The sequence below is a fragment of the Oncorhynchus masou genome, chromosome 15 (genome assembly GCF_036934945.1).
Source record: "Oncorhynchus masou masou isolate Uvic2021 chromosome 15, UVic_Omas_1.1, whole genome shotgun sequence".
Lineage (NCBI taxonomy): Eukaryota > Metazoa > Chordata > Actinopteri > Salmoniformes > Salmonidae > Oncorhynchus > Oncorhynchus masou.
The window spans coordinates 51,365,804-51,490,331 of NC_088226.1; the positions used below are offsets into that span (position 1 = coordinate 51,365,804).

General features: G+C 43.1%; 1 protein-coding gene across 5 annotated transcripts; it reads right to left on the reverse strand.

Moving 5' to 3' along the window:
* Positions 1–28,886: 28,886 nt before the first annotated feature.
* Positions 28,887–120,574, reverse strand: LOC135556417 (ELAV-like protein 4). 5 transcript variants are annotated; one of them, XM_064989612.1, is made up of 9 exons: positions 120,020–120,574; positions 119,322–119,453; positions 88,235–88,321; positions 84,953–85,193; positions 70,543–70,646; positions 66,574–66,727; positions 47,545–47,770; positions 44,145–44,183; positions 28,887–32,886 (listed from the first exon to the last, which is right to left on the reverse strand). In XM_064989612.1, the coding sequence occupies exons 1-9, from the start codon at positions 120,065–120,067 to the stop codon at positions 32,559–32,561; spliced, it is 1,359 nt and encodes a 452-aa protein (XP_064845684.1). In that variant the 5' UTR covers positions 120,068–120,574; the 3' UTR covers positions 28,887–32,558. The 5 variants fall into 5 exon arrangements, with proteins under 5 accessions (XP_064845684.1, XP_064845686.1, XP_064845685.1 ...); XM_064989614.1 differs by lacking the exon at positions 119,322–119,453; XM_064989613.1 differs by lacking the exon at positions 44,145–44,183.
* Between the last annotated feature and the right edge of the window lie 3,954 nt (positions 120,575–124,528).

Consider the following 124,528-nt stretch of genomic DNA (forward strand, 5'->3'; position numbering starts at 1 on the left):
TGTGAAACAACATGAATTGTGTTAATGGTATGGTCCACCTCAGACGGATGTTGTGCTAACTGTGTTTAGAGTTTTGAAAATGTGACTGCAGATTGGACAAAAGGATTTTAGCGATTTAAAAAACTGTAATGTAAAAATATTTTGTTATGCCATGTATAGTTGAAATCAGGTTTACATGAACTTAAGTTGGAGTCATTAAAACTCATTTTTCAATCACTCCACAAATTTCTTGTTAACAAACTATAGTTTTGGTAAGTCAGTTAGGACATCTACTTTGTGCATGACACAAGTCATTTTTCCAACAATTGTTTACAGACAGATTATTTCACTTATCTGTATCACAATTCCAGTGGGTCAGAAATGTACATGCACTAAGTTGACTGTGCCTTTAAACAGCTTGGAGAATTCCAGAAAATTATGTCATGGCTTTAGAAGCTTCTGATAGGCTAATTGACATAATTTGAGTCAATTGGAGGTGTACCTGTGGATGTATTTCAAGGCCTACCTTTAAACTCAGTGCCTCTTTGCTTGACATCATGGGGAAATCAAAAGAAATCAGCCAAGACTTCAGAAAAAAATGTAGATCTCCACAAGTCTGGTTCATCCTTGGGAGCAATTTCCAAATGCCTGAAGGTACCATGTTCATCTGTACAAACAATAGCATGCAAGTATAAACACCATGGGACCACGCAGCCGTCATACTGCTCAGGAAGGAGACGTGTTCTGTCTCCTAGAGATGAACATACTTTGGTGCAAAAAGTGCAGATCAATCCCAAAACAACAGGAAATGACCTTGTGAAGATGCTGGAGGAAACATGTACAAAAGTATCTATATCCACAGTAAAATGAGTCCTATATCGACATAACCTGAAAGGACGCTCAGCAAGAAAGAAACCACTGCTCCAAAGCCGCCATAAAAAAGCCAGACTACGGTTTGCAACTGCACATGGGGACAAAGATTGTACTTTTTGGAGAAATGTCCTCTGGTCTGATGAAACAACAATAGAACTGTTTGGCCATAATGACCATCCTTATGTTTGGAGGAAAAAGGGGGAGGCTTGCAAATCCAAAGAACACCATCACAACCGTTAAGCATGGGGGTGGCAGTATCATGTTGTGGGGGTACTTTGCTGCAGGAGAGACTGGTGCACTTCACAAAATAGATGGCATCATGAGGATGGAAAATGATGTGGATGGAAAATGATTGGATATATTGAAGCAACATCTCAAGACATCAGTCAGGAAGTTAAATCTTGGTCACAAATTGGTCTTCCAAATGGACAATGACCCCAAGCATACTTCCAAAGTTGTGACAAAATGGCTTAAAGACAACAAAGTCAAGGTATTGGAGTGGCCATCAAAAAACCCTGACCTCAATCCTATAGAACATTTGTGGGCAGAACTGAAAAAGCTTTTGAGAGCAAGGAGGCCTACAAACCTGACTCAGTTACACCAGTTCTGTCAGGAGGAATGGGACAAAATTCACCCAACTTATTGTGAGATGCTGGTGGAAGGCTACCTGAAACGTTTCACCCAAGTTAAACAATTTGAAAGCAATGCTACCAACTACTACTTGAGTGTATGTAAACTTCTGACCCACTGGGAATGTGATGTAAGAAATAAAAGCTGAAATAAATCATTCTCTCTACTATTATTCTGACATTTCACATTCTTAAAATAAAGTGGTGATCCTAACTGACATAAAACAGGGAATTTGTACTGGCATTAAATGTCAGGAATTGTAAAAAGCTGAGTTTAAATGTATTTGGTCAAGGTGTATGTAAACATCCGACTTCAACTGTATAAGGTTAGTTCACCCTTGTATTCGAACTTCTTCCAATTACCGTGGAAGATGCCGTACATGGTCTGCTGCTCGGAAGAATAATGTGAATGGGTTTATCTCGTTGATGTTTGAGCAATCATTTTCAGAACTCTGAGAGACGACTACATCAAAGCTGAACCTTGGTGACTCCACCTCCAAATCAAATCTGATTTTATTTGTCACATGCTATGTAAACAACAGGTGCAGCCTAACAGTGAATTGCTTACATACGGGACCTTTTCCAACAATGCAGAGTTAAAGATACAGCATTTTGAATAAAAAATGGAAATAGTGATATGAGGAATAAATACACAGTGAATAATGAATAAAAATAATGACAAAACATAACAGGGCTATATACTGGGAGTACCAGGTCTGAGTCAATGTGCAGGGGTATGAGGTAATTGAGGTAGACACACTACATGGCCAAAAGTTTGTGGACATCTGCTTGTCAAATATCTTATTCCAAAATCATGAGCATTAATATAGAGTTGGTCCCCCCTTTGCTGCTATAACAGCCTCCACTCTTCTGGGAAGGCTTCCCACCAGATGCTGGAATTTCCATTCAGCCACAAGAGCATTAGTGAGGTCGGGCACTGATGTTGGCTGATTAGTCCTGGCTCGCAGTCTGTGTTCCAATTCATTTCAATGCTATTCGATAGGGTTGATGTCAGGGCTCTGTGCAGGCCAGTCAAGTTCTTCCACATTCATCTCGACAAACAATTTCTATATGGACCTCGTTTGTGCACGAGGGCATCTTCATGCTGAAACAGGAAAGGGCCTTACCCAAACTGCTGCCACAAAGTTGGAAGCACAGAATCGTCAAGAATGTCATTGTATGCTGTAGCGTTACAGGAACTAACAGACATAGCCCAAACCATGAAAAACAGCCTCAGACCATTATTCCTCCTCCACCAAACTTTAAAGTTTGCACTGTGCATTGGGACAGGTAGCGTTTTCCTGGCAACCGCCAAACCCAGATTTGTCCGTCGGACTGCCAGATGGTGAAGTGTGAGTCATCACTCCAGAGAACGCGTTTCCACTGCTCCAGAGTCCAATGGCGGCGAGCTTTACACCACTCCAGCCGATGCTTGGCATTGCGCATGGGGATCTTAGGCTTGTGTGCGGCTGCTCAGCCATGGAAACCCATTTCAACTAACAGTTCTTGTGCTGATGTTGCTTCCAGAAGCAGTTTGGAACTCGGTAGGGAATGTTGCAACGAAGTACAGGCAATTTTTAAGCGTTACGCTTCAGCACTCGGCGGTCCTGTTCTGTGAGCTTGTGAGGCCTACCACTTCACGGCTGAGCCGTCGGTACTCCTAGATGTTTCCACGTCACAATAACAGCACGTATAGTTGACCAGGGCAGCTCTAGCAGGGCAGAAATCTGACAAACTGACTTGTTGGAAAGGTGGCATCATATGACGGTGCCACGTTGAAAGTCACTGAGATCTTCAGTAAGGCCATTGTACTGCCAATGCTTGTCTATGGAGCTTGCATGGCTGTTTGCTCGATTTTATACACCTATCAGCAACTTGGTGTGGCTGAAATAGCCAAATCCACTAATTTCAAGGAGGGTCCACACACTTTTGTATATTAAATGTAAATGTAAATGTAAATGTACACATAGTAGGGGTAAAGTGACTAGGCAACAGCATAGATAATAGATAGTAGCAGCAGCACATGTGGTGATTGTGTGAGTGTGTGTGGCATCAGTATGCATGTGTGCGTGATTTGTGTGTGTGGGCGTATGTTGTGTGTGTGTGCGTGTGTGTGTGTGCATGTGTGTGTGTGTGTGTGTTTGTGTGTGTGTGTGTGTGTAAGTATGTGTAAGTGTGTGGGTGGTAGAGTCCAGTGTTTTACTACTTTTTTACTACTTTACTACTTTATCAAATATCATCACAGTGGAGAGTTAGGGATGAAGCCACCCTGTTTTAAAGGTTTGTTTCCTGGTTGAAGAGACATCCATTTGACTTTCCATAACCAAGTAATTTCTCTGCAGTTGGTGTTAAGTTAATAAGGAAGGCCTGCAATTATCAAGGGAGAAAATTCCTGGGCTGCTGGCTACATGGAGCGAATGGGAGGTTGATGAGGGCGGTTTGTTGGCCCATTGTCTCCTAGTGGAGTTGCTCTATGATTAGTCAGACAGTGTTCTGACTGGAGGGAGACCCCCTGCCTGCAGGCGCTAACTCAGGGATGCCCACCACATCATTACACTCAGTTGTTGTGTCACTGAGGTAGACTCACCCTTTCATTACAGCCCTGCATTCTTCACACCCATACAACACACTTCAGGAGACCCTGTCCGTCTGTCTGTCTGTGTCTGTCTGACTGTCTACCGGTCTGGAGGTAAAACAATTCAGTCTCCACACTTCCAGACATATAATACATTTTGATGTCCCCTTTACTTATTATAGTTGCAGGCTTTCTGATCTTATGAGCTTTCATGCTTTTGTGCATTTACAGTTGAAGTCGGAAGTTTACATACACTTAGGTTGAAGTCATTAAACTCGTTTTTTCAACCACTCCACAAATTTCTTGTGAAGTGGAAGTTGTCACGCCCTGGCCATAAAACTGTGCGCTTTTGTTTTTTTCACTTTGTTACTATGTTCAAGTATTTTTTTGGTAAATAAATAATCATGAACACTTTGGTCCACTCCTTCCGACGACAGGCGTGGCAAAACTATAGTTTTGGCAAGTCGGTTAGGACATCTACTGTATGCATGACACAAGTATTTATTTTTTTTCTTCTAGAGATGAACCAACTTGCAAATCAATTTCAGAACAACAGGAAAGGACCTTGTGAAGATTCTGGAGAAAACAGGTACAAAAGTATCTATATCCACAGTAAAATGAGTCCTATATTGACATAACCTGAAAGGCCGCTCAGCAAGGAAGAAGCCACTGCTCCAAAACCGCCATAACAAAGCCAGACTACGGTTTGCAACTGCACATGGGGACAAAGATTGTACTTTTTGGAGAAATGTCCTCTGGTCTGAGGAAACAAAAAATAGAACTGTTTGGCCATAATGACCATCTTTATGTTTGGAGGAAAAAGGAGGAGGCTTGCAGGCCAAAGAACACCATCACAACCGTGAAGCACGGGGGTGGCAGTATCATGTTGTGGGGGTGCTTTGCCACAGGGGGGACTGGTGCACTTCACAAAATAGATGGCATCATGAAGATGGAAAATGATGTGGATATATTGAAGCAACATCTCAAGACATCAGTCAGGAAGTTAAATCTTGGTTGCAAATGAGTCTTCCAAATGTACAATGACCCCAAGCATACTTCCAAAGTTGTGGCAAAATGGCTTAAGGACAACAAAGTCAAGGTATTTGAGTGGCCATCACAAAGCCCTGTCCTCAATCCTATACAAAGTTTGTGGGCAGAATTGAAAAAGTGTATGCGAGCAAACCCAACTCAATTACACCAGCTCTGTCAGGAGGAATGGGCCGAAATTCACCAAACGTATTGTGGGAAGCTTGTGGAAGGCTCCTTGAAACGTTTTACCCAAGTTAAACAATTTAAAGGCAATTCTACCAAATACTAATTGAGTGAACTTCTGACCCACTGGGAATGTGAATAAAGAAATAAAAGCTGAATTAAATCATTTTCTGTCTACTATTGTTCCGACATTTCACATTCTAAAATAAAGTGGTGATCCTAACTGAACTAAGACAGGGAATTTTTACTTGGATTAAATTGAGAAAAACTGAGTTTAAATGTATTTGGTCAAGGTGTATGTAAACTTCCGACTTCAACTGTACTTAAGAACTAATTCCAATGTTATAGTCTAAAAGCATTTGGAGTGCACATAATTCCCTGAAAGTTTTATATTGGTGGTTGTCAGTTTGTATCCTATGTCATTGTTTTCATTCCCTATCATTTCTGCTTCAATTATCTCAGCACTCTGGCTGTCTTCTCCAGCGCATGCTGCACTTGAGTTACTTCGCTGAGGATGTATGCCCTTGAATAAACATTACACTGACGGGCTGATATTCATGAGCTGCCACTCCTCAGCCCTCTGTATCTCCACACTCTGTCCCACGGAGCAGCGTCTAGACACCAGACACACCAGACACCTAACATCATCACAGATGCCTGCCTCAGACATCATTACGCATCCACCACTGTCAACTCTGAGCTCTACAGCCATATAAGCCCAGAGCTTGTTTGTGCTCCAACATGGATCACATAGCAAGGCCCCTTCTGCCTGCTGCAGCCTGTGGGGGCCCTGGCACGCTGGGTACACTGACCCATGGGGAGGCCTGTCTCTGGGCCCTGACAGTGGCTGCTGCCGCCTGGCCCTGCTGATGGAGTATGCCTGGCCAGCTGCTGTTTCACGCCAGATTAGCCCTCCTGTGGTCAATTTGCTTTTCCTAATGTCAGGTCCCCTCTGCTGCTGGATCGCCTGTCGCCTAGCAACGCTGGCTGCAGCCAAGAAGCTCAGCCATGCATGTGAAATTCCACCTGCACGGTAGAGGACGGGAGGGCCTGTGTGAACTGCTTCCAAATGTTGTGTGGTGTGCACGCTTTCTACTGCAGGAACACAGGGGTGGCCAAGAAATCACTGGAAACCAGTGATCTCTCTCTCTAAAGCTCATTTCCACTAGACCCACTGGTCCCCCCTCCAGACTAGCAGAGTTGATTTAGTGGGTGAATGGCTGGTGGTGTTTCCCTCTAGCTGGTGCAGCAGCACTGTCTGTATCTCTCCTACAGTCTTTGGGCTCTGAGCTGTAGGCTCTGATCCAGTCTATCTTATAAAGTGTACTGCTGGATAGGTTTGAGGCGCTGGTGGGTTATATATCTTCCCTGGATGTACAGTACATGCAAGAGAAGTTTTGCCGGGGAATAGCTGCGATAGCTGCATTTGATTACATTTGCAAGGCATGAGCTCACAGAAGGTCAGGTAATCAGATACCAGTTCAATACTACACACTTTAATGCAGGGCCTGTGGTAGTTGTCTGGGCCGAATGCAGAGGATCCCTTTTATTTATTTTTATTTTTTGCAGTATTTACTTACCCCTTTTTCTCCCCAATTTCATAGTATCCAATTGGTAGTTACAGTCTTGTCTCATCACTGCAACTCCCATACGGACTCGGGAGAGGCGAAGGTTGAGAGCCGTGCATCCCCCGAAACACATCCCAACCAAGCCGCACTGCTTCTTGACACAATGCCCACTTAACCCGGATGCCAGCTGTACCAATGTGTCGGAGGAAACACCGTACACCTGGCGACCGTGTCAGCGTTCTCATTGCACAGCCCGCAACAGGAGTCGCTAGTGCGCAATGGGAGAAGGATATTGGGGTGTCAGGGTAGCCTAGTGGTTAGAGCGTTGGACTAGTAACCGAAAGGTTGCAAGTTCAAATCCCTAAGCTGACAAGGTACAAATCTGTTGTTCTGCCCCTGAACAGGCAGTTAACCCACTGTTCCTAGGCCATCATTGAAAATAAGAATTTGTTCTTAACTGACTTGCCTAGTAAAATAAAGATTAAAAAAAATATCCCTGCTAGCCAAACTCTCACCCTAACCAGGGCGACGCTGGGACAATTGTGCGCCACCCCATGGGTCTCCCGGTTGCAGCCAGCTGTGACAGAGCCTGGACTTGAACCCAAGAGGGAACCTATTTTTTGTGTGAATGTGTTTAAGAATGGGACCACGCTAATGCTTAAGAGCTGACTTTGAGAACTGGCAACCGTCCTACTCGTTTCCTAAAGAGGAAACATTGTTGCTGAGCAGATTTCAAAGCAGGGTGGTACCATAACAAATATTCTGTCACCATTATGTGGCTGCACCAGCAGATCTCTTACTCTGCTAAGTGAATTACATTTAGTAGACTTAAATCAAATAGACTGTATAGGTTATCTCTAACTTGTACTCAAGCAGTGAGTAACTCCATCAGGAGTTTCTTCTCCCTGTTTTCTATTTATTAAACCATTGGTGGACAGTGTGATCAAGAGGGTCAAGGTTTTAGTGTACTCCAGCGCTGTGGATTCAATTGGATTATAATTGACCCACTGCCTGTGAGTGAAACCCTCTGTAAACGGTACTAGCGTCTAATTGTGAATAATCCACCAGGAGACCAGGTCATATCCATGAGCACTTCCCCTAGTCTTGGCCAGAAGAGGACTAAAAGCACTGGTGGTCTGACAGCTCTCTGCTCTGCCTAGTGGAGTGGGCTGTTGATTCTGGTGACCAGTGCCATTGCACTCACTCTGCTTTTATTAACCATGAGTGTCCAATTCAGACTTTTTCCTACTGGCAGATTATGTAAAAACCCTGTATTTCAATGTTTTCCCACAAATGTCATTAAAATCACTGCATTTCAGTTTCACTATGTTTGTAGCAGGGAAAATATGAGGGAATTGTAATGTCCACCATATTAATAAACACCAAACAAAGCAATACCAAAAGCTTCAGTCCAAAATCAGTGTAAATGTAAATTGCAATCTAAATTCCTGTAGAGTAGTGATGTGGCCAGGCCAGAACATGACAGAGGGGGCCTACAGATAGTACTGTGGTTAATTATACCTGGAGGCGAAGATGAGGTGAAATGATGTTGAGTCTGTTGACCTAGAAGGGAAGTGAAGCATTCAGGCAGACAGTGGTGACAGCGGGAAGGAAGTGGGTGCCCACCAGGTGAAATACTACTTCTCTGACCACAGCTGTGTGTGTAGTGACTGCGTGAGTGTGAGTGTATGAGTGTGTGTGCTCCCTGTGTTTTTGCGATACTCACAACCTCCTCTTCCAAGGACCAAGGGCCAAATTAAATCCACCCTGTGTCTGACCTGCTGATTTCAAATTATAAGCACAGTGCTGATGATAGGTTCACCTCAGGCCTGAGATAGGAGCCGTTATAATTCAAGAGCCAGTACCTGCCAGGCAACTGGGTATGTGCAGGAGGGTCAGTGTTTATATCTAATCATAGCCTATGGCTGGTGCTTGGATGTTTTTATGCCTCTAGCAGCTTTAGACAGCGAGCGGCATGTTTGGTCATCCCAAACACGCTGCCCATTTCTAGAGCTGTTTTCAGTGTGGAGGTGCTGAGCTGTACCGGTGATGTCAGGTGCAGTGGCTGATTAAGGGATTTGAAGGCCCCAGGCAGAGGTCAGTCTGAGCCCCCCCACCCTTCTATATAAATATATATATAAAATAGTACTACACTTACTACAAAGTAAGTTACATTCATGTTAATAATGTTCATGTTAATAAAAAAAATTCTGCATTCAAACAGTGCGCTGTGCACCTGACAACTTTCCTTCAATTCGCAAGTGGCTGAAAATACTGGATCTCACCGGAAAAAGCATGTGAGCAAATAAAACAGCACACCTCTGTCTTACTATATGTAGCCCATGTATCTGATGCTGTCTTGCCAAAAAGTGTATGACATGCCATACTCCTTTTGGCCAGATAGCATCAAATGCATTGGCTACACATACATGTCCTCTGTCTCTGCCTCGACGACAAAGGTAGTATTATCAGCAGCACTATCAGCAGCACCTATCTTTTTACTAAAGAATTGTGTTAACTTAAGCAAATTATGTTAAAATGATATCATCTAACTTTATTTATATTTTCTCTGCCCAGCTCTGAAAGCTCCTCATTGCTGCAGCTTAATTTCAATGAAAGTCATATTTGCAATCATATCGAGTGAAAACAATGCATGGGAACTCTGTCAGGGTGTTCATTGTTATGAGTCAGTCCATGGGTGAGTAATGACACTTGCTTCTCCTATTATGAGAAAAACGTTGAGTATATTAATATTGATACGAAATATATGTATATGTATGGAAATCAATTATACATCTTTACTAATTATAATTAGGCTGTATGGATTAATTCACTTTTTTTTTTAGGAATTTGTTATCAACAAATTATTTATTTACTTTACTTATTTCTTCATACCTTCTGACCTAAAAAGAATATGCTGCTTAAGAGATTCCAAGTGTAAGGCTGCCATTCTGTAATGACAGTACAGGGCGGGGGAACCGGGGAGGGGGGCATAGGGAAGGAGGGGTTGGGAATGGGAGGGGGGAATGTTTTACAGAGGGGTTTGTAGGTTGGGAACAACCAATGGGTGGGTTTCCCTGTGGGTGCTGCTTTTTGTTTCACATCCATGGGTTTATCAACACTAAAGATAACAATTACATCATTAATAATACAGTACCAGTCAAAAGTTTGGACACACCTACTCATTTAAGGGTTTTTCTTTATTTTTACTATTTTCTACATTTTTTGAATAATAGTGAAGACATCAAAACTATGAAATAACACACATTGAATGATGTGGTAACCTAAAAAGTGTTAAACAAATCAAAATTTATTTTAGATTTTAGATTCTTCAAAGTAGTTACTCTTTGCCAGTGGAGGCTGGTGGGAGGAGCTATAGGAGGACAGGCTCATTGAAATGGAATAAATGGAACAGTATTTATTTATTTATTGTCTTTATTAATGTGTTCTCTCCAAGTTCATATTTTTTTACCTTTATTAAACTAGGCAAGTCAGTTAAGAACAAATTCTTATTTACAATGACTGCCTCGGAACAGTGAGTTAATTGGCTTGTTCAGGAGCAGTACTACAGATTTCTACCTTGTACGCTCAGGGATTTGTCACGTTCTGACCTTTATTTCCTTTGTTTTGTCATTATTTAGTATGGTCAGGGCGTGAGTTGGGGTGGGCAGTCTATGTTTTTTTTTCTATGATTTGGGTATTTCTATGTTTCGGCCTAGTATGGTTCTCAATCAGAGGCAGGTATCATTAGTTGTGTCTGATTGAGAATCATACTTAGGTAGCCTGGGTTTCACTGTATGTTTGTGGGTGATTGTTCCTGTCTCTGTGTTTGCACCAGATAGGGCTGTTTTTTATCTTCACATTTCTTGTTTTGTTAGTTTATTCATGTATAGTGTCTTTATAAATTAAACATGAATAACCACCACGCTGCGTTTTGGTCCGCCTCTCCTTCAAGTAAAGAAACCCGTTACAGGATTAGATCTAGCAAACTTTCAGTTAGTGGCCCAATGCTCAAACCACGAGGCTACCTGCCACCCCATATGAACCTATGTTTTTTAATTCTCTGAACAACATATTGTTAGAATTAACTGAATTCCATCTGGTTATTGGGACAGACATTAATGTAATTTTGGACATGTGAGACAACTCTAATAAGACTGTCATGATGTTGGCCTGGGGGGTAGGTTTTTGACAGTCATAAAGTCTGACAGTCTTTCCCCCTTTTTCCTCTCTCTACCCTACTGAGGTTACATTTGCAAAACCCTTGGTTAACATAGAGATTCTGGGAACATCAGAAGGTGGGGGAAATTAACTATATTCTGGTAATCCGACCAATGGAACATATGCGGTGGTACTTAATGAATATGATGTCAGTTCGGTTGTCATCTGAGACATTCTCATCAATGATAAGATATAAACTCTACAGTGGAAAGTCTACACATCAGAATTATCGGATTCACATGGAATTGTTGTTCAATTTAAATATTTGAATATGAAATTATTCGTGATGGGATGAAATGTGATTTTAGCTTCTAAAATGTGAGATTTGGGTTTTTATAAGATAGGGCTCTGCTTAATCAGTGGCCAGCCCCTGTGAAGGTACATGGGCTATAAAACCTTTCAAACATGCCCTCCTCTCCCTTCCTATATAAGCCGTTGATGACAATATAACCTCCTGTCCCGAGGACGTGAGGACGACGGTCCTATGTCAGAATGGTTCAGATAATAACTACAGAACGAAGCCAACATCAGCGTGAGCTTTGGTTGCGAATGGTATGAACTCTTATTCACTACAGAAGTGATACCTCCTAGCCGTTGAGTTAGCAACAGCAGATGCAAACGAGGGTTAGGAAGGAACCAAATACTTATTTTCCACCATAATTTGCAAATAAATTCATGAAAAATCCTACAATGTGATTTTCTGGATTTTTTTTCTCATTTTGTCTGTCATAGTTGAAGTGTACCTATGATGAAAATTACAAGCCTTTCTCATCTTTTTAAGTGGGAGAACTTGCACAATTGGTGGCTGACTAAATACTTTTTTTGCACCACTGTATGTGTCCATTACAATCTATACAAGAATCGGAATGCATGATTTATCACTAGTACTTGAAAACATGTGAATTAAACAGTAAATACATTATGATCCATACATACATATGGTGTGCTACAGCAGAAATAACAACACGATATACAGAAAATAAGCCACTTACTTTGATAGGAGTGTCCAAAGTCCAATTTGTAAGGAAAACAACCACAAAGGCAATGCGGGCGCCAGCCAGAAAATATGCTGGGGAAAAATGTTTGTTGAAGGCCTGTTCTGACTAGAGATGTGCAATGTCTTTACACTTGATCTGGGGATCACTAGGGAAGTGCTTGGGCTCTTGTTGAAGAGAGACGTTTGTCCGGCTCAGCAAAGCCTCAAACATAAATTGTCCTCAACAGTGAAAAGGGCTACTTCTTATGTGAATTATAGAGGAGGCGGAACACACCTAAATTCAAACGGTTGTTAGAAAATAAAACTTGTTAGAAAATAATTTTAAATTGACAAGTTGAAATAGAAAATTAGCAGGCTGCGTGTCTTGGTTTGAGGGCAGCGCGGGTAACTGTCCTGTTGCATAACAATCACATTTTGGAACAGTGAGAGCATTCTGACAACACGCACATGAAAAAACTCACGCAGGGGCGACGGCTAGAGATATTTGGAACTCACACGTGAAAAGGTTAAAGAAGATATCAGAATTGGAAATGCTTTTAACTGTGTTCTCAACAGTAGCGTGCCGTGGTTCTGGGGCCTGGGCCTTCAGTGAAGTCCTACACAGTCTCACCCAAATTAATCCACCTCTTATTACCATCATTATGATGCCATGGCTCTAGACACTATACATTTAGACAGAAACGCAGTATAACCAGGCGTTGCGTCACCTTGAAATTGACATTTTTATTCAGAGAATTGCAGGGGAAGAGTACAATACCTTTTCATTGTGCAGCTTCGTTGCCCTGCGTGCTTGTTCGTTGAGCTGTAGATCCACTCGGGTGTCCCCAAAAGTTTTCAAAAGCACCATTGCTTGTAAGTGCCCAGCCGTATTTTGGTGTCTCGTTGCTGCCTTGGTTAGACAACTCAGGTTTGCAAAGCCAGTGTGGCTCCAAACACCAAATCGATCACTTGCAAATAATAGGCATTTCCAGCAGTACAGTTTGCAGTGCTTCTCCGAGCCTGTGAGTCATTGATAGCGCCCATAGTTGAAAGTGGCGAACGAACCCCTTTCCCGCCTGTGACAGGCTTTGTAGCGTCGGCGTCTACCTCTCCTGACAATGTCTAACTTTTCTTGAAAAGTTTGTCTTGAGAATGGCGTTATAATTATATCCTCGACCAAATCAATATATTCTCCTTCCGCCACTGTGGGTTGAAAAAACAGCTTAGTAGTACGCAAATTAATTCGTTGATCAATTTCAGTTTCCTAGTTCTGAGACCTGCCCATATAGGACCTGCCTCTCAATATTGGTAATCCAATCAAAGGACGTGCACACACTACGCCTGCTAGCTGGCTCCTGTGTAACACTGGAGCCAGCCAGCAGGCGTACAATAGCCAACTCTAAAGCTGATTGGTTGACACTAAATTTTAATTTCCATTCACTTTAAGCTACAAGCGCCCGCACTGTTGATTCTGAAGGCCTGGCAGATTTTAGACACCTGGCAACACATGATGGCTGAATATGATTGGATAAAAGATCAGCCCTCCAAATCTCAACCTGGGGCTGGAAGCAGTGCAACCAAGAGGAATGCTATGAAATGAAGAGTGTAACTCTTACTCTGGGGAATAATTTAATACATATTTGTGGGAAAATATATTTAAAAAAATATTATATTCTGATGATGTTTAGGCCAGCAGAGAAGGCCTTGCTGGCCCTGACGGCCCACCACTGGTTCTCAGCAAACACTCTTTTCAGACCAGGTAGCTATTACTCTTTCAAAAGTCAAGGCAGAACTTAATTTATTGATAAGACAGAGAGCAGAATTTGCCATCTATCGAGTTAGCCTCAACCATTACTTCCATGGTAATCATCCGAGTTGTTTACTGGCCAACAAGCTATGCAGTAATGATCAATTAGCTAATATAGCAACTATCGAATCTAAAATAGGGAATTACTATCAGAACCCAAATGAATCAGTCAACGATTCTCCCGCTTCTATAAAGAATTGTAAAAGGTTGTCGACGTGTCACGTTCTGACCTTAGTTCCTTTGTTTTTGTCTTTGTTTTAGTATGGTCAGGGCGTGAGTTGGGGTGGGCAGTCTATGTTTGTTTTTCTATGTTGTGTTTTGAGTTCGGCCTAGTATGGTTCTCAATCAGAGGCAGCTGTCAATTGTTGTCCCTGATTGAGAATCATACTTAGGTAGCCTGGGTTTCACTTTTGGATTGTGGGTGTTTGTTTCCGTGTGAGTGTTTGGGCCACACAGTACTGTTTCGGTTTTGTAAATTCACGTCATCGTTTATTGTTTTGATTCAGTGTTCAGTGCTTTCTTTAATTAAAATCATCATGAACACTTACCACGCTGCGCTTTGGTCCTCCTCTCTATCTCCAGATGACATCTGTTACAGAAACACCCACCACCAAAGGACCAAGCAGCATGGTAACGAGCAGCAGCAGGAAAGGCAGTGATATTTGGAGAACTGGACTTGGGAGGAGATTCTGGACGGCAAAGGATCCTGGGCACAGCCAGGGGAATATCGCCGTAGAGCTGGAGGCAGCGAAAGCAGAGAGGCGCCGGTATGAGGCAGCATGGCAGCGTGGCTGGAAGAACGAGAGGCAGCCCCAAAAATGTATTGGGGGGGCACACGGGGAGTGTGGCGAAGTCAGGTAGGAGACCTGCGCCAACTCCCCGTGCTTATCTTGGAGAGAGAGGGCGTCGTACTGGTTAGGCACCGTGTTATGCGGTGGAGCGCATGCTTTCCTCAGTATGCGTGCTTAGCCCGGTGCGCTACATCCCAGCTCCTCGTATCGGCCGGGCTAGAGTGGGCATCGAGCCAGGTGCCATGAAGCCGGCTCTGTGCATCTGGTCTCCAGTGCGTCTTCTCGGGCTGTTTCGGTTTTGGGTACTGTTTCTGTTTTGTAAATTCACGTCATCGTTTATTGTTTTGATTCAGTGTTCAGTGCTTTCTTTAATTCAAATCATCATGAACATTTACCACGCTGCGCTTTGGTCCTCCTCTCTATCTCCAGATGACATCCGTTACACGACGTTGCTCCAAAAGACACATTTCAAAGTATTTTTGTTGCTTCCGTTGCTCTGTATGTTCAATTTCTCCCAAAGTCAGATTTTGAAAATAAGAGTTAAGTTTAGGCACTCAGCATTCGAATGCTTAAGGTAAGGGTTAAAGTAACAGTCTCCATGACTGGGGGAGGGGGGGGGGGTATTTAGTCAGCCACCAATTGTGCAAGTTCTCCCACTTAAAAAGATGAGAGAGGCCTGTAATTTTCAGCATAGGTCCACTTCAACTGTGACAGACAAAATGAAAAGAAATCCGGAAAATCCCATTGTAGGATTTTTACATTTTGGCCCATTCCGCCCATTCCTCCATCAGTAGATCAAGAGGAAGGGCAATTTGTGACTTGTTTTGCTATCAGTGGCTATATTGGAGGGGGAGTGGTTTTACCTCTCCTGGGCAATCAGCAATTACTACAGGGAGGTGTGATCTCCACCTATGCCAGGCAATTAGCAATTCGTGTTTGTTCTTCAGTTTCCCCTGGTTCCTCAGTGGCATCTGTAAGTGGCGGTCATGTCAGTAGTGGTTTTGTAGAAAAACTAAGACCGTTGTTCTGCAGAGTTGTTCAAAGAAGGAAAGAGAGGAAGGCTCCACACCCCTCTCTCACTTTAGTATCTTACCTAGTTATTTACAGATGATCTAAATTTACTCTTTTGTTGCTATGTCAACTATGTGTGTGTGTTTCTATACCTGTTCGCACTTCTCCCTGTAGGCTTTACAGACACTCTCCTATCTCTTCCAAAAGTATCTTAAATAACCCCCCCTTCTAGCTCCAACTTTACTGATAGCTATGTTACTGAGGAAACGTGTGCTTTCTATGCCTATGATACGTAGTTGTCCCACCTAACTATCTTAAGACGAATGCACTAACTGTAAGTCGCTCTGGATAAGAGTATCTGCTAAATGATTAAAATGTCAAATCTATATTCACCACCATCAGTCGTTGCACACCAAGCTATCGTTACTGGTGCAAACTTGTGGGCCGACAAACTCCAAACACCTATTCGGGATACTATGGTCCTTCGGCAGGGCATGCAAACCATAGAATGTTGGTTGTGGAGGCATGGTCAATCCGGCTTTTCAGGGCTTTTCAGTCCTTTGAACATGTTGGGGCCGATGAAACAACGGAGCCCCATTCAATGAAGGGAAGCGAAGTGGGCAGAGGGGTGATTTGCACGTGAAGCTTGGCAAAAGGGGGCATGATTTGTTGACATAACTTTAATCCGAACCCAACCTTAATTTACTCGCTGTGACGCACTGAGGTTCCAAACTCTGTTTTAGACGAGACTGACTTTATTACCAACATTTCCTATTTACACTTTGTTGTGAATTTTGACACTAGAGAAAAATGTTTCTTACTCATATCGATGCCACATAAGCAGTTTTTAAAGGGATTGGTTGCTTTTTAGGGCCAGTCGCTCTTTAAGTACTTTATCAGAAACAACAGCTCATTGGGCTGTATTATCTCTCAATGCAAAAAAAGCTTTTGATAGACTAGAATGGTCGTATCTATTGTCTGTCTTGAAACATATGGGAATAGGCTTCAATTTCATTAACATAATAACACATTATATATGCCAATCCCTCAGGCATAGTTATAACAGCGATATCTGTTTTGTTCAGAATCACTAGAAACAGCAGACAAGGGGATCCACTTTCTCCTTTACCATTTTTTATTTATCCATGGAACCCCTGGCCCAGGCAATTCGTCAATCGAAGGAAATAACACCAATTTCTCTCAAATCTACTGACTACTTAATCTCATTATGCACAGATTATATTTTACTACAGCTAGACAATGTATCTGAATTGCTCCCAAACTCATTGAAGATCATATATATGCTCAGCTTAATCGCAACCAAATCAGCCTCACTGCACCGAAGACCCCAATGGAGGACTCCAGCTCTGCTTATCTCTGCTTATCTCTGCTTCTGCAATTGTTTTCCATTTTAAATATTTGGTATTAGATATATTTCCTTCCTTGGATAAAACCATTGCCAGAAACTGTAACAGAACTCTCAAATCACTTAAATCCGACCTCAGAAGATGGAATAACATCCCAGTTTCTTTAACTGGCAGAATATTTATTGTCAAAATGAATATATTGCCACAGCTTAATTTCTGTAGGTCAATGCCTCCCATGGCTCCCCCTTCTGATTATTGGGATAAAATTCATAGAGCAGTTTAAAAATGAATATAGCAAGTTAAGCGACACCGGATAAAATTAATAAACTTACAAAGAGGGAAAGATGTAGGAAGACTATCCATAACAAACTTTAAATTGTATTTCCAGGCACTAGCATTTTGCCCTATCCTAAATTAATTTAGACATGATTCTTCTGCCCCCTGGCTGAGTATAGAGAGAAATGTTGGCCGGGTGGGGTTGGGGGAATGGGATGGGAGGTTGGGGCTGGAGCACACTTCTTTTTTGTTTTCAATTCCTGTATATATTGAATTATTATTACTTAAGCTTAAAAATATGATAAAAATTCTAAATACTTTGTGGTTATGTACCTTTTAGTAATGATTTTTTCTTCTTCCTCTGATTGGCAGCCCACAGGTACAATGTGTGAAATAATGAATTAAAAATATGTTTTTTTATTTTATTTCACCTTTATTTAACCAGGTAGACCAGTTGAGAACAAGTTCTCATTTGCAACTGCGACCTGGCCAAGATAAAGCAAAGCAGTGCGACACAAACAACAACACAGAGTTACACATGGAATAAACAAACATACAGTCAATAACACAATAGAAAAGGTTTATATACAGTGTGTGCAAATGAGGTAAGATAAGGAAGGTAAGGAAATAAATAGGCCATAGTGGCGAAATAATTACAATTGAGCAATTTAACACTGGAGTGATAGATGTGCAAAAGATGAATGTGCAAGAAGAGATACTGGGGTGCAAAGGAGCAAAAATAAAACAAATAAATATGGGGAGTATGGGGATGAGGTAGTTGGATGGGCTATTTACAGATGGGCTATGTACAGGTGCAGTGATCTGTGAGGTGCTCTGACAGCTGGTGCTTAAAGTTAGTGAGGGAGATATGAGTCTCCAGCTTCAGTGATTTTTTGCAGTTCGTTCCAGTCATTGGCAGCAGAGACCCGGAAGGAAAGGCGGCCGAAGGAGGAATTGGCTTTGGGAGTGACCAGTGAAATATACCTGCTGGAGCGTGTGCTACGGGTGGGTGCTGCTATGGTGACCAGTGAGCTGAGATAAAGCGAGACTTTACCTAGCAAAGACATATAGATGACCTGGAACCAGTGGTTTTGGCAACAAATATGAAGCGAGGGCCAGCCAACGAGAGCATACAGGTTGCAGTGGTGGGTAGTATATGGGGCTTTGTTGACTAAACAGATATGCACTGTGATAGACTGCATCCAATTTGCTGAGTAGAGTGTTGGAGGCTATTTTGTAAATTACATCGCCGAAGTCAAGGATCGGAAGGATAGTCAGATTTACGAAGGTATGTTTGGTAGCAAGAGTGAAGGATGCTTTGTTGCGAAATAGGAAGCCAATTCTAGATTTAATTTTGGATTGGAGATGCTTAATGTGAGTCTAGAAGGAGAGTTTACAGTCTAACTAAACACCTAGGTATTTGTAGTTGTCCACATATTCTAAGTCAGAACCATCCAGAGTAATGATGCTGGACAGGTGGGCAGGTGCAGGCAGCGATCGGTTGAAGAACATGCATTTTGTTTTACTTGCATTTAAGAGCAGTTGGAAGCCACTGAAGGAGAGTTGTATGGCATTGAAGCTTGTTTGGAGGTTAGTTAAAAACTTCTTATGGCTGCAATCCCATTAACGGGATCATTTTAATCAACCACTGAATTGCATAGCGCCACATTCAAATAATATTACTAAAAATATTTATATTCATGAAATCACGAGTGCAATATAGCAAAACACAGCTTAGCCTTTTGTTAATCTGTCGCGTCAGATTGAAATGATGCTTTACAGCGAAAGCAATCCAAGCGTTTGTGTAAGTTTATCGATCGCTCGACAAAACATTATGAACACCTAGCATCAAGTAGCTTGGTCACAAAAATCAGAAAAGCAATCAAATTAATCGTTTACCTTTGATGATCGTCAGATGTTTTCACTCACAAGACTCCCAGTTACACAATAAATGTGACAACGCAGACAAATTCCAAATAGTATCCGTAATGTCCACAGAAACATGTCAAACGTTTTTTATAATCATTCCTCAGGTTGTTTTTAAAATATATAATCGATAATATATCAACCACAACTGTCTTTTTCAGTAGGAGAGGGAAAGGCAATGGCTACCCAAACTCTGTTGCGCTTACAAAACGCTGCTGGCACCCAGCCATACAATGACGCGATGTTATCTTTCTCACTCATTTTTCAAAATAAAACTATGTCTAAAGACTGTTGACATCTTGAGGAAGCGAAAAGGAATCTGGTTGATATCCCTTTAAATGGAGCAAAGGCAGGCTATGGAACATGAAGTTTTCAAAATAGAAGCCACTTCCTGGTTTGATTTTCCTCAGGGTTTCGCCTGCAATATCAGTTCTGTTATACTCACAGACAATATTTTGACAGTTTTTGGAAACTTTAGAGTGTTTTCTATCCAATACTAATAATAATATGCATATATTAGCAACTGAGACTGAGGAGCAGGCCGTTTACTTTGGGCAACTTATTCATCCAAGCAACTCAATACTGCACCCCAGCCATAAGAAGTTAACACGGTGTCAAAAGAAGGGCCAGAAGTGTACAGAACGGTGTCGTCTGCATGGAGGTGGATCAGAGAATCACCAGCAGCAAGAGCGACATCATTGATGTACACATAGAAAAGAGTTGGCCAGAGATTTAAACCCTGTGGCACCTCCATAGAGACAACAGGACAACAGGCCTTCCGATTTGACACACTGAACTCTGTCTGAGAAGTATGAAGGAATATTAATTGAAATATTGTACGTCTAACCACCCACCCCAAAAGAAAAAATGACAGAAAAAACAAACATGTGTGTCACAAAAAAAACTATTTGGCCTCATTAACCTGGGCACAGTGGCCATGCAAAGCCCTCCTCCCTCCCCATTTCCTGTTCAACTTTGAAGTTGATGCAAAGCCCTCCTCCCTCCCCATTTCCTTTTCAACTTTGAAGCAACCTGCATATTTTGCTGCTGAACCAACCTATAGACGCGAGGCAGAATGAAAGCGATGAGCTGAAGAGGGGGGGGGTACGGCAAAGCCTATTCCCCCTACATACAAAATTCTCGCTCAGTAGTTTATTTAAAAATTACTAGAACTCTATTTTTTTTGTTGCTTTCGAGGTCCCTTGATGAAGTGAGGCCTGAGGCAATTGTCTGTTCTACGCCACTGGTCAGGTGTTAAAACACAGTGAACAGGAGGGGTGAAACCTCTGACAGGAAGGCCTGTGTACTGTGTGCTACATCAGACTGTAGCTAGTCACAGATCACTAAATCCTGTCAACTTCCACTAGAACTTGCTGTCCATTCCCCTGTTGAACTCTCTATTTTAATCATTTGAAATACAGCATGAAGTCAGTGGATCACGGTTTCAAGGGTTCATTATCACTGATATTCTCCTCAGCATTTGAGGAGAGTGCAGGATTATGGCATACATATTTCAAGGCTTGTTAAATCCTCTTTTCATGACCACCACTTTAAATGAGTCTGTTCTGAAACCTAATTGGCCTCAGGGATTTAGAACCAAGGCAAGCACATATTTGACTCTAACCTGTCTCAACCCTGGTCAAAAGTTCAGTGTGCACATGTATGGTTCAGATATCCAATGAGACATACCACACTGACTATACCATATTGTTGAAAAATGATCCGCATGGTTATATCCATCATGTCATGAAAGTCAGGAATTAATATGTCTTTACTGGCTGTACAATAATTCCATAATATCCTCTGAATTGGTCACCTTCCAGCTGGTCAGGAGTGTATGTTCAGCAGGGTTGCCATTTGGTTGCTCTCTTTGAGCTTGTGGTATTGTAAAGCAAATATTTGTTGTGGGAACCAAAGAGAGACAAGTCATGTTTTGAAAGCAGTGTATGTGTATGTGAAAGATATGGCTTGTGTGTATGCCGACAGACGTATGTGGCATAGTTTGTCATTGTCTGACTATAAATGCGAGCCTGGCATTGGGCTGTGTCCCAGTCTGTTGTTGGAATGTGTAGCAAGGATTCTAGGGACATTGGAATTAGATGATTGGCTTTGGAACATGTGTGACAGATGGTTGGAAGCTGTGGTTGCTGAGTTGAAATACTCACAGATCTACGGACAGTTTCTGTCCACAGCCACAGCTTTGGGAATGGATAGATTAAATTGATGATGGATCTACTGGTAGATGATGAGCTATATTTTTCAGAATATCTGACTTTATTTTTTTAGAAAATTGTAAATGTTTTATCTGACTATGTATTCTATATAACGTGGAGCATCTCAGGATCTTAGATGTACCTACATGCCCAATTCGGATGTCTGTTCCACTAATTGGTCTTTTGACCAATCAGATCAGCTCTGAAAAAGCACTGATGTGAAAATCGAATCAAATATTATTTGTCACATTCACATGGTTAGCAGATGTTAATGCGAGTGTAGCGAAATGCGTGTGCTTCTAGTTCCGACCATGCAGTAATATCTAACAAGTAATCTAACCTAACAATTTCACAACAACTACCTTATACACACAAGTGTAAAGGAATGAATAAGAATATGTACATAAAAATATATGAATGAGTGATGGCTGAACGGCATAGGCAAGATGCAGTAGATGCTATAGAGTACAGTATATACATATGAGATTATTAATGTAGGGCATGTAAACATTATATAAAGTGGCATTGTTTAAGTGGCTAGTGATACATTTATTACATACATTTTTTCTTTATTAAAGTGGCTAGAGATGAGTCAGTGTGTTGACAGCAGCCACTCAATGTTAGTGATGACTGTTTAACAGTCTGATGGCCTTGAGATAGAAGCTGTTTTTCAGTCTCTCGGTCCCCGCTTTGATGCACCTGTACTGACCTCGCCTTCTGGATGATAGCGGGGTGAACAGGCAGTGGCTCGGGTGGTTGTTGTCTTTGATGATCTTTTTGGCCTTCCTGTGACATCGGGTGGTGTAGGTGTCCTGGAGGGCAGGTAGTTTGCCCCCGGAGATGCGTTGTGCATCTGATGTGATTGGTCAAAAGACAAATTAGGGGAAAAAATAACAAAATTGGGCTGCATGTCTAAATGCAGCCATAATGTTTCATGTTACTGTAGGAAGGAATAATAGCCAAATAACAAAAAAAGAGAAAGAATCCAGCATGTGCGCTGCCTGGTGCCAGTGTCAGTGTGAGGGGCTTTAGCAGAGGCCTGAAGCTGAGAACAAAACACAGTGGAGTCCTGCCGTCTGTCTCTAAACAAACAGGCAGTATTAGGCACCCAGTGCTCCTGCCAGCTCCCTCCACCATACCGCCACACAGCCCGAAGACGTCTGCTGCCTGGGGAGGTGACAGAGGGGCAAGGAGAGGGGTGCAGCCACACTGCCATATGGATTTAGATTTGGGGGAGAAAAAACTAATGCCAAAACGTGTCTCCTACTGAGGCAGCTTCATGCTTTCCTTTAGTAGCTTTGCTCTCTATCACACCAGAGTAGGATGCTGACATTCTCACGACGTAACAAATGTGAAAATGGCGTGTGAAAATGTTGCCGGAAGAAATGGCAGCAGTTTCACAGGCTCCCAACCAATTGTGCTGTTATGTGGGTTTTTTTCGCGTTATTCGTAACTTACGTTGTACATAATGTTTCTGCAGCCGTATCTTACGGCAAAAAATACTCTCACTCATATCACTCACTCATTTGGAAGAGACGCAGGTACAGATGACACAGCGAGGTACCTCGTAAGGATCTGCAGAAGGCTAGTGGGAAAGCTGGCGTTACCGTCAATATTACTCGCCAACGTACAATCATTGGACAATAAATTAGACGAGGTACGATCACGAATATACTACCGACGGGACATCAAACACTGTAAAATCTTATGTTTCACGGAATAGGGGCTGAATGATGACATGGATATTCAGCTTCCGGGATATACACTGATTTGGCAAGATAGAACAGCACACTCCGGTAAGACGAGGGGGGGGGCGGTCTATGTATATTTGTAAACAACAGCTGGTGCACAAAATCTAAGGAAGTCTCTAGATTTTGCTCGCCTGAAGTATCTTGTGATAAAATACAGACCACACTATTTGCCTAGAGAGTTTTCAGCTATACTTTTCGTGGCTGTTCATTTACCACCACAGACAGATACTGCAACTAAGACCGCACTCAGTCAGCTGTATAAGGAAATAAGCAAACAGGAAACTGCTCACCCAGAGGCGGCGCTCCTAGTGGCCGGAGACTTTAATGCAGGGAAACATATATCAGTTCTACCTAATTTCTATGAACATGTTAAATGTGCAACCAGAGGGAATTTAAAAAAAATATTTCACTAGGCAAGTCAGTTAAGAACAAATTCTTATGATGGCCTAGGAACAGTGGGTTAACTGCCTTGTTCAGGGGCAGAATGACATATTTTTACCTTGTCAGCTCTGGGATTCAATCTTGTAACCTTCTGGTTACTAGTCCAACACACTGGTTAATAGTCCACACACACACCTCTAGGCTACCTGCCACCCCTGTACTCCACACCGGTACTTCATTCGCCCTTCATTTGGTAAATCCGACCACAATTCTATCCTCCTGATTCCTGCTGACAAGCAAAAATTAAAGCAGGAAGCACCAGTGACTCGTTCTATAAAAAAGTGGTCAGATGAAGCAGATGCTAAACTACAGGACTGTTTTGCTACCACAGACTGGAACATGTTCCGGGATTCTTCCGATGGCATTGAGGAGTACACCACATCAGCCACGGGCTTTATCAATAAGTGCATCGAGGACGTTGTCCCCACATTGACTGTACGTACATACCCAAACGAGAAGCCATGGATTACAGGCAACATTCACACTGAGCTAAAGGGTAGAGCTGATGCTTTCAAGGTGCGGGACTCTGACCCGGGAAGCTTATAAGAAATCCTGCTATGCCCTCCGACGAACCATCAAACAGGCAAAGCATCAATACAGGGCTAAGATTGAATCATACTACACCGGCTCCGACGCTCGTCTTATGTGGCAGGGCTTGCAAACTATTACAGACTACAAAGGGAAGCACAGTCGCAAGCTGCCCAGTGACACGAGCCAACCAGACGAGCTAAATCACTTCTATGCTCGCTTCGAAGCAAGCGACACTGAGGCATGCGTGAGAGCATCAGCTGTTCCAGGTGACTGTGTGATCACGCTCTCCATAGCCGACGTGAGTAAGACCTTAAAACAGGTCAACATTCACAAGGCTGTGGCGCCAGACGGATTACCAGGACGTGTGCTCTGGGCATGTGCTGACCAAATGGCAGGTGTCTTCACTGACATGTTTAACATGTCCCTGATTGAGTCTGTAATACCAACATGTTTCAAGCAGACCACCATAGTCCCTGTGCCCAAGAACACGAAGGCTCACGTCCGTAGCCATGAAGTGCTTTGAAAGGCTGGTAATGGCTCACATCAACACCATTATCCCAGAAACCCTAGACCCACTCCAATTTGCATACTGCCCAAACAGATCCACAGATGATGCAATCTCTATTACACTCCACACTGCCCTTTCCCACCTGGACAAAGGAACACCTATGTGAGAATGCTATTCATTGACTACAGCTCAGCATTCAACACCATAGTACCTTCAAAGCTCATCACTAAGCTTAGGATTCTGGGACTAAAAACCTCCCTCTGCAACTGGATTCTGGACATCCTGACGGGCTGCCCCCAGGTGGTGAGGGTAGGTAGCAACACATCTGCCACGCTGATCCTCAACACTGGAGCCCCTCTGGGGTGTGTGCTCAGTCCCCTCCTGTACTCCTTTTTCACCCACGACTGCATGGCCAGGCACGACTCAAACGCCATCATTAAGTTTGCTGACAACACAACAGTGGTAGGCCTGATCACCGACAACGACGAGACAGCCTATAGGGAGGAGGTCAGAGACCTGGCCGGGTGGTGCCAGAATAACAACCTATCTCTCAATGTAACCAAGACTAAGGAGATGATTGTGGACAGGAAAAGAAGGAGCAAGCACGCCCCCTTTCTCATCGACGGGGCTGTAGTGTTGCAGATTGGGAGCTTCAAGTTCCTTGGTGTCCACATAACCAACAACCTAGAGAGGGCACGGAAAAGCCAATTCCCCCTCAGGAAACTAAAAAGATTTGGCATGGGTCCTCAAAAGGTTCTACAGCTACAACATCAAGAGCATCCTGACTGGTTGCATCACTTTTATTTAACCAGGCAAGTCAGTTAAGAACAAATTCTTATTTTCAATGATGGCCAGTGGGTTAACTGCCTGTTCAGGGGCAGAATGACAGATTTGTACCTTGTCAGCTCAGGGGTTTGAACATGCAACCTTCCGGTTACTAGTCCTACGCTCTAACCACTAGGCTACCCTGCCACCCCTGGTATGGCAATTGCTCGGCCTCCGACCACAAGGCACTACAGAGGATAGTGCGTACGGCCCTGTACATCACTGGGGCGAAACTGCCTGCCATCCAGGACCTCTACACCAGGCGGTGTCAGAAGAAGAAATTGTCAAAGACCCCAGCCACCCTAGTCAAAGACTGTTCTCTCTACTACTGCATGGCAAGCGGTACTGGAGTTCCAAGTCTAGGACAAAAAGGCTTCTCAACAGTTACCCCCAAGCCATAAGACTCCTGAACAGGAAATCAAATGGCTACCTGGACTATTTGCATTGTGTGCCCCTCTTTTACGCTACTGCTACTCTCTGTTTATCATATATGCATAGTTACTTTAACCATATCTACATGTACATACTACCTCAATCAGCACGACTAACTTTATTTCCTTACTTACAATAGGTATATTGTCCACCTCATACCTTTTTTGCACTGTTGGTTAGAGCCTGTAAGTAAGCATTCCACTGTAAGGTCTACACCTGTTGAATTCGGCGCATGTGACAAATAAACTTTGATTTGATTTGATGTGCTCAGAGGTTTATAAAAATGGAGAATCATGATTATATGACACCACCACCTATCAGAAGAGAAGCCTAAGGGGATGAGGGATATCCAGGGAACATACAGTATCACCACAATGCCTTTGTTCTCATTACAACTTAGAACTAGTTTGTTCGAGAAACTGTGTAGTGCTGTATGTAAACGTAAAGGCCATGTTGCAAGTCAAATTTGCCAATATTAGTAGAATATACACCCCTTGTTGGAGGAAATATATATTTTTATTTTTTATTCACCGGGCTGATAAAGAAAGAAATGTGTGAAGCGCGTACGCTAGTAAGCAATGCCCCCTCAAGTGCATGAGATTTTGCCTGTGATGTTCGTTCAGGTGAAGACTCTGGAGCTGACTGGGACGACATCTGTGAAGACACCGGCTACAAAAAAGTTGCTTTTTCTCCTTGGCCTGAAGTCCTAGAATAAAACTAAAAGGATCTGCTTGAAGGCTATCATCTCTTGTATATGTGTACATTATTTTTGTTAGTAAAAGGCATGAACTTGTGAGCTGGTTTTCTAACTTATTCATCCTACTTTACTAGCAACTGGCAAGCTGTATCAGATGTGAAGGGTAAAACATATATTTGCTAAGATATCCATCTAATTGTTGATTAAAAAATATCATTATCTATCTAGCTGGGTAGATTTAAACTGCTGAGGGAAATTTAGCTAACGTTACCTAACCCCTACCATCAGTCTGAATTCACCACCTTAGCTAGCTAAGTGGACTGTAGCTAGGTTTCTAGAAAATAACAACTATACATTTGCTAGCTACGGTATAATACTGACTATTGTGAACACTTTTAATCAAACTACTTCGTTCCCCTGCTCGTTTATTGTTGCACTGGTGAGTGAAAAAATGGCAAGAAAAATGCCCCTCTAGATTTCACTGCAAGTAGGCTAATGTTGGTATAATATGGTTGAATAGGCTTGTTCAAATTTACATTAGTGTTTCATTAGTTAACTAAGTTACTGACTAACTAGACTAATTCTTATTCATGTTTTTGGTGTTGTTGCATTTCCAATGAAGAGAGTTAGATCACTAGAAAGTAGCATGCACTCAGACCAGAGCCCGTATTCACATAGCATCTCAGAGTCAAAGTACTGATTTTAAGATCAGATTGGCCTTTTATATCACAATGAAGGATTACATTGACAAGGGGGAGCTGGTCCTAGATCACTATTCCTACCCGGAAGACGCTTTGTGAATACGGGCGGTGGAGAAAGCTGTTGCTCAAAAAATCATAAGCTCTGTGTATTTGTCTGTTTAAATTGAAGTTATCACAGAAGTTAGTCCAAATTTGAAAACCAACATGACAAACATGATACGAAAAAGTTATTGTTTTGGAATCTTACAAAAAAGGAACCTTTGGTGTTATAGAGCAGCCAAAGTGCATCGTTAGACATTTTGTTTGCCCTTCCTCTAACTAAACAATAGAATCAGCATTTTTAGGCAAAGGTTTTTAAGAGCCACGTTACTAACGAAGACACTTGGAAACACATCGGCCACTAAATGTACATAGTAAGAAGGTTCTAACAATGATCTTAACAGTGTAAAGGCTCTGGGAAACGAGGCCCAGATGATTCCATCAGTAGGCTAAAGGCAGAGACTGAGGGCAGCTTTTAAGGGGACTCTAGAGCAGTGGACCAGAGTGACTCATGTTTTCAGAACCCGGCCTTGATGGGATTCCTGCCTCATTAAACCACTAACAACTGGAAAACACAAGGCTGACTGGACAGCGCTGCTTACATCCATAATCTCCTCAGCAGCCATAATGGCCTTTGTTTTTATTTAAAAGATTATTGTTGCTGGAAAGTGTATTACATGAAAGGACACGATTGGCATGGCCAGACTATCGCATTTAGGGCCCCGGGGCACACATTTTGCCATTGTGCAGAGAAAAAACTACTGTTTATTAGCGCATCTCGTGCTTTTTTTCCACATTTTGCCATCAGGCAGAGAGAAAATGTGCAGTTTAAAACATAATTTCCTGCTATTCTATTTTTTCCCACATGAGACTAAGAGAACATTTAGCAGTTTTGAAGCGAATTCCCTGCAATTCTAAACATTTAACTATCATATGCTATCTGGGAGCCCGATCAGTTATCCAGCCCTGAAGGTTGAGCTATATTTCTGCAGTTTGTACATCAGTGTCAACAATGTGAGCTGTGATTTTTTTATTTTTTTTATTTCACCTTTATTTAACCAGGTAGGCAAGTTGAGAACAAGTACTCATTTACAATTGTGATTATCTCTGATGTTAAAATACTTTAGCAGGTATGCAGGGGGCACTATTATCTCACAAGTGCACTTCTCCATGTGCAACCTGACTGGGTATTATATAACTGTCTCAGACATTGAATTAATCCATTTATTTTATTACTATATCAATATACTGTATTTCATGGTATTCAAAATGCCAGGGTTTCGAGTGTTTGAGAAAGAGACGAAGCAGTCATGAATTATGATAGTGACATTTTATATTGAGCCGTGAATAATTCTCTATGAAATCTATATTGAAATAGATATTTTGTATAACCAAGGCAGGAGTTATGTGAAGCTTTACTGATACATCACTCTGGATCTGCAGGATCTAGCTTCTAATCGTACATTATTCTGCTTCTAAAAGGTGAGTGTGCAATTGATAATGTAATAACGGCATTTACGAGAAGAAACAACAAAGCTCTTCAACACCTCATTTTATTGTCCCAACATTCAAAAGTACAAATAATTCAAACACAACAGTTTTATGAGAAAAAAAAAACATTTACAGCAAGATTTTTATTTTGTTTCCAGTTTCAGAAATTACCTAAACTAGCAAGGATAACATGAAGTCATTCATCGCAGTAATTGGATTAAGAATACTAAGAATAACAGCAATAATAATAATAATAACAATAATCAATAATCGAAGTGATAGCATAAGTAAGAGGGACCAGTAAGGCCCTGTGAACTTTTTTCTTATTTTTTTGTCTTTAAAGATAGTTAATAGATTTTCAGATAGTAAACAAACACATTTTAGGAGAAAATAAAAAATGACAAGAGCCTTGTTCCTCTCTTTACCTTCCCTCCTACACTACTGGCTGTTGATTTCCTATTGGCAGGCTGCCACTATAAGGCGCTACAGGGGATGGTGTGAGCCATAGGGGTTGGACATAGACCGAGGTGACACAGCCCCATGTTTCAAACACCCTTACAAACACACACACACACACACACACACACACACACACACACACACACACACACACACACACACACACACACACACACACACACACACACACACACACACACACACTCATACGCATGAACACACAGACGCACAAGAGGGTCTAGACAGAACACAGGCACACATCATAAGAGTTTAAAAGACATAGGAAATATGTTCACACATCAGAACGACATTCTACTGGGGTTGTTGCATAATTCAAGCTCCCAACAGCTCTGGAGCATGAAAAGGGGTCCGTTGGTGTTCTGAGGTCAGAACCGTATAGTGGTTGGATGATGTCAGATGGGCTGCCTAAGACGTGGTAATGAGAGAGCATGTATATGCATGTCAAAGTGTTTATAATGTCCCTACACCTCATGTTTTCTGGTTCAACAAAATCCAATTCAGTACTTCTGGAACCATTCCCGACCTTTACCTTTCAAAATATATATAATATTATAGTATATAAAATATAGAATGGGTACAATCCATGAAATACCTTCAGTCTTTTTAAATTGCAACAACTGCCATAAGTACAGTTAGTGTGCAATTTTCAAGATCTCTTTAAAGAGATGTTCTTATGTAACTTTCAAACATGATGATTCTCTAAAAATAAGTTTGACTCTTAGGTGAATTGACTGATTACTCAAGTGCAATGAATGACCCTCAAATACAATGGACATTTATTTGCTCATCAAATTCATGTGCCCGAGTTTCCAAAATTGGATGTTATAAAATGTTTGAAAACTGAAAACTATGCTTCAGACCCACATTTTTGCATAAAGTTTCATCACAAAGCGGTAGTGTGGAGGGAGGGTGCGGAGTGGCTTTAAAACGACACAAACTGATCACAGGTTATATTGAACCAGAACAACTGTTATAACATTCTATTAAGACTAAACTGTATTGAAAAAGATTTAAAGATTTTGTTTAACAAGACAAGAAAAAAGCAATAGCAAATTTAACTATCAACTAGGTTATGCATAGCGAGTAACTGTTTCTAGTAATAAGGGAAGAGCGTCACCAACCCTCTTTACATTTTTTTTTTAGTTTTCAACTTTTGGATTTTTTATATTGTAATTTTGATATATCGGTACAAAGCACAAACGTACTAAAAGTTCTCAGTGCAGTGGACTAACGGAAGAGCCTGTCCCCTAGTCGCTTGGTTCCCTTTTGCTCAGAAACGTCCTCCCTCCCTGTACCAGAATCACGTAAATACACAGACCGAACAAATAAATACCAAAATAAATAAATCATTAATAGAAATAAATAAATAGTTGAAGCAATGAAACAATCAATAAATAATGAATAAATACGTTATTTTATAAGCTTTGTTAAATTTCTTTTGCCGCGGTAGTTAACAAAAATGTAATCCAAAACGTTTTTTTCCCACAAGCGACATGACAACATATTAAACAGGATTCCTCACGAGTTTTCTAAATAACTGAACCATCACTTCATAAAGTTGTCATATGAAAAAGACAAGCTAAAACAAAAAACAGTGACAACTCATATAGATATAGATATTGTAAAACAAATGTAGACTATATATTATCTATTTGTACACAACAAATAAAGACACCGTTGTAATAGATCCTTTGAGGAAACAAATATCTAGACTAACATAACTAGCTAATTATTATAGAATTTTGACAATGCTTCACACTCAGCAAGTAACCTAAAAGTCAGCAAGCCAAAGAAAACTGTTTTAAGTGATTCTTACATGGCCCAAAGTCCGTCATCTGGTTTTTCAGCAAGGAATAATCTAACCAGATGGGGGCCAACAATAAAAATAAAAAAGAACAGCAGCTCAATTCAATGTCAGCATCAAAGTATTTTTTTCCTCTAAACAACACATAGAACAACAAACTTGGATATTTAAGATACGTGAATCATGTAATATAGCACCTACTGTTGATCGCTAAAGGACGTTCTTTTCAAATTCCAAAAAATGATAGCAAAGAAATCAATAGATAATGTAGGTTTTCTAAATGGATAGATGTGTATATAGTCATTACTGATATCCCATAGACTGACAAAAAGAAAACAAGTGGACAATGCTTCTTGCTTTGGGCTCCGGACTGTGAGGATGGTTAGGCCTTGAAAGACCTCTTTCCCTTCCCTTTTGGGTATCGCTGTTGAATAATTACGCACTATGAAAAATTACGAAGATCACCTGCCTCAATTTGCATCCCTTGACAAAACCTTCCATCTACAAAATCATCGCCAATCAATTTCTCCTAAAAACAAACAACCTTTGATCCTAAAAAGTACCACTGCAGAACGAACAAGACAAGGTGGCGCACATCCCTCCCCCCACCCTCTAATTAGCCAGTCAAAATATTTTTCTATTTTTTCAAATCCAGATTCTTGTAAAAATTCTTCAATAATTCTTATTTTAATTATCACATTATAAAAATAGATTTTCTTCTCTTTATTTTTTATTTTTCTAAATGCATTTTCAAGCAAAGAGATTTTCTCTTTGGCAATTGTGTTTTTAAATCACTTAATGTGTCACCAGGAAAGCTAACCCATCCCCTCCCTCTCCCGATCTCCCAAACCCCAGTGAGGAAAGACATGTTTTGTTTGCAATACAAAACATTTTTTTTTAAATAATCTTTTTCTGCATCAGAGAAAACAGGATTGTGTAATCCCTTAGAATTTATAGGGGTTTTTAATATACACAAAAAAAAATGAATGAATGGTCACCAATTTAAAAAAGAGCCCCCTCCCTTCTTCTGTCAGGGAGGCATAATTCTAACGACAGTGGATCCGGATTTAAAAAAGAAAGAAATCCTGAATCAAGAACAAGAAAGTTCAATCTAAAAAGGATATTCTCTTCTTTGAAATAAGGGGACTGGTTTTGCTACTGTTTACATAGAAGAGAAAATAATTTACAATCACAAGAACAGAAAGGATATACAACAGGAATCCTGTATTATCACAGGGATTCCCAAATCATGGATATTTTTATCTTTCATTTTGTAATACTTAGGCAACATTGGCTTATAGGTCCAAAGCTATATTATAAGCCGTTTCTAGTTCTTTTTTGTTTGTTTGTTTGCTGTGTTCCTGTTGGAGAGTTGCTGTGTTGGGCGACTATAAGGGTGATGGTGGTGACAGGGGATTTGGAGTGAGGAGAGGTTCAGGATTTGTGGGTCTTGTTGGTCTTGAATGAGACTTGCAAGACGCGGTCTCCCAACCGGTACCCATTGAGACTGGCGATGGCCATAGCAGCCTCGTCGTAGTTCGTCATGGTGACGAAGCCGAAGCCCTTGCACTTGTTGGTGTTGAAGTCGCGGATGACCTTGACGTTGTTGACTGCTCCGAAGGGCCCGAACAGCTGCCACAGGACGCTCTCGTCAGAGTCTGGAGACAGGTTGTAGACAAAGATGCACCAGCCAGTTCCTGTGTGGCCAGGGATGTTCATGCCCACCAGGCTAGTCATGCTGTCAATGGTGATAGGAGAAAACCTGCACGACAAGATAGACAGGGAGAGAGATAGGTAGGGAGATAAAGAGCACAATGTTAAGTGAAACAAATGTCAAATTGAGAGAAATAGGAAACCCACTGCATGTGCATGGACTTGCAAGCTCTGAGCTTGTAGGACAAGCCATTTCCCTATACACTCAAGTTCCCCTCCAAGTGTCCAAAGTGAAACCAAACTCTGCAATCCCAAGCATCTACTGTATTGGCTTTAAGTCTTTATAACTACCTCCAACCAGCCCTCAGTACATACAGTGCCAACCAACAGCTCTAGCCTTCCTATCCATCCAACATGTATTATTACCAGTGTTACCCAGTGCACAATGCACTGTGGGTATGTCTGTCTGTGTACAGTATCCTCCTGCTAGACTATCTCCCCTCTATCGCTCCTCGCTATTGACTGAGCGGCTTCTTCTCAAGGCTGACTGCTCTGCGGGGGCCTGCTGGGAAATGTCTCCAGCAACAGCATACGAGGGAGAGAGGCACAAGGGAAGCTTTTCTCCTTCTGTCTCCCTGAGTGCCTCTATTGGGAACTAAATTGCAGGAACTTGCTGAATTAAAACATTTTTAAATTCATCAGATATTGAGTATGCAACCAAGTAAATCTGCTCTTATTCGCCCTGTAATCTTCTCCCTTTTTGCAATACAGAGTTTTGAATGCTCAGTTGACTTCACTTACTGCCTTTCTGCTTAAAGGAAATTGCCACTTTAAATAAAAGTTAAATTGTATAAAAGATTCATTTCTTACGCCACCTCTGTAGGAATGACTATAAGCATTATTGGGTATGCTTTAATTGAGATTTCCGCTTTACTGCAGCTGTCTCAGAGAAGCCTCCTCCTTATTCAGGAAGGAGAAAACCAAATGGAAAATGGAAGCCCTTTACAGCCCAGTACAAGTAGCAATACGAACAAAGTGCATTCCATCCACCAACACTGCAGTCATATGTTTTGGGGTGGATGAGGATGACAGTGATCATAGTCTTGTATCGGCAAGAATAAGTACGACATGAGCTTTAACATCTTTGCCATCACAATATTCAGTTTGGTATTGTTTGTGTCTCATTACAGTCACTCTATCTACTGGCTCCTGAGTGGTGCAGCGGTCTAAGGCACTGCATCTCAGTGCTTGAGGTGTCACTACAGACACCCTAGTTCAATTCCAGGCTGTATCACAACTGGCTGTGATTGGGTGTCCCATAGGGAGGTGCACAATTGGCCCAGTGTTGTCTTGGCTTGGCAGGTCATTATCTTGTAAATAAGAATTTGATCTTAACTGCCAAGTTAAATAAACATAAAATAATATATATATTTTTAAAATCCATCACCCTGTGTCAAATAAATATTTTTAACAGCAAGTCTTCCCTTCACTAGAGGTCTTAAAACATACAGTTATGAATATAACCACTGTTCCCTGAAGGAGGAAACGGGGTATAACATACCTATGGGCAGTCAACAACAAATCATACTCACCTGAAAACTGAAATCATGCCCAACTGGCCAATGGATGCCAAGCCCGCCCTCAGAAACCCCGCCTTCCTGGCTATAATATAGGGTCCCGCATTAATTTCCTCAATTCAGTAATGCTCTTTAGTGATCCCAAACCCCATGACGGCGTGATGCCAAAATACAGTAGCAGTCAAAAGTTTGGACACAACTACTCATTCCAGGGGTTTTCTTTATTTTGACTATTTTCTACATTGTAGAATAATAGTGAAGAGTCAATGATGCTTTACCCTGGTCTCCTAAAATGTATTTTGGCTCACATGTCATACTACAGGGTATAGAGACAAAAACCGTACCTGTACCATTACACTGGGTCCACTTGGTGTCAGACTTGGTATCAGGACGTTTTCATGTTGGTGTAGAGTCTACACTGCCAGTAAAAGGAGTCACATTACTACTAGGGAACTATATTGCTGGTGGTAATGTCACTCTTGTGTTATAAGTAGTAGACAACCCAGAAATCAAAACTGCAGATGATAAATTGGTTCAAGCATTTCCACTGCTTGTGTGTTAACGAGGGTACAATCTCGCAAGCTGGGAGATGTGGTGGATTTGTCTAGTTCCATTTTTGAGAATGTTGAGGTAGAAGACAATGCACCGAGTATTCCTTCTGCAAGGCCAACAGTTTTTACCCCCGTAAAAACTAAGGCAAAGGAAAGCGAAATCGTGCCCCAATTACATGTTATTCTTTTGTCTGTCACCCCCGAGAAGGTGATTGAATGTCAAAAAGGAGATACCAGTCTTCGCAAGTGTTTTGCATGGATATTTGGGGATCACGAAGGACTTATAACCGAGTACTTCAACATTTTTTCTGGCCAGGTTTGAAGTCTGACTTGGTCCAATTTTGTAAAACATGTCATATATGTCAACTCACTGGGAAAGCGATTCAAACAGTTCCTCGTGCGCCGCTCTGACCGATTCCTGTGGTGGGGGAACCATTTGAATGAGTGATAATCGATTGTGTAGGCCCGTTGCCGAAAACCAGGTCAGTTAATCAGTTCTTACTAACAATAATGTGCAGTGCTACTCGATACCCAGAGGCTATCCCTCTCAGTACTATAATGGCTAAGACTGTGGTGAAGGCACAAGTGAAGTTCTTCTCTATGTTTGGACTCCCTAAAGTAATCCAAACTGATCAGGGAACCAACTTTATGTCATAACTGTTCTCAAATGTGTTAAAGACACTGTGTATTTCCCATCAGTATCATCCGAAGAGTCAAGGGGCCCACGAACGCTGGCATCAGATGCTAAAGGCGATGCTATGCAAGTATTGCATGGATACCAGTACCAATTGGCATGAGGGCGTGCCCTTTGTCCTATTTGCTATCAGGGAAACAATACAAGAGTCCTTAGGGTTCAGCCCTGCGGACCTTGTGTTTGGACACACCCCACAGAGTCCGCAAAATTTTTTTAAGGAACATATACTATCTCCTACACCCTGTAGCGTCGCTAAAAATGTGTTGGATTATGTCAGTAAGATGTGGGAGAGGCTGCACGCCGCATGTGCGTTAGCCCAAAAGTCTCTCTCCTCGTCTCAAAAGCGCATGAAATGACATTATGACAAAGAGGCTGTTGGCCGTTCTTTTGAACCAGGGGATCAAGACTTGCCAATCCCTGGCTCATCTCTGTCGGCACGTTTTTCTGGGCCATATCTTATGGAAAATAAACTCAGTGACACCAATTATGTGATAAAGACCGTAGGCATTCTTCCCGTGTGTGTCATGTTAACAGAACAGGATAAGGAGGACGGGTTGGAGTTACGCCATACGTTACAGCAGTGTGAACTCTTATGTAATTCAGGGATGCTGAAAAAGTTACCCTCTCAAATGGAACATTTGGATAACGATCAAACTAATGATGTTATCCTATTGATAAATAGTTTTCTCAATGTGTTTCATGAAGTTCCAAGTCGCACGTCTATCTTGGAACATGACATGGATGTGGGGAGCGCTGCTCCTATACGTCAGCATCCGTACCGGGATAATGTGAAGAAAAGGGAAGTAATGAAAAGTGAGGTAGCTTATTTATTACAGAATGACATGACAAAACCCAGTAACTGAAGTTCCTGAAGTTCCCCATGTATTCTTGTTCATAAGCCTGATGGCACATTCTGTTTATGTATGGACTATCATCGCGTAAATGCAGTTACAAAGACGGATTATTTTCCATTACCTCACTTAGATGACTGCATTGATAGAATTGGTTCTGCTGCTTACGTTAGTAAGTCAGATTTGCTAAAAGGTTATTGGCAGGTGCCTCTGACCTCTCGAGCTTCTGACATATCGCCTTTCGTTACGCCTGATAACTTCGTACAATACACTGTGATGCCCTTTGGAATGTGTAATGCACCTGCTACTTTTCAACTCCTAGTTAACATTGTGTTCGCGGATGTGCCAAATTCTACTGCTTACCTTGACGATGTTGTGATTCATTCGTCTACTTGGTCTGATCATCTCGCCACCTTGAAAAGTGTGTTTCAGCGGTTGAAGAATGCTTATTTAACCCTTAATTTGGCCAAGTGTGAGTTTGGGAAGGCTACTGTGACTTACTTAGGGAAGCAGGTGGGATGAGGTAAAGTGCGCCCAGTAACTGACAAACTGGAAGCAATTGTTACTTTTCCTACACCCACGACTCGCCGCCAGTTGAGCAGATTCCTGGGGATGGTAGGGTACTATTGTACATTTTGTAAGAATTTTTCAGCGGTAGTAGCTCCCGTTACATCTCTGCTTGGTCCCAAAGTACCATATAAGTGGTCCCAGGACTGTAACTATGCTTTTGAGTCTGAGAAAGCGCTACTTTGTAGTGCCCAAGTGCTTGCTGACTCCTTAATAAACCTTAATAAATTGGACGTAGATGCTAGTATAGTGGGGGTGGGTGTGGTTCTCTTGCAGGAAGATGAAGAGGGAATGGATTGGCCCGTCAGTTTCTTCTCCCGTAAGTTCAACTCGTGTCCGTCAAAGTACTCCACTATTGAACAAGAGACGCTGGCCTTATTGCTAGCCTTACAGTTCTTTGAGGTATATGTGGGCTCCAGTGCCTTGCCTGTACTGGTCTTCACAGACTATAATCCTTTGGTGTTTTTGAAGCAAATGTACAATCAGAACCGCCGACTTATGCAGTGGGCTCTGATTGTACAAGGATACAATGTAAAGATTCATTATGTGAACGGTTCGACGAATGTGGTTGCTGACGCTCTATCACGGGTTTAGTAACCGGGGATGCGTGTTGGGTTTGCAAACTTACAGTTTGCAGGTTTTGGGGTGGGCGTGTTACGTTCCCCAGTTTCTGTGTTGTTGTGGGTTTGTATGTATGTGTATGTATTTCAGGAAATGGCTTCCTGGATTCCCCCAAGCAGCCCATTGCAGATTGGAGCTGACCCCGCACTCTCGTCAGGGGACCCCGCCCTCTGACCACGCCCTCTCGTACAGCTGTCTGCAATTATGACTCCTTCTCCAGCTGTATAAAAGCCTGTGTTTTTGCTCAGAGAGAGCTTCTTGGTATGTCCTGTGTTGGTTGTTGCTCAGATAGAGCTTCTTGGATATCCTGTGTTGGTTGTTGCTCAGAGACAGGTTTTGTTAAGCATTTTGTAGCCGCTACTTCTGAGGTATGTGGGTGTCAATAGAATGCAGTGTTTTTGATTATTGAAATTGTTTTGTATTATTCTTCCATTTGTTGCCGGGGGGGAAGGGGAAGGAACGTTGGGAGTGCTTAGGCAAGAGGCCTGCGGGCATACATATACACGTAGTATATACTATGTCTATGCACACTAGGTAAGACCTGGGCAGACCATCCCCTGTATTTTGGTTAGTGCGCCAGGTGGTGCTAGTTAGGTAAGTTGTGGATAGGTAGGAGATCGGTCTCTTTAACTTTCTCTGCTTTGGTTCCATTCAGCCCCCTTTCCCTAAAATTACTGTGTGAAGGAATAAATTCCCTGTTAACGGTAAAATTCTCTGTTTCAGTTTACCCACACCTACAGTCACAGATAACGGCCAAAGAGAGAGACCATGTTCCCACTTTCTGCTGATGTACGCCAGCGCCATCCTGATGTCCAACCTTACCAACACATGTTGTCCCTCCAACATCGGAAGGAAATGCCTCAGCAATAGCAAAACAGTCAGTAGGTCTTGGTAATTGATATGTAGCGCCCTTTGCGCTGTTAACCAAATACCGCTTTCCAAGTAGCCCACACACAGCCCTCCCCATCCCAGTAAGGATGCGTCTGTCATGTTCACCCTGCGGGACACTACCCAGCCCATGAGAACCCGCTGCAAACAGTAGTCACTGGTGACAGTAGTCACAATGTCCTTAGGCACGACGGGAATACCTTGAGAAACCGATGTGGCGAGATGTGTCCAGACGCGTAGCAATCACCCAGTTCTGAAAGAGACACATAAACAGAAGTCCCAGAGGCACCAAAGCTATCACAGAGGCCATCAGACCCAATAACCACAGGCACAAGCGAAAAGGCACAGAGTGCACCAGCTGAAACTGTGCCAGACAGAGCCGGAATGCGATCCTCTTCTGTTGGGACAAAAACTTTTCTTGTTATCCACTATGAACCCCAGAGACTGAATATGGGAAACCAGTGTGGCAGTGTGGAGCTCCACATATTCCCTCGACTCCACTACGATCAGCCAATCGTCCAGATAGGCCAATACTCTGATCCCCTGGCACCATAAGGGCTCAGAGTATTGGTGCGGGGTGAGCACAAAAGGCAGGACCAGAAACTCTTAGACTACACCCTTGAAATTAAACATCAGAAACGTTCTGTGGAGAGGATGTATAGCCACATGAAAATATGCATCCTTCAGATTAGAGGTTGACCGATTAATCGGAATGGCCGATTAATTAGGGCCGATTTCAAGTTTTCATAACAATCGGAAATCGGTATTTTTGGACAACGATTTGGCCAATTTTTTATTAAAAAATGCTTTAAAAACACCTTTATTTAATCTTCATTTAACTAGGCAAGTCAGTTAAGAACACATTCTTATTTTCAATGATGGCCTAGGAACGGTGGGTTAACTACCTTGTTCACGGGCAGAACGACATATTTTTACCTTGTCAGCTCGGGGATTCAATCTTGCCTGCCACCTGCCTCTCATTGCACTCCACGAGGAGCCTGCCTGTTACGCGAATGCAGTAAGCCAGGGTAAGTTACTAGCTAGCATTAAACTTATCTTATAAAAAACAATCAATCAATCATAATCACTAGTTAACTACACAGGGTTGATGATATTACTAGTTTATCTAGCGTGTGCATATAATCGATGCGGTGCGTATTCGCGAAAAAGGACTGTCCTTGCTCGAATGTGTACCTAACCATAAACATCAATACCTTTCTTAAAATCAATACACAGAAGTATATATTTTTAAACCTGCATATTTAGCTAAAAGAAATCCAGGTTAGCAGGCAATATTAACCAGGTGAAATTGTGTCACTTCTCTTGCGTTTATTGCACACAGTCAGGGTATTTGCAACAGTTTGGGCCGCCTAATTTGCCAGAATTTTACGTAATTATGACAAAACATTGAAGGTTGTGCAATGTAACAGGAATATTTAGACTTATGGATGCCACCCGTTAGATGAAATACGGAACGGTTCCGTATTTCACTGAAAGAATAAACATCTTGTTTTCGAGATGATAGTTTCCGGATTCGACCATGTTAATGACATAAGGCTCGTATTTCCGTGTGTTATTATGTTATAATTAATTCTATGATTTGATAGAGCAGTCCGACTGAGCGATGGTAGGCACCAGCAGGCTAGTAAGCATTCATTCAAACAGCACTTTTGTGCGTTTTGCCAGCAGCTCTTCGTTGTGCTTCAAGCCCATCAACTCCCGAGATTAGGCTGGTGTAACCCATGGCTGGATAGTTAGCGGGGTGCGCACTAATAGCGTTTCAAACGTCACTCGCTCTGAGACTTGGAGTAGTTATTCCCCTTGCTCTGCATGGGTAACGCTGCTTCGAGGGTGGCTGTTGTCGATGTGTTCCTGGTTCGAGCCCAGGTAGGGGCGAGGAGAGGGACGGAAGCTATACTGTTACACTGGCAATACTAAAGTGCCTATAAGAACATCCAATAATCAAAGGTATATGATATACAAATGCTATAGAGAGAAATTGTCATATAATTCCTATAATAACTACAACCTAAAACTTCTTACCTGGGAATATTGAAAACTCATGTTAAAAGGAACCACTAGCTTTCATATGTTCTCATGTTCTGAGCAAGGAACTTAGACGTTAGCTTTCTTACATGGCACATATTGCACTTTTACTTTCTTCTCGAACACTTTGTTTTTGCATTATTTAAACCAAATTGAACATGTTTCATTATTTATTTGAGGCTAAATTGATTTTATTGATGTATTATATTAAGTTAAAATAAGTGTTCATTCAGTATTGTTGTAATTGTCATTATTACAAATACATTTTTTAAAATCGTCCAATTAATCGGTATCGGCTTTTTTGGTCCTCCAATAATCGGTATCTGCGTTGAAAAATCATAATCGGTCGACCTCTACTTCAGATCTATGGACGTGAACCAATCGCAGGGACGCGCCGACTACGAAGTGTGAGCATGAAACCTTGTCCAGGATGGGACGCCATGTTCCATGGCTCTTGGGAACTAAAAAGCACCGGCTGTACCAACCACTCTGTACTTCTGACACAGGGACCAGCCGAAAAGCCTGCTTTGAACAAGGTACTAGCGCCTCAAGACAGGCGCTAGAACTTTGGGGACGAAAAGGAGGAGGATGCAAAGCCTTGTGACCACATTCAAAGACCGGGCTTCTACACCCTCAGCCTGGGACATTTTGTTAATTCGGAAGCACCTGCTAGGATTTTCCCCCTTGTTAGCCTCTGGAGCTAAGTAACTCGCCAGCTTTCAATCCATTGGAGGTGTTCAAATGAGACCCGCCTCCTCCATACCCTCTACATTTCTTAACTCACAATAACTTGGTAGCACCAGTCTGGCTGAATGAGGGGAATCCCAGGTCGCCTTTAAATCATCAGCAAAATCTTTAAACAGGGGTAAGCAACACTTCACCGCTGCAGGGACAGGAAGTAAATACCTCCCCCCAAACCTGGAGGAACTCTGGTGCGGGGGAGAAGATGGCAAATCCATCCCCAGGTGATTTGCCGCTCTACGACACATCTACATCAATGGTGCATTATCCACCAATGGTTCACTCTCCCCGCCGAGTCCAACGCCTTTAGGCTGCCCCGGACTGATATCATCCGATTTGCACTCTGAAAACCCTCCAGAGACAACCAGGGATAGTATATCATCCCCGGAATCTGGACTCTGACCACTGCCAGAGAAGCCGGAATGAGCCTAACTCTGCTTAAATGTCACCCCAGTAAAACTCAGACCACCGCTGCTACTCTCTCCTGACCTCAGACAACCACATTCCAGAGATCTCTTCACCAGCAGACCCTTCACCAGCAGACCCTTCGCCAGCAGCCCCAATTTTTCTCACAAAGTCAGCTCGACGGCCAATGGAAGTTGAACCCAGCCGGAGACAATAGTCACATGAACTGATCCGAGCCAAAGCCTCCTGAGCGTGTTTTCACCCCAGGCAAACAGGACAGCACTCGTGAGTATCTTTCATTTTCATTGTGAAACCACATGCCCTACGGAATGATCAGAGGTCCAAATATCGGATGGTTAGCCTTTTTGAACGTACTCTTACCAACGGCCATCTTACTCAAGCAAGGAAGCACTGGGTTCACAAGCAGAGCAGAAAGTAGCCCGCTGTTAGCAAACAGAAAAACCAAGACTCAAGACTTGCAACATCTATTGGGACGAGTACTCTCTCCCCACTAACAGACACCTAAGTCAGAGCCGAATCTCGTAGTCTTCATGTGCTTGAAAAGTTTGTAAATTGCGTGACACGTTCTTCTTTCAAGTGAGCTGAAGAGGAAAGAATTGAGGAAATGAATGCGAGCCCTGGTATTATAGCCAGGAAGGTGGGGTTTCCATGGGTGGTCTCAACATCCATTGGCCCGTTGGGTGTAATTTCTGTTTTCTTCAGGTGAATTTGATTGATCGTTGATTCGACATAGTATGTTATATCGAGTGACAGACTGAAAGGGTACTTCTAGTCACTTCAAGTCCTTTTTTAACACATTCTATTCTGATTTCTTTGTCTGGGAGAAATAACACCTTCATGGTCATTTGGATGTTAATGCAGGCGTGTGTGAGGGTGAGAGACAAGCAGGCTGGCTAACAGAGCCACAGAGGAGGCTACAGTAGTGTCTACCAGGGCAAATACAAACACACTGTGTTGATCTCCTATAGAGGAGTTGCATAGCAACAAGGAGGCTGACCTGCAGTGATCCCACCCTCCCCTAGCTCCCACCTCCACCTTGTACTGTTCACTTCTAAAATACACTGACTACTACTACTACTACTACACTTGCCTTTGTTCATTAATCACCAAACCATGTGCTTAGCAGGCAAGAGGCTATTCTCAAGGCATGGCTTGTTGGATTTCTGTATTCCAAACACTACTGCTTTGACAGATTGTACATATTCAATAGTTTTTGCCTTGGTGCTGTGTTGTTGAACCAGCAGGCACTGCAGCATATTAGTAAATATCATAAATGTTTTCTCTTATTTTTGTGGTAATTTTCTTGGTCAGATAATTTGCACCCCCCTTCAACTGAATTCATTGTTTCCTGCCCCCGTACAAATAGTGCTGCGTCGCCCAAGGAATGCTAGACAGATGAGTTGCTGCCTGGGACATTGACGGAGAGCTAGGTGTTAAAGATGATTTCTCATGCATCATTCTGTCACTGTGTTATAGTTGAGCCTTCGTTCCCTGATTCTGCCGAGCAGAAATGAATGCTTATCACTATTATAGAAACCGAGGAATTCAGGGGATTGGCCCTCATCACAGAACAAGCCTTTTAATCATTCCATTTAAAAATGGAAAAAAGAAAATGCTGCTTTTTTTCATGCTACATCTGGGATCACAGCCTTTTCAAAGGAACTCACTGATTACTGTAACATGCAACAAAATGTCATCAGCTGATATCATGTCTCAGAGCCGCTTCACTTTATGTAACATCAACAGTAGCAAAAGCAAACGATATGAGCAAAAGGAGGTGATCAGAAGTCGAACTGGCTTCAGTGAAACAGCGTTTCCTGCAGGGATCCAGGTGTCTCTAGCCTTGCCCCCTACTGACCCCTGAACCCTTAACCCCAACACCCATCACTACTTGTGCCTGATTTTATAACCTATTGTAATACTAATACAAGTATTATTACAAAAATGGTGGCAAAATCCTATTGAATTGGTTGGTTTGATACTGTGAATCTGATTCACAGCTTTAAAATTAGGTGATTCTAAACTGAGCTTGATCCCAATGTAACATATAGATCTGGACAGAGGTTAGGCTAGAGTACCTGAATCCAGTAGAAAACAACACCTGAAAACAAGAGCTACACACAAGAGAACAGAAATATATACATAAACTATCCAAAGCATCGAAACGTAAAAGTCAGCAATCATCATACAAAGCAAATTGAACATTAGAAAACAAAATACCATTGTTTTCCTTTTGGACTAGTGGTTGGTGGATTAAAATTAAACAAGGCTAAAGAAAACCAAAAAAATCAACGCAGAATAACCTTGAACTGAATCGAATGCAAGTGACTTCCAAAAATGAAGAAAACAAGAGATAAATAATTTTGTCAACATGGACATCTGGCATTCAGTGAAGTTTTAATTACCTCTTTACGCCATAGGCCATATTAAGCAAATTGTCCAGCCTGTAAAGAGAAGGAGGGTTCTGGGGTTAATGCCAGGCAGATGGTCGACTCACTCAATGGAACTAATGCTACATCCCTGCCTCAATCAAAGAAGAAAGCCATCCAGAGATGGGCCATTACACTGAGGAGCCACACCAGTCAGGGTTGGTGTCATTCACACAGTAACTAAGTAGCAGGCTCGCTAGCAATAGTACTGTACAGCGCTATCACAAGAGGTCACTCTGACGCCCAATCAGCCAGCACAATGAGACCCATTTTCACACTCCACACATTCTTATGCTGCGTGTGGATTTCAGAGTGGTTCCACTGTACATCTCTGCTGTTGTGTTGAGGTCAAATAATTGATAAGTGATTTATAATTGTGGGTTAAGCCATAGTACTTACGTCAAAGAAAATTTAGAAATCTTGTCTTTCTCATTCAATTCAATGTCGATCCTGAGTCTAGACAGCATAATGAAAGAATGATTCTTTTCATTATTATTCCATTTGGCCTTAAGGTACTTTGCCATTATGTTTGTAATTTTCAAGAAGGGTGTGAGACAAATTGAACATATATTATAGTACTAAATAGAAGCCTACAATAATAATTCAAAAATCAAGACATGCCCCCTTCTCCAGAGTTCTGTCAGTGTAATGGTCATTTTGTGAGAGATAGTAAAGGTTTTAAGACAAGAAGATGACAGGAATAAAGTTGCATAGTAAAACAATAACTGACCAAAAGTAACAGTAACTGACCAAAACATTTGGTTTCTTGTTGACGCCTTTCCATGTGGAAAGGGTATAACGTTTTATATGGGATGGTGTGTGTTACATTTACATTTAAGTCATTTAGCAGACGCTCTTATCCAGAGCGACTTACAAATTGGGTTAAGCCCAAATCAAACTAAACGTTTATTGTTTTTATGCACGTGAACATGCCGGAATTAGAATGCACGGTAGTGAAGGATAGAAAACAGGAGGTCCGCGTGTGAGCGTCAATAGCATCATAGAGCGTCAAATTAGAAAGCAGGTCAATTTTTCTCGTGTCAACGCAGCTACGCAAAGCAATGCTGGTAAAATGATCGGATAAATTGCCAGAAAGTAGGCATTGTTACGTCTGGAATTGTGACATGTATAGATAAAACGTGTCTTTTTATTGTTGATAATAATACTGCCAGTGCCAATAATACATATTTGAAAACAATAATGTTATGCCTAGATGTGTTGATTTCGATCACAGGCATATAGACTAGGCAGGCTACAGCTAGGAAACTCCAGGAACTCCGATTTCAAGAGAGAATACAGTTAGTAGAAAGAACGAGACTAGCTAAATTCTTTATAAACTGCTCAGGTTTATTCTCTACAACTGTCCTCATAAACATTTGTGAGCTAACATAACAATTGTTTAGAGCAGGCAGGTACAGTGGCTCCCGTAGGACATATAAGGTGAGTCAAAGGAACACAACAATAATTCACTAGGGCTACATAGCGAACTTAATAAATAAACTGTTTATTATGGATTCTTATGACAATTAAGTTGGCATACGCTCGGCACTGAATGTGAATTGACACTCTTCACTCTTTAAAAAAATCTATATTTTACCCCCTTTTCTTCCCAATTTCGTGATATCCAATTGGTAGTTAGTCTTGTCCCATCGCTGCAACTCCCGTACGGACTCAGGAGAGGCGATGGCCGCACCAATGTGTCGGAATGCGCCCGGCTCGCCACAGGAGTTGCTAGAGCGTGATAAACAAGGACATCCCAGCCGGGCCCTCCCCTAACCCGGACGACGCTGGGCCAATTGTCCGAACCAGGATCTGTAGTGACACAGCTTGCACTGCGATGCAGTGCCCTAGACCGCCACTCGGGAGGCCCGACGCGCTCTACTCTTGTGTGAAAATTTGGACGCCGTTGACGGCATCTCTCCGTGTGATTTGGGTTTTAGTCATTGCTGCTAGCTGGCTGGGAGGAACAATCAGGCTGGTCATGCAGACGGATAGACACTGTGCTCAGTGGGCCAAGGATGGAAGCCCCTCAGCCACATAAATCAGAGGCTTTTTGGATGCGGCCTACTTGGCCACTCAATGACCTTCATGTGTCACATGGGTCTGCACTGTCTCATGTCTTATTAAGCCCTTCAGCCTAATGGAAGGGTTGGGAACTTGGGGCCATTCTAAAGTACTTCTCCCCTTCAAAACACACAGTCTGTCTGTGCTACAGGTCATCAGTGGGCAGAGATGCCGTCTGTGAACCTGACAAAAAAATCTAAACAAAGCACAAAAATATGTTGACTCATTAAGGCAGCAATTAGGCCATTATGTGGGCTGGGACTGAGCAATCTGCTTTGTGGGTAAATGAGTCAATTGGACTGGAAGCTCTAAGGAGGCGCTTCAGGACGCTGTGCTGGAGACATCTGCTGGGCTGCTGCTGCAAAAACCAACCTGCCTTGGATGCCAGCTTTTCACACTGCCTCTCCAAGCCCTCAGCACACAATAGGGCCTTTGTGCTGCCTCTCAATGCATGTAAATGAGAAAGGTCCATTTAAAAAATCTGTTCAGTTAAAACCTGCTCATACCTTAGCTATAATAAGCATAATTTACTTATTACTGTAATTATTAATGTGGAGAATCAGTAATAACTGAAACCTACTGTTTTTCTTTTCTTTTGTTTGCTTCTTAGAGGAGGACCAGAAAAACAGGCCTTACATTTAATGGTGGAAAATGGCCGACTTTGACAGGATAGGTGATGCACTTTCTGAGGTTGTGGGTTAGGTTACGTCCTGTGGCTTTTGGTTGTAATAGTGAGGTCTTTGTGTATTACAGGCAGCTAGCTAGCTCTTGATCGCCTAAGAGTGCTCAGACCGAGGAATCTGCAGAACCAAACAATTTATTTATTCCTAACTTTTCTGTAATCTGGGCCAAAATCTGAAATACATTTTTCGTTCAGGTCATAATTTTAATTTTCTCAATGTGATTATCATGAGTATCATGGGGTATATTTTATTTGGGAATGAACCGTGGATGGTAAGAGATAACCGTTTGTTTCATTATGGAATAAGGAGAGTGATCTGATGAGATGATGTGATGGAGACATTGTGAACGACAGAACCCCACTGTCTCTTGTGAACAGTTCTACTCTGATATGTGTGGAGCTTTAGGAAACCCACTCTTTTGGAACAGAAATGCATTCTTGTTTGAATGCACCAAGAATCAGAGATCACATTGGTGATTGATGACTCAAAAGGTTGTTGATCGTTGCAATTAGACATAAAAATCCCATACTCAACTTTACAGTACATATTATATTCTCTCTGAACCAATAACCCAATGGCTGAACCTGACCATGACCTCCCGACCCTTGTTGTGAGCCCCAGGTGTTTACCTGAACCTCTGGGCCTGGTGGTGGAGGGGGCCTGGGTACCGGCGGTTGGGTGACTGGTACAGCTGGGACAGAAGGGCTTGGCTGGTCTTCTGGCTGGGGTTGTTGGCGAACTTGACGGTGATGGGCTCGGCAGCTCCAGAGGGTTTCTGTCCATTCAGCCCCTTGATGGCCTCCTCAGCCTCTATCCTCTTATCAAAGCGAATGAATCCCACACCCCGCGAACCACCTGTGGGGCCAACACATCACAAACAGGAGGGGCGTCCTTTTACTTCACGTGGTTCTGGTTAGATCACACACATCTACACATACATACTGTACATCTCACAGCCCATGTTCTCTGTTTCATACATGGTACAGAGAGGATATCTGTCTCTTTAGTCATGTATAAAGCAATGTTTTGTAAAGGGGATACAATGAGTTGGAAATTATTTGTTTTCCATTCTGGGAGGGATTGCTTTATGGGTTACTTAAAGAACACAGAATAGAGAAGAGGGAAAAGCGAAGGCACAGCCATGATTTCCTGTGCTGTCAAAGAGACAGTTAATTTGTATTCCTCTCTCACAAAGAGCATGAGAGCTGATGCCCGCTGATGCAGAAATGCTGTTATGTTGTTTGGGTGCTAGCTGCTGTAGTGCTGTGTCTCCTCAGCTCGTTGAGGCGACTGCGTGAGGCACTTTGGACTCAGCACACACTGCAGCTCTCCTCCTAGCTGAAGGCCACACACTCAGGCCTCCACGTCATGTTGTCGGTGACATTTGAGTTGTTTCCAAGGCAATGTATTTTGACCGCCACCTGAAAGTAACATTGAGAGACGCACTGCCTGGAAGGTCTTTTGTTGGGCTCCATAAATGTGTGCTTCTCATTTTTAATGAGGCTCGCTGACTGGCCCTGGGGATGCTCGCTCAGTGACAGCACGCTGCCAGGTCTATTTGCATAATACTGTGTGTGTACAGACTGGCATCTCTACACCACACACAGAAACACTTTTTATTGGCATTTCGCTCTCTGCTCTCAAAACGCTGCTTGCGCTTATTGAGGTTTTTCTGTTCCGCTGTCTCATTGTCTTCTTGAATCGGACTCCTTTGACATGTGCAGCCCTGAACAAATATTTACACACAATCTCTCCAATGCCAAATGCTTTCATTCACTCTAATGCTGTATTATTTTCACTGAGGGTTGCTGCCGTTCTTGACAATCTCTCCAAATCCCTTCCCTGCCTTCCCTGTATCTGTAATTTATAATTAGGTTGTCACAGCTAGAAAATAATGAACACATAGCCTGTTATTCCAAAGGGGTTTGAATTGTTGGCATACAGCACTGGCTCCGGTGTGAAACTAGGGTCAATGCTGCTTCGGGAGAAAATACTGTCATACCGGTATTCCTAGGTGGTAACTAGTGCATACTGTTTTTGTATATTCTGTTGATTTGTTTGTCACTTTACACCGAGTGTACAAAACATGAGGAACACCTGCTCTTTCTATGACATAGGCTGACCAGGTGAATCCAGGTCAAAGCTATGACCCCCCACTTCAAATTAGTGTACAGTGCATTTGGAAAGTATTCAGACCCCTTGACTTTTCCCCCATTTTGTTATATTACTGCCTTATTCCAAAATTGATTAAATCACCCCCCCCCCCCAATCAATCCACACACAATACCCAGTAATGACAAAGCAAAAACATGGTTTTAGACTTGTTGCACTTTTTTTTTTTTAAAGAAGAAAGAAATATCACGTAAGTGTTCAGACCCTTTACTCAGTACTTTGTTGAAGCACCTTTGGCAGCAATTACAGCCTCGAGTCTTCTTGAGTATGAGGCTACAAGCTTGGCACACCTGTATTTGGGGTGTTTCTCCCATACTTCTCTGCAGATCCTCTCAAGCTTTCGGTTTAGATGGGGAGTGTCGCAGCACAGCTATTTTCAGGTCTCTCCAGAGATGTTCGATCAGGTTCAAGTCCCGGCTCTGGCTGGGCCACTCAAGTATGTTCAGAGATTTGTCCCGAAGCCACTCCTGCACTGTCTTGGCTGTGTGCTTAGGGTTGTTGTCCTGTTGAAAGGTGAACCTTCACCCCAGTCTGAGGTCCTGAGCACTCTGGAGCAGGTTTTCATCAAGGATCTCTCTGTACTTTGCGCCATCTTTCCCTCGATCCTGACCAGTTTCTCAGTCCCTGCCGCTGAAAAACATCCCCACAGAATGATGCTGCTACCACCATGCTTCACCGTAGGGATGGTGCCAGGTTTCCTCCAGATGTGATGCTTGACATTCAGGTCAAATAGTTAAGTCTTGGTTTCATCAGACCAGAGATGACCAGACCATTGTTTCTCATGGTCAGAGTCCTTTAGGTGACCTTTGCAAACTCCAAGCGGGTTGTCATGTGCCTTTTACTGTGGAGTGGCTTCCGTCTGACCAATCGACCATAAAGGCCTGATTGGTGGAGGGCTGCTGAGATGGTTGTCCTTCTGGAAGGCTCTCCCATCTCCGAAGAGGAACTCGGAAGGTTTGTCAGTGTGACCATTGGGTTCTTAGTTACCTCCCTGACCAAGGCCCGTCTCCCCCAATTGCTCAGTTTGGCCGGGCAGACAGCTCTAAGAAGAGTCTTGGAGGTTCCAAACTTCTTCCATTTAAGAATGGCCTCTGTGTTTTCTGGGACCTTCAATGCTGCAGAAATGTTTTGGTATCCTTCCCCAGATCTGTGCCTTGACACAAACCTGTTTCGGAGCTCTACAGACAATTCCTTCGATCTCATTGCTTGGTTTCTGCTCTGACATGCACTGTCAACTGTTGGACCTTATATAGACAGGTGTGTGCCTTTCCAAATAATGTCCAATCAGTTGAATTTACCGCAGGAGGGCTCCAATCAAGTTTTAGAAACATCTCAAGGATGATCAATGGAAACAGGATGCACCTCAGCTCAATTTCGAGTCTCATAGCAGATGGTAATACATTTACAAAAATGTCTAAAAAACAGTTTTCACTTTGTCATTGTGGTGTATTGTGTGTAGATTGATATGGGAAAAAATGTATTTAATCAATTTTAGAATAAGGCTGTAAAATGTAGAAAATGTCAAGGGGTCTGAATACTTTTTGAATGCACTATAGGTGAAGAGGAGGAGATAGGTTAAGGAATGATTTCTAAGCCTTGAGACAATTGAGCCATGGATTGTGTATGTGTGCCATTCACAGAGTGAACGGGGTATGGTAGTAGGTGCCAGATGCACCGGTTTGAGTGTGTCAAGAACTGCAAAGCTGCGGGGTTTTTCACACTCAACAGTTTCCGTGTGTATCAAGAATGGTCTACCACCCAAATGACATCTAGCCAACTTAACACAACTGTGGGAAGCATTGGAGTCAACATGGGCCAGCATCCCTGTGGAATGCTTTCAACACCTTGTAGAGTCCATGCCCCAATGAATTGAGGCTGTTCTGAGGGCAAAAGGGATGAGGTGCAACTTAATATTAGGAAGGTGCTCCTAATGTTTAGTACACTTAGTGTGTAAAATCATAGTTGGGCTTTGTTTTGCTGACTTCACTTTATGCATACCAACTGTGCAAAAACTGGTCGAATCAATATTGTTTTCACATCAATTCAACCCCAAAAATCTCTGAGACGACTTTGAATCAACGTGGAAAACAGATTGAATTTGCAAAAACTCATAACATAACTACGTAGTTAAATAAAGGTTAAAATATTATATTTCTTTTTAAATATGGGCTTTTTTTTTGTTTACCAAACTTTTAACCTAAATCCAATGACATGGTTAATTTTTTGGGTTGGTTTCATGTTGAATTCACATTAGCTGACAACCCAACCAAATGTAAATCAAGACTTGACGCTGAACTGACGTCTGTGCCCAGTGGGTAGCTTTGTTTGTTCACCTTTTTCTACATAAACCCAATAGCTACTACTGTCAAGATAGGAGGGGTTTTATTACAAGACTACATTATTTTGAGATGCAATGTGCTTATTTCACTGTTTCAGAGCTGTGAAATACATGTTAACACCCTATGGACTCTTCTCCTTTGGGGATATGATCACACCTCATTAGAAGAGAGAAGACAGGCACCAGTCCTCTAAGACCCGTGGCCTTGAACTGCACCAGGATGCAGATGCTTGAAGAGGTCTACACACCAGTATTGCTTGGCATAGAGATGAAGGCTGAAAACACATTCAGCGTGGGATCTGAGGAAAACACCCCAGCCACTTGAATGAAGTGGTGAACCGAAGAGGTGTCTTTAAGAAAGGGGTGTGAAGAGTGGAGGGCTACTGCATTGGTATCTGGGACGAGCTCTGTCCTTGTGTATGTGGAGAGGTAGAAGGGTATTGTGCCTGAACACTAATGCTGTGGAGAGAGGTGAGAGGGTATTGTGCCTATACAGCAGTGCTGTGGAGAGAGGTGAGAGGGTATTGTGCCTGTACACTAGTGCTGTGGAGAGAGGTGAGAGGGTATTGTGCCTATACAGCAGTGCTGTGGAGAGAGGGGAGAGGGTATTGTGCCTGTACACTAGTGCTGTGGAGAGAGGTGAGAGGGTATTGTGTCCGTACACTAGTACTGTGGAGAGAGGTGAGAGGGTATTGTGTCCGTACACTAGTGCTGTGGAGAGAGGTGAGAGGGTATTGTGCCTATACAGCAGTGCTGTGGAGAGAGGTGAGAGGGTATTGTGCCTGTACACTAGTGCTGTGGAGAGAGGTGAGATGGTATTGTGCCCGTACACTAGTGCTGTGGAGAGAGGTGAGAGGGTATTGTGCCTGTACACTCGTGCTGTGGAGAGAGGTGAGAGGGTATTGTGCCTGTACACTAGTGCTGTGGAGAGAGGTGAGAGGATATTGTGCCTGTACACTAGTGCTGTGGAGAGAGGTGAGAGAGACTTTGACCCCACTAAAAGTAACACCTCTCATTTCTCCTTTCACTGCCCTATAGACATTCTGGGCATGAAGAGAAACACTGCTACTGCACTGCAAGGTCGGCTGGCCTAATGCAATTACACCACAGCAGGTTAGGTGACCATGACCTTTGACCCTGTGACTGTGATAGTGGCAGAGAGACTTCATACAAGCAGTTCTGTGTGTCAAACTGCTGACAGCTGGTGCTTCGGAAGACAATCTAATGTAGGGTATCATTTGGATTCCATCTGGGGTTCCTCAAGCAAGGCAGAAACTGAACAAAACGATCCCAGAAGTAATTTCCCTAATAGTTTAAAAAAATAATGAAATGACTGTCTTAGTGTTGAGAAAATAAAATGTCACTAGCTTTTTCAGCATTAACATAATGAGCTTCCAGCTGTTTTTTGTGGTTGTTTTTTTGTTTTTACAGCATACCGAAACAAAGCAAACATGCAGGCTGAGGGAGTCTGGGAAGCAGCCTTTACCATCAGCCAGTTCCAGCACTTATCACAGACCATACAGCATTAGGCCACAAATGCACAACGGTCTACAGGCACTTTCCTCCTCAGAAATCAGCTGGGTTTATGTAACTCTCTACCTGTGCTTATCTATTCCCAGCACACATGAACACGGAGAATGGCTGGTTTATTAATAACCCTAACTAGAACAAGGGAAGACAGTGGCAAGGAGCTGCTGGTGCCCTGACAAAGAATTCTGCATGCCCCCTGCACTTGGGCGCTACCAGGGCGCTCCCCAACACTACGTTTTCACCCTGGGGACAATAAGACAAACATTCCTCTGGGAAATCTGGAGATCTGATAATCTGGCCAGGTGGCTGACGAAAGCCTTTGCTCTGCTCTCCAAACTTGAGCATTTTGCTGCCGTTTCTCATTCCACTCTTTTAAGTGGCTATGCCAACTGTATGGAATGTTTATTAAACAGTCACATTAAATACATTAGAGAAAGAAAAAAAAACATCTTATCACCTTATCATCTTATCGAGAGAAAAAAAAGTCCTTGTTTTAAGTAACTCAGTTTGTGGGGATAGATACATATGGACTTTGAAAAGGCATTGGGATAGAAACCTTTGAAGAGCTTAGGTGCTCTCTGCTCCGCTCAGTAAAAGCAGAGTTAAAGCCATCTGTCTGCTTCTATGTGTGATCACAGGCCAACGTAACCATGTAATACACTCCATGTTATGGAGTCTGGTGGGTTATAGACACCAGGACAGAGAAGAATTGTACAGTCTTATTTTCCCTGTATATAAATCAGGTTTGCACCTACGTGGTCTTGATGTTTAACCAAACATGATGGGGATTCTATGCGAGCCAGAACGTACTACACCATATTTTATCAACCTCCACTGTAAGAGTGTAGATGTGCATATGGAGAGGAAGTCACATACTGTGTCACACCCTGACCATAGTGTTGTATGTGTATGTTTCTATGTTTTGGTTGGTCAGGGTGTGATCTGAGTTGGCATTCTATGTTGGATGTCTTGTTTGTCTATTTCTATGTCTGGCCTGATATGGTTCTCAATCAGAGGCAGGTGTTAGTCATTGTCTCTGATTGGGAACCATATTTAGGTAGCCTGGGTTTCACTGTGTGTTTGTGGGTGATTGTTCCTGTCTCTGTGTTTGTTGCACCAGATAGGCTCAGTCACTTTCGTTTTTCTTTTTTTCCTTGTTTTGGAAGAGAAGAGAACGAGCGCCATTCTCCTTGCGGAGATGGTGCAAAATACATCAACACGGCCGGTCCCTGGGATTGGGCTGGCAAACACGATTCGGTTTGCTTGGAAGGAAAAGGAGTTGGAGCCTTTAGGACGGGAAACTTTTGGAAGGATAATATTGATGGGGATTCTAAAGCTGACGGTGAAGGATGTGTTTTGTTTCCAAGGCAACTCGTTGGAGAGAGCATACGACGTGGCACTATATACAGAGGAGAAACACAATGATATCCTGAGAAGGGCAAGAGCAGTGGGAGGTGAGAGGCTGATGAGCCACTATGAAATAACAAGCCTGGCGAAGAACAACTTTAGGGTTGTAACTGTCAACATTTACAACCCCTCCGTTAAGGACAAAGAGGTGAGGGCCTTTCTGGGGAGATACATGGATAACGTCTCCTCAGCAAGGCACCTCAAAGACTCCCTTGGGTTTTGGAATGGGAGGAGAGGCTTCCAGGCACTCCTCAGGGAGGACCCAAAGGGACATGGTGGCTACCTCCATCCTCCTGCTATGTTCTCCATAGGGGCTGACAGGGGGACGTTGTTTTATGCACGCCAGCCCCCATTTTGCAGGCGCTGTATGGCCTACGGCCACATATTCGCTTCGTGCAGCACAAGAAAATACAGATTTTGTGGATCTGAGAAACACGAGGTGAGGGATTGTGACAAGCCTAAGGCGTGCCACGGGTGTGGCTTGTCAGCACACCTGTGGCGGGGGTGCCCGGCTCATCAGAGCTCATATGCGTCTGCGGCTGGGGAGCAGGAGCGGGGGATGGGGGAAGAAGAGGAGGGAAAGGAAGCACGCCTCATGACCAGAGTACAGGTCCAGAGGGGAAGGCCGCAAGGAAGGAGGAGGAGCAAGAAGCGGCGGATGGAAGAGAGAAGGAAACGGAAGGCACGGGAGTAGGAGAAACAGGAAAAGTGGCTGAAGAAGGCAACCGAGTGGAGGAGCATGAGAGAGAAGAAAGCGAGGGAGGAGTGTTGGAGAAGGAGACGGTGGAAGAGCAAGTGGACTGGGGGGAAAGTGCCCTGGTGGAAGAGATGAGGGGTATGGTGGAGGAGCTGGCGGGGGGGGGGGTGGTATCTCTCCACTGCCGCCATCACCAAAGAAGAGAATGAAGAGGAGGGTGCGATTGGCCGACAGTGAGAGGGAGGGGATGGCCAAGAGGGTGATGGGGGTGGGAGAAACCTCTGGGTTGCTGTTGGTTTCCCCAGGCCCTCAACTTCTGTTGGGTGGGGACACACCTAACAAGACTCAGGACTGGGTACAGGAGGAGGTGGGGAGTTTTTTGTTTGGGGACTCAGCCTCCCGATTTTTTTCCAATCCAGCTGCAGTACTGGGGAGGGGGAGGATTGTGGGGGTAGACCCAGGGTGCAGGGCACCCCGGAGCCAAACACTATTCCTGCATCCTGGGTTGGTGAGATGGAGGAAGAGGGGGGGATGTCGGGAGGACGGATGGTGTTCTCACTGGTAGATATGGAGCAGGGGAGCATCAGGTGAGTCTCCTGTTTTTTTTTTCTGTCTGGGTTTAGAATTTGAGTGTATTACATGTTTTTATTTTATTCTTTCATGGGGTCTAATTTTACTTTTGTTAGTTTAAATGTAAGGGGTTTAAGGGGTTTTGTTAAGAGGAGGGCGGTTTTTAGTTATTTGGAGGGTGTGGGGTTTGATGTTTGTTTTTTACAGGAGGTTCACCTGAGGGATGGAGGGGATGTTAGTAGGTTTAAGAGGGAGTGGGACAAGGGGGAGTCGGTTTGGGGTATTGGAGGGGGTGCACTCATCGGGGGTAGGGATTTTGTGTGGGCACAGGGAGGTAAAAGTGGAGGATTCTTTTGTGGTAATGCAGGGGAGGGTTATAGGGGTGGATGTCACGATAAGGAATTGTAAATTTAGATTAGTGGTGGTGTATGGGCCACAGGTGGTGGCAGACAGGAGGGAGATGGTGGACTGTCTGACGCCCCTGTGTGTCACAAATAGGAAATTAGTGATAGGGGGGGATTTTAATACAGATTTAGGAATAGGGGGGGATAGCAGTGCAGGCACCATTGCCGGGCTAATGGCTTGCCATGGTCTGGTAGATGGTGGTCTGCACACTACTCCGAAAATGGCCGGTCCTACATGGCGCAACTCCAGGGGGGTTGAGCGGAGGCTCAACTATATTTTTGTACCCAGGTCTTTGGGTAAGTTGTCTGGGCGGCTGTTGCCTGTTTTCTTTTCGGATCACGACAGGGTGCTCCTGCAGGTGGGGTCGCCAGCCTGCCTCTTTGGTAGGGGGTACTGGAAGTTAGATCGGGATGTGCTGGAGGAGCAGGCTTTTGTTGACGGGTTTTATGGTTTCTTTTGGAGGCTTGAAGGCCTCCGGTCCATGTGCGAGGGGGTGTTAGAGTGGTGGGAATTAGTTAAGGTGAGGATTAGGGCTTTTATAATAGGGTATAATAGGGCAAGAGGAAAAAAAGGGAGGAGAGGAGGGAGGTGGATCGTATCCAAAGGTTAATTGAACTCGAATACGAGGCAGGCAACCTCGGCGGGCCGTTTGACTGGGAGAGATCCGCAACCCTAAAGGCGCAGCTCAGGGAGTTGCAGGAGCGGAAGGCTCGAGCTTTCCTGGAGCGTGCGCATAGTGGCTTTCTAGAACATAATGAGACTTGTTCTGCTATGTTCTTTAAGTCGGTTAGGGCCAGACAGAGTAGGAAGGTAATGCATGGCGTTAGGGAAGAAAATGGTAGTATAGTTAGAGAACCAGAGGATATGGTCAGGGTGACAACTGATCATTTCCAAGGTTTATTTAAGGAAAGGGAAATAGATGTAGAGCAGGGAAATGTGTTTTCAGAACACTTGTCCAGGCGGTTGCCGGAGGACATTAGAGAAGTGATGGAGGCCCAGATTTCACTAGAAGAGGTTGAGAGCGCGCTTAGGAGGATGGGAAAAGGGAAGGTGCCTGGGATGGATGGGCTGCCGGCTGAGTTTTATCTCAAGTTTTGGGGTATACTTGGACCAGTGGTCCTCGAAGTCTTGAAGGCCATCCTTGAGACGGGGGCCCCTGGGGATCAATGGCTGTTGGTGTGCTGTCACTTTTATATAAGAAAGGGGAAGTAACAGACCTTGGCAACTGGCGGCCGTTGACCATGCTGTGTGTAGATTACAAGCTACTTGCAAAGGTTTTAGCAGACCGGTTGCGCACAGCCTTTCCCTACGTCGTCCATGAGGATCAGACGTGCGGGGTAGAGGGCCGCCCTATTAGTTGGAACCTACAGTTAATCAGGGACTCCATCGCTTGGGTTGAAGATAGAGGACTGCCTTTAATGGTAGCAGCGCTAGATCAGGCTAAAGTTTTTGATCGCGTGAATAGATCCTTTTTATTCAGAGTGTTAGGTCGATTAGGAATTGGGGAGAAGTTCATAGGATGGATTCGTACATTATATGTCAGAGGGGGTGCCGAGTTAGTGTAAATAGTCACTTGGGTGACGTTTTTGACCTCTCGTCTGGGGTCAGGCAGGGGTGCCCACTCTCGGCTCTCCTCTTCGTTCTGTACATGGAGCCTCTGGGGCTGCCATTAGGGCAGACACAGGGGTGGAAGGCTTGTTGATCCCTGGAAGTGGTGGGCTGCGTGTTAAGATGATGCAGTACGCCGACGACACTTCCTTGGTGCTGTGTAAGGACTCGTGCCTGACAAGGTCCCTTGCCATCTTTGGGGATTTCACCCGAGCGTCGGGAGCAGTTCTGAACCATGCAAAGTCTTCCGTCAAGTTTTTCGGAAGATGGCGCGGTAGAACGGATGTGCCTGGGGGGTTATCTCTCTGTGAGGGGGCCCTGAGGATTCTCGGGGTCCATTTTGAGACCTCCGGCTCAGCGACGCTAAACTGGAACATGCGTATCACAGTGGTACAGAGGAAGCTAGCAATGTGGAAGGCTAGGTATTTGTCTTTTATGGGCAGAGTCCTGGTCCTAAAGGTGGATGTGTTGCCGTCTCTTTTGTATTTGGCGTACATCTACCCATTGCCGGCTTGTCTGAGGAGGCCTCTAGTGAGGCTTGTGTTTCAGTTCATGTGGAGTGGCAGGTGCGAGTGGGTCGCCAGGGCACGCATGCTCTGTCCCATCGGGGAGGTAGGGGGTACCACATTTCCCCCTCAAGCTGGACGCAATTTTTGTTTCTTTCTTGTTAACAGAGATTGCTCATCCAGTGATACACCCGTCCGGTTACCTCCTGCGGGTGTTCTTCTCGTATCAGGCGAGAAGCGTAATGGTGTGGTCTAACACGGGTCCTCGGGCGGAACAGCTGCCGTGGCACTTTGGTCATGCGGCCAAGTGGCTGCGTGCGCACCCTGAGGTAGAAGTTGCCCAAGTAGGTTAAGATCACAGGCACCTGTACGAGGAGGTCAGAAAGGCAGGGAGTCCGGCGCCTGTAGTGGGCATCTCGGAAGTGGTCTGGGAGGGAGTGCAGGCGCGGGGTCTGGACAACAGGCTCAAGGACCTGAATTGGTTGAGCCTCCATAAGTGCTTGTCGGTACGTTCCATCATGTACCGGTATAGTTTGGTGCAGTCCCCCACCTGTCCAAGATCCTCTTGTGGCAGGGAGGAGACTGTGCGCCATGTCTTTTGGGACTGTGCCTTTGCCGGAGTAGTATGGGCTAGGGTACGGGTGTTGTTAGGTTTGGTAAGGGGGGATTTTGTATTGACGTGGGCCAGGTTAGAGAGAGGTGTAGGGAGAGCGAGAGGGACGGATAGGGACAGGTTTCTGCTCTGGCTTCTCATGAGTCTCTTTAAACGGGGGCTGTGGGAAGCCAGGCAGAACATGGTGAAGACAGGGAGAGATTGGGGGCTGGAAGGGATAGTGAGGAGGGTGGAAGGAGATTTGAGGGGCAGGATGAAGAGGGAGGAGAGGAAGTGGGGGCAGCATGCTGCTCGGGAGAGGTGGAAGGGGGGTTTAGGGCTGGGTGTCATTTAGATTTGTAAGGGGATAGATTAGGGATGGGGAGATAGGGAAAGGTAGTTTGTAGGGTGACGCGGAGGGAAGATGCTCCCCTGAGGTTTTGTTTGGGGTTTTTGTTTTGTTAAAATTAAAATACCATTATTGGAGTATGTATGAAAATTATGAGTTGTAAAGAATGAATGGTATTGAAGGTAATAAATTATTTTTTATTAAAAAAAAAATAGGGCTGTTTCGGTTTTCCACGTTTGTTGTTTTGTATTGTTCGTGTTTCATCTTCATTAAAGATGTATCTAACTAACCACGCTGCATTTTGGTCCGATCCTTGTTCCACCTCTTCGTCAGAGGAGGAGTTAGAAGAAACCTGTTACAGAATCACCCACCACAACAGGACCAAGCGGCGTGGTGACAAGCAGCGGCAGCAGGAGCAGCGATCACAGGACTTCTGGACTTGGGAGGAGATATTGGACGGAAAAGGACCCTGGGCACAGCCTGGAGAATATCGCCGTCCCAAGGAAGAACTGGAGGGGAAGAAAGCGGAGAGGCGCTGGTTTGAAGAGGCAGCACGGCGACGCGGTTGGAAGCCCGTGAGTCAACCCTTAAAAATTTATTTTGGGGGGGGTTCACAGGGAGTATGGCTACGCCAGGTAGGAGACCTGCGCAAACTTCCTGTGCTTACCGGGGGGCTAGAGAGACCGGGAAGGCACCGTGTTATGCTGTGGTGCGCACGGTGTCTCCAGTGCGGGTGCATAGCCCGGTGCGTTCTATTCCAGCTCCGCGTATCGGCCGGTGTCCCGGTTTGCCTGCATAGCACAGTGCGGGCTATTCCACCTTGCCGCACTGGCAGAGCGACCGGGAGTATTCAACCAGGTTAGGTTGGGCAGGCTCGGTGCTCAAGAGCTCCAGTGCGCCTGCACGGTCCGGTCTACCCAGTACCACCTCCACACCCCAGCCCTCCGGTGGCAGCTCCCCGCACCAGGCTTCCTGTGCGTGTCCTCGGCCCAGTACCACCAGTGCCAGCACCGCGCATCAGGCCTACAGTGCGCCTCGCCTCTCCAGCGCTGCCGGAGCCTTCCTCCTCTCCTGAGCTGATGGGAGTCTCCCGCCTGTTTAGCGCAGCTCGAGCCTTCCTCCTCTCCTGCACTGCCGGAGCCTCCCACCTGTTCAGCGCTGCCGGAGCCTTTCTCCTCTCCTGCGCTGCTGGAGTCTCCCGCCTGTTTAGCACAGCCCGAGCTGTCAGTCTGCATGAAACAGCCGGAGCTGTCAGTCTGCAAGGAGCTGCCAGTCTGCAAGGCGCTGCCAGTCTGCAAGGCGCTGCCAGAGCTGCTAGTCTGCAAGAAGCCGCCAGAGCTGCCAATCTGCATGGAGCAGCCAGAGCCACCAGTCAGCATGGTGCAGCCAGAGCCGCCATTCAGCATGGTGCAGCCAGAGCCGCCAGTCAGCGTGGAGCAGCCAGAGCTGTCAGTCTGCCAGGATCCGCCAGTCAGCCAGACTCTTCCAGATCTGCCAGTCAGCCAGACTCTTCCAGATCTGCCGGTCAACCAGACTCTTCCAGATCTGCCAGTCAGCCAGACTCTTCCAGATCTGCCGGTCAACCAGACTCTTCCAGATCTGCCAGTCAGCTCAGATCTGCCAGTCAGCCAGACACTTCCAGATCTGCCAGTCAACCAGACTCTTCCAGATCTGCCAGACAACCAGACTCTTCCAGATCTGCCATACAACCAGACTCTTCCAGATCTGCCAGACAACCAGACTCTTCCAGATCTGCTAGTCAACCAGACTCCTCCAGATCTGCTAGTCAACCAGACTCTTCCAGATCTGCTAGTCAACCAGACTCTTCCAGATCAGCGAGTCAACCAGACTCTTCCAGATCTGCCAGTCAACCAGACTCTTCCAGATCTGCCAGTCAGCCAGACTCTTCCAGATCTGCCAGTCAGTCAGACTCTTCCAGATCTGCCAGTCAACCAGATTCTTCCATATCTGCTAGTCAACCAGACTCTTCCAGATCCGCCAGTCCACCAGACTCTTCCAGATCCGCCAGTCCACCAGACTCTTCCAGATCCGTCAGTCCACCAGACTCTTCCAGATCCGCCAGTCCACCAGACTCTTCCAGATCCGCCAGTCCACCAGACTCTTCCAGATCCGTCAGTCAGCCAGGATCTGCCAGAACAGCCAGGATCTGCTGGATTCAACTACCTGGCTGAGCTTCCTCTCAGTACTGGGCTTCCTCGCAGTGCTGGGCTTCCTCTCAGCCCCGAGCTTCCCCTCAGTGCTGACCTGTCCCTCTGTCCCGAGCTGCCCCTCTGTCCCGAGCTGCCCCTCTGTCCAGTGTTATTTAGTAGGGTTGCCGTGGCTAGGAGGTCATGGAAGCGGACAAGGTGGGGGAGGACTACGGTGAAGTGGGGGCCACGTCCAGCACCGGAGCCGCCACCGCGGACAGATGCCCACCCAGACCCTCCCCGATAGGTTCAGGTTTTGCGGCCGGAGTCCGCACCTTGGGGGGGGGTACTGTCACACCCTGACCATAGTTTATTTGTATGTTTCTATGTTTTGGTTGGACAGGGTGTGATCTGAGTGGGCATTCTATGTTGGATGTCTTGTTTGTCTATTTCTATGTCTGGCCTGATATGGTTCTCAATCAGAGGCAGGTGTTAGTCATTGTCTCTGATTGGGAACCATATTTAGGTAGCCTGGGTTTCACTGTGTGTTTGTGGGTGATGTGTTTGTGTGGTCTCTGTGTTTGTTGCACCAGATAGGGCTGTTTCGGTTTTCCACGTTTGTTGTTTTGTATTGTTCGTGTTTCATCTTCATTAAAGATGTATCTAACTAACCACGCTGCATTTTGGTCCGATCCTTGTTCCACCTCTTCGTCAGAGGAGGAGTTAGAAGAAACCTGTTACATGCTGATTGATAAAGTAGGGGTTGTATGTACAGCACCAGTCAAACATTTGGACACACCGACTCAATCCAGAGGTTTTCTTTATTTTTACTATTTTCTACATTGCAGAATAATTGTGAAGACATCAAAACTATGAAATAACACACATGGAATAATGTAGTAACCACAAAAGTGCTAAACAAATCAAAATATATTTTATATTTGAGATTCTTTAAAGCAGCCACCCGTTGCCTTGATGACAGCTTTGCACACTCTTGGCATTCGCTCAACCAGCTTCATGAGGTAGTCACCTGGAATCCATTTCAATTAACAGGTGTGCCTTGTTAAAAATTAATTTGTGGAATTTATTTCCTTCTTAATGCATTTGAGACAATCAGTTGTGTTGTGACAAGGTATGGGGTGGTAAACAGAAGACAGCCCTATTCGGTAAAACACCAAGTCCATATTATGGCAAGAACAGCTCAAATAAGCAAAGAGAAACGACAGTCCATTACTTTAAGACATGAAGACATCAAGAACTTTGAAAGTTTCTTCAAGTGCAGTCGTAAAAACCATCAAGCACTATGACAAAACTGACTCTCAAGAGGACCAATCACCACCTTCCGGAGACACCTGAAACCCCACCTCTTCAAGGAATACCTAGGATAGGATAAGTAATCCTTCTCACCCCCCCCCCCCCTTAAATGATTTAGATGCACTATTGTAAAGTGGCTGTTCCACTGGATGTCAGAAGGTGAATTCACCAATTTGTAAGTCGCTCTGGATAAGAGCGTCTGCTAAATGACTTAAATGTAAATGTAATGTTAAATGACCAACACAGGAAAGGAAGACCCAGAGTTACGGAGGATAAGTTCATTAGAGTTACCAGCCTCAGAAATTGCAGCCCAAATAAACGCTTCACAGAATCCAAGTAACAGACACACCCCAACATCAACTATTCAGGGGACACTGCGTGAAATCAGGCCTTCATGGCCAAATTGCTGTAAAGAAACCACTACTAAAGGACACCAATAAGAAGAAGAGACTTGCTTGGGCCAAGAAACACAAGCAATGGACTTTAGACCGTTGGAAATCTGTCCTTTGGTCTGATGAGTCCAAATTTGAGATTTTTGGTTCCAACCACTGTGTCTTTGTAAGGATGGAGGAGGAGATGTGATGGTGTGGGATTGCTTTGCTGGTGACTTTGTCAGTGATTTATTTTGAATTGAAGGCACACTTAACCAGCATGGCTACCACAGCATTCTGCAGCAATACGACATCCCATCTGGTTTGCGCTTAGTGGGACTGTCATTTGATTTTCAACAGGACAATGACCCAACACACCTCCAGGCTGAGTAAGGGCTATTTGACCAAGGAGAGTGATGGAGTGCTGCATCAGATGATCTGGCCTCCGCAATCCCCTGACCTCAACCCAATTGAAATGGTTTGGGATGAGTTGGACCTCAGAGTGAAGGAAAAGCAGCCAACAAGTGCTCAGCATGTGGGAACTCCTTCAAGACCTTTTGGAAAAGCATTCCAGGTGAAGCTGGTTGAGAGAATGCCAAGAGTGTGCAAGGCAAAGGGTGGCTACTTTGAAGAATCTAAAATCTAAAATATATTTGGATGTGTTTAACACTTGTTTGGTAACTACATGATTCCATATGTGTTATTTCATAGTTTGATGTTTTCACTATCATTCTACAATATAGAAAATAGTACAAATAAAGAAAAACCCTTGAATGAGTAGGTGTGTCCAAACTTTTGACTGGTACTGTATGTGTGTAGTGCATATGAATGTTCTGCATGCTTATTATTGTAATATATAATAATAATATATGAGCAATAGTAAATAGTCTGTGTGACGAGGGGTAGACAACAACCCACTGTAATATAAGAGAAACAGGCATTTTTTCACTTAAGGGTTTAACTGGTAAAAGCAAGCTCTCCGGATCAATTGTATTTGCTCTCATTGATGAGACGTGTATTGACTGACTGCTGTGCGCCTGGGCCCTGCAGAGATGTTCAGAATATTTAACTATTGATCAATGTCTCTCCATATTATATTTCCTTCACATTGATGTTAGCTTAAACCAGCTGTTCGTATTGAACATCATGATCTGACAACATTCCCAAAGGTCAGTGAGAGTGATGCGGTAGAAAAATGCTGCTCCGCAATAGTTCTTCCAATATAGAGAAGAAATATATATCCATTCTGCAGGGATCAATAGAAAGAGAGGGAGAGAAGAGAAAGATACTAATATTGACAAAACACTTTGGTTACATGATTGATGTGTTACGCAATGACTGCCAGGCCTGCATCAGAGAGGTTTAGCTAAAGGCTCGTGTGTGATGTTCTGTTTGTGTTGGAGAGAAGAATCTTCATGATCAGGACATTGCCACTCATGTGCGCTAAGGCTCTGTAATAACAGAACTCCCCATTCCTGACTTATTGTCAAGTCAATGTGAGTTCAGTCAGAAATACTTGGACTATTTGTAACAGAACATTGTCTTCTCTATGAAACTGTGGCTCAACAGTTATTTCTGGACGATACTGAGCAGGAGACTGACTGCAATTTGCATCAGGTTGATTAAGGTCTGTGAAAATGAAGTAAATATCCCCTTCAGTGAGTTTAAGCACATTTGTTTATCCCAAACTGATTTGTAGATTGGGCTTTGGAGCTTGTGGCTCACTCTGAACCACAGTCATGTGGGCTTGGCATCTACTGTCAGAACAGACATGTCTGAAACTGAACATATGGAGTGAAATTCTGACTTGGAAAAACTACAATTTGTTGATAATATTTTACATTTGTGTGTGTAATGATGTAGAAATCACATGATTAACTGTCCTATACTGTACATGTTAATGGTTAACCACTAAAAAGTCAAGCACAAAGGCAAAGCTTTTAAACTTTCTCTTTCTATCTTCCCCTCTGTCTCTCTCACCCAGTTACACTTGTGCGAGTAGCAGGAGAGTTTTAATTTGCGGTCCATTCCTCTTTATGGCGGTACTTGTGAACTGGGAAGATGTGCCAGCGCTGAGCTCTCGGGGTCCTCTAAAATCCTCCTTGTTTCTTAATCACCAGCAACTAAAATGTAATTAGTCATTAAAATTCTTCCAGCGGATCCCCCTGCCTCAGGGGAGACATTTCTGGGCTGGGCCTGCATGTGCTGCTGGGTCAGACACTGTGTGTGTGAGAGAGGGAGAGAGAAAGAGAGAGGAGAGGAGAATAGAGTAAAGGAGTGTTAGAGAGAGTGCATGTGTGCACATCTGAGGAGGCAGAAGCTTTGCCTGTCTCTCTGTGGAGTGGTTCTGGCACTGTGAGACATGTAAGGTTATGATCCTGCCTACTGTTCCCTTCAACAGTGTGGTTGGGAAACAATGGAGAAGCAGAAGAGACTATTGGCAGATCAGCAGGATGAGCACTGTGCTTGTGAAGAACCTGCTTGGGAAACTGTTCTGCTTCGTAAGACTGAAACTGTGCGCAGGCATGGTAATAGCATGAATTATTGAGGCCCAGAATGTGTCAGACATTCTATTCCATGGCAATTTAGGCTATGCTAGTTTGATTTATTTATGATGGTGGTTTTTGACTAGACAAAAAAAACTGGAGTCTAATTAGCATTATAATTATATCACTTTTATTAATCAAAATCACTTGAGTTTAAGCTAGAGACTTCTGGTTTTTGCATGGGCTGCGTCTCAATCAACCGCATCCACCGGTGTCGGCCATTATGCGCTGAGGTGGAAGGCACCTGAACTACAACAGTGTTTATGAGACCAGGAGACATCCCGGAAACGGTTTGAGCTAGAAACAAGTTCTGAAAGCTGAGATTCCCCCGAACATGAGAGTGTCATCCGTTTTGCTCTACGTAGGCTAACTGCATTAAGGCCAATGTTCCATCAAATATTTTCTTTACATATATATATATATTTTTAGACCTACAGGGGTCCTAAAATTCCCTAATCAAATAGCTAAATAGTCCATCTTAAGACAATCTTATTAAAATAATTCCATATGTTAGCTTAGTCCATATATCACCATCTAGAAGCTTAGACTCTAGGGGGTTTAGGAGAATATCAAACTGGTTAGCTAGTACTGTTGTTTTATGAACAGCAGTGTTTTTCACGGCCTTGACTTTGCGTGTTGTTGTTTGTGATCCCAGAGGGCTGCGTGGAACAGGTCTTGTGGAAGCGTACAGTAGTTGTAAATAAAACGGCATGCTCTCAACTTGATCCGGCTCTGCTATGCTTTGCCCCAGTACCAGGTCTGATTTATTCTGCTTAGGCAAATGAGTGTGGCTTACAATGTGCTGCACTCATTCTGCTTCATCAGTACACATTACACATAACACTGGAGCCTGCCGCAGGCAGACAAAACCTCGGAAATGGATCTAAGAGCTGTGCAATGGAAGTCATGCTGCATGATTCTGCATCATGACAATGGTTTAATCTAGTTGTGTGCCTGCGCTCGGGTTGTGAGTTGAGTGTATTAACTCAGATGAACATACATTTGTGTTTTTATGTATGTGTGTGCGCGCATTTGGTTTCTGTGGGTGTGTGCGTGCGTGCGTATGTGCATGTGCGTATATAAATGAAAAGGCGACCCATGGATACCTGTGACCTGGTCCACCAGGATGCGGGAGGTGATGATGCGTCCATACTGGGAGAAGAGCTGCTCCAGATCCTTCTGTGTCATGGTCTTGGGCAGACCACTCACATACAGGTTAGCGTCTCGGATGGAGGCTGAGCTGGGTCGTGCATATGACACCTGAGGAGAAAGGTGGAATGGGGTAGAGATGGGTATTAGATATAAGAGATGATGGACATGAGTGTAGCATAGCTTTAGTCTTACTTCTATGAGAACTTTTGAGCCTACAGCATTGGATTGTACTTTGTCCATGGCATTGGCAGAGATGTCTGTGTAACTTGTTTTTAATGACTTGAATCATAGGGCTTCACCTGACTGAGCTTGTTTGAATTAGCACATTAGTTTTCATCTAAAATCCATTTACACATTAGCCTTGCAGACCCCACGCAGAAGAGGTGTGAGGAAAGGTAGGTGCCAATTTATCTTCTGTTTCATTTGTCGTTTTACATTTTATTTGTGTACTGTAGCGAAAGGCTCACACATGAACCCTCACCCCCATCAACCCTCCTCCCTATCATTAATATGGAAGTATTGGACAATACATCTTGCTAATGCTGACATAAAAACAAATGCACTCACGCATACATTAGGTGTGTGTGTGCGTGTGTGAGAGAGAGAGGAGAATGGGAGAGAAAGTGTGTTTACAGCCTATGCATGAGGTTGTGAGAGAGAGCGTGATGAGAGTGAGAGCGCGCGAGAGAGGGAGAGAAAGAGGGCAAGAGACAAAAAGAGGTGGTTTGGCAATCCTAGTTTGGTAAGGGGGGGTTGAATGGGGATGGCTTGTGCTGACTCTAACTGTGCGAGCTGAGCGAGGTGGGTGCCTTCTCTCACAGATCCCTCCACAGCTTTGCAACACCCTCTCTTCAGTGTGCCACACTTACCAGCACCTTGGACAGCGCCTCTCTCTCTCACAGTCACACAGTCCGTCACACTCCTGCTCTCACACAGATGTCGAAGCTTGTCTGTCATCTCTCCTGATAGCCTGGGTCACAGCACGCACTAACCTACCTGTCTCATTCAGAAGCTATAATTTTGTTAACTTTTATTTTCAAAGGCAATATAAGCTGTATAAATACACTACAATGGAAGCTAGTATTTTAAGGAGTTATGCAAGACCTTGATGTTTTAACTTCTGCCATCTTAGCTCTCTCCTGAAAAAGTCCCTGTGCTTTGTCGAAATGCTGTTCTAATTTCTCGATTACGATCTGGTTTTACTCTTTCAAAATGTTAATCCGATTATCATTGCTGACAGGGGGAGCTTTTCTATCCAGGGTTTTCATTAGGTTTGACATTTAGAGGCATTAGCCATCAAACACTGTTAAAATAGGATGGATATGCAAAATATCTCGGCATAATCACAGGATATCCAGTTTAACTGTGAAGGCAAAATCATCGGATCACAGCAGTTCGCTTCCCCTTTGCCCGTCTTTCCTTTCAAACGGTCTTTCCTTCCATTTTTTCCTTCTTTCCCTTTTGCTTCTAATCTATCCCTTTATTTCCTTCGCTCCCTGTCAGTCAGCCCCAGATCCATCAACACCTTCACTAGCTGTAAGAAGTACTTGTGTGTGTGTGAGAGTGAAGTGTGTGTTGGAGTTTGACGAGCGTGTTTGTGTGTGTGTTCTTTCCCAGTGTGCAGCCCTGCTCTTCTCACCTCCAGCGGGCTCCTTCCTCTCACACCTCCACAGGGTAGCAGCACCAGAGATGTGCTGAGAAACTCTGAGGTGTCATGGAGGAGGAAACCACATGTTTTAAAAGACAGAAAAAGACTGCAGAAAGACACCACCCGAGTGTGTGAAACTCTGGGGCGAACTGAGCTTCTCCTCTTTGTCTTCACCCTCGGCAGTAGTGTGAGGAAGTGTTATGAGGGTACCAGAAGGGAGAAGTGTGTCTGTGAATATTATGTCCGCCCACAAATGGCTTACTGTACACTACCACGAGAGCCTACATATTAACTACAGTATTATACTACATCAATAACACGTTTCATCAGTTGAAGCCTTGTGTGAAACCGGAAAGTCATATCAAAGACACTGAGCTCTTTAAGTGTCTTGTTAAAGAGGGCTCAAAAGGTTTCCTCTGCACATCGGCGTATCAACTGTAGTTCAGTGACACCACAAGCAGCTCTCTTTTCTCTCCCACCAGAGAGCCTCACACTGGGCTGCAAGACAGAGCTGTCTGCTGCTATTAGGGAGTCTGTCTTCATTTTCATGGCAGCTTAAGATAACCTCTGGTGCAAAAAAGAAAGGCCCGTAGCACTGAATGGATATTTCAAGAAGATAATGACCTTGAACACACTTACTAGAAGTTGTAAAATTGGCCTTTTTCTTCATTGCTACTCAGAAAAGGCTTATTGATATAGGTAGCACAGTCAAAATAATGGGTTATGCAGTGGCAAGAATAAAAAGGGCTGTCCTTACTCTCTCATGCAGAAAGGTACTCTGCTGCTATAACTGAGAGCCAGGGTGAAGTCTAGATGCTGCTCCGTCTGACTGGATAAGATGGACAGAGACAGACCGAGGGAGCTGTACGATGTGAAACGCTGTGTGTGTGAGAGAAAGAGAGCAAGAGGGGAAGAACGCTGTGTGTGTGGGGGAAGCGGACGTCACTTACTGGTGTGCTTGCTCTTTGGACTGTGTCTGCTCCAGGATGATAGACACGGAAGATTGCTCCTGCTTTATTACACAAGCTGTGGGAGGAAAGAGGCTGTGCTAGGGCTGGAGGTGGGATGAAAGCGTGAGGGTGCGTGTGCATATGTTTAGCTCTGAATATGTTATGGTTTTTGACAGCGTCATCAAGAAACAGGCAGAAGGCTCTTCTCTCTAGCCCAAGGGGACTGGCCATGGCATGCTTGTGATTCCTAAGTTAGCTGGCTTCCTAAAAACATATCTGGTGCAAGGGGACTGGGGAGGACCGAGGAGCGTCACTGGTACAGTAGCGTGGATTGGGAGCCTGGGTGCTAGCTTGGCCCTCTGGGGCCCCATCTGAGCAGAGTACATTAGCGAGCGAGAGTGGCAGAGGGACGATACACACACAGACCCTGTGACTCATCCTAACTCCTGTCAGCTACGCTCAGTGGGTGAGACCTGCGCAGGAATAACTGTGGGTCATGCTGACTGCATCACACTGACACGCACACGGATGTGCGCAGGCACACACACAGCTCTGGTTGGCTGTCTCCCCATGACCTTGCCTTTCAAAGCACTGTGCTGGATTGAAAACAGGCCGAGCTGTGTTGATCTGGTGTGGCTGCTTCCCTTCACAATGTTGACCTATCATGTTCAAGGCTGTCGAGGGATTGGGGATTCTGTATGGGCTTTTCCCATTCAGCTCGGCAGGGTAATCCGATCTGATTAGATTTAGAAATATGTTACTGAGAGAGTTTGGATTATGGTAGCAGACAGATTATAGTATGGCTTAAAGCGAACAGCATAACAGAGCTATAAGAGAGAATATAGTTTTTCTGCTCAACAAGTAGAGATAAAGTATGCCTACTATATAAAATGGATGTTGAGTACACTAATACAACCATACTACTAATTAAATTATACTCTCTCCATTTCCCCTTCATCTTTATTAGACGTCCCAACCAATGTAATATAAATTGGAGTCCTCTATTTAACTTTGGGCAGCATTTAATAAATGTGTTTTCCTTACTCTGTCTGAAAATCTTTCTAATTTCACCTTCACATTTTGACGTTTATAAATTAATTAGCATATCAGTTATACCTCACGGCTTTTAATGCTTCTGACTCTTTGATTCAGTCACTCTTTCATTTAAATTCTCTCTGCATGTATGCAAATTAGTCTGAATCGCCTCAGTCACTACCCAGAATTCCTACAATCTACATGGAAACTGAAGCAGTGCAATCCTTATCACATGAACGCTGGGTGAATTGATATTCAGTGTACAGAAGGTGTTTTCCAATCAGACTTACCTTAATAGTTTTGGTTTGAAGTCTGAGTCCGTTTAATGTGTTGATGGCTTTCTCTGCATCCTTTGGGTCGATGTAGTTGACAAACCCATAGCCTAGACTCTGCCCTGTAAAACAAGAAAGAAGAGCATTTTTACAATACAGAATTCTACCCAGTATGTATTAAAATGGTACAGATACAATAGTGTCATTAATATCATATTTTCTTTGACTCAATATTTTCCTGACATCTCTAGATATTTCTTTCAGGCATTGCTTGCTTTCATGAGCTAGTTGACTTTCAACAGACGCCCAGAGCCGTTGTGGCTGTGTGATAGTTACAAAAAAATTGCCACACAAGTGTCTGGCAAGTCCAAGTGGAACACCGCACTTATAGCCATTAAAAGAAACAGACAACAGTAAGTCCACAGTGGATAGACAAAGTGAATCACAAATGTAGAACAGCGCTGCCCTAGCACCAAATAAATAGGCAGGCAGGCTGCAGCTTAGGGACAAAATGGAGCTGTACTCCTCACATGAAACACGATGCTTCTCTCTCACTTTCAGTGGATTACCCAGGATTATCATTTCCCCATTGTTTATTAAAAACCTTGTGTCCTGGAGAGAATTTCATTGGTTCACAGCAATTTTTACCGCTCATCTCGCTGACACTGATCTGACAGCACCCTTCGGAAAGTTAGGACACTAAAATAGAACTACGCCGTTAACGCCAATACATCCGCGGGCCTGTGGATATGTGTTCAATATCAAAGTGCCTTTTGCAAAGACTTCTCTTCTCATACTCCTCAATGTGGGTTGACAATAATTAGCCAACACAGCCAACTGCTGAGCAGCTCCCCACTCCTTGTCACCTTCCTCCTCCCCCTTCCGCTGCTTCACAAGGAGAATTTAAGGCTCGACAAGCGTAGCTTACAAAGTGTTAGCAGAAATGAAGTGTGCTTCCGAAGCGCACTCATACAGATCTGCCTGGATGTGCTGGGTTGTGGATAATGATACAGTTCCACAGTACTCATACAGATCTGCCTGGATGTGCTGGGTTGTGGATAATGATACAGTCCCACAGTACTCATACAGATCTGCCTGGATGTGCTGGGTTGTGGATAATGATACAGTTCCACAGTACTCATACAGATCTGCCTGGATGTGCTGGGTTGTGGATAATGATACAGTTCCACAGTACTCATACAGATCTGCCTGGATGTGCTGGGTTGTGGATAATGATACAGTTATACAGTACTCATACAGATCTGCCTGGATGTGCTGGGTTGTGGATAATGATACAGTCCCACAGTACTCATACAGATCTGCCTGGATGTGCTGGGTTGTGGATAATGATACAGTCCCACAGTACTCATACAGATCTGCCTGGATGTGCTGGGTTGTGGATAATGATACAGTCCCACAGTACTCATACAGATCTGCCTGGATGTGCTGGGTTGTGGATAATGATACAGTCCCACAGTACTCATACAGATCTGCCTGGATGTGCTGGGTTGTGGATAATGATACAGTTCCACAGTACTCATACAGATCTGCCTGGATGTGCTGGGTTGTGGATAATGATACAGTACCACAGTACTCATACAGAGCTGCCTGGATGTGCTGGGTTGTGGATAATGATACAGTCCCACAGTACTCATACAGATCTGTCTGGATGTGCTGGGTTGTGGATAATGATACAGTCCCACAGTACTCATACAGATCTGTCTGGATGTGCTGGGTTGTGGATAATGATACAGTCCCACAGTACTCATACAGATCTGCCTGGATGTGCTGGGTTGTGGATAATGATACAGTCCACAGTACTCATACAGATCTGCCTGGATGTGCTGGGTTGTGGATAATGATACAGTTATACAGTACTCATACAGATCTGCCTGGATGTGCTGGGTTGTGGTTAATGATACAGTCCCACAGTACTCATACAGATCTGCCTGGATGTGCTGGGTTGTGGATAATGATACAGTCCCACAGTACTCATACAGATCTGCCTGGATGTGCTGGGTTGTGGATAATGATACAGTCCCACAGTACTCATACAGATCTGTCTGGATGTGCTGGGTTGTGGATAATGATACAGTCCCACAGTACTCATACAGATCTGTCTGGATGTGCTGGGTTGTGGATAATGATACAGTCCCACAGTACTCATACAGAGCTGCCTGGATGTGCTGGGTTGTGGATAATGATACAGTCCCACAGTACTCATACAGATCTGTCTGGATGTGCTGGGTTGTGGTTAATGATACAGTACCACAGTGTGTGTGTGTGTGCATATTTTGTGTGTACACATGCACTGTGTGTACTGTATGTACTGTTTGTACACTTTCCCTCCGTTTCTGGTGGTGTCCACAGTTCAGTGTGTCTTTGGGAGTTTGCACCAATCACTGTGCCTAATCCCTCCTTGGCAAGGCTGAAGGGGAGATTGGGATGTGTCCACACCCCCAACTGCCTGGCACCACTCCCCAGGTGAGTGGAGACATGGGGCGAGGCAGCTGCTTTCAGCACGAGGCAGCTCCAAGAGGGGATTCCACCCACCAGTAAGAGAGCAGCCCACAGCAGGCGGCCATGGGATGGCTGCCTTCCGGAGACAACGCCAACGCACAGACAAACACACTCATACTGTATCTATACTGTACATGCAAGTTAAGAAAATTTTTAAATTATCGGAGCAAACTATGAGCTGCGGGAAGAGAATACAGTGCTCAAAGTTATGCAATGAAGAGAATGTACACACACGCCTCACACACACACACCCTGACAAGGTCAGAAAGCGGTGGTGCACTGACTGTGGGCCAACATATGCAGGCAAACTCATCTAGGCCTGTTACAACAACGGCTCGCTCTGCACGCACGCAGCCCAGCAGATTCAACCCAGCATGCTGCCTGCCTGAAATAAACACGCAGGTCTAGCACAGCACAGCACGGTACAGAACAGATCATCCAAGCACGGCGCAGCATAGCATACAGCATGCCTTAACACAGTTCTACACAACACAGCAAAGCTACTACTGTAAGATCACTAAATAGCAGTACACAATAAGATAGCACAGGTATCTTAGCACAAGCCTTAAATGTTTTATATCTTTATACAAAGGAGTATTTTCTGGTTGTTTACTGTGTGAGATATATAAGGAATCTAGATCAATGTATTACTAGAAAGGCTGAGTGCCATAAAGGATTGTACAAACACCATTAAGGATATTATAGACAAACAGCTGAAAAAAATGCATCTCAGGAAGCTGAAAGAACCCATTAAGATAATAAATACCCTTTAATGGAGGAGCAAACTGAACATGATCCCTATGCCGTTTAATTAGTCTAATGGACACATTAATGTATATATATTTTAACTGTCAATTAAATCTGCAAACTGAAATGATGCATTGCTGTTATAATGAGTTTTTAATGATGAAAGATCTTCATTTTGCTTGACTTTCTGTTCCTAACCACAGCATTTCCATCCATCTTCAAATCTGGAGGCGTTTGAACAACATGTACAAAGACAATGCTTAACATCCATTAAAGGGATATTTTTCATAAATAAACAGCTTAGTAATGTCAGTGGTGGGACCGTGCCCAGCTCCTTCATTAGGATGAGTCGAGCTGAAAGCACAGGGCTAGTAGTTGTGTGTGACATAGTGGATCCCCCCCCCCCCCACCCTCTTCGTGATCCAGAGTGGTGCGTTGATTCGTAGCGGGCGAACATGGGGATAATTGAGCTCATTAGTTGTGACATTACCACAGTAGTGCCATAATGCTTCATAACAGCTGTCCCATTATAGCTCAAATCACTACTAACGAGAGAGAGGGCCGGGGTAATTGAGACCACCTCACCAGGTCTTCACCGCTCCATGTACAGTCAAAAATAAATAGAAGAGGGAAATAGGTACAAGTGTACCAAATGTTTTTCCTTGGCAAATCACTGCTATTTCCAGTGAGTGGCTCCTCTCGGTGGTGCTACAGTATGACTAAGCCATTATTTGTTTCATGAAGAGCAGCAGGCTCCCGAATGTGTGAGATGAGAAAATGGGTGTGTTTCCAGCAGGTGTCCTGACTCTCCCCACGTGGTGACTTATAGTGCCCTCCCTCCCTCCCTCCCTCCCTCCACACACACACACACACACACACACACACACACACACACACACACACACACACACACACACACACACACACACACACACACACACACACACACACACACACACACACACACACACACACACACACACACACACACACACACACACACACACACACACACACACACACACACACACACACACACACACACACACACAGACCTGCCTGCTGGGGCCTCCTCTGTCACTGCTTTCATGCACTTATGGTCTTCTTTTGTTTTGTATGTTCTTACCCCCTAGATTTGAACAGTGCCTTCCATTCCATTTATTGACATGCATGACTGTCCACAATGTAGGATCCAACCTAGCAGCAAACAATATCCTTCTGTGATTGTGCCCTTAATAAAAATAACATGAATTTCCTTAATATTTCACAATGGTTAAGACAACATTGTGATGTTCTGTATTAATATGACAGACATTATTATATCCTAACCTGACCTCTTCTTTCTAAGTCCCCATGGTCTGTCACTGAGTTCCCACTCCCTCCCTGTCAGTAAACATGGCTTCAGTCTGTCATATAAGATGCCAAGGGATGAGAGGGGAAAAGTGCACCGTGCACAGGATGACAGTGCTATGAACAGCTGACGATAACATACCTTGATAGCACCAGGTTCCTAAGGTAGAAACAGGCAAATTGGTTTGGTCAGTCTTAAATTTGGCCACATTTAAGATATGGAGGAACAAAGAACCTTTCTGTTTGTCAAAACAGATGTGTATCATTGTGTTGGTTCCTTAACAATTTGCCCTTGCTGCAATAGCAACTTGGGATGGTGCTATTTTTGACGGACCAGCACCCTTCAAAATATTTGTGGGAGAATTCACCAACTAAAATGCAGATGATAAAATATACACTTTTACAAACTTATAGAAGTTCCCAGTTCAGTATTATGTTTTTAGATGGGAGGAGAGAGTACAACAACGTTCGTTTGCTAATCTCCTAAGTTAAACTACCTAATGTGCAGAATTATGATATGATTGAATATACATTCACAATTCATACTTTGAATCTACATAAACCACTTACTGGTTGCCGCGGTAAGTGCTTTTAATAAGAAAAGCTGACAGAGGCTCAGTTCATTCTGACTGGCCGTAAATAGCGAAAGTAATTTAATTATAGCAAACGTGTACTCAGGGCTATTAAGCACATTTTGTATGCCACTATTTACCATTGCCTTTTTGGATATGTTTTACTGTTTTTCTCTATTAGCTTATAGAAACAGTACAACACTGTACAATTGACAAATATTAGGTCAAACCTTTGACTATATTGGTCAAACCTTTGACTATATTAGGTCAAACCTTTGACTATAATGGCATTCAAATGCTAATACAGCCTTACTGTTGCTTTATGTGCTTACATAAGTATGACTAAAATGCTGACCAAATAAACAGTAGCACACATACACTGGCTCCGCTCAGATGTCTGTTCTCTGGGGTTGGCAAGGTAGCAGCAACTGTAATATGTAGGAGTCTCCCACCCACCCCGTGTCCCTCCTCCCCATCGGTGGCTGATGCCTGAGGTGAGTTGGATGGAAGCCTGAAATGTGTGGGATGTCTGGGAAGATAGCAGCGTAGCAGGAGAGAATCTGGGACACCCCAGCTCCGTGACGTCAGGCCTGGATATGACAACAGTGACAGCAGCAGCCAGAGCCGGGGGAGTCCTGCAGAGAGGGAGGGGACCAGTGATGAGCCAGCCCGGCCCTCAGGCCCTCCAGATCTGAGGCCCACAGGGGACTGGCCCATTCTCTTTCCCAGGTACAGGCCACTCAAACAGCACAGAGAGTGGGGGGAGAACGGAGGAGAGAGCAAGGGTGTTTTTAGGCCTGGAACGCTAAAACTCCCTGCTGGCGTCTGCACTTATGGGCCTGTCTAGTCTGCAATACCTGGCTTTAGGGAAGATGTCAGATGATAATATTATAGTAATAATAAATAACAATAATAATAATTTTACCAGCACATGCACTTCACACCCAACCCCCTCCCCCAGCTCTGACTCTACTGATAGCTAAGTTATTGAGGGAAAATGTACTTTCTATGCCTGTGATATGTGGTTGTCCAACCTAGCTATCTTAAGATGAATGCACTAACTATAAGTCGCTCTGGATGAGAGTGTCTGCTAAATTACTAAAATGTTAAATGTAAAGCGCCTTTCACAAAACCCAAGGACAGTGTACAGCAAAGAGTAAAAACAAAAACAAGAATAAGACAATCAAATAATAAAAAGCTACTTAGCTTAGCTGGTTGAGGGGAAAGCCAGACTGAACAGGTGGGAATTGAGATTGTTTTTGAATGTGCAATAGAGTCAGAGTTGCAGGATGCTGGGACGCTAGGGGAGAGAGTTACAGAATTTGTGCAATGCTTAGGGGGAGAGAGTTACAGAATTTGTGGGATGCTTAGGGGGAGAGAGTTACAGAATTTGTGGGATGCTTAGGGGGAAAGAGTTACAGAATTTGTAGGATGCTTAGGGGGAGAGAGTTACAGAATTTGTGGGATGCTTAGGGGGAGAGAGTTACAGAATTTGTGGGATGCTTAGGGGGAGAGAGTTACAGAATTTGTGGGATGCTTAGGGAGAGAGAGTTACAGAATTTGTGAGATGTTTAGGTGGAGAGAGTTCCAGAGTTTGTGGGATGCTTAGGGAGAGAGAGTTACAGAATTTGTGGGATCCTAGGGGGAGATGGTTTCAGAGTTTGGGGGATGCTAGGGGGAGAGAGTTTCAGAGTTTTGGGGATGCTAGGGGGAGAGAGTTTCAGAGTTTGGGGGATGCTAGGGGGAGAGTTTCTGAGTTTGAATGATGCTAGGGGGAGAAAGTTTCAGAGTTTGGATGATGCTAGGGGGAGAGAGTTTCAAAGTTTGTGGGATGCTAGGGGAAGATAGTTTCAGAGTTTGTGGGATGCTAGGGGGAGATAGTTTCAGAGTTTGGGGGATGCTAGGGGGAGATAGTTTCAGAGTTTGGAGGATGCTAGGGGGAGAGAGTTTCAGAGTTTGGGGTCAGCACTGCTGAATGCCCGGTCCCCCATGGTGCACAGTTTTGTTTTGGGGATGGTGAGTAGTCCAGAGCCAGAGGAATGGAGACAGTGGGAGGGGGTGTATATGGAGGAGGTCAGAAATGTATGAGGGGGTGAGGCCTTGGAGGGCCTTGTAAGTGAGCAGTAGGATCTTGTAGGTGATGCGGAATTTGACAGGAAGCCAGTGAAGGTGATGTGTTCTCAGGGTTTGCTGCGTGTGAGAAGCCTTGCAACGGAGGTCTGTAATATCTTATGTTTCACCGAGTCGTGGCTGAACGACGACATGAATAACATACTGCTGGCGGGCTTAAATTGTTTTTTCGCAGGATAGAACAGCCGCATCTGGTAAGACAAGGCGTGGTAGTCTATGTATATTTGTAAACAACAGTTGTTGCACGAAATCTAAGGAAGTCTCGTGTATCTCATGATAAGCTGTAGACCACACTATTTTCCAAGAGAGTTTTCATCTATATTCTTCATTGCTGTCTATTTACCACCACAAACCGATGCTGGCACTAAGTCCGCACTCAATGAGCTGTATACGACCATAAGAAAACAGGAAGACGATCATCCAGAGGCGGCGGTTCTAGTGAACAGGGACATTAATGCAGTGAAACTTAAATCCGTTTTACCTCATTTCTACCAGCATGTTAAATGTGCAACCAAAGGGAAAAAAACTCTAGACCACCTTTACTACACACACAGAGACGCATACAAAGCTCTCCCTCGCCCTCCATTTTGCAAATCTGACCATAATTAAATCCTCCTGATTCCTGCTTACAAGCAAAAACTAAAGCAGGAAGCACCAGTGACTCGGTTAATAAAAAAGTGGTCAGAAGAAGCAGATGCTAAGCTACAGGACTGTTTGGCTAGCACAAACTGGAATATGTTCCGTACACCACCTCAGTCACTGGCTTCATCAATATGTGCATCGATGACGTCGTCCCCACAGGCAAAGCATCAATACAGGACTAAGATTGAATCATACTACACCGTCTCGGACGGACTAAATTAAATAGCAACAATAAATTGCAGGAAATTCCAAGAGACACACTGCTTTCTGTCATTCAGGTAGGCCCGGAACCAGCTGAGTGGATATTGATCCAGATAAGTGTTAATTTCGTCAAATGCCAGCTATATTCACGCTTTCTTTTACCATCTATAGAGCTCTGATGGTCATGGAATTTTGGATGACGATAATTGGCCAGCCAATTGACCGCGGTCTCCATAATAACCATTTGAATAGCAACAATAAAATAAAATAAATCACATTCTCTACTTTTCTCCACCCCTGACTGCATGTGCTGCTATAGAAATATAATTAATAATGTAGGCGTCCCTATTCAAGTCAATGATGGCATATGTGGAAGTGTACCCATTACAGCAATGTTAAAAGTAAGGAGCAGGAAGTAAAAGCAGGAAGTGTACCTAGGGCTGTTATGTTGACTGTATTACCATACTGGCGGTTACAAGTCATAAAGGCAGTCAAATTCCACATTTCGTCACGGTAATTAGGCTTCTCCAAGCTCTGATGCTGCTGATGGTCATTAGTAACCTACCAAACTTGCTAACTGCCTGGTACTCAGCACTCTATTGTCCCTCTAATCACTCTGACCTCAACGCAAATGTAATCTAAAATCTAATCAAACACTTCATGAGAGCCCATTAGCTCACGATGCGCGACATTTCTATAGGCTATGCAATTGTGTGAGAAAACAGAGTGATGGCCTCTATTCAAAAGAGGAGGATCCCATCAGCTTTCTATAAGCTAGACCTACTATATTTATTTCTCAACTTTCCTAATATTAAGCACAATGCTTATCTTTACAACAGGAGTATAGCCTACCTGGCTGGCATGAAAATGAACCACATGAAAAGCATCCTCCATTCGCACATTTCTTTTTTTCCAGGCGCCCATTTAAGTGCATAGATGACATGTATTTTTTCCCACTGCCCCTATTTCGAAACAGGTGCATGATAATGGTCCATTCTAAATCAAAACAAATTTCACACATATATTATTTAGTATATGTTATGTCAAGATTAAATCAAGAATAGTCTGATGGGTGACAATATTGGTCTATCACTTGTAAATTATATATTATCACTTGTGAATGCTGCCCAGCGTAAGGCAAGAAACAATGCATACCCTTTTTTGGTGACTTTTTCAAATCATAGTCGCACACCTCATCTAGCCTAGCCCATACATGTAGGCCTTTATGTTGTTATAAGTTTTGTATCACAACTAGAGCGGCCAAATAACTTCTTAAAATTAAGCACATTAATCCGCTTTATAACGGGCGTAGAGCCTAACTGGCAAACATATGCAGCGCATGAGTTTGAAGTTTGGGGAAGATAATTCTAACCATAAAAACTCACCTTTATATTGAAAGCATTACATGCATAATCACATTTGCGGTCACTTTTGATAATGGTGTTTTACCGCTAATGGGTTTTCCCGCATTTGTGCTTATAGCCTACTGCCGTGTGACCATTGCTGTGCTTTTAATGTGAAGAAATAGCCTGAGAGTTGAGCAACATTTTAAATGAAACGTTCTGATCTGTTTTTTGATGTTAGCGGTTGTATTAATTTGGGATCTATCGCATCCCACAACTGTCCCAGACTATATTTGGAATAGTTATTTCTCGCACATAATAGAATAGGTCAACTTTGTACTATGGGGATAGTATATTGACACAGGCTAGTGCTTTTGCTGTTCATTAGGCCTACTCATCTTGCTGATGAAATATCTTCAATATGCACCGCGGAATTGGATAAGGACGTGCAGTTGCGTCCTCGACGTGTCTGTTTTCACCTGTAGCTTGTGAGAAAGACCCTGATCACGTGACCTAGAGCCATGTGAGTGAGAGGTGCTTCGGCGCAAGCAGCACGAAGGGAGAAGGGAATTATAATTATTATATTCAGCCCAAGAGCACAATGGCCACTGGCCGCAAAAGGTATGTTTTTTTCAGAGGGCATTTACAGCCACACAGCGGGGATGCCGCTGGAAAGTTTGAGGGATTATCAAGTGCTTGTCAAATTGTGACTGATGAAGTGTTGACTGAGACTGATGAAGTGTTGACTGAGACTGATGAAGTGTTGACTGAGACTGATGAAGTGTTGACTGAGACTGATGAAGTGTTGACTGAGACTGATGAAGTGTTGACTGAGACTGATGAAGTGTTGACTGAGACTGATGAAGTGTGTACAGCCTGTGCAAGAAACAAAGCCGAGCTCGTGCCTTTCATGCCACTTTTTTCAAATCATCATTAGAGTTGCATCATGCAGCCTTAGAATGTATACATTTTTTTAACATATAGCCGACATTTGAATCACAACTAAAGTTACATTAATAACTCTTAATGAAGCATATAGGAGGACCAGTTTCTTTGTTCAACACCGCTCAACACAGAATAAAATAAATAATGGATTTATTGTGAAGGTGTAGGCTGTATTACATTAAGTTATTAGACTTTTTCAAATGTAGGTGCTCCAAAGGTCTGCATCAGTGGCTTGTAGGCTGTGTGGGGAAGCCAGGAGATGCTAAATGTGTTGATGTTAATTACAGTCAATTACCGTGAGACTGGCAGTTATTTGCTCGACAATCAGCGGCTGACAAAATTTGGTGACTGCCACAGCCGGACACAAAATGTACCCATCAATATGTGCTGTGATTTTTTGATTCAACTCAACTGACATGAAAAAAAAACACATTCCATTGCATTTGCCACATCAGTTAACATAATTTGAATGAACATTATACATTACCATGGAAATGATTAGTATCACAGTACCAGGTACCATTGCGAGTGTACCCATGAGCTTACCAGTCAAATTGCCAGGTTTAGAGGTTCCAAGACCATTCTATTCATCGTTTGCTACAACACATTGCTTACATCACGTTGTTAAGAGTCCATTTTATCGCAGAAATGGACTCAACCGCTCTTCAATCCCCCCATCCAATTTTTAAAAAACGGTTGTTATATTTTCATGACTGTCTTCATCATTACCATCGGTTACACGGTTATACGGTAGTGGTGTCCGCCCTAACCTTCTATGATTTCTGTCTTACAGTATATTCATGTATTCTGGATTCAACAAACGGAAGCTGATTTGAAAATAAGTCGATGATGGAGTTTGCTAGTATGTCTAAAGTGGCGCAGAGTTTCTGTTTTCTATCTTTCACTTTGGTCCAATGTAAGAGCTACCAGCCTCATTGTCATACTAGCGAAGTTGTTTATATCACACAGTTTTTCTCATCAGTGTTCTACGGAGGAAGCTATTTTATGCATGCTTGCATCATATTAATTGTTATATGAACCAGTAAGATTCATGTGAACTGGAGGACAAAATAAACACTGTGTTCCTCTCTGTGATACGCAGCCATTAATTCCTGATGCTCATCACTATGGAAGGTTTGATTGTGCCAGAGCTTTGGTAAACAAACAGTTCCAGCAACAAACCAACAATTCAAACCTTGTATTGCCTGTAAATAAAACAGCATTGGTTTTGACTGTGAACTCAATCTGAATATATATTTTAGTATCAACAAAGAGATGAGGGTAAACTGAGTGAAACAGTGCATTTTTTATTTCCTCCCTGTCAGACCAATAAGTTAGCTGTGTGTCACACAGAGGATTGGAGAGATTCCACACATGCCTGTCTCAAACACAAGTTTCACACACTCTCTGCTCTCAGATGCACAGCGATGTGTTTCAGGGCCTACTATGCCGTAGCAGACATCAAGTAGGATGAATATTTCATACACTACATTTGCTTTTTGTTTTGTTGCATTGTCAGAATCATTTGCATCAGTTGACCTATAGTGGTAAAACTAAGGGAAGGTGACTGCATTGATTTGTACAGGGATCATTGTTGTCCTTGGTCAATCCTTACATAATGGTGATATACGCTGTATCTTAACATAGTGTGCCATGACACAGCCAGACTCAAAATGGCACCACCCAAAAGAGTGGGGAAAACACAAAGGCCAGTGTTATCACCATAGAACCAAATGGAAAACCACAACGTGAAGAAAATCTTTGAAGAAGATGGGTCTTGTATTACAGTGCAGTAAGCATTTACTGTCTGGAGAATATGAACAGATGATTGTCTCAGTATGTAAAAAGTTTCTCTTCTTATCAGGAACCAAATCACAAGCACATTCAATTCCTGTTCCTGCATGAAAGCCATTTATTTTCTGCCATTATGAATACAAATGCATTCATTTTCCTAAAGAAATGCAGCCAGCGCAGAAAATTATCCAGTAAAATGGGCAACTGACGAGGAACCTATTTCTGCCTTGGCGGCGCCTGATCAGTCATTTAGGCCAGTGAGAGCTTCCTGTTAATCAGTCCCTCTCTGTGTGCTGATGGCCAGAATCACTAACACGTTCCTAATGTATTCCATTAAAAGTTGTCATTCAATGTGCTCCCAGGTCCACAAGAAAATGACCAGCTCTCTCCAAGGGTGTATGTTTATTTATTTTATTACAGGCAGATGCATGCATTTTGACTGAGGACTTTCATCTTAATAGCGGTCGTTAAAAATATACACAAGAATCTGTTGGAGAATCCTCTGTCAACTCCTCAAACATACCCTGTCCTTCACTTTAATAATTACCTACAGCTTCTCCCTTCCCAGAGAAAGATGGAACCTACGACCACTCAATAAAACTCACTTTATGTCTCTCTCTAGCTTGGTCGTTAGCCTGAGAGAAAGTTGAGGGGGTAATGTGCCAGTGAGGGCATGTTTGGGCTCCAGCGATGTGCATGTAGGTTTGCCTTCAATAAAAGATTAACCTGCAGGTCCCTGGTGTATTACATGCACAGCAGGAATGCGTAGGGAGCAGGGTAAACAATCTGAGGTGGCACTTCACTGAGCTGAAGTCAGCGGGCCTGACAGAAGAGCGCAGAGTGGCTGGGCTGGCTGGTACCTCATGCCGCTCTTGCTTCATCAAAGCTGACAGCACCCGGTCCGGAGAAAGGAGAAGCCTGTCTCTTACAACGCTGAGGCTTAGGAAGCTCACCTCACCTTGTCCACAAAGACATCCTCTTTCCTTTTGAACTACCGTGTAAAGGAATTTCACATTCTGTACTTGAAAAACTGACAGTAAACTGAAAGGGCAGGAGGGTGAGGTCTAGAAGCATTATTGTCCTGTATGTGGTGCTTGAGAATGTAGTGTTTTAATGGTGTTCTGGTCAAATGTCAGAATGGGGATGTTGGGAAATGGACAAGAGAGGGCTCATGGCCCGTATCCAAAGTGTTGATCAGCGCTCCTACTCGGAGACTCTTTGTGGATAGGGGCCCTGGGGCTTCAGAAACAGTCCTCCCTGAAACCGAGGGAGGACTGTTTCTGAAGTCAGTTAATGATGCAAACTAGTTTGCATGCAGCCTCCTGGCATTCCCTCTACTGAGAGGGAGAAGCGCTTTGTTAGTCTAAAAGTTTGAACGTTAAAATTGCACCCATGGGAGCACAACACAGACATGCACCGCAGGAGGGGAATATTTATAACATATTTTGTTTTTCTAAGTCATACGAGACCTTGTACGGTAGAAAATAACTTTCAACGTTAACAGAAATGGCCTCACTTTCCCATTTAGGCCAGTGAGAGCCTCCTGTTAATCATGTCTCCTTTTACTCTCTCCAATATAAACTATTAGGTCTCCCTGTCTACTGTGAATCACACATATGGGAAAAATAGATGAAAAACGAGTGGAGTGTGGTTTCCAGGTGCTATTCTTGTATATACTACATATTACTTTCCTGCCAGTTCAGACCCATTATTGTAAAAGATGGCCCTGTACTTCCACCAGCCTGAGCCGCAGTCTAGCCTGGCTGCATCTCATTGTCAAGAGCGGATGTTGCTCTTCAACACTGGCCCTTTTTAATGAGATTATCAAGGAAGTAGTGTCACTAAGTAGGATCTAAAATGAAAGCCATTATCTGACATTATCTAAGAGCAGCCTCCCCCATTCCATCTGCTATGCCACCCACACAGCCACTGGTCTGGGATTAGAGGCATAACTAGCTGGAAAACACCTCTGTGCCACGTGGAGCTGGGCTTTGCCGCTCACCAGCCAGCTCCAGCCCCAGCCTCCTGCTCTGTGGTAACCAGCTGGTGTCCTGTCCAGGATCATAGGACTCCGGCACCATGCCATCCCACCCTGCACCACATCCCACCCAGCAGGCCCTTCTTTACACTTGCCTCTGGGTGTCATTCCCCCAATCTTCCTATGGCCTGTGTGTGTCATCATACCTGTGATCTTGTCACGAACCAGCTTGCAGGACTCGATCTCTCCAATGCTGCCGAACAGGCTGCGGAATTCCTCCTGGGTCATGTTCTGGGGCAGGTAGTTGACGATGAGGTTGGTCTTGCTGTCGTCGGTGGGGCCACCAGTCTGCATGGGTGAAGGGCAGCTGCGGCTGTTGCAGGACGGCCCGTTGGCCGTGGTGCCGTTGGGGCCGTTCGTCACCTGAGGCTCCATGTTGCTGATTATCTGAGAAAGGGAAGGGTCAGGGAAGAAGAAGACTCAAAGAGGAGGTAGGAGATAGGGCTTCTCAATCTGAGACCCAGAATTCATTATTGTACTTCGCATTTAATCTACATTCCAGGCCATCAAAACTCAAAGACAAAAGAAAGACAATGTTTGACTCAGTATGAGACCATAAAATAAACACAATACAGTATGCATGCAACTTAAACAGCTAAATATTCATGCAGACATGACTGTTAGAGACATATGAGTGATCTTTTTTTAGTTCCTTTCTGTGCTTTGATTTCTGGTGCAGTTAGAGAGGGGTAACAATTTGAGCCCTTCAGCAGGGCACTGCTGTCTGTCACATGGAACAATAGTCTTTGCGGATGGTTTTGCAGTGCGCTTTAAGAGCAGGTATTTGAAGTAGAGCTTGCTGGCCCCTGAGGGAGGAGGCAGTGAAAAGAAGGCAGTCTGCTGTGCTAATCTACCGACAAACACTTACTTCCATATCCCTAGACTGCCACCAAATGTATTCCGCCATTAGCATTAAATGTGTGTGTTTATTTAATTATTTGATTCTCAGTTACAGTCAGTTGATTTCCATCATCCACTTACAAAGAAAAGCTGAGCCTAAGAGGTTTATGGAAGGTGTGTGTCTGTGTGTGTGTGTGTGTGTGTGTCTGTGGCGTGTTTGGAGATGTGGGGTGACAGGATAGGGACTTCAGGGTGCCTGCTATTAAAAGCATCATCCCCACATAGGGGTGAAAACACCCCAAACAAGGTCTTCTGGTGTGTACATCAGACTTTTCCGTGTTTTACTGAAAGTCTGTACCAGACAGAGGCACTGGGGGGTGGCTGTGTAGCCTATGAGTTATATATGTCAATGTCTGACTTGATACAAAATCATTAACAAAGATCTTGGGAAAAACAGGTCAACACTTCCAGAGGAAAACCCAATTAACTACCGGAATTATAAAGCTCACTTCTGAAATGACTGACTGTGGTTAATTTGGTATCATTTAAATAAAGATCTAAAATATGAAGAAAATAGGTTACATGTTCCTACTGATTCAATCAAAAGTGCAAAATCATAGAGCAGGAGAAAAGGAAACATCTCAGCAGAGGTTTGGGCATATTTATTTATAACTATTCAAAAATACATTCAGTCTACACTTCAAAGTTTGGCCCTCTCTATTTAAAACCAGCACATTTAGCAAGGTTAGCAAAAATGTAACACATCATAAACCTCTTTATTTCCCATCTGACTTACTGTTAATGTTTGGATAGCAATGAAGTTGCTGAAAACTAAAAACTAAAATAGACAATATTTTATCACAATATTCAGAACAATCATTATCAGTCACGTAGACCGGAACTCTGTAGTTTTCTCCATTGGTTTTCTAAAACTGTCCTCAGACCTGAGACATATCTACAGTGGAGGATGGTATATCATAAATGTCAGACTTGAATGTGAATTGTCTCAGCAGCTTCTTATTCCACACACACAGTCTTCTCTACAGTGGAACAACACACAAGACAATGCCTGGAGCCGACAGCAGAATACAAACAGAAAACTGCCTGTTTAAAAGCTCTCAATATCTATTTTGCATGCAAATTGTGCTTTTGACAGTATCCTCACCACTCCAACAAAGAGGGAGCATGGTGACAGCGAGGAAGGAGGAATAAAGTACCAAGCAGTAACAAAGTTGATTGGGGGGCCTTATTAAATCTGTTGACACGTCCTGCTGAGCTCTATTCTGTCAAAAATACTTTCAACTCCATGGGACGTGTTCTTTGAGTTTTCACCAGAAGAATCAACAAAATGGCTACCTTTAATCACCCAAGACCTGCCGATTCAGATTGACCAATTATAATTTCTACCCCCTGCCACCGGCACTACCCCTGCTCAGCTGTCCATTGTGCCTCATTGGCTAGGTATCTATGCTCTCCCACAGAGTAGCCCAGTGCTGAGGAAGGCAGTATCTCTTTGAGTTCCTTCCTGGCTGAGGCACTACAGCACACAGGCAAAGCCTTCAGAGCAGCTCTAGTGTCAGCCTGAGGACGGGGCCAACTGATTCAACAGAACAATATCTAGCTATCTAACACTAGCTTCAGATTACAGCATGTTTCCCCTGACCGGGCGGAAATGCTGGATTTACAGCCTCCATTAATGCAGCTGGGCATGGTGTGTGGGAGGGACCTGCTTCTTCTGGACTTAAATGGAGGCCTTAATGGGTTCCGAGTGGAGGAAATAAATATGGGTTCACAAATCTAATGTGTGTGAGTCATGCAAGGAGTGAGTAAGGCAGTGTCTCTGGAGGCTGTGTGTCTGTGGGGAGGAGGACAGGGGAGATAGAGGTCCATTAGAAGAGGTTTTAAAGTTCACCCCCTGGATGAATGAGATGACAAATAAACAACGATTACTTTAATTAAATGTAATTGGTTTGATGTGTTTTTTAAAAATATTTTATTTATATTTGACATAAGATTGTATTAACGTGGCTATGAAACAGTAGCTCACATTGGGAGCAAGGTAAGAAGTGATTTGTAAGGCCAGAATATTTTCCTCATACCAGATATCACAGCTTGACAAAATGCATAATTTCTTCCAATACCTATACTGTCTTCATTATTCAATAAATAACACAACAGATACAAGAATAACATTAAGGGGAAATATAACCTACTACATAAAACATTTGGATGCATATTTTAGAGCATTTATATTGAACAGATAAAACATGTAAATGGTAAAAAATGTAAATGTTAAGGTTGATGAAAAATTAAAGTATAACTTTTTTGTAAACATCAAAAAGTAAACATGAAGCTACATTTACTCTGTCTTTTTTTCCCATTCAGAGTAAATGAATCAGCATCCTCACACCACACAGTACATTAGGTTGGCAGAAAAAGTAGCTGGCATAGAGTGCCTTCCCTCTCAGCTGTCCGGCATCAGGGCCCCTCCCCTCTGGCCCAGCAGACTGACAGCCCTGCTCCTTCAGCAGCACTGTCATCACCATTGGTAATGTTGGGTAAAAGGCAATTTGTGGCGGTCTCCTTACCATCTTTGGCTGTGTCAGCAATCCCTTCTCTGCCCAGCCCTGTAGCTGTGGGAGTTCTGCCTGACGCCACTGTGTCTCTGTCGATCCCTAGGAGGTGTCAGGGTCAAGATTTAACATGCTTGTTTTTCTACAGAGGCCTTACGGTCACCAGCCACACTAAAACACACAGGTGGCTTGGCTTTCCTTCTAGGTAGGGGTTGATTATTCTAGAGGAATACTGCTTATTGAGACTGTTTGGAAACAGGCATAATTCAGATAGGTAACAATTACTGTAATGTTGGTGTTGAGTATGAAGTGGTTGACTTAGGGAGAGGAGGGTGGAGCTGACGTGGGAACTATGGTGCCCTCTGTAGTGGTAATGATGTGGGTATCCCTCTCACTCCTGGGGAGTAAAAAAGGCCCTTGACAAAGACAGCTCCTCAAATGAACCACAGGCTGCAGGCAGCAGCAGGCAACAGCTGAGGATGTAACGCCGGTATTTAAAACAGCCCATTTAGGAGGAGAGGAGAGGACTTTGAGGCTGACCTCTGGCTTCATTTACTATCTCAGAAAGTGGGATGAGAAGGTAGAGGAATGCAACAGGAGGTATCCAGTCAGGCTAGGGTGGTGGAGGAGACACTTCATCCTCTAGGAGGAGGAGGGAGGGTATGTTACTGTTGCCCATACATTTTAACAACCTTAATAAGGATATATAATTGGGTTCTAAATGGACTGTCAGCTGGAGAGGGGAATGGAGAGAGGGGAATGGAGAGAGGGGAAATGGGGAGAGGAGAATGGGGAGAGGGGAATGGAGAGAGGGGAATGGGGAGAGGGGAATGGAGAGAGTGGAATGGGGAGAGGGGAATGGAGAGAGGGGAAATGGGGAGAGGGGAATGGGGAGAGGGGAAATGGGGAGATGGGAATGGAGAGGGGAAATGGGGAGAGGGGAATGGGGAGAGGGGAAATGGGGAGAGGGGAATGGAGAGAGGGGAAATGGGGAGAGGGGAATGGAGAGAGGGGAAATGGGGAGAGGGGAATGGGGTGAGGGGAATGGAGAGAGGGGAAATGGAGAGAGGGGAATGGAGAGAGGGGAAATGGGGAGAGGGGAATGGGGAGAGGGGAAATGGGGAGAGGGGAATGGAGAGAGGGGAAATGGGGAGAGGGGAATGGGGAGAGGGGAAATGGGGAGAGGGGAATGGAGAGAGGGGAAATGGGGAGAGGGGAATGGAGAGAGGGGAAATGGGGAGAGGGGAATGGGGAATGGGGTGAGGGGTGAGGGGAATGGAGAGAGGGGAAATGGAGAGAGGGGAATGGAGAGAGGGGAAATGGGGAGAGGGGAATGGGGAGAGGGGAAATGGGGAGAGGGGAATGGAGAGAGGGAAATGGGGAGAGGGGAATGGAGAGGGGGAAATGGGGAGAGGGGAATGGAGAGAGGGGAAATGGGGAGATGGAATGGAGAGAGGGGAAATGGGGAGAGGGGAATGGGGAATGCGGTAAGGGGAATGGAGAGAGGGGAAATGGGGAGAGGGAAATGGGGAGAGGGGAATGGAGAGAGGGGAATGGGGAGAGGGGAATGGGGAGAGGGAATGGAAAGAGGGGAATAAGGATAGGGGAATGGAGAGAGGAGAATGGGCAGATGGAATGGAGAGAGGGAAATGGGGAGAAGGAAATGGGGAGACGGGAATGGAGAGGGAAATGGAGAGGGGGGAATGGGGAGAGGGGAATGGAGAGAGGGGAAAGGAGAGAGGGAAATGGGGAATGGAGAGAGAGGAATGAGGAGAGGGAAATGGAGAGAGGGCAGCTTGTGTCTGCTGACAGGTTGGTGTGTGTTTGGATGTTTGAGTTGATAATTTGAGGAATATAAATTGAGCCAATTCATTATGGGTACCTTTCCTTTACCAGACGCCACCTCAGTTTTAGTTTAGGTGAAGACCGAAGGTTATAACAACAACGTCTTACAGCTTTAGAATATAAAGAAAACACACTGTATTACACATTATTAATCTATTGGGGGATTAATACTTATGTTAATATGCATTTTCGAATAATTTTTCAATTTACAGTGATTCATAGGGAACAACAATCTGCCTGGGTCAACCAAAACCACCATACCACCATATGCACAGGCTTTGTCATAGAGAATACAGGTATATAACACAGACAACTATTGTATCCAATAGAACCAGCAAGGCTGGACAGAGCATCAGACAGATGCCTCCAAGGCTTGGTTACCCAGTGACAATGAGAGGTCCCCCAATATGGTGGACCAACGTCCATTTTAAAGGACGTTTTTTTATAAATATCATTTAAACATTTGAAAGCTAACCTGGAAAAAGAGATGTTAGACAGAGGTGAAACATCAAAAGCATTTTTCACCCCATCTGTTATGGTTAGCTTTACATATGCTAGTCTGAAAAGGAATGGTTTGCCGAAGCAAGCATAATATGCAGCATGTTCAAATGAGGTACCAAAATGTGGTGAAAAGCAGCAAGCAGGTGTAGGACTAAACATTAGCTATGGTTAAGGTGACATTTCAGCAACCAATGTACTACCCACTGTACTGTGGGGTTGTGGGTAGTATTGCAGCAAAAGGGTAGTTTGTGTTCCTTTGTATTTGCATACTGCAGCTTCAATATTACTAACTCTACGCAAACAAAGATATCAATTCTATATCCAATTTCCGAGCAAGTATAAACTTATCGAAATATTGAAATATTTTAGAGGAGATGAGATAAACTGGTATGGTAGCTAGAATCTACATACTTTTGTTTTATAACCAGTACCTTAACAGATGTGCAGCCAAGTGTATCAGTACCAGCCTTTAATAACGATTCTCTCCCTCTTTCTAAGTCTGTCTGCTTCTCTCCAGTATGAACACACACACACACACACACACACACACACACACACACACACACACACACACACACACACACACACACACACACACACACACACACACACACACACACACACACACACACACACACACACACACACACACACACACTTCCTGATAACATCTCAAATAATATTTGAATAAAGGGACAGTGCAATTACGTTTAAAAAAACCCATAGAGATGAGAAAATCGCTCATGGGTACAATTTCAATTATTCAGAGAATACATTTTGGTTGTGCGCAGCAGTCATTAGACAGACTTATTGTATAATCAATATTCTCTGTAGTGTGCCATAAATATTTGACACCCTGTAAGCGTTCCCTCCCTCCTTGAACTCCTGAGGTTAGCGGTGTGTGTCTGGTATGGCAGTCATGTAGGACATGCCATAACTGCCTGCAGAGAGGACATTATCTCCCTCCGCAGCCTGCATCCTCTAGCAAATCTCACATGACCAGACGCCTCTCCTATGCCACGGTGACACCGTAAAAACTGCCGCTTTGCTGCCAGCCAGAACTCCCTGCCCAAACGAGCTTAGACAATCAATTTCCCGTGGCTTTGCTGGGATGGATGCAGAGACGAGACACTGCAGTTTATCACAATGCGGCAGTAGTATCATTTAACTGATAGCGCCTGACACAAAATGGAGGTCAGATGGATGGTTGTTTGTGATTTCAATGTCTCGCCACATCCCAGCCTTCTGCGCTCTGCCGGTACAGAGGATGATCTGATGACCTCAACAGGATATTATACACTGAATCCTCAGACTATCGGTAAAATGATCCTTTCAGATTTCCTGTTTACTGGGAAATATTCAATCGTGAAACATGGAATGAAATCCAATCTGTCAGCTAAATGTTTTAAATAAATGGGTTGTTCATAGTACAGTATTCTGTAAACCTGTCCTCTAACAAGCACATTCTAATACAGTGGACAGACATAGAGTGTCCTCCGTCCATTGAAATGGTAATTCCATGGCTCCAATGAGAGGGTAGGTCACAAACCCAACCCTGTAAACCACAGCATGTCCCAACTCACTCAAAGTGTTTCAGAGTAAGAGGGTACTTGAGTTATCAAACCCATTCAGACAAAGGGATTTATACGATTGTTGTATATTAACTCCTGGTCAGTGAAGTTCCCTCCATGCTATCGATACGTTATTTTTCCATTGTCTCTCCACCTCCATCAGACACATCTTGACTTCACCACATCCTGCAGGTCAGACGGAAGCTAGGCTGGATCAATCAGGAAAGTAATCTGGGACACCTCGCCCGCCTGCCTCCACCAACATCGATCCGCATCTACTTTGCCAAATAGATTTTTTTCTCCTCTTCTCTGTGTGACTCAGAATAATACATGTTTAGGTGCTGTATGCACGGAATTTTTCATTTAACTTTGCTTGACTTTTTCCCTTTGTGACGTCCACTGTTTCATAGGATCGATGGAACCTTCCCAGAACCCCCAGCATGCTTCAACCCCCTCAAAGTGTACTCCACGCTTCCAAGGGTCAAAGGTCAGGAGATGAGAAGGCAGCCCGTCACTTTTAATTGCAGATGTGGAGGTGAGCCTCACAATCCAGCTCTTTAAATATCTACTCTTATCTCAGACTACTTTGGAGACATCAGTCCTACATTTGGATGAATTCCCTATTTTATTGTCCAACTGTAGATTCTTATATAAATCCCAGAATATATCCTCAAAACAAACGTAAACTATTCACTGGTTATACAATAAATATGTTGTGAGTGTATCCAAGGTCTGCTTTCTTGAAGGTCATAGCCTGACATTCTTTAACCGTGGGCTAAATCTCAGATAGACAGCTATCCTCGTCTCTGTCTGTGCAACTCCACTTCTTCTGGAAGCACCATGTGCATCAAATGGACTTCTCACGCTAACTCACTGGCTGATGAAGCTTTCTGCTAGCACCTTAAATCACCCTCTCCTTCTCCCAACTCTGATGATAACGGAAAATACAATGCATCTTTTTTTTTTAAATATATATATTTTTTTTAAAGCCAATACTAAAGCAGAAGTAAATGTCAGCCAGACTATGTTCAGGAAACGTACAATTTTAAACAAAATACCACTTAATAACCACTAGAAGGGAAAAGTTGGGAGAGCCTGAAACTTTTTCTTACACAACTGAATTGTAATTAGGCCTGAATTCGATCAAAATGTAATCTAGCTTCTCTGTAGTGCACTTTTTTCTTGATTGTTTTCATGGTATTGGAGTAGTAAACTGTCTTAGTCAAGAAAATGAGCAGCCCGTGAATAGTGACCGTCGGGACCTACAGACTGCAGTCCCCTGCCACAGCCAAACCCAGGGTGGACTAAAGCCATGTGTACATTGGCTAAATCCCAACTCTGCACCAATGTATGGAAGCAGGAAATTGGTGAGTATCTTGATTCTGAGATGACACTTCAATTTATGTGGCTTCACTGACCTGTGCTATCCTTCCCCTCCCCTGCAGTAGTGTGAGAATTCCTGGCCATCTGCCTGGCAGCTTGGCCATACCCTGTACCTAAAACTGGGCCTGCATGTTTGGCCCCAGCCCTGGGACCAGGGGACTTTGGAGGTCCTGTCCATGAGCCAGCAAGGGGACAGACGATGTGATCTCTGCAGGATGCCAAAGGCCTGCTGGAACTGAACACAGTGGTCCACTCAGAGGGCCTCACAGCCTCATCACTGACTAAACATCAATACTACATGCAGCGGACTAATTATACTGCTCATATGAATGATCCCTTAATAGGTTATTAAGTCTTCACAACAGATTATGTTATTTCATTTCAAATAGTTTAACTGAAGCAGATAGTAACTCGGAACCCATATTCTAGAGAGAGAGAGAAAATGAGAGATTCTGTCAGTCTGTATCACCCCATGTCATCTTACCCCAGTCCTAAGGCTGATTCCCAATGGCAGGGCCAATACACTGTCACCCCTCACAGCACACACGCACGGCACTCTATCACTCCTATATCCGTGATTGGACCCTCATCTACACGAGTGGGATACTTCTGAATTAAGGTGACATTGCCTTTGGAGGACAAGGAAAGCTACCTTTGACTACAGTACAATGCAACCTTGGTTTGTATTAGTTTGCATTTCAAGCGAAACCCCATTTTATTCTTGAGGTTGTTTTTAGCCAGTGTAGAAGCCATGCACGGTTCCACTGCATCAGCACCAGGTGTCGTGAGGACGTAGCTGGCAGGCAGCCATGTTCCTGATCAAGCATCCTCTCATTTCCTTGCTAACTAAGTAAGGTCTAAAATAGAAATAATATGTAAAACCCCCAGCCTAGTCGTAATTAAATATTTAAATGTTTTAGTTCAAATTAGAATAAACTAATGTACTTGGGACTCTAGTTCGTCAAACCTTTGAGCATGCCTAAAGACCTTTCCTTGATTGTACTTTTAATTAATGCTGATTTGAAGCTAAGATGAGTCATATTTGCTCAGATAAAACAGGTATTTAAAGATGTACAAATAGCCTGTAGGTAAAAGACCAGAAAAGAAGCTGCAGCAGGGCCTGGTCACACACACACACACACACACACACACACACACACACACACACACACACACACACACACACACACACACACACACACACACACACACACACACACACACACACACACACACACACACACACACACACACACACACACACAGGCCCAGCTTGAGCAGAGCAAGACTCCTCCTAATCTAATCTAATCACTGCCTCTGATCTCTTTATAACCTTTATTTAACTAGGCAAGTCCAATTTGTAAGTCGCTCTGGATAAGAGCGTCTGCTAAATGACTTAAATGTAAATGTAAATGTAAGTCAGTTAAGAACAAATTCTTATTTTACAATGACAGCCTACACCAGCCAAACCTTCCCCTAACGCAGACGACACTGTGCCAATTGTGTGCCGCCCTGTGGAACTCCGAACCACGGCCAGTTGTAATACAGCCCAGGATCAAATCAGGGTCTGTAGTGACACCTCTAGCACTGAGATTCAGTGCCTTGGACCGCTGCGCCACTCTGCTTTCCCATCCGCTGCTTCTCAGGCTGCCTGCCTGTGTGTGTCTCCAATGACCAGAATGTGAGACATTTAGAGACCGTTGAGACAGTTAATACATACTTTTTTTTGAAGAGCAGGAGAGACATCGGATTCATTAGAATATCCTTGTATGATAGTATAATGTACATTTCTGTATTAGTATCCATTATTTTATGGATCTATCTATGTGCAATACATTTCATCGTACTGGTACCTATCATAATGCAAGCTCTATTATGCATCTAAACAGTAGTATTCCACTAAAACTGGTGTATCTGTGAAACTAACCCTCTAATTATTAGTAATACTAACTTGGAGCATATTAGGTCATTAGAAAATTGGAAACAGATTGACATATTTTAGGTCCAATAAAAATCGACTCTGTGTAGATTGAAAAAGGGTTTGATCATAAATTAGCTTCTGCTGCAGCAAGAAGACAAAAAGCCTAAATGTATACTCACAGCTACAAGATTACCCCTCCTGCATATCAACTAAACCATAAAATGTGGCATGCATTCAAAATAGAAGATTAATCTCCTTCTGCCGTGGTACAGTGTAATTGAAAATGCCCACAGGAGACTATCTATGTTAATATAGTATGTGCAATGGAAAATTCTGAAACAGAGTTTTTTTTCTCAATAGCATGCCGGGGAGACATGTATTTGGAAGATAGTAGATCACATCTATCTCTCCGGATCTCAACTTGCCGGTTCTATTTATTGCTTCCAATGTTTATCTGTCTTTATAGATATCTGCAGTACAATTCCTATTTCCATCTAGTTTGAGGAGAACATGTTACAGTTGATATGAAGGGAATAGGCATATACAGGATGAATCCCTTTCCTAAATGTCTGCTCTACTGGCGGTGATCAAATCTCATGGCCCTCATGCTTGCCTCAGCTGTTGACGGAGATAGTAACATTAAGGTATGAGCCATATTCCTATTCATTCTTGAATACCTTTAGGTAGTAAAGCTCTCCACATGTCCTTAATAGGGAGTTAAGGAAGCTACTGGCAGTTCCACAGTCATGACCCCTTGTCAGTGGGTGCTCTGTCCTCTACTGGTCTGTTGAAAGGATGACCTTGAAACATCCTTTAACATCACAGTACGAGGCCACTTTACTTGGCAATGTTGAACAATGAGACAGAGCAACTGCTAGAGACACCAAGCCTGCTGCTGCTTCTATCTTTTCTCCTTTTCCTGGGATGCAAAATGTAGATCAGAGGAGTGTGCAGTTTGTGCACAGTCTCAGGAGGAACTGCCACTCAAACCCAAATGTCTGTATGAATACCAAAACACACGGAATACAGAGGAGGATGAAGAAAGAGAACCGTAGAAATAAGGAAGTCGGGGTTCTACTTCCATCTTTGAATGAACCGAGATGTAGATAGGATATATGAATATATATTCCCTGATTTTCCTTTAGAATATTTACTCAGAAAAGCAGGAGCAAAAAAAGAAGAACATGACCCCGTGTTTGCTACCGGGTTGTGTGCGCTAAGAATTTGCAGCTGATTATTGTCTGTCTGTGGCAATTTGAATTTCCGCCAAAGGAATTAGGCTTGTATTATTAAAGCATTTCCCCTCACAGCTGAATTCCTTCGCCTCTGTGGAAGCCTATTACATTTTTTAAGAAACCGTTTTCTTGATATTCATGTATGTTTAGTCTTCAAACAAAAGGCATTTTTAAGAACGAAGCCGTATAATTGAGACAATGGTTCAGAGCGGCTTATTCAAATAGGCATTAGCTCATTACTTCTGGCTGTTTTGGGTATAGGCTAAGGTATGTTGAAAAGGAGTAAATACATTCACTAGAAAAATGTTTGCGTGTTCTTTGCTTTTACATTAGTATTATTAATAACGCCAAAACATTTATAGGGACACACTTTATTTTAAAAAAATCTTTATTTAACTAGGCAAGTCAGTTAAGAACAAATTCTTATTTTCAATGACAGCCTGGGAACAGTGGGTTAACTGCCTGTTCAGGGGCAGAATGACAACCAGCTCGGAGATTTGAACTTGCAACCTTCCGGTTATTAGCCCAACGTCCTAACCACTAGGCTATACACAAGCCACATTTATGGCATAAGTTGGAAGTAGAAATGCAAATCTACTTTACAAAGCTAATGTTCTACTTGCAAACATATATATGTGACTTATGTGCTTTAAATCTCACTCCAACTGACTTATTATAGATCCCCTTCAGGGCGTAAATCATCTAAACATGCAATTATCCAACAACCGTCACTTTGATTCAGATACTCCCATGTTAGTGACTACGCCTGACCAGAAGCAGGCAGGCAGCAGATAGATAGCATGAGACGATTGAGTGGACACAAACATGAGCGTGTCATTTCAGCAGGGAGTTGCATGTGAATGTCCATCTACAGCTGTGACTAATTACCCACGCTGCTCAGGGACTGGAGACTCAGTCCAAGTCCTCTCCCAGAGGCACCTCAGCATGTCAACAGCAACAACACCATACCATCTCACACAAAACATTGGAGAGCTGCAGGGCGTTTATGGGTGATTTGTCCACATCTGGCTATTCAACGGTTCTACGGTATGATTCAGTTGCTATGTAAGGGCGAGGCATGGGGTCAGTTATATTACTGTAATTAATGGTTAGATGCTTCTATGATAGGCATGGTACTGAACATTGATATCGTTTATTGACTACAGATGGGTAGAAATAAACTGCCCTGTGGAGTAACGGAGAAGTATCCCACTGTCCGTTTCAGTCAGCCTCACTCCTCTCTTAATTTGACAAATAGTAACCTTTTACTGCTGTGGGCTAAATCATGGTCACATAGAGTGTTTATTGGTAGTCTTAAACAGCCCACTTTGAAACAAAAGTATCCACCTCACACACAGTTATGGTCTTAAAAAAGAAGACACCTGTACCATGTCGGATATAGAGTTGAAATGTATTCCATTTGGAGTTTGCATCCAAATATTACACTTAATATACATCACAGAAGACTGAAACATAACAAAAACCGTTTGACATAGAAACACCGGCAATTCGGCTGTTGTTTTAAAATTATGTTGATTAACTATGATATTATGAAAAATATGAATAACATACCACCCATGAGGCCACTAGAGGGCGATTTGGTCCTTTGACTGCAGAAAAGGGGTCTGGCTCTAATTTGCAATGTCCATCTACATCTGTACACTTGTCAATTTTACTGGATCTTAGCTCTATGAACAACTGCATCAGCAAAGCATAGGAGAAAAGAAATACATTAACTAACAGACAGCCATGACAACACAGATATTTGAAATGGTTTAGCAGTTTGTTATTTACTGTTTATCATGTAACTATCATGTAATCCTTTCAAATATTTGTTTTGCACATGTAACAATGGTAACCATTATATTTAATACCTGATTGTTTAGATGGAAACAGCACTCAGCGAGTTGAACTTTGCCTGTTCATGTTTAATTGTCGTACAGTATTCTCAAGAGCACAGATTCTAAGGCGGAGCAAGAGAAGCTAATTTAATCACCACAAATCATCTTCACTGTTGTTCGGCTGACCCTCTACAAGCTTTAATACTCTTCTAACACCCACACGTATATCTCCTTCAACCATGACTTGATGAAGGTATAAATCATTATTTCTTCCAGGTGGACCTTGCCTCGCCTAGATCCTATCTTTGACTGAACTTGAGGCAATACAGGTCAGTTTTATAATGACTTATCTTCACAACAATGGACACCTAACCAAAGAGAACACAACCTGATTTTATAAAATATTCTTTACCCTCTCTCTCACTCAGAATCTGATAGCCCTGTTGACACGCCACTGTGTGCGTTAGCACCGTACAGTCAAGCGCAAACTCTCCCACCTTCAGGATCACACTCCCCACAGCTCTTTTCTCACCTCTCTACCCCAGTTCTCCCAATCGGAGGTCAGCAAAGTTAACAAGGGGTATGCTATGTATGGGGGGGCTTCGGCAAAAGCAAGCCTAAGAGCAGGGTGGAATTAAGATCAAATTAAATCACAGATCACAACATTTAAAACTTGACGACTTGGTTTGAAGCACTAAAAGTACAAAACCAGATACTTAATGCATTTCAACAGTATTTTCTCGTTTTTGTGACTTACAACACTGTTCAAGACATAAAACAAGCAGTTGCACTGGTAAAACGGAAGAAATTGAATAATAGAAGACATACAGAGAATAACATTAGTGTTCTTGCTGACAAAAGCACACTAATTATTACCCTGTATTTTTGCCAATTGTAAGGAATGAGAATTGTTCTACTGACTTATATTAGCTATTGTGAAAGACAAAATAAGTTCAACAGATATGTGGAAAATGTGAGTTGGTCAAGGTTGGAGGCCTATTTGTTTTTATTATTGTTCATTGAGATATGTTAAATATACTACCAAAAGTGGGTTTTGTTTAATTCAGGGCCCTAGAGATTGTTTGTTGTTTTGAAGCTAATTTCCTGCAATTCTACATAGTGTAACATGACTCATGACATCTTTTGCGTAGGCTATTTAATTATAATTACATATTATATTTAATATAATATGAATAGGGAAAATAAAGCTTAGACTATTTTCACAAATGTTATTTCACTAACAAATGTGTCAAATATGTCATTTAATCATGTTAGTTACACATATTTTCAATTGATAGCAACAGAGTCAGTCACACATTAGATAACTTCTGTAGGAATGAGAATTGGATGTTCATGAATGTGTCTATAAATTCCTGTTTGGCACGTGAACTAATTGAGATGGTTGCCTAACTCAGAATAAAGTCCTGTTGAGCTTCGTATGCTGTCTCATTTCCAAGTCGTATCTTTCATATAGCTGATGTTCCACTCCCCGAACCCTCCAAATGGCGCGTACCACTTCCAAAGTATCATTTTTCTTTTCTTTAGAAGGTCGTAACTCAGCCTCATAATGCCATGGAGACAAATAAAAAATGTGCATCGGAGTCGCGTCTTTCTCGTGGAACGTACAGCCTGTTTCTATCCTAACGCGCCGTTATATATCGCTTTTTAAACTTTTTTCTCCCTAACAAGGCATACCCCCTCAATTTGAGCACTGCCTATACCCGTCTGTGCCATGCCACCCACCTGCTCACAAAACCCTACTTCATATTAATCTGATCAACTCGACTTATTAGCATTGATATATAAGCTTGGTGCTGAACAGTGCTGCACCGTGGGTGTTGTAGCTCTGCTGGAGGACAGTAGTAGTCTAGCTCTGACTGTGGTGACACTGCCCAGGGCTTGAGCCCCAGTGACAGACAGTGGGGTGCTGCTCAACGAGGAGCATGCTCAGTTCCACACCATAAACACTGGATATCTCCCCTGTCTCTCTCTATCCTTCCTTCTCTCCCTCTCAACGCCTCCGCCTCCTTTAGCACTGAGTTACTGGCATGTCCCTCCATCAATACGCTACAGCGAACAGTTAGGGAGACAGGATGCTATCACTGTCACCATGGTTGGGAATTGTGTTCTTTTCAATTAGCATTTTGATTGCACGGGAATGCATAGCCCACACACAAACAATCAAATATTCACTTCCAAAAATGAATAATGCTTCCCACATTCAAGATGCTAATACAGAAGCTGGCAAATTCCCTTTATGATAGGGACAACAATTTAAAGTCAGTATAATACCATTTTAACATTTTATGAAACTTATTATTAACAGCATACAATAAGAGAACGTTTGATATGGATACGGGAATTTAGAGATCAGGGAAGACAGCCTCTTTGTGTATGCAGAAAGATAGGTTTAAAAAGGTTAGTCAGCCCTGCCATGTTGTTTTGGATGGATGGGAATTAAACTGAGTCCCTGGCAGGCACTGCCTTCAACCAGTTGAGGAACAGCCTGGGGGGGCAGTCACTCTGAGCCTTTTGTCAACAATGGACACACAAACAAACACATCCACCATGCAGCACAGACAAGCGCTACCAGAAGCATCAAAGGCAGAAGCAGAGGAGACACAGGCGAAAACCTGTCCAAGTGAAGGGAAATGTACACCAGTGCAGGCATGCGCATTACAGAGCCACTCACACACACACACACACACACACACACACACACACACACACACACACACACACACACACACACACACACACACACACACACACACACACACACACACACACACACACACACACACACACACACACTCTATTTCTCTGATACACTACAAATTCACAAATGCAAGCTCACGACTGTAGTCCTACATCACATACACTGTCAAACATTACAAAGATAAAACCAAACAAAATGTGCACTATAATGCTTTGTATAGATACATAAATATACCAAGTATGATCTACTATTTACAATGCACAACATGATAAAGAGATTTAATGCAAGCAAAATATCATACTTAAAACCACACAATGTACTGTACATTTGCTGTGTGCAGGTAACATGAACAGTTATCTAAGACTTGTGCAAACCGATACCCTTCGCCTTTTCCCAAAACTGGATGAACAACACCCCATTAACTGTTAGGGAAGGAAGGCACACTGAGTGAGGCATGGTGCTACTGCTACTGCTGCAGGCTGTCGGATGGATGCAAGGGCACAATGAGCGGCTGGCAGGCTGCAGCCTCCTTACCATTTTAAACCCATTCCACTCCATTTGTGAGCCGGCAGACGTTTTCTCTCCCCAGCGCCTGAGCAAATTTCCCCCTGACTTGGAGCTCTCTTTTTCTTTCTTTCTCTCTTAGTGGTGGTCAGACAGTAGGCGGCTTGTGAAAGCAGACATTCCCTTCTTCCAGAGACGCTGGGTGAGAATGCAAAAGGCTTCAGCATGAGCTTTGGGCTGCAGTCCCCTCCCCTGTCTCCTCCTCATCTATGAGGTCAGAGCTCCCCTCTCTCTGGAAGGGTGTGCTGCAGCTTTCTCACTGGCTCCTGTGTCTGTCTGTCCAGCACTCTCCTCCACAAAGTTAACATCTTCACTCTGGCAACCTCGTCGATTCAAGGAGCGCTTGGCAATGAAAAGCTTTTTGGTACAAAGAAAAGCTTTTTGATACCAGCAAAGCAATCACTGCTAAGATGCTAACCACAAAGCAATCAATCACTGCTAAGATCTTTGCTTGATTGAGTGCAAAGAGTGACTGTGCCAGTGGCGCAAGCAGGATTCCGTTGAAGGCAGGACCAGAAAAAATTTAGGCGAGACAAAATTTGGGCACTCAAATCATCATTAGATGATCAAAAAAGCATACCCTTACCCTATACCCTACTGTAATTGACTCCACAAAACAAACCATCTAACATGTGATTTCGCATTATTGATCAAATAGTCGTGTAGGCCTACGTAAATCCACAACTCGTGTATTTAACATGAAACTCACATAGACCTACACAAAATAAACCATTTTTGTATTTTATTTTATTAATAGAATATAAGACTAGAACATAATGCCCTAATATAACAGTAATGATCACAATAGGCATCCACAGCCTATATAGACAAGAACATTGGTCACCAACCTGTCTTAGTCGAGATCACTTTATGAGTCCAAATGCAAGCCGAGTGCAATCCTCTGCTGGGTGGAGAAGATCAAGTGCTCCTACAATATATAGTGTGATATCAACTACATTATCCATAGAATATAGGGCCAGACTATAGCGAATGGGCGGGCAACACAGGGTAAAGTTATATTTCCAATTAATCCAAAAAGGACGGGAAATAACTGTTGTTTCATGCATATTCCTATTTTCATATATAATACGAGAGGTCTGTTTTTCTCAATGTAGTCCTACCCCTTATTATAAATAACGTAGTCCCTTATATTTTAAAACGCGAGTCTCAAGCGAGGCTACCTGATAACACTGGCAATGGGTCTGTTGTTGTAGCCAATTACTTGTGAGGTACATCGGAGCATAAATTGAAATAACTTGTTGTTGTTTTTTCCACTGGACTGATGGTGACGTCTCATCGGCGGGTGGGAGGGAGTGCGAGTCGAAGTGGAGAAGCGTTTTTCATGATTTCTAAAAGTGTTAAATAAAAACAGGGTTGCAGTGCTGATCATTGTCTCTGAATGTACTGAAACTGTCTTTAAGGCCATCGATTAGATTAGTGCAATTAATTTGATTTGATTTATTTTTATTTAACTTTTATTTAACCAGGTAGGCTAGTTGAGAACAAGTTCTCATTTACAACTGCGACCTGGCCAAGATAAAGCAAAGCAGTGCGACACAAACAACAACACATGGAATAAACAAACATACAGTCAATAATACAATAGAGAAAGTCTATATACAATGTGTGCAAATGAGGTAGGATAAGGGGAGTGATGCAATAAATAGTCCATAGTGGCGAAATGATTACAGTATGGCAAATGAAACACTGGGGTGATAGATGTGCAGAAGATAAGTGTGCAAGTAGCGGTACTGGGGTGCAAAGGAGCAAAAAAGAAAAAAATAACAGTATGGTGATGAGGTAGTTGGATGGGTTATTTACAGATTGGCTATGTACAGGTGCAGTGATCTGTGAGCTGCTCTGACAGCTGGTGCTTAAAGCTAGTGAGGGAGATATGAGTGTCCAGCTTCAGTGATTTTTGCAGTTCGTTCCAGTCATTGGCAGCAGAGAACTGGAAGGAAAGGTGGCCGAAGGAGGAATTGGCTTTGGGTGTGACCAGTAAAATATACCTGCTGGAGCGCGTGCTGCGGGTGGGTGCTGCTATGGTGACCAGTGAGCTGAGATAAGGCGGGGCTTTACCTAGCAACGACTTATGAAGCGAGGGCCAGCCAACGAGAGCATGCAGGTCACAGTGGTGGGTAGTGTATGGGGCTTTGGCGACTAAACAGATGGCACTATCATAGACTGCATCCAATTTGCTGAGTAGAGTGCTGGAGGCTATTTTGTAAATGACATCGCCGAAGTCAAGGGTCGGTAGGATAGTCAGTTTTACTTGGGTATGTTTGGCAGCATGAGTGAAGGATGCTTTGTTGCGAAATAGGAAGCAGATTCTAGATTTAATTTTGGATTGGAGATGCTTAATGTGAGTCTGGAAGGAGAGTTTACAGTCTAACCATAAACCTAGGTATTTGTAGCTGTCCACATATTCTAAGTCAGAACCGTCCAGAGTAGTGATGCTGGACGGGCAGGCAGGTGCAGGCAGCGATCGGTTGAAGAGCATGCATTTAGTTTTGCTTGTATTTAAGAGCAGTTGGAAGCCACGGAAGGAGAGTTGTATGGCATTTAAGCTCGTCTGGAGGTTAGTTAACACAGTGTCCAAAGAAGGGACAGAAGTATACAGAATGGAGTGGATCAGAGAATCACCAGCAGCAAGCAGCAATGACTGATATAGAGGGGGACTGGTGGCCCTGGACTGGTGGCAAATGCTCCAACATCCTCTTCTATACACAGTCTCTTGAGATTTTTTTACAGAGCTTTGTTTGGCCATTAAGTTTTTGCTAGCCAAGCTGGCTAGTCTGTCTTAGCTAGCTAACGGTGAGTAGCCTACACACTGTAGCCTAGCCTACACAGCGATAGCTATTATTGTCAATATACACACAGTTTTATAGGTAGAGCACTTCATTCACAAAAATGGTTTGATCCTACACCTGCGGCTTGCTATATAAAGCAGGCAGACAGGCATTCGAGGCATTCAGTTACTGTTCAATTGAATGTTTGAATAGGCAAAACAAGGGGCCTCCCGAGTGGCGCTGTGTCACCAGAGATCCTGGTTCGAGTCCAGGTTCTGTCGCAGCCAGCTGCGACTGGGAGACCCATGGGGCGGCGCACATTTGTCCCAGCGTCGTCCGGGTTAGGCAAGGGTTTGGCCGGCAGGGATGTTCTTGTCCCATCATGCACTAGTGACTCCTGTGGTGGGCCGGTTGCAATGTGTGCTGACACGGTCGCCGGGTGTACGGTGTTTCCTCCAACACATTCGTGCGGCTGGCTTTTCCCACCTCCTACCTACTGCTTGCTATGAATTCTATCTGATGTTGTATGCATGTTCAGGCCAGTGTTTGACTTGGACTGAAATATACTGAACAAAAATATAAACACAACATGCAACAATTTCAACAATTTTACTGAGTTACAGTTCATATAAGGAAATCAGTCAATTGAAATAAATAAATTAGGCCCAAATCTATGTGTTTCACATGACTGGGCAGGGGTGCAGCCATGGGAGGGCATAGGCTCACCCACTTGGGAGCCAGGACCTGCCAATCAGAATGAGTTAAATCAGCTTCTTGATAAGTCACACCGGTCAGGTAGATGGATTATCTTGGCAAAGGAGAAATGCTCACTAACAGGGATGTAAACAAATTTGTGCACAAAATTTGAGAGAAATACACTTTTGTGCATTTGGAACATTTCTGGGATATTTTATTTCAGCTGATGAAACATGGGACCAACACTTTACATGTTGCATTTATATTTCTGTTCAGTATAGATGCCGTTACTCATTTTAGGTGAAGGTACCTTTTATATTTAGGTGCAGAAGCTGCTCAATTCATTTGAGCTAATATTCTATAGGAGGTGCAGGAACTTAAGCAGAAGAACATTTGAGGTGCCGGGACTCAGTTCCTGCCCAAGTCAAGTACTGTGATTAAAAATACAAATGATGTCCTGCTGGGAACACTGACAAGTAGTGCAAAAAATATATTGATATTTTTTTGTTGCTCAATCTGATTGGGTGGGCCTGCCTCCCCAGTGGGTGGGCCTGCACTCCACACAGGCCCACCCAGTGCCTATGCCCCTGGATTCTACCCTCAGGCACTACAGGATGCCTGAACAGCACTATGTATATAAATGTGCTATTACTGCATGCATGTTAAAGCCTGCAAATATACACTAGTTATATACATTCATACATGCTCATATGTGTTGCATGTATCTTGCTTATTCAAAGGAAAATCCAGTTAAAACCTAGATCATTTACAAAACGCAATTCATTTTGCAGTTCACCCACATAATCACAAATTCACAAAATCACCCACACATGTTTACTAATTACTAAACTGGGCTTGGATTATCAGACACAGGCTACTGATATGAAATACTCACATCAAAAATGTACATTTCACACACAGATGTGCCGACGCACCTGCAGGAGCATCACGACTATGAACAACAAAGCGCCAAAAAATGGGACAGCTCGCTACGGATTAAAACGCAAACCGAAGTTTATCACCTGGCTAGAAGCTACTCCTGCGGAGGTGTCACAAAGCAGTTTATAAAATGTAGACGACTAATAACCTAAGCTAGACAGAGCCTATAAAACAGATGCGCTTAGCATAGGCTAAATTGTGCCCTACTCACCATGACCATTCTTGTTTAGGGTTGAGCAGGATAAAGCGAAAGGGGAGATGCAGGTGCTTAGTCTTCCTGTGGTTAAATAAAATCAGTTGCTATCAAGAGTCGATACTCGTGCGGGGAGCGCGTGGTCCCAAGGACAATCGGGTAGATAAGGCGCGTGTGACTGGATGAATGAGCTTGCCGCGTGTCGGAGGCTGAGAGCCGTGGGTGGAAATCTCGTTGTTTCTCTTCGGGATCGTCGGAGGAAATAAACGGTCACAAAAAAGAAAACTAAAAAACTAAAAGGATAAGTCTTCACTGAAACGAAACAGCTAGTGCAAGCAGCTATTTTTCCTACAACCGATTTATGGGTTATTCAGTCTGTCGGGTGTAGAATCTCATTGGCTGCGATAGAGCAAGGAAGGGGTGGTGCGCTAGTGGATGAGAGTGTTGGAGGAGGGCTAGAGCGACAAGGGAACGACGGGGGGCGATGCTACCAACGTCAAGTGCGATTGATATTATGCACTACAGCATCGACAGCGAAGACAAATATAATTGACAACTGTAACATAGAGCAAGATAACCAATAACCGACTCGCACTACTACATACGGCGTGACAAGGTATTGTAGTCTACATGGATGGAGACATACCACCATCATCATTGTGTAGAGAAGTAGCTTAATTGTTCCTCTTCGTGACATTGCGCAGTAGTCTCTCTGCCCTTTTATGTTGGTGATGATGTTCATCACCCATCTCTCCACTCTACCTCGCTCCCTCCTGTCTTTTCTGTGAGCTTCAATCACCTGTGCTCCCCTTGACAGCTGCACGCAAGCATCATAAATAATTAACACGGGGCCCCTCATCTCCATACTCCGACAAAACCCCATTTCAGCGCTTGTAGAGCTCTGTTGGGGGGGGGGGGGTCTTTGTACCTGTATAGGAAGAGATGCATAGCATCCCATACCTATACGCCTACTACTGCAGTCCTCTCAATTGTACCCTGCGCAAGCTAAGGCATGCCACATCTCATAAACATCAGTAATGCCAGCTGACCTACAATGCTGCCTTTGTCTCCATAAATGCATTCGATTTTTGCCTTCAACACACAGAGGTGTGATTCGAAGAATGCAATAATTCAAAACAATTGTTAGGATCTTTCACAATGTTAAAATAACAATGCATCTTTCATACAGTATTTTAGATGCAACAACAGTGCATATTTTACAGTATCTCATATACCTTATATATTTTGAAACCTAGCAGCCACATACCCCTGGGGTAAGTCTTTTTTGATTAGAATAGCTTTGGGTATGAGAGAGCAGCAGTGACCAGAGAGGCCATAACATATGAAGCAGATATACACTAGCTGGCCCCAGACTCACAGAGACAAGAAGAGCAAGCACCTGCGACAAGGAGAGCGAGCACCTGCATACTCTAATTGACTTAGTTGTCATGACACAATATATTACTCTTTGCTTTGTGGTTGTTTTGTTACAGCATGTGCCTAGCAGCAGTAAGCCTATTTTATCCATTGTTCAACACTGCGTCATTACAGTACATTGTTTCATTCCAGACATCAGAGACAGAGAGACATATAGCTGGTCCTCTCGTTCACATGCTGGTTTTTATTCAATTAGGAGGAGACTCTCATGGCAGGCAGACTAACTTGAGTAAGTCCATTAACCTCCAGCTGAACGAGCACTGATAGGAAGTCCCACAGTGCTCTTGACAGCCTACAAAACACTGCAGCACTGTTAAACTAATCCATAATTTGCCCCAAACATTTTCAGGAGTTTATTTGGTGTGGACGTTGGCTCGGAATGACTCAGCTGTTAATTTCTCAATATGTAAAGTGGGCCTATAGTACGGATGTAACAATGTATGTATTTTTTTAATGAATGCATGCTTTACATTCAGTGCAGTATATCTGCAAGGTATATGTTTGGACTGTATTTCTATTTGTACATGTACAGTAGCATAATGACAATGAGAAGAGACCAGTGCATTGGTCAGCTTTCACAGGGCACAGAATTTGCCCACAGTTGCATGCATTGAATAAAAAAAGCAAGAGACTGAGTTTTGAAGCTCTCCAATCTCTCCACTACACCTCTGGCCCCTCCACCTCACTGAGTATTAAAGCCATGCACAGCAATGTGCTTGAAATACTAATGAGCGTTAAAGCCACGGCTAAAGCATCGCCAACCTCAATTAGGAATCAACAGGACATGGGTGTTTCCCGAATGGATGTGTTTGCTGGATTTATATTAATAATGTGTGGTATCTTCCTCCACCCCTTACTGCCAGGGACAATAACAGATACCAACTGCCTTTTGTTTGGGGTGCGTTCTGGTACAACGCTTCTTAGTCTAGAAACCTGCAATGAATACCAGACCTGTTTTTTCTATCACTTTTATTATTCTGACTTGACCTTTTTTGAATTCATTGCATTCTGTGCAAGCTTGGGAAATAATTCTCTGCTTCACTGACTTTAATATTCTCCCCGGTACCATGTTTTTATTACCAGCTTTTAATTCTTGGCTGTAAATAATAGAACGTAACACAGATGAATAACAATCGTTTTTCTTTTTGAGTGCAGTCAACTTTAACTATTGGATTAATAGGTACACAGTTAAGGAAAGTTCCAGGAAGCAGAAGATTCTAATCTATGGGCAACATCCTCAATTACTTCAATAGAGTTTCCTTAATGAGATTTCATTTGAGCAAATCCATATCCTCTTCTGTACTTGCTTTCTTTTACCAAATTGTTTTCCTACATTCTTTTAACGAATAGAAAGTGATGAAAGTGAATGGGGTCTTAAAGCAGTGTGACATTTGGCTCTCTCCTGCCTTTTGTTGTCAGATGGGGAGGTTGGCTGCCTGCTGGGAGATTTCAGATCTAGTCACTGGAGTTGCTGGGCAGGAAGGTTTGCCTCCGTGTGCTTTGGCTCTCTGTACACACTGTGTGTGTTTTGGGGGATTTTGTGAAATATTGCATAAAAATAATTTGGAATTTAGCTTTAGCCTTATATGGGCTAATGTATTTGACTAAAGACTATGATAGCTATATTAATGAAAGTTGTTTGTATATTTCTTAACTTTTTCAAGTGAAAAGCTTTACTGGCTCTAACCCAGGAGGATTGCCAACGATGCAGTCAGCATTGTAAAGCCCATATCATTGATTGTCTCTGTCTGGATAGGTCCTGACACTCTCTCTCACCCACCCTCCTGAAGTTCCTATGACCTGACGCACTGATTGCTGTAGCCCCAATTATAGAGCCCCACCGGCATGGCTCCTGCCTCTGCTGAAAGCCTGCTACCAGAATCTGACACCAGAATCTGGCTAATTGTCATGGCCTGCGCCTGCTCTCTCGTGCCCTCCCTACTCATCCCAAACCCCTCCCTCTCAAAAGCGCTCCACGGATTAACATCCAGTGAATGTTTTTTTCTGCTGATGAAAATTGAGACCCGTCCTTAATGCTGACTTGAATTTCAACTAAGAATTTTAAGGATTTCCACTGCCGACTGCCCACATACACACTGGATGGGTGATCTCTCTCTCTCTCTCTCTCTCTCTCTCTCTCTCTCTCTCTCTCTCTCTCTCTCTCTCTCTCTCTCTCTCTCTCTCTCTCGAACGGTCTCTCGCTCTGTGTCTTTCTCTCTCACACATGCACACACACACACAAATACAAAATTTGATATTACACTTAGATGTAACAACATTGTAAGATAATATCTATTCTGTATGTAGCTAGTATGAAACTAGATATGCAGCAGACAGTCTTATAGAATCAACTTGATCTAAGTCAGAGCAATCTAACTGTTAGACACAGTGTATTCGCACCCTTCTCTTGTTTCACTCTGAATAATCACACGTTTATTTAAAGGTAGCAAAGTGTTGGTGTCACCTGAAATGTGTGAAGTGTGTAAAAAACTGTTAACATTTTAAGAAGTTTTAATTTGTCACGCTCAATAAATATACATGTAATCTTCTGCGAACATGTATTTTGAATAAACACAATATAGATTTTTCAGATTTTGTTACATTCATTCATGGACTCATCTGCCAGTATTTTACTCCGTGCCATATTTTAAATTTCACTGATTAATATATTTTTTATTAATATATGTATTAAGTTATCTGAAATTCTCTTTGATTTTACAGAACAATAAAAAAGTTATCTGTCATTAAATGGTAACTTTCACAATATGGTTTGTTTTAATGACCACCAGACAACCAGGTCAGTGAAAGGTCAACAGCCATTGATTAGCATGTCACACAGGGCCTGTAGTTGGATCATTTTAGCTTTGTTAACAAGAGGCCTCGCCTCTCCCAGCTCACCTCTGTATTTCCTATTAGGGGCACTAACCGGATTGGAAGTGTCATCCCCTGCTTGCCTTTATAGCCCATTTGTGCCTGATCTGGCAGAGAAAGCGAGACCTCCAAAAAATGATGTTCATCATGCACTTTCCATGGAACTGAGCCTATCATGGAAAAATCCCAGTACAGTATGTCCCTGACTCCCTAAACAAACAGACTATTTTTTATGACACCCAGGTTTGTCTTCCCAGGAGCTTATTTGGAGGAGCTTATTTGGCTCTTTTTGATTTGCCCTTGAACAATCCATTTACTTCCTGTATCGAAGTTTTGGCAGCATCTGGCCATGCAACTCAGATTGATTATCATCACTTCTCTGGCTTAAGTCCATTCTCTACCCATAACAATCAACAAATTGGTGTCAGACCTTTTGTCTTGATACAGAGTGACAAACTCAGCATTGCTTACTCCGAGACATCAGGCTTCAATTACAAATCTGCATTTAGCTGAGGACAGCAGTAGTTGTCCCTCGGGACTGGCTTCTGTTGTCTTTGATGTTTAAGATGACTGACAAGCATTCTGCCAAATCCTTACTCAGCTCCTTAAACTGCAGGAGAAACATTTCTCCTGTAAATACCTATCTTTCCATGTCATTGGAAATGAATCACGGCCATTTCAACTCATGCTCATGTCACCACCTAAGAGAAACTTCTCAACAAGACATTAATTCTTCATGGCGACTTCAGGACAAGGCTGTGCTATATTTGTCACAGGCGTTTGTCATTCCCTTGAACTCAAATCCATTTTATATAGATGGAGCAATTGAAAAGTGGCATGGCTTATCTAACTGTGTAAGCTATTCCTGTCTATGGAGCATAATGTGACAGGAGAAAACCACATACTGTATGTATGGAGAGATGGCCACCTTTATCACAAAACGCAGTATTAAGACAGTTATTACAATTCAATAGCGGTAAATACTGAACCCAGCAAGGGAGCCTACATCTGAAGTATAATTAAACAAATACCATGGTAGAATAAGAATATGTACATATAACTACCTTTGTTTGCGAGCAAGGACTGAGGATCCCATAACCTTTAACAGAAATGAGAGAGCTGTAAAATTGCACAGAGGGGTTTCCATGGTTGACATGTATTCTGGCACGGAGGGTTTCAGTCACAGCAGGAGATTTTGGATTACAGTCCATTTGGATTACAGAGGTGTTGCCACTTGATAAATGACATTCAACCGCAACAATACTTTGCCTGCTCCCCTTGTCATTACCAGTGTTGCCCCTCGTCGCTATTGGCGTCTGTGTTGCCACTATGAGTGGTGAGTGCTGCCATGGTGGTGTAGTGGTTGGCTGTGGGGCGGCCTGCTCTGTGTTTGATCCCAGTCGAGGTACCTCCACGCTCTGAGGGTGACCGCTGCGGTCCATCTGGCTGGGGCTTTAATCAGCACCTCCCCTCAGAGAGGGGATGCATTCTCCTGACTAGCCCCATCCCTTCGCTGTGCTGCCAGCCTGCCTCAGAGCACTAGAGCCCTCCTAACATGCTAACCCTGAACATTTCATCTTTCTAAATGTCACTTCATGGTTTACTGCTCCTTCTTAAGATGCTAGTAGGAAAGCGAGTGCACAATGCTACTCTGCCATATTATAGTTCAACAGCATATATGCTTGGCGAATAGCTTTATCTCTTGTGTGTCGTTTTAGCTGTTTATTTTTGTTGATCAATGTAACATTTTCTGTTTAGGTAGGCATAGACTTATGCTTGATATAAGGCAATGCATTAATAAAGTATGTTGTGTTTCTCCCTGCCCTTGACCACTGTAGCTACAAAAAGGAATGAACTCAGTGTTCTGTGTTCTGTCCATCTCTCTTTTTTTACCCCCTCCCCCTGCACCCTCAGGAGGAAATAGAACGAGATTGGGAGAGTAAAGAAATCAAGAATGGAGAGAGCAGCAAAGAAGGATACCTTAAGGAATAATTACCATACGTAAATATGCTTTTCTCCTGCTTTAAATTGGGTTATTTTAGTCTTGTCACTGATGTCCTAGCCATCTAAACCTGAATGCTGCTGTTAGAAAGGATTCATTATTAATGGCTTGGAAAACTACTGGGGATGATGCTTTCCCAGGGCTGTGAAGAGAACCGTTATGTCTCTAAGGAAGTATTGCCTGGCCTCGCAGGTTTTCCTCAGTAATGCACTCATGTCAGGCACATATAATTTATTCATGACAACAGCCGTCACTTTTATAGCTCCCAAACAATTAGTAGATCAATAAAAGGCATCGGCTAAGAAACTACAAATTCTGGAAAACAGTGTTGTTCGTCAAGATGTCACGATTCGGCCACAGCCTGTCGCTCAAGTGTTGGCCACATTTGTCACTTCCTACCAAAAGGCAGTAAGCTGTGAGCTTTAGCACTCTCTAATCTCTTCTTTTAAGATGGCGGTCCGATGCTGATGGCTCTTGAATAGCAGGTGCAGCCATTTGACCTCCCTTTTTTATGTCATATTTTTTTGTGCGTCACAATGAGCAATTTGAATATAATTATTTATTATATATATATATATATATATATATATATATATATATATATATATATATATATATATATATATATATATATATATATATATATATAGATGATCTTGACTGTAGCATAATGGTCATTGTTATTGTTATTTTGTTATTGTTATTTTGAGCATAGTCAGCTAAGAGAGATTACAATAGAACTACACTGGTCAGTGGGGGTAATGCCTCCCTAGTAATGTCTGGAACTGAGTGTATGGAAACAGTTGACTGAAAATGGCATAAAGCTGTGACTGTTTTCTTCAATGCCCTTTCACCGTTCCACTCGAATTAACAGTAACATTCATGACTGTACGTACACAAACAAGAGTAAACCTCGCTCTCAGGCAATAAAGACACGACATAGTTCAGTTTTTTTCCCTCCAACATGATTCCTTTTCTAATTACTCTGTTATAAGCCGTGAAATAACTGTGGATATAAACCAATGGCCACAGTAAAGATACAGTATATAAATGTGTCTCTAAAATTAAATTCCGGTTTAATCAACACAATAGAAGTGCTCTTTGCGGTTGTAAGAGGAAAAAGCACTTGTTAAACGCTCTTACATAACGGGCAAAAAGTCATGGTTTTCAAGCTATCATCACAATTGTATGTACATTCTTTTGTGTTTTCTCTGCAGTCGTTTCTTGGCACTGCTGTCTTCAAGCGAAAGCTTTTTATTTCTACTACAAAGCTTTCACTGTCCACCAATTACACTGTTCAGATGTTCATTTTCTGCAGCAACACAATCACATGCAACTCTCAGTCGATAAATAGACCCCTGTCACATATACACACGGAGCAACGTGAGTGGCTTCTCCTCGGAAACCTTGCCATTTGCCTCTCTATGGGTGAAATCACAGGCTGTTACTTCCAGGTTGGGGTACGTGTATTCAGAAAGCTGACCCTTAGCTGGGTGTATGCTTCAGGTCTTTCTTTTGGGTGTCTATGTTTTATGGATCACAACCACCTCCCCTTGTACAGTGCTTTCAGAAGGTATTCATACCCCTTGACATATTCCACATTTTGCTGTGTTATAGCCTGAATTCAAAAAGGATTAAATATGTTGTTTTTTTTCTAACACATCTACACACAATAACTCATAATGACAAAGTGGAAACATGTTTTTTTGACATTTTTGAAAATGTATTGAAAATGAAATAGTATTCACAGCCCTGAGTCAATACGTGTTAGAGTCATCTTTGGCAGCGATTACAGCTGTGAGTTTTCTGAGTAAATCTCTAAGAGCTTTGCACACCTGGATTGTATAATATTTGCACATTATTATTTTTTAAATTCTTGAAACTGTCAAGGTGCTAGACAGCCATTTTCAAGTCTTGCCGTAGATGTTCAAGCCAATTTAAATCAGAACTGTAACTAGGCAACTCAGGAACATTCAATGTCATCTTAGTAAGCAACTACAGTGTATATTTGGCCTTGTGTTTTAGGTTATTATGCTGCTGAAAGGTGAATTAGTCTCCCAGTGTCTGTTGGAAAACAGACTGAACCAGTTTTTCCTCTAGGATTTTGCCTGTGCTTAGCTCTCTTCCATTTCTTTTTATCCTAAAAATAACTCCCTAGTCCTGGCCGATGACAAGCATACCCATAACATGATGCAGCCACCACCATGCTTGAAAATATGAAGAGTGGTACTCAGTGATGTGTTGGATTTCCTCAAAGGGGTATTCAGGTGCTCTTCTTTGCGAGGCATTGGAAAAACTCCCTGGGGTTTGTGGTTGAATCTGTGTTTGAAATTCAATGCTCGACTGAGGGACCTTACAGATAATTGTATGTGTGGGGTACAGAGATGAGGTCATTCAAAAATCATGTTAAACACCATTTGTCATAACAAAGGGGTTGAATTCTTCTTGACTCAAGACATTTCATATTTGTATTTTTAAAACATTTGTAAAAATAAAAATAATGAACATAATTACACTTTGACATTATAGGGTATTGTGTGTAGGTCAGAGAGGCTGTAACACAACAAAATATGGAAAAAGTCAAGGGGTGTGAATACTTTCTGAAGGCACTGTACTGTATATCCATCTGGTACTTCAGCACCATGGACAGCAACACTGCTAGCATGTTAGCTAATGTGATCACTTTGCAGACATGATACATAATAGGGTGGCTTGGTATGCAATGAAAGAGAGAGCAAGAGAGCGAGAGCGAGAGCGAGAGAGAGAGAGAGAGAGAGAGAGAGAGAGAGAGAGAGAGAGAGAGAGAGAGAGAGAGAGAGAGAGAGAGCCACCTGTCCTCTGCGGAGCACACAGAGTCATGGCCGGCCCTGCCTCCTCTCTTCTCCTCTGGCTTAGGGAAGCTCTTTGCCTGGCTGGAGACACCTGCTCCACTCAGCAGTGACGGCTCCCAGCGGGACTCTGGCTCAGCTGCTGCTCACCAGGCCCCCCCATGCAGCACTGGCCCCCTCTTAGTGTGACACTGCCAGCCTGCCCTCCTGGCCCTGCCTTCCATGCAGGCACACACAGTGCAGTAGCTACCACACCCATCTCAGAAACGAGAGAATCACGCAGGGTGGCTGAGAAACTAGCCTATGAATTGTAACCCACAACAGACAATCACACCTTTTAATGTGTGATATCTGAAATTAATTGTAATATGATGTCACTGACTTGACATGGTCAGGGTAATTGGCATTCATTGGATCTTTACTGGGTTCTTTACAAGAAGCTGACAGAGCATATCCTATGCCACACAGGCCACCCAACAGCTATTGTTTTTTTATGGGCGTAATTAGGATGTAGTAAGCAAGTAACTACTCAGGTAGCACAGTATCTTCCCCTCAACATATTCTCTAACACCCTTTTTGTGGACATACACTACAATAATCTATGATAAGAGCTTCTACAGCCTATATGTATTTAACAGTTGTACCTCAGTGTGAGATGGGCTGTTCTCTTGCAGCTGTGTGCAGGTGACCGCTGATTGACCTGCATGATAAATAGCACTTTTGTGTGCCATCCTCCAAAAACTGATGATTGAGCAAGGTTCTGGTACCTCATGAGTCTTGGCTCATTCTTACTCATACTGATGTTTTCAAAGTTCAATGATTCATGTTGATATTTGCATGTTATGAATTGGGATATCTTAGATCAATTCACTGAATATTGGTCCAAATCCACCGTTCAACAAATCCAGGTTACTTCATCATTTCATTCTTCATAGATAGTACATCCTAAAATGATGCTCCTGTCAGTTAATCAATATCAATCTATGGCCTTTGTATCCAAGATATGATTTTGTGTCGCAGTTAGGCTGTTGATTCTACCTCCTTGGCACAGTGCGCTGCCTCTCTCAGAGATGATACGTGCCTATCTTTATACTGCACCTGTTTGTGCGTCAGCAAAGGCAGAGTTGTTGAGCATAAATGAACTAATTTCCCGGGGTAGATTATCCAGAGACACACTGCAATCAGGGAAGGAGGAAGTGATGGAAGCGGCAGATGGAAAGAGCTAATCATTGTTGTGCAATAGAGATGACCCTTACAATTTCGGGGGTGTCAATATGCCATTGCCAATGCTTCTGATTGTTTTGATGATGCATCAAATGAGTTTGAAGTAAAATCTAACCTTTCTTTGTTGAACCGAAGAATGGAGTTACCAAACAAAGCACCGTATTCTAAGAAAAACAACAGCTGTGTGATGACAGTAATCACAGGCTCGCAACAGCATTCAGAGCAGAATAGACACTTGGTTCTGATAGAGAACTCAGTAGAAGTTGTTCGACATCCTTTCAAACACACTGTTCTCTAGGTCCTGTGCAGCCTGACAAATGGCGGCCTGGACTCCAGGGACATTGTTCAAGACTGCAGCCATTTCGCTAAGTATGTATCTTGTTCAACCAAGTGATGTATTTTGTTTCATCACTTTGCTATACTGGATTCCCTTTAAATATACTTGAAGGTGTTCAGTATCATACCAGTAAAATAATAGTTTTTTTATTATGGCTTTTGATTTAAGATAGATCATCATTTCAATTTTGTCAATCCTACTGTTGTGATAATATCATACTGTAGCACAGCCATACCATACAGTGGTATGATGCAGCTCTCACACCGTACACGTCTCAGACATCTAGGACTCAACATTTTGGTCTCTAGTATTATAATAGTACGCCTCTCATCCACCAAAAGTATAAAATAATCCTGCTCTCCAACAGCAAAGCCTCAACATTATTCCAGCACATGTATCTAATGTATGCAAATGATCTAGCTGTGCTTAATGAAGGTGCCATTAATCATTGTAACGATGGTCTGTTTTAACCAGGGTAATCACAATCCCAGTCACGCCTCATATATTCTGACTTACATACAACTAATATAGTCACATTTATTTTAACAGGAAGTAGAATAGTATTTGTGGGTTTTCAGGGTCACATAGAAACAGGGTGATAAAACATTTTCCCTGGTTTGTGCGCATTCCAATCATAGCTTTAGAATGGTCTGCATAATCATTATCAGATATAATGAAAATGCATACAAACATCCATATCAAGTTCTTTAGCTCACCCAAACACTAAATGCTTTTTTATGTGTTGCAATTAAAAGGCTTGAAAGAGTTGATTTAATAACTTGCCATAACCTCTCACTACCCATTATTACAATCTACTATTCAATTTTAATTTCAGCAGAAATTAAGGCACTGTGTGGTACTATTATTATGTGAGAGAGAAATTACAGCATCAAGCTGCTTGTCATCAGCAATTTAAGTCTATTTCCTCTGGAGTACAACACTAGGATTCTTCACAGGCAGCTAGTGGGCATGACTGTGTAGCCTATGCGAGAATAGTCTGTATGAGTGATTAAGACGGTTCTGCCAGGTGAATAAGAACATTAAGTCTTCATAGATGACCAAACATTTCCTCTGCAATCGTGTACAGTCAACAGAAGACCTCAATGCTGTCAGCATTACAACGATTTCTGAAATATTCTGGAAAGCTCTAGGGTGGGAAGCTGAGCCTGTTTGAAGGGAAGCCGAATGAGAGCCCATCACAGATTAGACACCCACAGTTTCATGTCAATTTAATGCAGTTTTTCTCATGCCTCTCTTCCCCTTGAACTACACTCTTCATAGAAACAGCACATACTGGAGACTCAAGTTCTAACAATGAGGAGGAAGACTTGAATAAATTATCTCAAAGATAATGTCCCTAATGGTTTAACTTCAGGTTGACTTAGTTGCCTGCTTTACATAATGGCCATCAAGAACAACTATCTGCATTACATAATGAAATCAGATCAGTATCCTGTCTAAACAAATCTCTTATGTAAAAAGTGAAACAAATAAACTACACTATATCCATACCTCTAAATGCTCTCCATACAGAGCATCAGGTATTAATGGTAACATTCATATCTTACAGTATTTCATCATTATGGCAAGGTTTCAGTGTATTGCAGTAGCCCTGTATTTCTCAGTTGCCGCACATCACATCTTCCAGTTACGAGTGTCAAGATGGTAAATGTACCCAACCCCACACTTTTCAAAGAAAAACTATTACCTGACGCCATATTACATACTACTTTCCATATTCTAATTTACTTTCTGTTTCAGATTAAAATGTAGTTTAAAAAGACATTGTTTATAAATATTGAGGTAACATTATTTCCATGCACATACAACACATAAGCCATAAGCACACACACACACGTACAAAATGCACATAAAGATGCAGGCATTGGCAAACTAAGCATGCAGTGAGCCTGCTACACTGAATTCATACACACTTCACATGCACTCTGCCGCTCTTACTCCCAAGATAACGGACTGATTGACAGAGGGTTAAGGCAGAGTAGGCGGTTGTAATTGAACACACATGAGCATGTTAATAATAGCTGCTAATACAATTCCTGGGGATACAGTCATCTTCCTAAACTGATCTATTATTTACTGCTCTCTCTCTCTCTCTCTTTCGCTCTCTTTCGCTCTCTCTCTCTCTCTATCATTTTTTCTCCTGTTGTGTTTTAAGAGATGGAGATATTTCTGTCTATCCTCTTACCAAAAGTGACCTGGACCCCATCTGGGTGGATGGGAGATCCCTGGGAAATAGCGGCGAGAGCCTCTCAGGGACGGAGCCGTCAGCAGTGGCTAGTCCCGAGAGCTGGGGGTACCTCACCATCATCTTGAGATGCTGCTCACAGAGTGCACGCTCACACACAGATAGAGAGAGCGGGAGAGGGAGAAGAAAGAAGAACAGAAACAGGAAAGTAGGAAGGACAGAAACAGAATGGCAAAGGACAGCGGGAGTGAGGGGGAGAGAGGAAGAGGAGGCAGAGGGCAATCACAGTACACTATACACACACACAATCACACACAGACATGCAGACACACAGGCACCAACCACACGCGCACACACATACGCACACACACACATGATGGGCGATTCCTCAAGCAAGCTTAGCAATGATAGCCACCTTGCTTTGGGGAAATTAGGGGAAATAAAACAATTGTCACATAAATCAGCCAGCCGCCTAGCCTTCCATTTGTTACTGCAAGCAAGAATGAGTGAGAAGCGTTGTGATCCTTTTTCTACTAGCATCCATCGAGCTTGGCTAATATGCTAAGCTCTGGTCATTAATCAACCCTGTGTCTTTACACTTTACACAGAAATGCACACACACAATAATACACAAGACGGAATGGTAGGCAGCACATACACTGGGGAGGTGAGAAAAAACGAAGCCAATTTTTCTTTACCTCATTGCTCAACAAAGCAGCGTTGAGTGTTCGGCTGATTTCGAACATCTTGTAGTCAATGCTTTTTCTTGTCCTTTTCTTATTTTCTAAGGGTTCCCCTTCAGTGATTTTCTCCCTCTTTCTACTGGAAATGAGAGTCAGTCCCAGGAAAAAAGAAAGAAAAAATTAATCAATTAAAAAATGAGAAAAAATCCTCTATAATTTCTTTTGTGTCAGATTTTTGTCCCCTTTTCCCCCTGCTTTGGTACACCTCTGGTGGATGTGGAGCTTGTGCCCAGGGTCTCGGCACACAACTGAAGAGTCAATTTTTTTTATCTCCCCAGAGTCAGCACATTAAAACAAGCAGTCGGGCTGGCGGGCTTGTTCCCTTATCTGTCCCCCGCACACTCGCTCACACAATGCGCTCCGATCCTCACACTGCTCTCTGGCAGATTAGCTTGTCCCAAAACATAGCTCTTGGTTTAAACTCCCTCTCTGTCTCTCTTTCTCTCTCTATCTCTTTCTCTCTCTCTCCCCATCTCTCTCTCACCTTTTCTTTCTCTCTCTCTCTCTCTCTCTCTCTCTCACACTCTCATTCCATCTCTCTCTGTGTCGCTCTCTCCCAACTCACTTGCTCGCGCTCTCATGCAGGCAGCTACAGTTCACTGTGCTACCACAAGGTGGGAAGACTGTTCTAGCAACAACAGCGACACCACCACATCTGCCTGTTCTCCCTGCTTTCTCTGTTTCCCATCTCCTCGTTCTCTATGTGTATAAGACATGAGACATAGAGATCAGGCTCATTCCTTCTCTTTTTCTGCCCTGTCTTCATCTCAATAGGAACACTTAGTAGTAGGGCGATGGAGCACCATCATCAATTACAGGGATTCTTGAAAGACGGGGCAATCCCAACTTTTTCCCCACATGTTTTTCTTAATATTAACCAAATTTGTAATATATATTTTTATAGACCAACGTATCAGCTATCTCACCTCCTCTTTTTTTATGTATCATAAAATGCAACTAACTGGATTTATGTAAACTCCGTTAGACACCATAAAAGGCATTTCGTTTTTACATTTACTGTCCAACAACTGTTTAAAGGCCTTGATTGTTCAATTCTAACATTATATTAATTACACATGTAACACAAATCATCAAACTTTTTGTTTTATACCACTATATAATTCTCCAGGGCTAATTTCATCAGCATTTTGGCATGTTTTTCTAGATTCAGAACATAAAACAAGAGTCATAAAGGAAACATGATCCTTTATGTCTAGCACAGCAAATATTTCAATAGTTTAAGCAATTATTGCAGAACAGTGATGAACATATTTTTTCAGAACATTTACTAAAGAAATATCTTAAGGGGGTTAACAATGACTTCCGGAGATGACAATAGGTACTCAAAACAGACATGTTCTTGCCTCTAAAAGTAAAAGTTCAATACAAACATTTGTAAAATATGGAAAATGGTTCATTTGACAATCCTAAACAAAAACATAACCATTCTATAAGATCTTTTAGCACTCTGGCGAGGGTTGACGTTAGACAAAAATCTGAGTTTACGTTTTACGGAGTTGACAAATCGCAAATTTTTCTTCTTTACTCAGGTGGTATACAAAGTAGCAATTTAGTTTTTCCTCAGTTGCTTTATGACCATAAAAACGAATTAAAATTAACATATTTTAACAAAAAGTCCTATTCTATCTTAATCTATACGGGAGACGGAGTTGACAGGTAATGGTTGTGACCATGGTGATATCAATAATGTTTGTTTAAATCTATCAAAAGTAGAAGACTTTAGGGACCAGAGGTTGTTTTGCTGCATTACATGTCAGGAGATGGTATAACTGACCCAGCTCATTTCTGATTAATTTAAGATTTTAGACAAATCTGAGTTAACCAAAACTTCGGACACATTTTTTTAGGAATCACAGTTTTGAGATAAATATTCCTGAAAGTCAGAGACGGCTATTGTAAGAAACTAGGAGACCCCTTTCAGTAAATATTCATTTTGCCTGTTTTTAAACTTTTAAACACCTTGAAATTGGTATCCCTTGCTCTGGACAAGGGCATTACCTGGCACATAGCCGGCAGTGTATTTCTTTTCAGCATGACATGTGGGAAATAGCCACATACAGTAAGTCAAGAAATTGGTTTAAGTACTGCCTCTGTAGAGTAAGATACTTTAGGTTTGTACTGTATGTAATTCAAGGTTTGGGATACAATACTTACTATGTAATAGCATGTTTATACAACCCTAATACAACAGGAACTCCAGTGTTACTACACAGGTGTAGGAGAAACAATGAAAAGTGGTAAAGTGTTACCACTCCTCCTGAACATAACATGATGTAGGTCAAATCATTGGTCAAAGGTCAAGGTCAGACGATGGATCATTATTACATTATTGTCGACATCACGTTACTTTCCTATAGTCTCCTGATGATGTACAGTATTTCTACTGAATATAATAAACTGTGTGATGACACCGTTCATCAGCTTGGTGTGACTTCATCTTAAAATACAGTAAAAAGGCAAAAGTATCAGTACCTCCACAAGCAGCATGGCTTGTCTTTGTCTCCAGTGCACTGTATGTGCTTTTTCTCCTGGCCCCAGGAGAGGACTGTGGCCAGTTAATAGCAGCCTATTGACACCGGACCATCTGCTGGTATGGACCACAGCCAGCAGAGAGGAGAGAGTCATTGCAAGCAGAGGAGCGAGAGTTACTTCAATTCTCCCCTAATGCTGTTAATGTTGTGCATTTGAACGTGTGATTATGTGCATATGTGCATGGATATGTAAACGGTAGATCGGGAAAGAAGGGAGAGAGTGAGAATAAGGCTGAAATCTTATTCACATAGAGAACAAGTGAGACCATACAGCACTATCAATATTACTACTAGGTGTTTTTTTCTATCATGGCCTTATTCTTACATGTACCTCAAAAAGGATGTTACCATGTACAACTGGTTTCAGAGTCATTCCATGTCATTTCAGCAAGCCATGACACCCACCATCTCATATTGCTCTGAAATTGTTTCTGTAGTTAGAAACACATACAATTGGCATTCCTAAAACATTATTTTGTTGAAATATAAATTGATCTTGGAGAAATTAAGCAAATCGATTGCACCCAAATTAACCATTTTAATTTATAGGATTCAGATAATACTCAATAAATATCCAATTTGGACCAAACTTATTCCTGACAATGAGTAAGACATTAGAAATAACACAACATGGTCAAAAGCCACCCACGGAACCCCCACGTCCCACGCCAATCCAGTCCCAACAACCAGTATACAGTATCAGTTCTCTATGTTTGACAAGCAGTATGAAGCTGTGGTTTGGAGTATTGCTTCTCCATACCATGTAATGTATGAGTCTGGTAATGGTTATTTTCCTTCATTCAGAGAAATTAGTAATTGAAGTCGCCTGCCCAATATATTGTTTCACTTTCGAGAGGAGCAAAACTTTTCTCTCCTGACACTTATACCACAACATTTGCACAATCAATATAAACTATCAACATTTGTCATTTAATTTTTGAATGATCTGTCATTCGGTAAAAATGCCTGGGTGAGAATAAATAATAATATCAAGCAAGCATAGCTGCGATCACCACATAGTGACAGACGTTGTCAACAATGGAATAATTATATGGGCTGACAAAGTAGCCTACTAAACAACGTCAAGTAAACAGACCAAAACAACCACAGAAACAACCAAAGTCGACAGGAAATAACTAGAATGAACAACAATGACTAGCTACAGATTCTGATTCATAAACAATGTTTGGAGAAGGAGAGATTTTAGCGCTGAGATGAGTGACTGTGAGTAAGTGAAATAGGAAATGGGGAAATGAGAGCAGAGGGAGACCGGCTTGTTCTAATCCAATCGTTGCAGCAGACTCAACCGATAACGTCACCGTTTCTTTACAGACAGGAGAACTAGCCAATAGTTGTTTAGAACACACAGCTCTTCACACTGTTAGAGTGAAAGAGAGAGATCTGTAGTCAATGAACAGCATTCTCACGTAGGTGTTCTTTTTGTCCAAGTGGGAAAGGGCAGTGTGGAGTACAATAGAGATGACAGTGTCTGTGGAACTGTTGGGGCAGTATGTGTATTGGAGTGGGTCCAGGGTTTCTGGGACGGTGGTGTTGATGTGAGCCATGACCAGCCTTTCAAAGACTTTCATGGCTATAGGTGTGAGTGATACTGGCTGATAGTCATTGAGGCAGGTTACCTTGGTGTTCTTGGGCACGGGGACTATGGTGGTCTGCTTGAAACAAGTTGGTATTACAGACCGGGTCAGGGATAGGTTCATAATGTCAGTGAAGACACTTGACAGCTGGTCAGCACATACTATTTTATTCATTTTTCTAGTCTCTTGCTTTTATTAAATAGATCACAACATTTCCTTTCATACTTTGGATAAAAAGATTTGGCACATGAAAAAAAAATGCGTGGTCATCCTTACAATTCAAGCCAGTCCTCCATGAAAGCAATTCAGTTTGTCCT

Excerpts from the sequence above, each read along its gene's own strand:
- LOC135556417 (XM_064989612.1), bottom strand. The coding sequence starts at position 120,067 with ATGTTCGAAATCAGCCGAACACTCAACGCTGCTTTGTTGAGCAATGAG. Across the intron at positions 119,454-120,019 it reads CTGCTTTGTTGAGCAATGAG|CATCTCAAGATGATGGTGAG; the intron begins GTAAAGAAAAAT and ends CTCTGTGAGCAG. Across the intron at positions 32,887-44,144 it reads ATGGCCTATGGCGTAAAGAG|GTTTTCTCCTATCACCATTG; the intron begins GTAATTAAAACT and ends CTTGTCGTGCAG.